The following is a 144,179-nucleotide window of genomic DNA, read 5'->3' as shown; positions in this document are numbered from 1 at the left end:
TCTGTTACTGAGGAAAATTCTTTCCATGATGGCATTCTCATTTCAAATGTACTTGAATATGAGGTCATTTTCTGGTTCTCAAAATTATATATAAATAATGTGTTTGCTTCCTTCTTCCCGAGATGAGAATTTGCAAAGTGCAGAGTCTGGGTGCAATGAATCGTGTGAACTACATGAAGAGTTTTCTGATGATCTAACAATACACACGCAGTGCTGCAATGATGAAGATTTCTGTAATGACATCAATTCACCAATTATGATGACTTAAGGTGAGCTGGTTTCTATTGACCTCATCAGGAAGATTCCTTCCTCTTGGCTTTATTTTTACTCTGGACTAGAGATTTATCTGAGACTCAGAATTGTGCAAGTCACAGAACCTGGGGAAAGACGGAAGTTCCTTGGTCTTCTGAGTGTATATGTGACCATAAAGCCTAATTCTTAACCCTTGGTATCCCCTGCCCTCATCACTCTGAGACTAGCTGACTCTGAGTTTCTATCAATGCATTCATCACCTCAGTGTGGATTGGCAAGTAAGATGAATAGATAAAAGGGTAGTAGAAGGTCAGAAAGACGATGGACAAGCTGATTGTCCTTTGTACAACACATGCTTTGGGAACTTAGTTTCATCAGGAAATAACTTAAAGGAAGAAAGATTATTATGGATCATAGTTTCAGTCCTTCATTGTCTTATTCCATTTCTATGGTCCTGTGTTGAAACTAAACATCATGGTAGAATAAGGCCATGGCATACCAAAACTACTCACCTCATGGTGTCCAGGAAGTAGCAAGATCGAGAGGGGACAGGGACAAGACATGGATGCCAAAGAAATACACTCAGTGGCCCGCTCTCACTATGTGGACCCCACAACTGAAAAGAAAGACATCTGGATGACATTGTTTAAAAGAATGAGAAAATGACAACTGTGAGATTCTAGTGCCAAGGTTTAGCCAGTGATGAACTCTCTGCCTGATTTGTTATATTGCTGCCAGAAAATACACCCACTAAATGTTCCCTGTTCTTTGAAAGATGTTCTTTCTGAACATGTAGATTCATGGGTGAAAATGGTGTTGAATCTTACCTCTTTTAGGAAGGTAGTACTATACCATGTTGCCTTTGTACCATTAAGAGGTGATTTTATTTGTAAGATCTCATTCCCTCCTCCAATCTAAGCCCAGGCTCCGAATGATTACACTTTGCTCACACTGAGTGGAACCAGATTTCTTCTCTATGTGTGTCTGATATACACATAAATCAGTAAGTAGTTAAAAGATTTAGTAAAACCTGTTAGAATTTTTAAACAGTTATTAACTACAGACCATTTTTCCACTTATTAGTTGGACATATTGTAGCATCATGGGTGGGAAGGGGGAAGAGTGCTTAGTCATGCATATAAGTCACATGTCCCTCTTCTAAGGCTCAGTGACCACCACAGAAAGAGGGTGGAAATACTGAAGGAGTCAGAAGTGGTGTAGGCCTGGGGAAGCGCTGTGTCCTGGACATGACGGGGTCATTGTCTCATGGGCTCCCAGCAGCTGTGGTTCCCTACACGAGACCTGCACAAAATCGAGGCAGTCAGCATTCCAGCATGGAGGGAGGAGAGGAGCACCATTTCCTAAACTAGCTGAGGGTCTACCAACAGTTAGTGACTATAAGGAAAAGGAGAATCAGTTTTCTTCAGGGGTTTGGTCCTTGGCAAGTTGGCCATGCTCTGATAGATGTCACCATATCCACATTTGTTTGAACCACACAAATTTGACTCAGTGGGTTTTTTTTTTTTCACGACATGACATAGGAGGCGTGGAGATGGTCTAGAAGGGATTGAAGGGATTGGAGGGAAGAATGAATGATGTGACTATAGTTGAAATAATTTGCATGCATTTATGAAATATTCAAAGAATACATGAATAAATGAAATTTATTTGTCTGTGAGGTTGATGTTGTGGTACTCACCTGGAAACACAGCATTCATTAAATTGAGGCAGGATACTGGAGAGTTAAAGACATTTAACTATGCTACATAATTTTTTGGTATATTTCTGCACATGATGTTCTATAATATAGAGATATATGGGGTGACTCCGTCTCAAAGAGAAAGAGCTTTGAGTTCATGCGCATTTCTTTTTTAGGTGTGAAGATGCATGTCAATTTCTCAAAAATCCTCATATCAAAATATGTACACTGTGAGCTCATTTCTCTAAGATCTCCTTTAATAAATGAACGTTTTTATAAAAATAAAAACTAAGTGAAATATGCAATATATGTTATTAATTATTTAGACAGTCTATGTCAATAAATCTTGCTCCCCATTATTTAATAGAAATGCCTTACATATTCTTTCAATGTGTCTTTAATGTTCTGTTAATGTATTTGTTTCTAATATATGAATAACTCTTTAAAATACCAACCAGACTAGAACAGATCATTGCATTACAAGTACTCAGGTTTATCTTCCTTATAGACTTTTGAAATGTGTTTTATGTAAGATTCGCATCAACCACCACTATATTTACAGCAATTATTTGCAAATTTTCATGTTGAAGAGTCTTTTATATCTCATAATGGCATTTCAAGATAAACTATAAATTCATTTTTTAAAAAAAACTCTATTTCTGAACTATAGGACTCAAAACCAGATGTTTTAAAAAGAAGAATCAAGAAGGAAGTTTAAACTGAAAATTGAGGATTTTTCTTTTTTTTTTATTATTGATTTTTGTTGAGCTCTACATTTTTCTTTGCTCCCCTCCCTGCCTCTTTCCACCCCTTCAACCCTCCCCCAAGGTCCCCATGCTCCCAATTTACTCAAGAGATCTTATCCTTTTCTACTACCTATGTAGATTAGATCTATGTATGTCTCTCTTAGGATGGAGCTAGAAAGCATCATTTTGAATGAGGTAACCCAGACCCAGAAAGACAATTATCACATGTACTTACTCATAAGTGATTTTTAAACATAAAGCAAAGAAAACCAGCCCACAAATCACAATCCCAGAGAAACTAGACAACAATGAGGACCCTAAGAGAGAATTTTTCTTAACACACATGTACAGGATATGTTTCTGTTTATGTAAATAATAGTCTTTTTATTAATATAAAACTCAGATGAGATAGACTCATAAATGTAAGTAGTCCAGTTCATTAACTTGTTCTGTAACTGTAAGCACTATGCATTTGCTGATTATTTTCATTATGTTTCTCAGACCCCATACTTGGTAAGAACTAGTGATTCTTCTCCCCACAATCTGGCACCATGAGTCTCTGTCTCTACAAAGTTGACTCATTCCAACATCCCATAATGAATACCATTATACAGTCTGAGAGAATTACCATGGCTTCCTTTGCTGGTAGAATATTGTCAAGGATCATCCATGAAGCCTATTTTCATTATTTCTTTATTAGGCAGACAACGACTCTATGGGTTTGCCTCTTTCACATTTGTTTAATCCATTAGCAGTTGGCTGGTGTGATCTATGTTTTTGAATGAGTTATCATTGCTTGAAGAGGGACACTAAAAAGAAATCCCACACTAGCTCAGAATTGAGTATAACAAAGGGTTATTTATTTAGGAGTAGACTCATAGATTACAGTCCTCTGCTCAAATGGGAAACAGCAACTGAGTCCAGCAGCTGGAAGAGATACAGAAATTCAAAGTCTCTCAAACAAAGAAACAAACAAAAAAGCCCAGGGCCAGATGGTTTTAGCACAGAATTCTACCAGACTTTGAAAGAAGAATTAATGACAGTGGTCCTCAAATTATTCCACAAAATAGAAACAAAAGTAACATTGCCCAATTCATTTTTGTAAGGCCACAGTTACACTAATCCTCAAACCACATAAAGATCTAATAAAGAAAGAGCAATTTTTCTTGTGAACGTAGATGCAAAAGTACTCAATAAAATACTTGCAAATTTAAACCATGAACATATCAAAAAGATCATTCACCACAATCAAGTAGACTTCATCCTAGAAATTCAAAGATGGTTCAACATCCATAAAAAGAGAAATGTAATCTATCATATAAACAAACTAAAATGAAAAAAAAAACCCCACAGGACCTTCTCAGTAGATACAGAAAAGGCCTTTGACAAAATCCAATGCCCTTTCAGAATAAAAAGTCCTTGAGAGATCAACAATACAAGGGACAAACCTAAATAAAGTTCCTGGAGAGACTAGTGATACAAGGGACAAATCTAAATACAAGGTAATTTGTAGCAGGATTATAGCAAACATCAAATTAAATGGAAAGAAACTCGAAGGAATTCCACTAAAATAAGGAACAAGACAAGGCTGCCTACTCTCTACATACAAACAAAAACATAGACTAAAAAAGAAATCAGGAAACATCTTTCACAATAACTTCAGATAATATAAAATATCTTTGGCAACTCTAACCAAGTAATTGAGATACATATTTGATTTAAAAAAAAACTCTTCAAGTCCTTGAAGAAAGAAATTAAAGAAAATATCAGAAGATTAAAAGACCTTTCATGCTTATGGATCAATAATCAAAATGGCCATCCTACCAAAAGCAATCTACAGATTCAATGCAATCTTTATCTAAATTTCCATACAACAGGGAAATTTATAATTTCATGTGGAAACACAAACACATAAAAAAAACCACTGGGAAAAAATTAAAAAAAAAAACCACTGGATATTTAAAACATTTCTGAAGAATGAAAGAACTATTAGAGGTATCACTATTCCCTATTTCAAGTTAAACTACAGAACTATAGTCATGAAAACAGCATGGTATGGGCACAAAAACAGATACATTGATCAGTGGAATCTAACTGAAAATGCAGATATAAATCCACATATCTATTGGCATTTGACTTTTTTTATAAAGAAGCCAGAAACACACTGAGGAAAAAGCACATCTTCAAAAAATGGTGCTAGTCAAACTGGATAGTTTGATACAAATCAATCCACATTTATCACTGTATACAAAGTTCCACTCCAAATTTATCAAAGAACTCAAAATAAAACCAGATTCAATAAATCTAATAAAAGAAAATGTAGGGGATATCCTTGAACTCACTGGCACAGGAAAAAACACCTGGGAAAAAAACACTGTTAGCACAGGCACTAAGACAAAGAATTAATAAATAGGACTTCATGAAACTGAGAAGCTTCTGCCTAGCAAAGGACACCATCAGTTAGACAAAGCAGCAGCCTACAGAATTGGAAAAGGTTTTTACCCACTACACATGTGATAGAGGGCTAATATCCAAAAGACATAAAAACTCAAAAACCTAGATATTAAAAAAACAAGTGATACAATTTAAAAAAAAAATGTGGTGCAGATCTAAATAAAGATCTCTCAGTAGAGGACTCCCACACAGCTGAGAAACACTTAAGGAAATGTTCTACATCCTTAGCCATCAGGAAAACATAAATTAAAATTACTTTGAGATTCCATCTTACAGCTGTTAGAATGCTAAAGTCAGTAACACAGGTGACAGATCGTGCTGGTGAGGACGTGTAATAAGAAAGGGGAGCACTCATCCATTGGGAGTGGGAGTTCCAAATTTTACAGTCACTATGGAAATCAGTGTGTCAGTTCCTCAGAAAGATGGAGATGGGTCTTCCCACGATCCATCTATACCATTCTTGGGCATATACCAAAATGTTGCTTCATCTTACTGTAGAGACACTTGATCAACTATTGTCATTGCTTCTCTATTCATAATACCAAAAACTGGAAACAACCTGGGTGTCCCTCAACAAAACAATAAAATATGTTATATGTTGACACAATGACGAATTTCTCAGCAGTTATAAATTAAAATTATAAAATTTACAAGTAAATGGGTGGAAATAGAAAAATTCATTCTGGGAAGACATACTAGATCCAAAAAGACTAATATGATGTGTATTCACTTATCTGTGGGTATGAGCCATTAAATCAATGACAACCAATCTATAATCCATACAGTAACAGAGGTTAGGAAGAGAGAGAAGGACTAGATAGATCTCACCAGGAAAGAGAAATATAATAGATAAAGATGGATGTATGGGGGCCTTGAATGGGAGCATCAACTGGGAAGTGGGAGAACAGAGTGACGAGGGGGGAATACAGGAAAGACAGTTCAAATTAAGGACTATGAGGGGTCATATAGAAAATTAACACATTAGAAGCTTTCTAAAATATATATGTATATGAATGTTATATTTAAAAAATCGCCAAATAATGGGGAGACAGAGTCCCAACTGGACATTGCATGTCACCAAATAAAGCTTCAAGAAGCAGGACTAGGTTACATCTAATTGCATTGCTGACCAAATGGGTCCAATTGGAATCCCCAAACAACCCAAGCTGTTGGTCTCCACAAACTGACAGCAAAGCCCCATTGCTGAAGACAACACCTATACAACTCATTGAATATAGAAATCAAGTTGGTGCCAACATAAGACTTTGACCCCTATCTTCTAGGATCTTTGGTATAGGAAGGTACTCTGAACAGTATCAAAACAATGGCAATGGGTTTCTGATCCTACTGCACGCACTGGCTTTGTGGGAGCCTAGGCAGTTTGGATGCTCAACTTACTAGACCTGGATGGAGGCGGGGGTTCCTTGGACTTCCCACAGGACAGGGAACCCTGATTGCTTTTCGGGCTGAGCAGGGGGGGGACTTAATTGGGGGAGGGCGAAGAGACAGAAATCTTTAATAAATAAATAAATTTTAACAAAAAAGTAAACATACACCTCATAAACATCAAGCCATTCACAAAACCTTTGCTATCTTGCCTACAAGATATGCTAAGGCAATGGTGGCATAAAACTGGTACAGTTACCAACCAGTATTTGGTTTGACTTAAACTCTATGAACTGGAGCTCACATCTGACACTGCTTGGATGACCAAGAACCAGAAACTATATAGCCCAAGAACCTACAGAAAAACCAAATACTAATGTTCTAAAAACACAAAGTACCAATAAAATGGCTCCTAGTGACATTCTGATATACTCATAGGTCAGTGCTTTGTTTATCCATCATCAGAGAAACTTCTTCCTTCAACAGATGGAAACAAATACAGAGGTCTACAGCCAGACATTATCCAGAGAGTGAGAGACCTTGGAAGACTCAACAACTCGAGGTGGGATGTCTTCATAAATTCCTTATCCTCAGGGCTCAAAGAACACCACAGAAGAGGAGACAAAAAAAGTGTAAGAGCCAGGGGTGGAGGACAACAAGTAAGGCTCTCTAAATCAATATGAACAAAGCTCATATGAACTCACAGACTGAGTCAGCGTGCACAGTGCATGTACAAGTCTGTGCATGTTACCTGCATATACATTATGGCTTCCAGTTTAGTGGTTTTATGAGATTCTGAACTGTGTAAATGATTGGATCTCTGATTCCTGTGCCTTCTCTTGGGCTCTTTTATTTTTTATTTGTCTTTTCCAACTATTATGTGCTAGATGTTGCTTTATACTATTATTTTTATATTATTTCATATTATTATCCCTTATAACCCATTTATTTTCTAATAAGAGACAGAAAGGAATAGGATCTAGAAGGGAGGTGGGGAAAAACTAGGAGGAGTAGAAGAAGGGGAAACCAAAATCACAGTATATTATGTGAGGAAAAAAATCTATTTTCAATAAAAGAATTTTTTCATGGAGTATGTTCTGATCATGTTTTCTTCTCCCTCATCTCCTCTCAGATCCTCCCCACCTCCTTATCCATCCAACTCCATGCCTTCTTTATCTCTCTCCTTAGAAAAACAAATAAACAAAAAATAAAGAAAACTAGAATAAAACAAAACAGACAGGCAGAAAAATCAGAAGAAACACATGCATATGCAAATGCAAACAAATACTATGCAGATCACACACACACACACACACACACACACACACACACACACAATTGGAATCCATAAAAGACAAGTAAGGTAACTAATGCCCAAACAAAGAATTATGAGGAAAACATCTTATAATTTAATAAATGTAATTAAGTTTATTTTGTGTTTCCCATCAACTGCTGGGCATGGCGCCTCCCTTAAATATGGTTTGCATACACAGTGAGACTTCATTAAAGAAAACTAATTTTTTTTTTCTTTTAGAGAGATTGTCAATTGAAGATAACTTCTGGGTTGTGTTCACTTCCCCACTCAGCGCTGGAACTCCATCTGGCTTGGCCCCATCCAGGCTCTAGGCTTGCTGCCACAGTCTTTGTGTTAATATATACACCACTCCTGCTGTGTCTGTAGACACGGTTTCCTTGATGTCTACCAATCCCACTGGTTCCTATAGCCTTTCCTCCTTTCCTGCAGGGTTTCTTGAACCCTGAGAGGAGGGATTTGTTGGAGACACCCCATTTAGGACTGAGAATTCAAGGTCTCTCACTCTGCACTTTGTCAAGTTGAGGGTCTTTGTATTAGTTCCCATCTCTGCAAGAGGAAGCCTTTCTGCTGTCTGAATGAGACACAGTTTGATGTGTTAATTATAATGCCATTAGGAGTCATTTTATTGCTATGTTCTTTTAGCAGATCAATAGGATTTTGTTTTCCCCTAGGTCCATGGCCTATTTAGTCTCAGGTTCTTGACTACCCGACCAGGATCAGGTATAAGTTTCATGTCGTGGAGTGGACCATAAAGCTGATCAAATAGAGGTTGGTTATTTCTACACCTTTTGTGCCACCGTTGTACCGGTGTGTCACACAGACAGGTCATCGTTGTCGATCAAATGGTTTGTAGCTTGGTTCGCCTTTACCTTTCTTCTCTGGGAGTGTGAAGGGTACCTTCCAGCACCATGAACACTAATCAGTTATGGTGAAGGCTCTAATCAGGCACCAGCTTGACTTCTCCATGTTCAATGACAAACCGTAAAGCTCCTTCACAAATTCACACCAAGGATGAGATAGACAGCTGTACAAGAGACGCTACACTCATTACGACATGGGCAGTGGATGATTTAGAGCCTTTGTGCTCAGATAATTCAGTGACTAAACAAGGAGTCAAATGTCTCTGATGAGAGAGGCAGCAGTTAGCTAGTGGTCATAGCAAAACTACTGCTTCTCACCAGACCCAGAGAAGCTCCTCACAGGACTGCCTTCTGGATCCACAATAATTCAAGTCATTGATAGTATGGTTATCCCAGAGTACTTAGACCACACATATTTGTGAAGCCAATGACACTGAAAACCTTTCACCTAGAAGGGACGATGATCGAGATTGTGGAAACACATTCCTCATCTTTACTTCCTTCATAATTCTACAACTACAAGAAGCGCATGGTGTGGGCAAAAGGGTTCGTCTTCACAGGGAATTTTATCAGGTTCAGCAATGGAACCTTCTGAAGGCATCTCATGAAGGACTATGTTAGACTACCCAGTTCTCACATGGGAGAACAGTACAGATAAGATATCACAGCTTCAAGATGAGATAGGTGCTTCAAGGTTTAAAAGAACCATGATGAATGAGTGAATCAGAACCTGTTGACAATATCACAGGCACAGGGTGGAATAAAGATGTGTAATCTCTTATCTCACTCCTGCCCCCCTTGGAGAGCAACATAGTCCCACATTCTCCTGTCAACATCAGAAAAGGCTGCAATAGAAGCTTTCCTTTGAGGTGTATCCGAGAGCGGCTTTGAGCAGGGATAATTTCTCTTCCCAGATAGCTTTCATCCAGAGTTTAAAAATAGCTACTCTAGTTTCAAGTATGAAGAGCCAACATTAGAAGGCAACAGAACTTGTAAGCTTCAAGGGCCATCATTCTCCCTTTTAGAATGATGACCAACACTGAGTTCATCTTAATGAAACACTGTCTTCCATTCTTTCTACTGTCTTCAAAGCCTAGTTGAGAGTTTCTGTATTAAGCCCCTCATGGCTTTGAATACGGAGACTCTAGTGGGAGCAGCTCACTCTGTGGTGACTCCCACTTTCTCCTTACTGACTGATCACTGTCTTCTGTGATGGGAGAAAGGAATTGTTTACAAATATCTTCAAAGATCCCCATACAGACTGGCTATGTAAACTTCATATTTTGCATACTGTACATAAAAATTCTGGTGGTGAGATTACTTCTTTGGTAGTTTACAGTTTTAGAAACCTAAAGCCAGAGATCTGAAGAGGAACAAGGAAAGAACGAGGTCACGGAAGAAAGATTTGGAAAAACGCCAGGGTCCTATGACTTAAATCAGAATCTACTTTTGCCTTTCTTTTTCATATTGGCCAATGAAGAGGGTTATAAAATAATGGGCTAGTTAGCAGTCCATACTAGGTCATCATCTAGCTCAAGTACTTCTTTTCCACCCTGACTGCAAAAGTTAGTGGATCTTCAATGGGAAACTTACGGGAGCTGGCTTTTGCTCTGCTGCTATGCACACAAACTGGTAAGTAGTGGGGAAGTGGACTCATAACAGTTACAGGATCAACTAAGTTTGGACCCTGACATAGTTTTAGTCAAACCTTTGGTTAACTGGGCTTCTGAGGAATAATGTCCAGTTTCACTCAAAGAGAAGTCCCAGTTTTGGCCACCCAACTTCTATTTGGACTTGAGTGGATCTTTCTTTAACCTCTTCTTCTCTAGACACCTGACACTACCTCTAAGTTTTCTATATTCCCTGAATGATGGTTCAATCTTTGGAGTGAGGAGCCTGCAGGAACCTGAGGACTGCTACCTAATCTGAACCTAGAATTTAGCCCCAACTCTGGCATCTCGAGGGTAACCCTGTGATCTTCCATCTACCTACAGTAACTGTGGAAAGATAGAAGATGAACCAAGAGCAGTGAAGAATCTTCTGTATCCATGCCTGCTTTTTGCTTGGCTTCTATAGGGAGGTGGTTTAAAACATTTCTCGTGGTTTAAAACATGCTGCTGCCTGGAATGTATCTGTAAGGCAAACCCTTCATGAAAGTCAAGGTGTCTGGGAGATTGGATGTTTTGCTCCTTTCAGCACAGTCTTTCTCTTTATTGCTTGCAGTGTTAGCTCTAAGGTGTCGAGTATGCTCGTCTTATTTACACAAGAAATGTAAACACAAAGCGGAAACATGCATTGCAGAAGCTGATGAATCTTGTATAGTTACAAGAATGTGGGCTCCACCTGGCAGTGGTAAGTAGTGAACTCAATTGATATGGAAGACCAGTGGCCTTGCCTCTTTCTCTTCAGGGCTCAAATGCCTTCCTATGATATGGTAGCCCAAAGAATAGAATCATTTGAACTCAAGATCTCCACAGAGCCTGGAACCTAGTAAATGTTTAGCAAATGTTTTTTGCCGGCCGGCCTGCCTGCCTGTCTGCCTGATAGGAGCAGCCCCTGTTTGCTTCAAAATCTACACTGTCAAGCCAGTGCTGGATTAATAGATATTATAAAGAAGTAGTTTGTCATTTAATGTAGTCTTGGTTCACTCTTACTTGAATTTGTGCCTTGCTTCATTCAAAACAATCTATTGACTCTATTTCTATCTCTCACAGTGAACAAACCACTAGATGGATATTCTGGGTGCCAGACAAACTGTACAGAAGATGAGTACTACTACAACGATCAAGCAGTATTGATAAGCTGCTGTACCTCCCATGACTTTTGCAATGATATCAGAGTACCCATTGATGATTGGTACTGAAGAGCCCTCAGATTATCTTACGGCTCCTTCCTGCCTTCCTCATCTTATTTCTCATCCTTCCTTAAGTTTCATTTTTGCTTAAGACTAGAGACATCTCCAGCATCAGAAATTTATGTCACTGAATCTGAGAGCAGAGGCTACCTGGTCTCATGTCAGACTAAGTAATTGTACAAGTCACTTCTTATTCTTACTGTTTCCCTGTAAATCGTTATAAACATAGATGACTGTGGTGATATTTTGCTTGTGATCTAACAAATAAAACTTATCTGAATATCAGAGTGTGGAGCTAAGCCACTAGTTAGCCGCAGAGGCCAGGCAATGGTGGCATACACCTTCAAACCCAGCACTCAGGAGGCAGAGGCAGACAGATCTCTGTGAGTTCAAGGCCACCATGGGCTACGCGAGATTGAGTCAGGCTAAAAAAGAAACAGAACCAGACTGTCATTGCTCACACCTTTAATCCTAGTACTTGAGAGTCACACACCTTTAATCCCAGCACTAGGACAGTAGAGACAGGAAGAGATATGGCTGGGCAGAGAGAGGAATATAAAGTGAGAAGAGAAGAGAAAAGAAGAGAAGAGAAGAGAAGAGAAGAGAAGAGAAGAGAAGAGAAGAGAAGAGAAGAGAAGAGAAGAGGAGGGGAAGGGAGGGGAGGGAAGGGGAGGGGAGGGAAGGGAAGGGGAGGGGAGGGAAAAGGAGAGGAGAGGAGAGGAGAGGAGAGGAGAGGAGAGGAGAGAAGAGAAGAGAAGAGAAGAGAAGAGAAGAGAAGAGAAGAGAAGAGAAGAGAAGAGAAGAGAGCAGGCATTCAATCTGAGGTTCGTAGAGATACCATTCAGTCTGAGGATTCATAGGGACAGGATCGCCCCTTTGGTCTGAGGATTTAAAAGTAAGAACGAGTGGCTGGCTGCTTTGCTTCTCTGGTCTTTTGGCATTTACCCCTATATCTGAGTCTGGATTTTTTTATTATTAAGACCAATTAAAACTCTTGCTACAGATGGCTCTTGCTTTCAGTCAAATCTCTCACTACCCCGAGAAAAGATGGCCCTGTGGATGCTGAGAATAAGGAACCTTCAACTGTGCAGAACATGAGAACAGCTGCTGGGTAGGATAAACAGACCCCATGCATGTGTTCAGAACCCAAGACTCACCATACAATGTGTTCATCAAATGGGAGAAAGTAGGAAGCAAGGGGAAACATGATGCAGATGGCACTGGGTGAGAAAAGTCTGCTGGGTTGGTTATTTGGGGAGAAGGCCTAGAGAATGTGTGCAAGTGTGTGAGCTTTTATTTTCCTTCTCTTTCTAACAATTCCTCCTCTGGTGCATGCACAGCCAAAAAAAAAAAAATTCTTATAGTTAACATGGCAGCCACCAAAATATCTGTTCCGGAAACCTGAAGCATTCATACCAACCGTGATATGTTTGTTACACTGTGATTAAAGCTCCATGTTTAACTAATGGCTATAGTTTTGAGGGGGTATGGTCCAGTGTCCATCCCAGTATAAAAATCAGCAGAGAATGTGGAACTGATTTTCCCCAGTATGAATTTAGCTTGGTCATGTGCTGTTCACCTCTGAAAAAGATGATATGATAATCCTAACGGGGAAATTATGCTGGACATTCACTCATTTCCTACCTAATATTTTGTTACCTTCTCCTTCCTCAATACCTCTGTGTCATGCCAGAGAGATTTCATTCCATCCCAGACACTTGCTGTGGGCTCTGAGCACAACTGAACCAAGTAGCTGGCATAGATTGCCAGTCTTTCGTAGAGATGTTCTGAAGCTGGCCTAAGGAGAATGAACAATTATAATTTGTGAGCATCCTCTTTCATGAATGAAGACATTCTCACCCTTGAAAGTGAAGCTTTTAAATGAAAAGCCTGGAACTCATCATTCATTTTTATTACCACAGATGCAGGAAGGTTTCTTAAGGGCTTCCTTTCCCTGAGTGAAATCAGGGTGGAGAAAACCCCAGGTCCAATGTCAGAGCACCAAATCTGATCTGAATGGAAAATCGTCCACATATTATTTGTTCTTAGGTTGCTATTAGACAATGAATCCACAAAAGGATATGTTGAGCTGTGAAGGATGTTCTTTGCTGAGCAATTGAGATTTCTGCTAGACAGTGATGCTGCCTCTTTTCTCCTGGAATCCTTGTCATTAAAAAAAAAAAACAAAAAACTTTATTGTCCCTGTGAGGACACAGAGGCTGCAGGCAAGCATCAGAATCTTGGCTGAAGACATACTCCATAACCCTGAACTAGCCTTTGAAAGTAGCACTTTAATTCAGAACTACTCAATAAACTCCAGGGTCAACACCCTGCGTACACACAGCTATTTTCACCAAGGCAGAATTACCCTACTTAGATTTTTGTTGACATGACACAGCCTAGAAAGATCCAGAAAAATTAACCTCAGTTGAGAAAAATGCCTTCATCAGAATTTCTGTAGGAAAATCTGTAAGGTCTTTTTTCAGTAATTGATTGGAAGGACTTTTTATTTTTATGGATAAGGGAGGGTTCAGTTCACAGAGAGTGGTGCCAATCCCAGGCAGGTAGTACTGAATTATATTAAAAAAAAAAAAAAAGCAGGCTGAGCAATCAAATGGAGGAAAACAGTAAGCAGCATTCCTCCAGGACTTCCGCTTTAGGTCCAGCCTCCAGATTCCTGCCCTGACATTCCCTCCTGAAAAACTGTAAGCTATAAGGTAAAATAAACCCTTTCTTCCCCCTGTTGCTCTTGGTTATGTGTTTTACCACAACAGAAACCTAGGACAGAAATTGGTACTGGGCTCATCAGATACTGCTGTGACCAAACCAAAGTTCACTGTTTAGGGAAGAGTCTGGAAGGATTTTGGAACTTTAGGCAGGGAAAGACACTGGCTTTGTAATGATAATGGGATGTTGTGGTATGTGGAAAGATAGCAAAGCTAAAAGGGATGCAGATTGTAGAGGTCTGGCTTGGAAAATTTCAACAAGAAGCACAGACTCTACCAGGACAACTTCTACAAGTTTTGAATTAAGAACCCTTGGTTTTGCTCATCTTCAGCTATAGACCTGTGGTGCACAGAGAGCAGTAGCACTGAAGTAAAACCTTTTCTTTAACCAGACAGTTAATACTGGGGAGCTGGGTCTGAGGGATCAGCTAGGATTAAGAAGAGACCAACATCAGCGAGGTGAATCTTTGGGGAAATATTTCCTTAATGGCAGCACAGAATAGCTATGGCCCATGGTGATCAAGGTGCATCTCATGCTGGAAGTCAAATTTGGTCATGTGTAAAAGTCACCCACGTGGTACTGGCTTTAAAGGTTGAAGACATCATGAAGAGCAACTGCAGCTTGCCACTGTGTGGCGGGGCTAAAGTTCCTGAAGAGAGGCTAAGAAAGGCTGTTGGTAAAGGTTCAGCCTCAGTCCCCATGGAGACCCCCACGTATTGAACATATCAATACTACAGGGAGACTTCCAAGGACAACAGCACCTGAGAAGTGCAATGTGTTCTGTGAAGAACAGTTGACGTAGTCGAGTTGCCTAGGCCCAAGTCCTTTGGAGTCCAAAGGATCATGAGTGGGTCCCAGACAGCAAACACAGAACATTTTATACGACTGAGTTTTGGTTTTACTTTGATTTGATTGTGACTCTAATTCTTCTCTCTTTTATTTTTTTTGCATTCTTTTTTTTATTTATTTATTAAAGATTTCTGCCTCCTCCCCGCCACAGCCTCCCATTTCCCTCCCCCTTCCCCGATCAAGTCCCCCTCCCTCGTCAGCCCAAAGAGCAATCAGGGTTCCCTGACCTGTGGGAAGTCCAAGGACCACCCACCTCCATCCAGGTCTAGTATGATGAGCATCCAAACTGACTAGGCTCCCACAAAGTTAGTACGTGCAGTAGGATCAAAAACCCATTGCCATTGTTCTTGAGTTCTCAGTAGTCCTCATTGTCCGCTATGTTCAGCGAGTCCGGTTTTATCCCAGGCTTTTTCAGACCCAGGCCAGCTGGTCTTGGTGAGTTCCCAATAGAACATCCCCATTGTCTCAGTGTGTGGGTGCACCCCTCGCAGTCCTGAGTTCCTTGCTCGTGCTCTCTCTCCATCTGCTCCTGATTTGGACCTTGAGATTTCAGGAAGAAAGTAAGGGAGACAGGGGAAGTATCAGTGTGCTAATGATTATTACTGGTGATAGCATGTTGTTGCTTTTTGTATGGTCTTGGTGAATGTATATTTTGGAGTTGTTATTGCTTGGGAAGGTGGTTAGTGAGGTTGAATAAATTAGCCGTGTGTAAAAGAATAGATTGATTAGGGCTGTTATTGCTATTAATGTGGCTAAAGATAAGTTATTATTTTTTATGAGTTCAGTGATAATAGCTTATTTAGGTAAAAATCCTGTGAGTGGTGGCAGTCCTCCTGTTGATAATAAAATTAATGAGATTATAGGTAGAGCTATTGGTATTTTATTTGATATAAGCGACATGGAAGTGATTGATGTAAATGAGTGGGCGTGGAAGATAAGAAATATGGGGACAGTTATAATGATGTAGATTAGGAGATTTAGGGTTGTTAGTGATGGATTGTACGGTAAAATAGAGACTATTCAGCCTATGTGGGAGATGGATGAGTAAGCTAGGATTTTTCGCGTTTGTGTTTGGTTAAGTCCATTTCATGCTCCAATTAATACTGAAATAATGGCTGATAAGATCAGTAAATTAGGGTTAATTAGTTCATAGAATTGTAACAGGATGGATAGTGGGGCGATTTTTTGTCATGTAAGAAGAATAAGTCCTACGTTAAGTTTAATACCTTGTGTGGCTTCTGGAAGTCATGAGTGAAAGGGGTCTAACCCTAGCTTGATTGCGGTGCTCCAATGTGGGTCTCTGTCTCTGTCTCCTTTCATCGCCTGATGAAGGTTAATATTCAGGAGGATGCCTATATGTTTTTCTTTGGGTTCACCTTCTTATTTAGCTTCTCTAGGATCACGAATTATAAGCTCAATGTCCTTTATTTATGGCTAGAAACCAAATATGAGTGAGTACATCCCATGTTCCTCTTTTTGGGTCTGGCTTACCTCACTCAGGATAGTGTTTTCTATTTCCATCCATTTGTATGCAAAATTCAAGAAGTCATTGTTTTTTTACTGCTGAGTAGTACTCTAATATGTATATATTCCATACCTTCTTCATCCATTCTTCCATTGAAGGGCATCTCGGCTGTTTCCAGGTTCTGGCTATTACAAACAATGCTGCTATGAACATAGTAGAGCATATACTTTTGTTGTATGATAGGGCCTCTCTTGGGTATATTCCCAAGAGTGGTATTGCTGGGTCCAGGGGTAGGTTGATCCCAAATTTCCTGAGAAACCGCCACACTGCTTTCCAGAGAGGTTGCACAAGATTGCATTCCCACCAGAAATGGATGAGTGTACCCCTTTCTCCACAACCTCTCCAGCAAAGGCTATAATTGGTGTTTTTTATTTTAGCCATTCTGACAGGTGTAAGATGTTATCTTAAAGTTGTCTTGATTTGCATTTCCCTGATTGCTAAGGAAGTTGAGCATGATCTTAAGTGTCTTTTGGCCATTTGAACTTCTTCTGTTGAGAATTCTCTGTAGTTGCATACTTAATTTTGATTTTACAGGAGCCCACAGTTGAGAAACTTTGGACTTTGAAAGAGATGTTGGTTATTTTGAAAATATCCTTTTTATAATGTTTGTATTGTTTTTAAAGCCTAGAAGTTTTACTTTATTTGTGTTGAGCTCTTGGAGATAAATAAAGAAATGAAGTGTCACATTGACAAAGGGTTAGTTGTTCTGCTTGCTTTTTGTAAACTTAACACAATCTAGAGTTATCTGGGAAGAGTAATCTCAACTGAGAAGATGCAGATTTTTCATTTGCAGATCTGTAGGGTATTTTATTGACTAATGATTAATATGCGTGGGTTGTACCCACTGGGCATGGTGCCATCCTGGAGCAGATATTCCTGGGTTATACAAGAAAGCAGGCTGAATAAGTCACAAGGAACAAACCAGCAAGCTCTATGATCTATGCTTCAGTTCCAGCCCTAGTCTCCTGCTCTAAGTTCTTGACTCCGTTTCCTTTCAGGAAGGACTGGAAGCTGGAATAAACCCTTCCTTCCCCATGTTGCTTTTGGTCATGGTGATTTATCACGGCAATAGAAATCCAACTCCATGGTGAAATGCTGCCTACTACCTTGCTCCTCATGCCTTGCTTATTTTGTTTTTTTATTCACTCCCAGATCACCCGCCTATGGATGATACTAATCCCAGGGGACTGAGCAAGCATGTATGCGTCAATCAGCAATGAAGAACTACTCCATAGTCTTGCCTATGGGCACATCTGATCAGGACATTTTCGCAAAGGAAATTCCCTCTTTTCAGATTATTCTAGCTTATGTCAAGTTGACAAAAAAAATACCAACATAATTATGCCAACATAATTGTCAACTCGACACACAATCACAGCTCTATTAAACCATAAACTGTCGTTTCTTGAGTGTCTCTAATATGTCATGTTAATATTAATATTAGAATACAACACAAAGCATAACGTTAAAAGTCCCACTATCTTTACAATTTCAACACTTTAAACGTCCAAGCTCTCTTTAAAATGTAATGTCTCTTTAGAATCCCAGTGTCTCTCTAAAATAAACAAGTCCTCATAATTGTAGATTTCTTTGAAAATAAAAAGCAAGATATTCCAAAAGGAAAGAACCAGAGCTCTGTCATAATCAAAGCAAAACCAACATCCAGCAGTATAAATCATATCCTGTAATTCAATATTCCACACCTGGGATGAACTCATGATTTTCTGGGTTCCGCGGGCCTTGGGCAGCTACATTTCTTGGCTACACCATTCACAGCATGGCTGAAACTGAAGAAGTACTTTCCGGGAGATTTACCTCAGTGATGCTGGGCTCTTGCTAAATAAACACAACCATCCTTCAGCCCTAGGTGGCCAGTGTCTATCATCCCAGAGAGGCAAATTTTACTTCCATTGATGCCTAACACAAAATACTACATGAACAACCCTGATAGTCTTTCCTTTCCTCTGAAATTTCATAAGCCAGGCCTCTAGCATCTGCATTGTTCAACATTCTTATCTTCCAAGCTCTCCCAGAACAGCCCAGTAAGCATTCAAAGGTTTTTTTTTTTTTTTTCCAGCCCCAAATCCCAAAGACTTTTGATAATCCTCCAAAAATATGGTCAGGACTGCGACAGCATTATTCTCTAAACCTAATACCAATTTCTTCCTTAGTTAGATTTTTATTGTTGCAATAAACAACTTGGAGAGGGAAGGTTTATTTCCTCTTACATCAGCTAGTCCATCAGAAAGTAAACAAGGATGGGAACTCAAGGCAAGAATCTGAAAGCAGGACTGGAGACTTCTATGAAGGTAGGACTGAAGAATTCTTTTACTAGCTTGTTCCCTCTGCCTTCCTCATTCTGCTTTCTTATGCTCTTAAGGACCACCTGTCTACAGATGTCACCACATGGAGTGAGCAAAGCCTACTCAGATCAAAATTCAATTTTAAAAATGCCCATCACTTGCCTACAGGCCAATATGGTAGAGGCACTTCTCCAATGAGGAAAACATAGCCAACACAAGGTAATTGGTGCTAACCAAATTTGATCGTGATATAACTACAACTCTTGACCTCAAAACCGTGATGATACAACTACCCAGGAGGTGAAAAAGTGAGGGCATTGGATCATTATCTCTCTAAAATGGAGAGCAATTAAGGTTCAGTTGTGAAACTTGTTCTCTGTTCTCCTCAGTTCATGTTCCTGTAATTACAGGGAACACAAAGGGCAAGGAAGGAGGAAATCTTCTATTGTGCTTTATCAGACTTGAAAAATGGAATGTTCTTACATATTGGACTATTTTGTTCTCCTCACATGCATGAGCAGCACAGATATGAAAGTTCAAGCCAAGGTGATTCACAGGGGTATGCACACTGGAAGGTAGGTTTCTAAATATTGATCTTCCCAGTGTGCAAATGGGCTCTGTGTATGTGTATGTGTATGTGTGTGAATTGTGTTTCTGTGTACTCATGTAAATGTGTGTGTACATTGTGTATCTCTATGTATGAGTATGAATAATTGTATTGGTGTGTGTATAAATTCACATATTTGTATGTCTATATGTGTGTGCATATGTGTCTGTTCTTGTGTGCCTATGTTTGTAATAATGTTTATTGAATATAGCTTCAAATTTCAACACAATAATAAAGAAATCAACTTTTATCTTAATACAAAAAAGAAGAAAGTACAGTTCAAAGTTGAGAAGACAGACTTAAGGGTTTGGTAGAATAAAGAAACAGAAGTGAATAAAGAACTCAGAGGTTGTTGACAATTCTAGAGACACTATGCAACACAATGTGGAAAATCTCTTATTTCATTTCCAGTCCATATTGATGGTTAACACAATTCCATATTCCTCAGACAAAGTTGAGAAAAATGGTATAGAGATTTGAGACTTAAAGAGTGTATCTGCCTGGGAGCAAGAACAAGAATGTTTGTTTCCAAATTGTTCTTGTGATGGTTAATCTTCATTGTGGATTTTTTTTTTGGATCTGTACCACTAGGAAACTATGAGACATGTCCCTGGTGTGCCTGGGAGGGTGTTTCCAGTGATGATTTCTTAATGTGGTTGACACTGTCCCACAGTCTGGTATTCAGGTAGAATAGATGGGGAAATGGAGAAAGCTACAGGAGCATTCATCAGGATTCCCATTTTCCTCTGATTTCTAGGCTGTTGTGTCCTTAATTGTGCTTCTCCACCATGCCATCCCTGAAATGATAAATGAAAATCCTGCAACCATGGACCAGAAATACACTGTCTTTCCTTAGATTGGTTCTGTCAGGCATTTGATTAAAGCAAGAAAACAATATAGATAGATGATAGATAGATAGATAGATAGATAGATAATTAGATGATTGATAGATGATAGATTGATTGATTGAGATATTGATGATTAGATGGTGGGTATATAGATACATGATAGATGATTAGATGATGTATATATAGATGTATGATAGAAGATAGATAGATAGATAGATAGATAGATAGATAGATAGATACATGGTAAATAGATGATTAGATGATAGATAGATAAATAGATGATTAAATGATAGATATAGATAGATGATAGATAGATGCATGATAGATAGATTATTAGATATAGATAATAGACAGACAGATAGATATTGGTATATATATATATAGATACATATGATCACATATATACCATATTTATATATCTCTAATCACAAAGCATAAAAGAATCTTACACCAGAGTGCTATGATTTTAAGTACCCAGAGGTATATGGTGGAATTCAACTGATTCTGTGGACTTTGAAGGATTTCACAAACCCAACCGTTGTGTTCTCCATCGCCTTTCCATCTCTAATGGAATGTAATATCTGCAGGAAAGTTTATCCCACGTGGTACACTTGTGCCCCTTCAAGATCCATCAAATCTGTGCTCTATGAAAACCATTCCAAATATTTCTATGAATGTAGATGTCCCAGGTGTGTGCTTTTGACTTTGGGGTAATCTCCCATTGTTTTCATTATGATTGCTCTTTTCATCTTTGATTCAAAAGAAGTTGCTTTACAAATATCTTTTAAAGACTGCATATAGCTTGATACAATGAGGAATATTCACTTACTATGTGAAACCTGAAAAATTATCTGTAGACTATAATTTGTTGGACTCTTAGAATAAGAAAGTCTCAGTGAAGAATAAAGAAATGGGGCATTGAGTGGGGATCTGGAAAAATTGCTGATATTGGAGAGTTCAAATGTCAGGGTGTAGTGATGAGGCGAGCAGGCCTCTTTTTGTCTCGCCCAGCTCCTGCATGGTTAGCTTTACACCCAAAATAACAACACACAAATTGTATTCATTTAAACACTGCCTGGTCCATTAGCTCTATCCTCTTACTGGCTAACTCTCACATCTTGATTAATCCATTTGTAGTACCATGAGGTGGTGGCTTACCGGGAAGATTCTAACCTATGTCCATCTTGGGCCAGAGCTTCATGGCAACTGTCTGACTCTGCTTTCTTTCTCCCAGCATTCTGTTCTGTCTTCCCCGCTTACCTATGTTCTGACCTATCAGGCCAAGCAGTTTTCTTTATTAATTAACCAATGAAATAACAGATAGATAGAAGACCCTCCTACATCATCATGGGTCTTTCACATTTCTGCCTTACTTTTTGAGATTGGGTCTTTAACTATACTTGGAACTTGTTAGTTTTGTTGGTTTGGCTGCCAGTGAGCTTCAGGGATCCACCTGTTTCTGCTCCCCTGTGCTGGAGTTACACATACATGCTACTGTGCTGGCTTTTATATGGGATTTAGGGATCCAAATTCAGATCCTCATGCTCCCATGCCAGTCATTCTTCCAGTTAAATTATCCCCCTACCACCACCACTCATCTTCTGAAACTTGTTTTTAGGAGATGAAACTCCTTTTGATAATTGGTTGCAGTCCTAAGCATGGAGCACTTGTAGAATCCTGGACATTCTTTCCAATGTGTCCTTCTCTTCTCGTCCATCCTCAAATACCCAGATGACTCCATAGTGGTTGCCTCTGGACCAAACATATTTTTAAGCTAGAGATGTACAGAGACCATTAGTGGGTAAATAGAGGACTTGTGCAGAGGTAAGTGACATACGGCTAAACAGAATCATTCGGAATTAGAAGAGCCCTCCTGAACATATATCCTATCTCCTCTTCTATGTAATGGGGGGTATGTTCCTGAAGCCTAGAACTCATATGGATAGCATACTCTACGAACATAAATATACATCTTCTAAAGAGACAACCAGAACTGAGGAATCACAAAGAGTTGGGATAAGAACAGCTAAATTAATATAACTATGAAAGCCTCTGTTCACTAGTTACTAGTGTTGTCAGACAATAAAGTCACTGCATTAATAATGGGAAAGATTTTCTTTGACATGAAACTTTAATCCTGCCTAACACTGTAGTCAATCCAGAAACCACTGAGTAAGACTGATGTTTTCCCACATTACACACTATCCTTTTGTGCTCCCAGTGTAACAGTCCAGCAAATATACCACTGGCTTCGCAAAGTAAGAGCAGTTTTCCCTCTTTCTATCTGTGACTGTAGACAACACTCTTACTAGATTCCTAGGATTTAAAAATTAGAAGAGAAATCTCTGTCTCTGACTCTCTCAGTCTCTGCCTCTCTCTCTCTCTCTCTCTCTCTCTCTCTCTCTCTCTCTCTCTCTCTCTCGTGTGTGTGTAACCCTGAGTGTTCTGAAACTTGCTATGTAGATAAGGTTGGATTTGAATTCACACTGATAACACGTTTTCCATTCCCCAGTGTTAGGGTTAAAGGCATACACCATCATAATTTGCCACTTATCTGTTTATCCTATGGACATGAGTATGCAAGTTTCTTATATAATAAAGAAATAGATGAAGGCAAAGGCTCTTTTTCACCTTTAGTGAAATGAAACACAGTGGGCTGAAGAGATGGTTCAGTGAGCAAAGACACTTCCTGCCAATCCTGATTACCTGAGTTTGGTTCCTGGAACCCACATAGTGGAAAGAGAGAACCAACTCTTGTTAAGTGTTGTAGTTTCGCTCTGAACTCCTCCACTTAGGTACTATTATGCAAGTGGGCACGTAGGCGTGCGCACACGCGCGCACACACACACACAAATGTACTAAAAAAATGTTATGATATTTTAAAAGTAAAATGCTGTGATAAATATTATTTTAATATAAATCTTGACATTTCTTTTTCTCTCAGAAGTCCATATGTTAGTAAGACTGTATGAGTAAGTTTTGGTGCATGGCATAGCAAGACAAGTCTATTTTACAAGAATCCAGTATATGTTTTGTCAACAATCCAAAGGAAAAAGCTTGTGGGTTCCAAGCAAAAAATGGATGCTGAGTTAGTGAAGCACTGAGATCTTGATTTGGTTGTACATGCTGTATGCATATACTGAACTCTCATAGTAAGCATAATTAATACATTAATAAAAGTGAACAACTTTTTAATAAAAACTTTTTAATAAAAGTGAGGCAAAGAGCATAATTTCTACATGTTTCTGTCAAATCAACACATTGATAGTCTGTATTTAATTACTTCTAATTCTCCTAGTTATCAAGGAAAAATAATGTGTTTAAATGACTCCATTTTCAATAAGACTTATTAGGTGCATATCATATTTTAGCTTTACTTTGTCAGTGGGAATATCATATGCCTCTCTGTTATTTCTACATGTTTGGATATGGTTTTAAAGGATTCTATTAAATCAACAGTTAGTTTGACCATGTTGTTTGTGATATTATGATGGAACCTAAAGTTGGTCAATGAGCCAATCTCGGACTCAGGGGTATTGAACTGCATCGTTTATACTCAGTTGGAGGTCTCTGCATCCAGACGCAATAGGCAGAACTACATTTCCTTATGGAGTTGACTGAGTCTGGCCTCCTGCCACTTTCACGTTTCAGTTTGTCACATCCAGCCCTCCTGCTCCCCAAAACTGCTTCCTATGCAGTCACCTACCCTGGATCTATAGCATGTTCTGGCTTTTTGGAACTCTAGTCTATATGGATGCACAGCTTCCTAGGCCTGGATGTAGGGGGAAGGGCCTTGGACTTCCCACAGGGCAGGGTTCCCTGCCCTCTCTTAAGGAGGGAGGGGAAAGGAGAAGGGGGAGTGGGGGAGTGGGAAGGGAATGGGAATGGGAGAAGAAGAGGAAGTGTAAATTTTTGAATAAAAAAAAAATAAATTTAAAAAAAAAGATTTTTTTTTTTAACAGTCAATGCTCTGGGCCCACGCTCTCTGTCATGGTACCCACACTCTGATGCAGCAAGGCAAGAGACTTCTGGATCATAGAGATGCAGGAATGCAGGGACCTCTGATCTGTCAGACAGGAAGGTCAGATGCTAATACCCTTCTTAAGATGATTCCTAGATATGCCACTGTATGCATAAATGCTCAGGTACAGGGAGTCTGCTCTCCCATACCAGTTCCCTATGTGGCTCCCGTATCTCAAGCGTGCTTGGAATGCAAACAAGTGCACACACACAGTGTCAGATTCTGCACCTGCAAGAACACACTCAGTCTATGCTTCTCTTTTCACCTATAGGCCCACTGTAAGCTTCTTTCCGTCTCACTGCCCTACTCCTAAGCAGCACACTGTCTGTTCTTAGTGCTTTGTTTTCTCTTTTAATCTTAAAATGTGGTGTTTCTGGATCTCACCCGGCCACAGCTCTCTACTGCAGCATCTCACTGTCTTCTGTGGACCATTGGTTGATGATGTAGCTGCATGTGTTCTTGGTGTCAATCTAGTAGAGATACAGGAGAGTGCTGGGTATCTCTGCCATCTTTCAGACCACTAATGATCCAGTTTTTAGAAAAATACAAGAAAAAAATGTGTTAAACGGTGGGAAAGAAATCAAAAGAAACATATAGATTTAAAATGATTATTTGTTTTTGAACATGAAAATATACTTAATACAACATACATCAAAATCCTAGTCTCATCAGCCCAGTGCGTGGACCATGTTTGTACATTTATCCAGTACTCAGGAAGTCAAGGCAGAAAGATTTCTGACTTATAAGCTTGGACTACATCATTAAGTATAGATTAATTTGTGCTACAGTGAGACTCTGTTTTTAAAGAGAGAGGGATTGGGAAGTTTGGTGGGGTGGAGACAAAGAGAAAACCTGCTTCTTAGAGTCCTGATCAGAAAACAGAATCTGACTCAACAGTGTCATTTCTTCGTAGCAAGGGGCACATTAGTAAGACAAATAATTCTCTGGCCTCTAATGGTCATTGTATGTACCAGTTACTATGATTTCCACCTCCTACCTAGTCTTTTGTGAAATAGGGAACTTGTGGGAACACTGTCTCCCATTCTTTAATCTTGACAACCTACATAGCTCAATTCATGCTCACTGTACCAAGAAGGAACACAACGGCATGTCTAGTCCATCACCAGAGTTCCCTGGAGTGTATCTGACTCCTTGACCCTCTAAGATTTTTTATTTCCTTGTGGTCAAGGAAATAAAATTTTTTATTTCTATTTTCTGAAAAGAGTTGAAATACATATTTCTTCTAGAAGTTAACACCCAGCCTAAAGCAGCAAGGTATGAATTTTTTGCGATATCCATAAAGATTTTGAAACTGAAATTGCCTTTTTGCTCATCTATATTTAGGTTCAACTAAATAAAGCCAGAAGTCTAAATGTGGGAGAGAAACAGGTCATGGAAGAGTGTTGACAGTATTGAAGGATGTGCTTCTGGCCATTCTTGTAGTTCCTGCCCAATGCCCTTGCCTGAGTATAGTATAAGATAACTAGAGGTTGATCTTGTCAGCCAATGATCTACAGTCATCTAGCTCAAGAGCTTCCCCACCTCTAACACAACTTGCTTCAAGAGTCAGTTGATTCCCAGTGGGGAACCTATTGAACTAGAGTCTCCTTTCTCTGCATAGAAATTGGTAAATGTTTCGACGTTGGTTTGGTGATAGTTAAATTGTCAGTTGAGCATAAACCTTGGTGTATTTTTAAGCAGGATCTTCAATCCCCAATGCTCTTAGGCCTATGACTTCAAAGTTAATTTATGAAGAACATCGTATAAACGGAGGCCTCATCATTGGCCACCTGATTTCTTCTATATTTTTATTTTCCCAGATCCTTCCCAAATTCTGTCAGCCACTGAAAATGTCAGACAATAAACTTTCTCCTCCATAAACTATGGTTTAGCAGAAGAGAGAAGAATAAGAAACTCTTGTTCGACCTGAGTTGACTGTCCCTCTTAACATTCTTGGATATTTAGCTCAGGTTCTAGAAATTTAAGAGATGGTCTGTGCTCTTCATTCTACATGCAGTCACTGTAGTAAATCACAAGATAATCCTGGGGCAGTGTCGTTAGTGCTTCTGCCTGCCAGTTTGGGGTCCCCTTGTCACTTGCAGGTGAGGATTGCACAACCCTCTCCTTGCTTTTCTTAGTCTGCAGCTTGGAATGTGTCTCTTGGGTTAAAAAAAACTTTTTAGTCTCTGCTGTCTTTGGAATGTGACATTAATGTTTCCTTTCTCCTTTAAACACAGTCTCATTTTTCTTACAGCCTTCCCTCTGTGTAGATATTGTAGCATCTATAGAAACAAATCTGTGTGCATGGACTGATATGAATCTTGTATGAAACATAGAGTCTGGCTTGGACCACAAGGCTGTAAGTGTATTCAGTGAGCCAGTGAAAGTTGTTGGAATTTCCCATGTTAGAAGTCAACACCTACCTTCCCTTAAAAAGGTAAATGAAGGCTTTGTTTGAGGCTGTGACCCTCCGTCATAATCTTTGTTAGACAATTCTTTTTTTACTTTTTTTTTATATAAAAGGTATTTGCCTGCATATATGTATCTGTACCACATGTATGCCTGGTGCTAGAGAGGCCAGAAGAAGGCATGAGATCCTATGGAACTGAAGTTATGGATGAATGTGAGCTGACAAGTGGGTTCTGGGAACTGAACCTGGATCTTCTGAAAGAGCAGTGAATGCCCTTAGCCATCCCTCCCTCACAGATCTGATAATTCTAATAAGAAGGAGATCTGTGAGTTGATAGATTTTTCCCACCATTTTATTCGTGATCTCTTTATGAGTCTCCACAACCACAGCTATTTCTTCAGGGTGCAAAGTATCTATCTCAATCACCAAGTCTAAACATTCACTCCTCACACTCTGTCCTCCTCCACTATTCTAATGCTGATCTAACTTCGGTCTCTGCTCAGATTTTGATGTCCTGCAAGCCTACTTCTGGTCTATATGGCTCCTCTCTATGCTTCCCGTGTCTCCCTGCTCTGCCCATCTCTGGACATCTGCACAGAAACTGGAACCCATCAATTGTTCAGCATGTGCTTTGTGCCTGTCTGCCTGAGAGGGATGGGTTACTGAGTGTACCACCATCTAGAGCAGTGGTTCTCAATCTGTGGATCAAGACCTCTTTGGTGTCACATATCAGATACCCGAGGTATCAGATATTTACATTGTGATTTATAACAGTAGCACAATTACAGTTATAAAGTAGAAGTGAAATAATTTTCTGGTTGGTGTCATCACAACATGAGAAACTGTATTACCAGGTCACAGCATCAGGAAGGTGGAGAACCACTGACCTAGAACCTCAAGCTCAGCACCAAGGATATAAAACTTCTGGAGAAGAAGTCTTGCTAAATACAGCTAGAATGCATGGCAGGACTGCCAGTGTGGATCTGGTAATTCTTATAGAAGAAATAGTCTCCACTTACCATGCCCTTGGTTACTCAAGCTTGGATCTAGGATTAACACAATGCCAACTTGTTTCTGCTTTTTTTTTCTAGTGGCTGACTAACCGCAGGTGGAGTGTGAGTGCATGAAGAACTGAGAATACAGTGGGATTATCTGGTGATCGCGTCATGCTCACACCTGATGTAATTTTTAATTTTTGCAAGGATCTCAAGTCTCAGCTTGGGGTGCATTTAGGTTGTCTCCCCCCTTCCCTCAAATCTCGTGTCAGATCCCCTTGCTTGTTTTAGTTTTACTCTCCACTACAGGCTTCTCCAAGCACCAAACATGCAGGGGTCCCAGACCCCAAGGTCTAAAGCTCCTCGGTATTACTATTAAGGATAACACAGTTCATTTCTTATCCTTGCTATTTTGCCTACAATTAGCATAAATAGAGTCGAGTGTTGAATTTAATCAGTGCTTTTATTACCCGAAAAAGAGATGTCATCATGGATTTAAATGCACGAAATACCTTATACTATGGGGAGGAGGGGCAGCTGATGAACAGACAACAAACTATTCACAGGACACTTCTGTTCCCAGGCATATACTCTGTGATGTACTAAGGAGACGAGAAGTGCAGAGAAGATATTGAAGCAACAGTGTTCGTATTTCACTATGTGTACCAGAGAAGACTACACGTTCTGCTGTTGCTGGATGGGGTATCATCTGTTAGGTCTGTTTTCATTATTGTGATCTCTCATTCTCAGTAACGTGGATTGGACCTGGGCCTCGTGAATACTAGGTGACTGCTCCACTGCTGAGCTATGTCTGCTTCCTTCTTTCAACTTGTTATTTTGAGATAGTCTCACTAATGTTCCAGGTAGGCATTGAGCTCTCTCTGTATTCCAGGACGGCTTTGAAATTTCAATTCTCCTGCCTGGTCCTCCCAAGTCATGGCATTACAGGACTATGCCACCAGGTCTGGCTTACAATGCCATGAACCTTTTGTTTACTTGATTGCCTTTTGTGTAACTGCTCTATACACACTAGAGGGTGATGTCCTGTAGGGAATCCTTCAGCCAGTAGCCTTTAAGTTACCCACCCACTTGGGTGTGGTCTCATATACTATAAATGCTAATGTAAGTCACGTGCTCCCTCTCTCTTCCAGCTGCTGGATTTGATTGCTGTTCCCTGTTCGAGCAGAGGACTGTGATCTATGAGTCTACCACTAAACAAATAACCCTCTATTATATTCAATTCTGAGCTAGTGTGGGATTTCTTTTAAGCATCCGTCTTCATCTGGCTTCCCACTTGGATCTGAACTCCACACCTACAAGGTGGACCGGTCTAAAAGGCCCAAATAGTCCATGGCCCTGAAGGTCACCCAACCCCGTCGGCCTGGCTTGCTTTCACCTACTAAGCGTTTTTGTTTTTTTTTTTGTAAAACCCCACCACAGCAGAACTAAGCAAGCAGAGACTTGGAAATTTCCCGACTTCGCGCACATCCCACCCCCTCAACTGCTGCATTCTCTGCCATGTGGCAACTTGCACCACACTGCTGTGTTCCCTGCCACCACGCGGCACCTTGCACAGCTCCTAGTTTGTGCTCCCTGCTCCTAAGTTCTGAGCTTCTTACTCTGTACACGGAATTGACTTAATTGCTTTTAATTTATCAAACAAAGCATATTTGTCAGTATTTAACCAGGCACCAAAGGGGAAAACCAAACCGACACAAGACTCTTCATTCCAACACCAGTTGCGACTCTTTGCCACATACCTGCAACTGAGACACCTGCTAGACAATAAAGATTATTACACCTAAAACAATTTACTGAACCTCCTAACAAAGGTGACTATTTGATTAATAAATAAATAAATAAACTTGAAAGTTATATAATTGCAGAAAATATTACCATGGCATAATTTTAATAACCTTTTCCTGATACTATGGATTGTATTATGCAAGGATTATGTGGTTATAGTGATACATCTATTTATTGGATATTGGGACTCAGTTATTTCTTCATATTAAATCCTTAAGAAAATGGTTTGGTAACAGAGTCAAGAATGAGGCACTTTTAGAACTGATACAGTCCTAATAGACTAATAATGAACACTAGCTGACAGAATTTATACAATCAAAAATCAAAAGTTACCTGAAAAATTAATGCTATTGAAAAGGATAACATTAATTTGACAGACAAACTTCAATCCATGTCAAAGGGTACTGAGAAATTATCTGAAAAAATTTATACTGTTGAATTTGACAATCAAAATCTGTTAAAAATTTATAATAGGTTAGCAAATAGAGTGTCTCTTTAGGAAGGCAATCTGCATGCTATCCAAATACTGTCCAAGGATGAGATGTTATCTTTAAAGAAAAGACTTCAGACCTTGGAATCACATGAGCAGAATGAGACCAGAGGCTAGGTGCCTCAATGAAATCACTAGAAATGTATACAGGCCAGGAGATTCAGGCTTTACAAAAGACAGTAGTAAAAAGATTTGAAATGATTGAGAAAATTATTGAAGCTTATGAAAGAGTAGGGAGAGAATGATTATTGGAGCAGGGAAAGAAGGTACAAGGACAGGATTTAACATCTCCAGTACCTGTCAAAGATGACTTACCCAGGGTTTTGGCTGCCTACCCTGTAATCTACTCTGAAAAAGAATCAAGTTCTAAATACTCAAAAGGATCCAAAGAAGGATCCAAAAGGATCCTATAGACATGGATGGTCTAAAAGAAATTAAGCAAGCAGTAGTATCTTATGGCTTGCATTCAGCATTTGTTAGGATGATGGTAAAGACATGGGCTTCTAGCAATAAGACAACCCCACATGACTGGCTTCAATATTACAGTGGCAACAATTACAGTGGAAATGTTATTTGAGAGAAGAGGAAAAACTTTTAGAAGAACAAAAAAAGCAAAATGACTTAAAACTTCCCAAAATCAAATTCTTGGTGAGGCCACTTATGCTGATCCATAGACTCAAGCTCTTTATGATGAACAAATCTTGTCCCTATGCCACAAAGCAGCCTTAAATACTTGGGTCAGGATTCAAGAACCAGGAAAATAAATTGGATCATATACCAGGGTTAAACAGGGCCAGAGAGAACCCTTTAGTGACCTTTTACAAAGATTAACTAATGCTATACAAATAGGAGTAACAGATCCAGAAGCTGGACAAGCACTTATTGAATCTTTGGCTTTTGAAAATGCCAATTTAGAATTCTAAAAGATGCTTGGTCCTTTAAAGGTTAGATCAGACCATGGATGAATGGATCCTGCATAAAAAGAACATTGTGACCTTTGACTATAATACTGAACCTTGGGTAGAAAAAGAAACTTCCAAAGGTATGAAGAGAAATCAAATTGCCAAATGTTTTAATTGTGGTAGAATAGGCTATCTAAGAAGGGATTGTAGACAAGAAATTCCTAGAAATAATGTCTCCTCGGGGAATGGCAAAAATAAAAGGTATAAATCATCTGAATTATGTAGAAGGGGTGACAAAGGCATGCAGTCATCCCCAGTCACTGTAGAAGACATGTCTCAACAGGAAAATGAAAAAATCCAGAGCCTTCTATAAAAAAAACAAACTGTCCTAGATAATGGAATAAACATGGACAATGAATCAAAAAATCCAATAGGAAATAGGAAACGTATATTCTGGCAGACTTCTATAAGTGATCAAAGACCAAAGCCAAGAGTGGATACAAATGGCATTGTAACTGTGGGTTTGATAGATATGGGTATGGATTTGAGTGTCATTACTCCATAATCTTAGCATCCAAATTGTTCTCTTCAAGAGGCAGATGTTCAGTTCCTAGGAATTGGAACCCAATCTCAAGTGAAACAAAGCATGAGGTAGGTTGAATGCATAGATGGGCCAGATGGGCAGAGAGAAAGGCTGAGGCCATATGTGGCTAATGTTGCAGTGGATTTGTGGAGTTGTAACCTGCTGCAGCAATGGAATACCCAGATTAACATTCCTGCAGTCCCAGAAACTCATATTTCTGGGAAGCATATTATAAGGCACTATATACAAAGGTCACCAGCCATTCAGGCTGTATACAACACAAAGTAACTAGCAAACCTTTAGAGGTACCAGCAGCTCTACCTTTAAAATGGCTGAGAAGCCAATATGGGTTAAACAGTGGCCTTTGACAAAAGACAAATTGTAGGCATTAGAAAAGGTGGTAGAGGAGCAACAAGATGCTCACCATATTGAAGAATCAACCAGCCCTTGGAATTCTCCTGTATTTGTTATTTAAAAAGTAATCTGGTAAATGGAGAATGGTGACAGATCTTAGAGGTATCAGCAAGGTAATTCAACCTATTGGCCCTCTACAATCTGGAATTCTTCTGCCTTCTCTATTACCAAAAGGATGGCCTCTTTTAGCTCTTGATTTAAAAGATTATTTCTTCACTATACCTTTACAAGAAAAGAACAGAAAAAAATTTGCCTTCACAGGGCCTACTTATAATAATTCTCAGTCTGCTAGGAGATACCAGTGAACCATCCTCCCACAGGAAATGCTTAATAGCCCCACCTGTGCCAATACTTTGTAAGTCAGCCATTGGAAATAATACATTAAAAAATTGCCTAAATCTAAATTTCACCATTACGTGGATGACATTTTGCTGTCTGATTTAAACATAGATACTTTAGAAAGAATATTTGAAGTAAAGAAAGTCTTGCCAAAATGGGGATTACAAATTGCTCCTGAAAAAAAAAAAACAGAGAAGAGATTCTCTCAATTACCTAGGCTATAAAATAGGTTCACAGAAAATTAGAACACAAGAGGCACAAATTATGAGGGAGAAATTGGGGACTCTTAATGACTTCCAAAGATTGTTAGGAGACATTTCCAGTCTACAACCAGCTGTTGGGATAACATCTGATCTAATAATTCATTTAAACCATACCTCAGATGGTGACAAAGACCTAAATAGTCCCAGGGGGATTACGTGCTGAAGCTGTACAAGAGGTGATTGTGTTTGAAGAAAAATTATAGGATGCACATATGGATAGGGTGAATCCAAATCTTAATTGCATTCTAGTCACATTGCCTTCCAGAATTTCCCCAACAAGAATTTTAATGCAAAGGAAATATATTATTTTAGAATAGATCTTTTTACCACATAAACCAAGTAAAAAATCAAAAACTTATGTGAAAAGGGTCTCTGAATTAATCATAAAAGTAAAATTGAGACCTTGTCAACTAGCAGGAATAGACCCATCAGAGATTTTAGTGTCTTTTACTACCGATGAAATTAAATATATATATATATATATATATATATATATATATATATATATATATATATGAAAACAATGAACCTTGGCAATGACCTTGAGCTAATTTTTTAGGAGAGATTAATAGCAATTATCCCAAATGTGATAGAATTAACCTTATAAATAGAACTACCTTCCCCACATTGTAGGGGACACACCAATAACTGGAGCTAGTACATTTTATAATTATGCAAATAAATCAGGAAAGGTAGGCTACAAATCAGAAGATTTAAGTAAGGTGGAACAAAGCTCTTATAATTCTGTCCAAAAGACATAATTATGTGTTATTCTCATGGTACTAATAGATTTTAACGAACCTCTCAATACAGTTACTGATCTACAATATGCAGAAAGAGTTGTCTTGCATATTGAAACTGCTGGATTTACACCAGATGATATATATAATTAACTTCATTATTCATACAGGTTCAAGATACAATCAGGAATAGGCTTGGTCCCATATACATAACACACATCTGATCCCATATGGGTCTGCAAGGTTGGAAGTGTGTTGAAGGCCTCAGAATTTCATAAGAAACATCATGTCAATAGCAAAGGTTTAAAGAAAGAGTTTTCTATTACATTGCAATAAGCTAAGGAGATTATAAAGAGATGTCCTACTTGCTCTTTCAATAACCAAACACTATTACCTGCAGGGACTAACCCAAAGGGTACTCAAAGAAATGAAATCTGGCAAATGGATGTGTTTCACTTTGCAGATTTTAGAAAATTTAAATATATGCACCACACCATTGATACTTATTCCAGTTTTCAATGGGCAACTGCTTTGAACTCAAAAAGGCTGATTCAGTAATCACACATTTATTAGAAGTTATGGCCATCATGGGTATACCTACACAAATAAAGACAGATAATTGTTCAGCATATGTCTCTAAGAAAATGAAACAACAGGTTTTTGCTTATTATAATATACAGCATATTACAGGTATACAAAACAATTCTACATGTCAGGCAGTTATATTTCAAAAAGAACTATATGTTAAACAAACAGAAAAAGATAGAAATAATGCTAATGAGAAAGGAACAACAGCAGCAGAGAGATATTGGATAATAGAAAAATCTTCTGAATTAATTCAGTGTATTTCAAGGATGTGTTGACCTCACAATGGAAACCAGGAAATGTGCTATGCTGGTGAAGGGGTTCTGCTCTTGTTTCCACAGGAGAAGAAAAGCTATGGATGCCATCAAAATTATTAAAGATGCAGTTTGAAAAAGAGAAACCTCTTGAAAAAGAGAAATGATGTCGCATCCAAATTGATGACAACCATACAGATGGTAAGGAAACCTCATAAGTGTTGGGGCAGGTTTCTGTTCTTGTCTTTTTAGGAAAATACTCATCTCCAAAGACCCTGGACATCTAGATGCCTAAAGGAGAATTGACTTATGAAGACAGGTCATCTGAGGATAAGAATCACTGAATATATATATGCTGCCCACTATAATAGTCATGACTCACTTAAAAATCAAAGCTGGCTTTAGTTGGACAACTGCTCTGCTCTGTCCTTCTCTAAATCCAAGCATGTTAAAAGAAAAATTCAGAGTTTCTGTCTCATGTCTATGTTTTCTGCTACAAATCTTTTAGTCTCAGCTCCTCACATGTAGATCTAATCCTTTCATTCATTGACAATTTTTATTCATTTACAAGTGAAAATACATGGTTTTTGTTGTGTTTGTGTGTTACTCTTTATTGAAGACACTGTCTTTTCTCTTTTTGCTTTCCTTTCTCTTTGTTTTGTCCTATCTATTTGTACATGTATGTGGTGGTTGTGTGTGCATGCATATATGCATGTGTGTTTACAGGTGGAAGCTTAAGTCTGACTTTCAGAATCTTCCTCAATTACTCTCCACCTTGTTAATTGAGATAAGGTCTCTCAATTGAATCCAAGACAATAACCCCGGAAAGCTTCCTGTCCCACTAAAAAGAAAGCTTGAGCAGTGCTGGGTAGGTAGCTTTGAAGACTTGGGAACTGGTTTAGGAGGTCTGTCTATGTGTTGCTTTCATTAGTTAATAAATAAGTGCTTTGAGCCTATGGCAGGGAAGAACAGAACTAGACAAGGGAAGCTAGGCTGTATGCTGGGAGGAAGAATGGCAGAGTCAGAGAGACACTGTGGAGCCACCGCCAGAGTCAGACATGCCAGAACTTTGCTGGTAGGTCACAACCTCATGGTGAGACACAGATTAATAGAAATATAGAAATAGGTTAAACTAATATAAGAGTTAGCCGGTAAGAAGCTAGAGCTAATGGGCCAAGCAGTGATTTAATTAATACAGTTTCTGTGTGGTGATTTCGGGGCTAAGCTAGTCAGGCAGTCAGGACAAACAAGCGGTCTCTGTGCAACAGGACTCTGTCTCCTTTCTTAATAGGTAAAGCAGACACTGGGAATCAAGGTTGTTCCAGGTGAGACTGGCACAAATAAACCTTCAGGGAGCAAGCAAGATGCACACCTGGGGGCATCATTGCCTTCCGTATTTCTGGCCAGTTTGTTAGGGTATGTCCCAATTTAGACTTATCCAGGATCCTTGCAATTTCAGAGAACTTAAAGAGCCTTTGAGATCATTAACCTGGATGTAAAAACAGCAGAACTAGAGTAAACCTCTAGGCTTTAAAAATGATTCATAGACATGAAGGGTTTCTTTCTAAAAATTCTATATTAGGAATGGTTAGCACTCTGCTCTGAATTTCTTCCTTTGCTGTTTAAAAATGTGGCTTAAGAAGGGACAGAAACCCCAACCTCACATTCTGACACCCCTCAGAAGACAAACAAACATTCTGGGAAAGAGTCAAAGGTTTACGAAAATCAACTGTTCAATGGTTCTCAGATTTTTAATGATCTTGGCCCCAGTCTTTGTTTTGTGTATACGTCCTAATGAATCAGTGTACTTGAAGCAGTGGTGGAAGGTGTTCATACCTATTTCATCCAACTCAGAATTTAAGAAGGAATGCAGTAGGAAGTTTTGACCAAAGCCCCAAGAGCTAAAAGCTTTCTGCAAGAAGCAATTACTCACAGAGACATACAGTATGTTAAGGCGGAGTCGACTGCTTGTAGAATAAACCAAAGTCAATTCTTAGTGAAAGTGGCAAGCAGTCACGGAAACAGGAGAACTTTGAAAGTCATGGGCATTCCCGGAGCAAACTGTACTTGGAAAAGACAGAACCTTAAGTTTTCACTTTCAGCCAATCTCCATCCTGTGCACCAAGACAAGAGCTACTCAGCTGAAGCTCCATCCTGTGCACCAAGACAAAGGCCACTATTACAGCTGCTTTGGTGTTTATGCGACAAGACAGGGATCCTCCTGCAGCTGTTCCTGAGCTCGTGGAAAGAAGAAGAGGACCTGGATCTCTGCATTAAGAATGCATAAACACCTTAGACCCAATAGGAGAGCAGAAAGATCACCAGGAGGGGGCTAGTCAAGCCCAAATTAAAATCTAGGCCCTTTGGAATTGGTAGTATCTAGTGCTGAGGTTCCTCTCTCTGTTCAGATTCTATAATACTTGCCAGTGAACTTTAAGTTGGTTTCACCTTAAACTTTTTTCCTGATTTTAAATTCTTTAATTCTCATAAAAAAAGAACTCCCTAACCCAGCCAGATTCAGATCTAAGAGAATTTACAATCCAAGACACTGGGGGAGCCTTTGACAGATAGCTATCAGCCAAGAACCTTTCCTTTTTCTCTGGTCTATGTGAAAACAGTCCACGCATCCTCTGCATGGGGTCATATTTTTTATTATAACATTTTTGATAACTTATGTTGGGTGTAGCATCCTCACACAGAATGATCCCTTCCCATCCACACTTGAACTGGTGGTTTGTTTCCAACCAAAGTACCAGATCCTGATGCCTGACGAATATCACAGGGCCCGGGCGGCATTTCAAAGTTCAGCCACCTTCTTCTCTGTCCACAGCTCATTTACTTTGTGCCCTTTGGCTCTTGGCGGATTGTATGGGTGTTGGATGGGAGTGAAGAAACTTCCAAACTCTGAAGCTTGTTCAGGAAGAAGTGGGCAGGATACGGCCAGCAGGAAGGTCCCGCAAACCAAGGGAAGCACTTAGATGAAGCGCTTAGGTGGTTTTTTTTCTGGGTGTTGGATATATTTTTCTGGGAAACTGTTACAGTAACTTTCATTGCAGCAGGAGAAGACGTGTTTCTCCAAACCGATGAAGCGGATATACTCCATACATCTTCTTGGACAGCCCAAGGTAGAATATTTGTACAGATATTCTGAAGAAAGTGACATAGATGTACAGGTTAAACCAATGAAAGGAAATGTAGTCGAGTTGTCCCCTTCCCTCTCCACCCCCAGAGCTTGAAGTTAAGGACTCATCCACATCAAGAACGTCTCTTTCCGTGATGACTTAGCCCCACACCCAGTACAAGCAAGCACTTATCACAGAAGATATGTCACAGATCCATCTGTTAGTGGAAGTCACTGAAAATAAGAAATGGTTGGGAATTTGGAGGCCTCTTATTAAACCAAACTGTCTATAATGGGAACCTTGACCTCGGGATGGAAGGAACATGTCCAACACCACCAGCTAAGTCAATGCTAAGGCAAACAGATATGATTCAAGATGTTCTTCTCCTCCCTCAGCCAAGTCATAAAGTCAGACTCCCACCCCTCCCTCCTCTTGCATCCACCTCACCTCCAGTCGTAAGTTGAAAGTACACTTCTTTGGTTTGGCATGCAAAGTCAGGAGATCTGGGTTGACAGACCCCCAAGTTCTTTTTGCATGTCTTGTCATAATATTCATCGCAAGAAGTGCAAAGAATATCTACAAGGCATAGATATTGTATCAGAATGATGGAGAAGGCATTGCTGCTGGGGGAAGGTTGAGAGAGAAGATCAAGAATCTAGTAGGGACAAGGAAAGGGGAGATCTTACTGTAGTTACTTGCCAAGATCTGTACCTCAGTTAAGAGAAATCTTGTGTTCCCCTGACAATTTTTATCACCCTCTCCACCAAACTCCCTCACACCAAACTAGATTCAGGTGGAGTTACTAGACAGCAGAGGCTCAAGGCCCCAGGACAAGCTTCTAAGGTGGAGAATGGGATTGTGCCAGCCAGAGAATTCAGAGACCTGGATCCAAAGCTGTCTTTGCAGTTCCTGCCATTCTCAATCAAGAAGCTCAGGACATCACTCCCAGATTCCAGAACTCCTCTCCCCCTGCATCCCTGCCATGACACTCACCCTTTAAAGGAGACTCACACAAAACCAGGAGGACTCCTGGGAGTAAGAGGAACAGGAGCCAGTCCATGTGTTTGGGAAAAACAATAAAAGAAAAAGCGAGGGGGTGGGTAGTCAGGGTCCCGCAAGTGCTCAGGAGCTGTGTCCTGGGCAGTATGTGAGATGAAGCTGAGGCTAGGCCTTTCCCTTGGCCTCTCACTCTGAGTGATATCCTGGGCTGTGAACAATGTGGCCCATTTATTGGTGCTGGTGGGCTCTGCCTCTGCAGAGTGGGTGTTCTGCTTCCTTTCCCAGCACAGCCAAGCTTGGATGTTAACCAGGAAAATAACATTGGCAAGAGACAACCCCAGTTCCAAAGTGGAGTGGGGTACATGATAGCTTTACCTCACAGGCTTGCCAGTGCATGGCACACACGTAGTGTAGTAGATTCCCCAGCCCATCAATATCAGCTAACATTCAGCTAAAGAAAAGGAAGTACGTGAAGATGAGAGTGAGGACCAAGCCAACTTCAGAGTTTCTTTATGTTGGCAGATTATACATTTAGGTCTAGAAAATCCACTGAAGATGAGCATACCAGATGGAGTCACTACAGTATGGAGAATTTAAAGGTGCAAACTGGGGGCAATTCAGTTTTATCCAGGTAAACAGAAACAACAACACTGTATTAAGGAAATCATATTCAAGACAAGTTTTCCTGTTTTCCTTTCCTAATTTTCCTTCCTCCTCTCTCCCTCTGCCCCCCTCTCTCTTTCTTCCTCTCTCTCACTTCTGACAACTCACTGATTGATTACTGGTGTAGGAGGTCCTTCTGTTTGTGTGTTGCTTTCATTGGTTAATGAATAAAGAAACTGCTTTGGTCTAATTGATAGGGCAGAACTTAGGTAGGCAGAGAAAAACAGAAATGAATGCTGGGAGGAAGAAGGGCAGAGTCAGAGAAGCATGGATCCTCTGCCTTAGATGGACACTGGTTAAAATCTCTGGTAAGCCACTGCCATGTGTCGATACACAGATTAATGGAGATGGGTTAAACTAAAATGTAAGAGTTTGCCAATAAGAAGTAAGAGCTAATGGCCAAGCAGTTTCTGTATGTTTATTTCAGGTCTAAGCTAGCCAGGCGGCTGGGACAAACAAGGGGCCGGCTCCTTGTAACAGATTACACATGTCTTTTGATTAAGTTATTTTGGAATAATTTTATCAGTATAGTTCAAGGTTAAGCCTCAACCTCTTTAGCCTGGATAAAATGAGTTGCTTTTGCTATGGGTCTAATGACTTCCCTTGCCCCATCTCAATACACATTACTCTTTCATACAAGTCTGTGGCTTTTCCTTTCTTGAGTATATTTGAGCCCCTGTAGATGGACAATATTGTAAAACATTCTGAAAGGAGGAATTAGATTCTACAACAGGAAAGCCCAGAATGGGCTTCTTGTCTGAGAGATGAGTTTTAAAGTCACCCACAGAGATGTGGAGATGTGCTAGCTATGATGTCAGGAACTGTAAGGCTTGGCTGAGTGGAATTTCGAATCGCATTCTGTAGTAAGGCAAAGGTTGTACAAAACCCTAGAGATCGGAGGTCAGAGTCTTACTTTATGATGTCTTTCTTATCAAAATGTGGGCCCCATAAAATGAGTTAGGAAGAAATAATTCCTTTTAAACTATGTGTGTTTTGGTTTTTTGGTTTGTGTGTGTGTGTGTGTGTGTATGTATGTGTGCAAGTATTCTGAAAGGCTAGTAGAGAATGCTGCTGGATCCCTTTGAGCTGGAGTTGGAGCATTTATCAACTCCTTAACATGATGCTTGGATATGAACTCTTATCCTCTAAGCAATCTCTCCAGTCCAGAAAAAAAAATTATAAAATTGGTATTTCTACCAGAACATGATTGATAGAGTTCACCAAGGAAGCAATCTGTTCTTTCATTGTAGTAATTATAGTGGCAAAGCCAATATACACAGTAGATACATGGTACTCTTGTTGCTTCTTCATGAACTTTGGTAATTAGAGTCTTTGGGAGGTATCTGTCATCATTTGTAATAAGCGTGGAATGACTGCTATTATAACCTCCTGTTATGTGAACATAAGAAAATGCATTTTGAGGTATTTGTAAAAAAATAGTTTTATTTTACTAAAGTGCAGTCATTATTACCTGTGTATTAAAAAAGAAAGCATGCAGTCTTTAAGATTCTTTTTTAAAAAATCATTATATTAAACTCATTCTAAAAATATACTGTAAAGTGACATAAATTGAAATGACCACATACTGACTATGGTGGTTTGAGCATGAAAGGCCACCATGGACCCAGATACGTGAACACTTGGTTTCCTGCTGCTGGAGCTGTTTGGAAATGATTAAGGAGTCCATCTTAGTAGCTACCCAATTCATAGATGATAAGACTAAGCTAACCCATGAGAAAGTGGGACTTGGGCCATAGCCCATTCAATTATTCTACATATGCACTTTACAGTACAGAGAGCTCCTGTTAGTAAGGGGCAGTGGGAGCTGCCAGTAGACTGACTGTCTTGAGGAAGAGGGGATGAAGGTTCTACAGATAAAGGCTTGTAGACTACAAAGTATTTGGCTGATCTAGGACTTTAAAGAAAATGCCTGCCTTCGGGGCTGTAGAAATAGTTCAGTGGTTAAGAGCACTGCCTATTTTTCCATACGACCTGTGTTTGATTCCCAGCGCCCACATGGCAGGTCATACCTGTCTGTGCCTGCAGTGTTAGAGAATCTGATGCCCTCTCTTAGCTTCTGGTGGCACCATATGCACATGGTGCACAGACAATGTACATACAAGTGAAACACCCACACACATAAAATAAAATTTAAATGAATAAATATTTTTAAAAATCCTGCCTGCCTTCTTAGGCCCTGGTGAAAGAAGGTGGCCAGCAATAAGGGAATCATCTATTTATTTTTAATAATTTACTTTTGAGATTATAACTGCATCACTTTCCTCTTCGCTTTCCTTCCTCCCACAAACCCACCTTGATCTCTTTCAAATTCATGGCCTCTTTTCTTTAGTTGTTGCCACGCCCACACATGCACGCCCACACATGCAAGCCCACACATGCACGCACACACATGCACACACACACACACACACACACACACACACACACACACACAATCCTTCTGTCTCCTGCATCTATTCTTTCTTCTTTGTGTCTTCATGGGCAGTTTCTTTCCTAAGGATTCCTTGCTAGCACCCTCCACTCTAGCTTCCACTCTTCTCCCTCAGAACTAAGGAAATATCATTACCAATACTGCATGGAAACGTGGATCCCCCAGAACTAAGGAAATATCATTACCAATACTGCATGGAAACATGGAAACAGAGAACCGACTCCACAAAGCTGTCACCTATCATCCACAGAGATGCTCTTGTACCAATGCATATATACTCATGCTCATGCACAATAATAAAAATAAAATATGGCTTCAAATAAGGAAAGAAATAAAAAATGCTCGTGGAGATGAAGGGTGAGAGGAACTGTTATACCTAAAAGAGAGAGGTATTAGAGATCTCTGCTTCCCATAAAAGAGCTTTCTAGAAGAAATGCCTTGGAAGAACCAATGATGGAATAAAATTCAGCAGACTAGAACCCCTGAGTTCTAAAAACCAGAACAAGAGTAAGGATGTACAATGCAAGAGCCAGTTGGTAACAAAAGGCCAAGAGGTAGCAGAATATTTAACTCATGTCGGGTGGTGTGTCTCTGGAAGCAGAGGCAAGTAGATCTCGATGAGTTTGAGGCTAGTTTGAACTACATAATGAGTTTCACAACAGCTATGTAGAGAGACTGACTCTGTCACACGCACACAAAAAAAGTGAGGGAGGCAATATGGTGGCCATGTTAGGTCTGAGGAAAGAAAGATACACCTGAGAAGATATAGCTTGAGGATGCTAAGGACGCTCAGAACCTCTGTGCTCTTCTACACAACCTTCTAGATCTTAGTATCATTTTGGGGCTGGCAACTCTTGGAGATGGACTGGCTTTCCAAACAGTGTGTGTTATCTGTTAGATCACAGAAAGCTTAGCTGCCTTTGTTTGTCTCCCAAAGATGGGTCTCAATGCCTGCAGTCTCTCCCACTCCAGACAGAACTGATAAGCAAGTCTGCTCTAACCAGGTACCTCTCAGAGTTCTCTCCCTCCCTACTGTAGCTGCACACTGCCCTCTACTGCCCAGACTCAAGATGATTTTGAATTATAATTATATTTATCATTGCCTTGAGCCAGTAAGTCTTCTTGGCCCTTCCCTCCACACACCCTCTCCAATCACCACATCTAGCCTGGGTCCCATAATCCACTGCCCAGGCCTAGTACAGCCGAATCCTGTCTGCACCATAGTCAATCTCTAGGGTTCTGCCAGGATCTTCCCCACAGGCCCCAACCCACAAGCCTCTCCTATGCCAAATCTAACCTTCTGCACACTGCTAGGTCTACTCCCACACTCCAGGTTTGGACCAGGACACAAATCTTGCCCAGCCCAGTCTCCTCCAACCAGTTGACTTCATTCTACTACGTCATTTCAAACCTCTAAGACCAACTGCCCTGCGCATCCTCCCTTCTTCTCTAGTGTGCTTTGTCCTTAACAGACAAAGAACTCTAACAAAAGAAGTCCCCTTACCCAAATCTCATTCCAAAATAAATGCAAAAGAAATTATGAAGGACCAAGCCATTATCTCTCCTCTGAAACCTAAAGATCCTATGGAAATGTTTGTCAGTGAGAATTACCTAGATAGTACACAGAATGTAAAAGAAAAATCATGGAATTCATCAAAGAATTCAAGTAGTCTAAAAAAAGGACACAAATAAAAAAGCTCAAAGAAATTAAGGAAAGGGACAATAAACGCCTGAGCGGTGCCCAAGAAAATACAAACACAAGGCTGAAGGAAATGACGAAGACATCCAGGATCAGAAAAGTACAGACGATTAAGAAAGAGGAAAGTTGAAGGTTATTCCAGCTGAAACGAAACTGAAGTTTAAAAACCCAACTAGAAAACTCAAAGGAAAGTCTTACAAAGAGAATGACTCCAGAAGAAGATGAAATACCAGGGGGTGGACAGAATCAACCCTGAGCCATCCAGCACCATGAAGCCTGAGAGCAAGGAGGATAGCCACAGCTCAGCCCCAGGACACTCTTCCTGGGCAGTAAGAAATCAACCATGAGCCTGCCCAGTGCTACAGGTACCATTATGGTGAGTGCATATGGTAGAGAGAGACTGATCTGAAGAGTCAGGGGAGCAACTGGGTGACAAGGGTGGTCTGCTTGCCACTCAGGACCACGGTGATATCTGGGCCTGGGCTGATGCCAAGGGCCATGTCTGGGTCCATGGCCCTAACACAGCCGTGGTAGTCTGTGTTGATGTCTATGACTCCTATAACCACTGAAGGTCCTGCGAATGCCCAGAGGCTGGGCTACCATCTGTGACCACGTCAGTGTCCAAAGTATGTGCTCCCATAGAAGTCATGCCAATCCGGGCGGTGGTGGCGCACGCCTTTAATCCCAGCACTCGGGAGGCAGAGGCAGGCGGATCTCTGTGAGTTCGAGACCAGCCTGGTCTACAGAGCTAGTTCCAGGACAAGCTCCAAAGCCACAAAGAAACCCTGTCTCAAAAAAAAACCAAAAAAAAAAAAAAAGAAGTCATGCCAATCTAGGAATCCTGTGCTGCCACCTCGGTCCATGGTGATGTCAGAGCCCCGACTGGTGCCAAGGGCCATGACTGGGTTCATGGTACTGCTGCAGCCAGGCTCTCTGTAGTGATATCTGTGGCTTCCGTTGCCAGGAAGGGTCTACAGAGACCTGTATTCTGGGCTGACACCTGGGGCCATGTTGGTATTTGAAGTTCAAGCTGCTGCCAGGACCATATAGATCTGGGTGACCTATGCTGCCACCCAGGGCTATGGTGACATGTAAGCATGAACTATGGCTGAGGGCCATGACATAGTCCACGGTCCAACCCCAGTCGAGGTCTGTGTTGATATCCATGGCTCAGGTTGCTATCTAGGGCCACGTAGACATCAAGGGTCTAGGCTTTCACCTAGGGTCATGTTAGTGTTCAAGGGTCATGCTGCTGCAGGACCATCCAACTCTGAGCATCCTGCACTGCAACCCAGGGCCATTCTGTCATCTCAGCCTGGGCTGCTGCCAACAGCCTTGTCTGAGTCCATGATCCTGCTATAGTCTCAGTCTGTGTTGATGTCCATGGCTACCTAAGACAGTGAGGCTAGGGCTGCACAGAGTGGGTCCTGCCCCTGACCAACTGCAGCACACAGGAGAGTGGGCCCTATACCTTTTGTGAGCAGCATAGTAGAACTGACCTTGTTTATGGGGATGACGGTGAACCAGCCCTGAATTATGAGAGTATGAGAGCCAGCCCCACTATCTGTTCTATGTCATATATATTATAAATATCTGTTATACTGTGGCATGGGTGAGGAAAAGATGCCCCCTCACCCCTTGTCACCTACTTGTAGGCAGGAAAGCTGGTCTAGGGTCATGACAGTGGAGGAGCTGATCCTGCCGCTCAATAGCTGTAGCACTTAGAAGAATGGACCTTGTACCTTACCTGGGCAGTACAATAGAGCAGACTCTGTTGGCCGGGATGCAGATAAATCAACCCCACAAACATGCATGGGAGATCTGGACCTATCCCTCAACTGTCATACTATGGAGTGGGCAAGGAAGGGGTGCCTTGCCTCATCCTCTGCCCCCCTCCACCTGTGGCAAGTGGGAGAGCTGGCCTTGAGGTCACAAAAGTGGGAGGACGGGTCCTGCCCCCCCATTGACTACAGCACTCAGGATAGCGGGACCTACACCTCACCTAGGTAGCACGGTAGAGCTAACCTGTTGGTGGAGGATACAGGTGAGCTGTCCCTGAGGGTGTGAGAGCTGGAGAGCTAACCCCACACCCCATCTGCCATGTGGTGGTATGGGTGAAGGAAAAATGCCCCCAAAGCCCCTTGCTGCCTGTGACAGGTGGGAGAGCTGGCCTTGGGGGCATAAGAGTGGGAAAATTGGCCCCATCCCTCACCAACTGAAGCACTCAGGAGAGTGGGCCCTACACCTCACCTGTGCAAAACAGTAGAGCTGGTCCTGGTGGTGTGGGTGAGCCAACCTTGGGGGCCTGAGAGTAGGAGAACTGTCTCCACTCCTTGCTGCCTGCTGCATTGAGCGAGCCAGCCAGGGCAGCGCTGGAGAGCTCACCTTGGTGGTGATAATGAGGGAGAGCTGGTGGCTGACTAACCCAGTTTTCTGAGAAACCACCATACTGATTTCCAACATGGTTGTACAAGTTTGCATCCCCAAGTTTGCAGTGGAGGAGTGCTCCCCTTACTTTACATCTTCTCCAGGATAAGCTGTCACCAGTGTTTTTGATCTTAGTCATTCTGATAGGTGTAAGATGGAATCTCAGACTTGTTAGTATTTGCATTTCCCTGAGGGCTAAGGATGTTGAACATTTCCTTAACTGTCTTTTGGCCATTTGAGATTCTTCTGTTGAGAATTCTCATTTTAGATCTGTACCCCGTATATTAATTGGATCGTTTGGTATTTTGATGTCTAGCTTCTTGAGTTCTTTATATATTTTGGAGATCAACCCTCTGTTAGATGTAGGGTTGGTGAAGATTTTTTCCCACTCTGTAGGCTGCCATTTTGTCTTATTGACCATGTCCTTTGCCTTACAGAAGCTTCTCAGTTTCAAGACAACACACATTTATTAATTGTTGCTCTCAGTGCCTGTGCTACTGCTGTTTTATTTAGGAAGTAGTCTCCTGTGCCAATGCATTCAAGGCTGCTTCTCACTTTCTCTTCTATCAGGTTCAGGGTAACTGGATTTACATTGAAGTCTTTGATCCACTTGGACTTGAGTTTTGATAGACATTCTTCAGCATGTTGACATCCAGTGATGCCAGCATCATTTATTGAAGACTTTTTTTCCATTGTACAATGTTTTTCCATATGAAGTTGAGTATTGTTCTTTTTAGGTCTGTGAATAATTGTGTTGGGTTTTCTCTTTCAGTTTGTTTTTATGGTGATTTACATTGTTGGATTTTCATATGTTGAAACACCCTTGTATCCCTGAGATGAAGCCTACTTGATCATGGTGGTTAATCTTTTTTCTGATGTGTTCTTGGATTCAGTTTGCCAATTTTTGTCGAGTATTTTTACATCAATGCTCATGAGTGAGATTGGTCTGTAATTCTCTTTCTTTGTTGCATCTTTGTGTGGTTTGGCTATCAGGGCAACTGTAGCCTCATAAAAAAGAGTTTGATAATGTTCCTGCTGTTTCTCTTGTGTGAAACAATTTGAGGAGTATTGTTATTTGTTGTAGTAGGAGCGGCGGGCTGCGTCCCCGGCACCCGGCCGCCTTCATGGCTAGCTCTAGCTTATGTCCTGAAATAATTACACAGAAACTGTATTCTTTTAAACACTGCTTGGCCCATTATATCTAGCTTTTTCTCAGCTAACTCTCACACCTGGACTAGCCCATTTCTAATAATCTGTGTAGCCCATGAGCTGGCTTACCAGGAATGATCTTAACCTGCAGCTGCCTGGAGTGGGAGAATCAAGGCGACTCACTTACTCAGCTTCTTTCTCCCAGCATTCTGTTCTGTTTACTCCTCCCACCTATGTTTTAACCTATGAGGGCCAAGCAGTTTCTTTATTGCTTAACCAATGAAATCAACAAATTGATATATGACACTCCCACATCAGTTATTAGCTCTTCTTTGAAATTCTGGTAGAATTCTGTGCTGAAACCATGTGGCCTTGGATGACTTTTAATGACTGCTTCTATTTCCTTGTGGGCTACAGGTCTATTTAAGTTGTTTATATGCTCTTGATTTATTTTTGTTATGTGGTACCTTTCCAGAAAATTGTCCATTTCTGTCAGGAGCGTTTATTATGAGCTATTGTGGGCCATGATGTAATTATAGCATATAGCAATTGATAATTCAGATGTCAATCCACCAGAGGAAATATTCTCTGATAAGGGACCCTAACAGCAAGGTTGTGGACCACTGACTCTGAAAACTATTGCTTTCATCTGTAACTTCACTTGTGCGGCAATAGCTATGATAGCTCCCCATTACCATGTATTTTCATGTAATGTGTGCATGTAATCTCATGCTTATATTTCAATCCTATGGGCACATATATCTGTGGCTTGTTGGGAAGATGACTTTTCATTTGTCTGTAAAACTTTGATATATAGAACATATATTAGGACATGCTTCATAACTAGATCCATTTGTCCCATGAGGACTGTAGACACTTAAAAGCCTGCTTTATTCCTTTTGCTAAGACTACTGCACAGAATTAGCTCATTTTTACCTCAGAGCAAGTTCAAACTAGACTAAAGGCTTTTTGTAAATGGATCCTAAGTTTAAAAAATATATAGTTATGCACAACATCAGGGTAACAGATGTCTAACCAGGTTACTACACAAAGCACCCTAAGAAAAGCATGCCAATTTTTCTCTTGCCAGTCTGCTAACAATAGACTTATAGCTCAAAGTTTGTCACTGAGCCCTGTGCTCCTTCTTGCCTGATCATGTTCTTACTCCTGCAACCTTGGAACCTTGTGTTACCATGGAAATGGCTTAGCTCCCTATTGCCTACCCTTAGGAATATGCTTTTGACCAATAAGAGGTAAATCTTGTGATCTCTTTATTGCTTCAAGGCTCCTGGGAGATAGAGAGTTTTTTCAGCCAGAGGAGAAAAGGCTAGAAAAAGAAGCTAGGAGAAATTAGAAAGAGGATAGGAAAATGAGAATAGAGGCAGAAGAACAATAAAGAGACAGATTTAGAAAAGCATGTGTGAGAGAGCTTGTTCGTTCACCCTCAGACAGCCAGAGTAAGAATGTCCTTTTTGATATTATAGTTCCCAATCTGAACACTGAAGAGAGTCTTGGGGCTGGACTCCAAAGGCTCTTTTAATTTCTTTTAGATTTTCTGATTTTGTGAAGTTTAGGTTTTTTAAGTATGATGTAATGACTCTCTGGATTTCCTCAGTGCCTGATGTTATGTCCCCTTTTCCACTTATAATTTTGTTAATTTGGATATTCTCTCTCTGTCTTTTGGTTAGTTTGGGCTAGGGTTTGTCTATCTTGTTGATTTTTCTCAAACAACCAACTCTTTGTATTGTTTTGTTTCTATTTTTTATTTCAGCCTTCAGTTTGATTATTTCCTAGCATTTAGTTCTCCCCGGTAAATTTGCTTCTTTTTTTCTATAGCTTTCAGGTGTGCTGTTAAGTTGCTAGTGGAGATTTCTCCAAATTCTTTATGTGAGTGTTTAGCGCTATGAACTTTTCTCTTAGCACTGCTTTCATAGTATCCTTTAAATTTGGGTGTGCTGTGCATTCATTTTCATTGAATTCTATGAAGTCTTTCATTTCTTTCTTTATTTCTTCCTTGACCAATTGGTGATTTAGTTGAGCATTGTTCAGTTTCTAAGAGTTTGTAGGCTTTCTACAGTTAGTGTTGCTGTTCTATTCTAACTTGAAGCCATGGTGATCCGATAAGATACATGGGGTCACTTCAACTTTTTGTGTCTATTGAGATTTGCCTTGTGACTAAGTACGTGGTCAGTTTTAGAGATGGTTCCATGAGGTGTTGAGAGGAATGAATATTCTTTTGTGTTTGGGTGAAATGTTCTATAGATTTCTGTTAAGTCCATTTGAGTCATACCATCTGTTAGTTCTCTTGTTTCTCTGTTAATTTTCTGTCTGGCAGACCTGTCCATTAGAGAAAGTGGGATGTTGAAGTCTTCTATTAATAGTGTGTGGAGTTTGATGTGTGATTTAAGCTTTAGTAATGTTTCTTTTACAGATGTGGGTGCCCTTGTAATTTGGGACATAGGTATTCAGAATTGAGACTTTATCTCGATGGATTTTTCCATGTTGAATATGAAATGTCCTTCTTTATCTATTTTAACTCATTTTTGTTTGAAGCCTATTTTGTTAGATATTAGGATATCTTGTTTCTTAAGTTCATTTGATTAGAAAATCTTTTCCCAACACTTTACTCTGAGGTAATGTCTGTTTTTGAAACTGAGGTGTGCTTTTGTACACAGCAGAAGGACAGATCCTGTTTCTGTATCCATTTTGTTAACCTCTGTTTTTTATAGGCAAATTAAGTCCATTGATATTAAGAAATATTAAGGACCAGTGGTTGCTAATTTCTCTTATTTTTTGGTTTTGCTGTTGGTGGTGCTACTGTGTGTGTGTGTGTGTGTTCTTTCTTTGGAATTTCCTAGTGTGGGATTATCCATTGCCCGGGTTTTTGTGGGTGCAGCAAACTTTCTTGGGTTGGCGTTTACCTTCTAGTACTTTCTTTAAGGCTGGATTTGTGAATAAGTATCATTTAAATCTGGTTTTGTTATGGAATATCTTGTTTTTTTCTGTCTATGGTGATTGAAAGATTTTGCTGTGTATAGTAGTCTAGGCTGTCATCTATGGTCTCTTAGTGTCTGTGAAACATCTGTCCAAGACCTTCTGGCTTCGTTGTCTCCATTGAGAAGTCGGGTGTTATTCTGCTAGGTCTGCCTTTATATGCTACTTGTCCTTTTTCCTTTGTAGCTCTTAATATTCTTCCTTTAGTCTGCATGTTTAGTGTTTTGTTTACTATGTGGTGAGGGGACTATTTTGTCTATTTGGTATCCTGTAAGCTTCTTTTATCTTCATTGGCATGTCCTTCTTGAGGTTGGGATAGTTTCCTTCTATGATTTTGCTGAATATATTTTCTGTGTCCTTCAACTGGTATTCTTCTCCTTCTTCTTTCCCTATTATTCTCAAGTTTGGTCTTTTCATGGTGTCCAAGATTTCCTACATGTTTTGTGTTTATCCACTATGACCAAGTTGGCATTATCCCTGAAATTTATCCCTGGATAACTGTGGTAGACCAATTAAGTGAACGTAAAGAAAAAAATCACATAACTATCTCAATAAAAGCATAAAAAGCCTTGACAAAATTCAGCACATCTTCATGATAAAAGTTCTAGAGAATGTAAGGCTAGAGGAACATATCTCAATATAATAAAAGCTACACATTATCCTAAATGGGGAAAAGCTTGAAGCAGTCACAATGAAGCTAGAAACAAGACAAAGATGTACACTAGCCCCACTCCTTCTCAATATTTTGCTTAAAACACTAGGTGGAGCAATAAGGCAAGAGAAGAAAACTGAGAGGCTAAAAATAGGGAAAGAAATCAAACTATCCCTATTCCTAAAGTACAAATTATACTATAGAAATTCCAAATATTCTACCAGATAACTTCCAGAAATGATAAACAAATTCAACAATGTGGCAGGACTTTCACTAATCAATAGTGTAATATATATATAAACAATAAACATTCAGAAAAAGAGGTGGTCATGGAAACACTCCCATTCAGAATAGCCTCAAAAAATTAAAATATTTAGGAATAAACCCAACCAAGGAAGTGAAGGATCTCTACAATGAATATTTCAAACCTCTGAAGAAAGAGACAGAAAGACAATGAAAACACACCCCATATTCATAGACTTATGGAAATAATAATGTAAAAATGAACACTTACCAGAAGTTATTTACAGATTCTGTACAATCTCAATCAAAATCCCCATTTTGTTCTTCACAGAAATAGAAAAAAAATATTCTAAACTTCATATGGAACCAAAAAGACCCTGGATGGCCAAAACAATCTTGAACAAAAGAAGAATGGTAGAGCAATTACCATTCCAGATCTCAGGCCCTATGTTACAGAGCCATGGTAATAGAAACAATATGGTACTGGTACAAAAACAGATATGTAGACGAATAGAACAAAATCAAAAATTAAAATATGAGTACATATAAATCCTGCTATTTAATATTTAACAAATAACCCAAAAGCTAGATAAAGAAAACATTTTCAACAAATGGTGCCAGGAAAACTGGAAGTCCACATGCAGAAGAATGGAATTAGACTTGTATCTATCACCTGGAGAAAAATCAAACTACAAATGAATCAAAGACTTACTGTGAAAGCTGAAACCTGAAACACCAAACCTGCTAGAAGAAAAGATAGGCAGCATCCTACATGATACAGGTGTAGGAAAGGGCTTCCTGAACAGAGCACAGTCTGCCCAAGAATTAAGGCCAACAATAAACAAAGGAATTCATGACATTAAAGTTTCCATACAACTAAGGAAAAAAAATCATCTAACAAATATCCAGAATATATGAAGAGCACACACACACATACCACATATATATACACACACAGGAATATACACAAAAAAATGATAAAAGAAACAAATCTATTCCAAAAGTGGGCCAGAAACCTGAACAGAGAGTTCTCAAAAGAAGAAGAAAAAACTAAGGGATAGCTCAGAAAATGTTTATCATTCCTATCTATTAAAATAATTTTGGTATTTCATCTTACCTGTAAGAGTGGCAAAGATCAACAAAAGAACCAACAAGAGCTGGCATAGATTTGGAGAAAGAGCCACCCTTATTCATTGTTGGTGGGGTTTCGTTGAGAGCAGCCACTCTGGAAATCAGTGTGGAGAATCCTCTAAAAGCTGAAAATAAATCATCCTGTGTCCCAGATACTCCACACCTTGGCATATGCCCAAAGCACTCAACATCCTACTCTACAGAGACATGCTCAGCCATTTTCATTGCCCCTCTTTTCACAATAGATAAATGGGAAAAAATAAACCCCTATCAGCTGATGAATAGGTAATGAAAATGTGTTAAATATGCACTTTGGAATACTAGTCAGCTGTAAAGAAAATAATGAAAACATAAAATATGCAGGTAAATAGATGGAACTCCAAAAGAATATACCAAGCTAGACAATCCACACAGAGAAGACAAATGCTGTGTGTGCTTTCTCATCCGAGGCTCCCACCTCCAAATCCTCAGATGTGAGTACAAATCCTGAAGGAATCACAGAAACCAGAAAAATAAAAGAGACTATTGCTGGGAGCAGGGGTGGGGCAGGAAGAGTAATAGAAAGGGAAAACAAGGCACAAGTGATCTGATTGGGGAAATAGAAACAGGGGGGTCGAATTAAAAAGAGAGAGGGAGAAATTGCAAAAAGAAGAAGGGACAGGGGTAAATAACAGTAAGAATGTCTGAAAAATTATAAGGAATCATATTATTATCTACCTAAAAACACCTGTATTACACATAAGTGCATATATAAATATACATACATAGTTTAAAAGAAATGTTCTGATCTGGGCTGACAATGTTTGATGTAGGTGGGCCTTCTGTCTATGTGTTATTTTCATTGGTTAATAAAGAAACTGCCTTTGCCTTTTGATAGGGCAGAAAATTAGGTGGGTGGAGTAGACAGAACAGAATGCTGGGAAGAAGGGAAGTGAGCCAGTCGCCATGAGTCAGACGCCATAGCTCTCCTCTCCGAGATGGACGCAGGTTAGAATCTTCCAAGTAAACCACCATCTTGTGGTGCTACACAAATTACTAAATATGGGTTAAAGCAAGATGTGAGAATTAACCAATAAGAGGCTGAAACCAATGGGCCAGACAGTGTTAAAATAAATACTGTTATTATTTAAATAATTCTGTGTAATTATTTTGGGTAAAGCTAGCCAGGAGCCAGGCAGTGGGAAGCAGGCCTGCTTGCCCCATCACTACAAATGCTTCCTTCAAAAGCCAAAGTCCATGTAACCATACACATCAGAAAGCCTCCTTAGATTTGTTGTTGGTCAAGATTGTCCAAGAAATTTCCCCAAAACTACAAGCTATTGCTATTGTCCTTGTCCCCCGAGGTAGAAGGTGAGTCCCTATTGCTGAAGACCCCATGCACTTCAGACACATGGCTTGAACTGGAACTGACCTACAGCCTCCTCCATGAGGACTAGCTCTCATGGTACCAAACAGCTGCATAGAGGCTTCAAGGGAGGAAATCATGACTGGTCCTGGAAGCCGAGCCAACTTTCCAGAACTACTGAAGTCATGAATCAAAGAAGAGAAACCATACCCACCATTTTACTAAACTAGTATGACCCCTAATCACATTCCTAATATTTGTTCTTATGCCCACAGATAAGTACCATCCTCTCCCCTTATCAAGGAAACTTCCCTTTACAACAGAGACTGTTACAGAAAACCACAGCTAATCAAAGTGAAGAATTGCCAGCTCCAACTGATGCATCTGTCTACAACATAATTCCTGCATGTGAGACTCAGGAAGCATTGTGGAAGAGTTAAGGGGACAACTGTGAAAGCCAGACATTGGAAAGACTTTTGTGACCTTGTGTCTCTTGGGAGTGTCTGAAGCTCCACCCATAAATTTTTTTCCAATGTGACTGCCTCAGTAGGAGCTGAACAAGAACAACAGCAACAGGTAGGCTAATATGGATGGGGAAAGCCCACAAGGCCTCAGACCTACACAAAGAAGTACAGACATCTACAGATGCTGAAAGTAAGTGGAACATACACATGTACTCCTAAATATATAAGTAAAACCTGCTTGCTCTGTGTAATGTTCCTTGTACATATGTTTTCAGAGCTGACCATTGATATTAGGTAATCCATTGATAGGCTTCTTCCCTCAGAAACTATTTCTCCTGCTCACTCTCAGAGATCCAAACCACATCTAAATCAAACCACACATTATAAAGGCAGAGTGGTAGCACTGAGTGACAAGAGGTGGGACAGGAAACAAAACAACAAAGAGATGGAAAATAAGGTAATCAAAACTAAATTCACTGTAGTGGTAGGAGCAGCGGGGCTGCGTCCCCAGCACCTCGGCCTCCTGCTAGCTTATGCCTCAAAATAATTACACAGACACTGTATTCTTTTAAACACTGATTGACCCATTAACTCTAGCCCTTACAGGCTAATTCTCATATCCCGATCAACCCATCTCTAATAATCTGTGTAGCATCAGTCTTACCGGAAAAGATTCTATCCTACGTCCATCCTGGGTCTGAGCTTCATGCGTCTGCCTCAGAGAGCAGAGCTATCGCGTCTGCCCGGGAGAGGGGAGCATGGCGTCTCTGAGCTCACTTCCTCTTCCTCCCAGCATTCTGTTCTGTTTACTCCTCCCACCTATGTTCTAACCTATGAGGGCAAGCAGTTTCATTATTTAATTAACCAATGACCTTCCTCCATCAATTCACAGCAAAACAAATAAAATAGATATTTCTATTAGGCTTACAATATTAATATCTTGACTATGACATTAATTTTATTACTATAGACACCTGAGTATTTGGTGGCAGTCAATCCGAGTGTAACAGATATAATAAGCCAGAAGGGCGACTTTGAGCTGCATTCTAGACACTTCTATGGGAAAGAGAGAGAGAGGTATATTACAAGAAACTCACTGTCTAGGGCTGGAAGCATAGCATGGTGATGGGGAACTCAACCAGCATACACAGACCTTGAGTTTGACCCCAGTATGGAGCCAACAGAGTTTTACTTTTAGGTAGTGCATCTGGACATAATACTTGCTCAGGTATTTTCTCAGCCTAGGAGTAAAGGCTGTAATCTCCCATAGCCTTACGCTTTCATCTCTCGGATGCATGTTTTAGTCTTTGGAGGGCCAGACATGTTTTGCTTCTTTTAGGTTTGACTGTACATCCCGAATGTTCTCACAGCTTCTTTTTCGACCTCCATACATCTTGGAACGCTGCCGAGACTTCCAGTGCTTGCTTGTTTGAGTATATCTGGTCCCTATTCCTGCCTGGTTAAGCATTTTGCCTCTCATCTGCTGCCCATCTGAATCTTATCATCAAAGTGTCCTCAGTTCAAGCCCCCAAGGAGTGGATGTTCTGGTCCTAACAGCGTGTGCTGCATCCCAGGTCGTTCCTGGAACAATGTCCTGAGGATCTATGAAGAAATCTCATGTATGCTGGACAAGCTCTCTGGAGGTAAGTAACAAGAATAATAAGAATCAACAAGATAAATGGAGAAATAGGTCATGATTGTTGGCCAGGAAATCAGTCATATAAATACATCAATTTTTTGAAGTTGGTTTTTAAATTTCTTAAGAATTGCAAAAGTAGGGGGCTGAGGGGATGGCTCAGTGGTTAAGAGCATTGCCTGCTCTTCCAAAGGTCCTGAGTTCAATTCCTGGCAACCACATGGTGGCTCACAACCATCTGGAATGAGGTCTAGTGCCCTCTTCTGGCCTGCAGACATACACACAGACAGAATATTGTATACATAATAAATAAATAAATATTTTAAAAAAAAAGAATTGCAAAAGTAGCCAGGCAGTGTTACACATCCCTTTAATCTCAGCGTTCAGAAGGGAAGGCAGAGGCGGCCCTGTTTAGGTACTGAGGAGTTCTATCTGGACGGGTGAGTGTGTGCTATCCAGGGGCAGACTGTCCTGGAAGAGAGCACAAACCCCCTTCCCCCAGCTCCTTCTGCAGGGCTGTCTTTCTTATGCACAACCCAGACCCCCAGCACCCCCCCCCCCAACCCTGCCCTGCTGTATGCTAGAACCAGTGCTCAAGAATAGTTTTCTGCTCCTACACTAAGATGACCCACCCAGAGCGGTGAGTGCCTTCCTACCGGGCAGGCCTCAAGGACCCCCCCCCCCCCGAAAGGGAGCCCAGGTACCTTCAGCTTGTGCTCCAGGGGTGCCTGTGCTCTCATGGATCTCGCCCCACCTGCCCAGTTTTTCTTTTTGTCCCCGGATCATCGGGCTACCAGGTGGCCCTGTTTAGGTACTGAGGAGTTCCATCTGGACGGGTGAGTGTGCGCTATCCAGGGGCGGATTGTCCCCGGAAGAGAGCACAAACCCCCCTCCCCCAGCTCTTTCTGCAGGGCTGTCTTTCTTACACACGACCACGCCCCCACAAGCCTGCATTTTCTGCTAGGTCCTTTGCTCAGGAACAGTTTTCTGCTCCTACACTAAGGCTACCCACCCAGAGAGGTGAGTGTCTGCCTACCGGGCAGGCCTCAAGGACACCCCCCCCCCCCCGAAAGGGAGCACGCACACCTTAAGCTTTTGCGGCAGGGTGTCCTGTGTTCTACTCGTCCCCACCCTGCCCCCCAAGTTCTCCCTTTTGTCTGCGGGTCATTGGACTACCAGGCGTCTATGTTTCGGTGCTGAGGAGTTCCATCTGGACCGGATGGTTCCTGAAGAGTTACACCCAGAGAGTCAGTCACAGCAAAGACTGGACCAAGACACCAGGCCTCTCCTGGCTCCATTTGAAGGAAGAGATAGGAAGGCGCCAAGGCAAGAATTCCTCCAACAACCTGAAAGGCAACATGACATCACCAGAATCCAGGGATCCCAAAATAAGAACAATTGTAAACCCTACTCTAGAAGAATTAGAAGAAATTGACTCAAAAGTGAATTATATGAAAATAATAGAAGACTTTAAACAGGAGGTGAAAAACTGTCATAAACAATTAGAGATCACAAACAAAAAGGTAGAGGAAATGAATAAATCGCTCAAAGATACCCAAGAAAACCAAGAGAAACAAGAAAAAGCAATCAAACAGGTAAGGGAAGCGGTTGAAGACATGAAGAATGAAATGGAAGTAATGAAGAAAACACAAACCGAGGGAAGGATCAAGATGGAAAACCTGGGTAAATGAACAGGAAATACAGAGACAAGTACTACCAACAGATTACAAGAGATAGAAGAAAGAATTTCAGACACTGAAGATACCGTAGAGAAAATAAACACATTGATCAAAGAAAACAGCAAAGCCAAAAAATTCTCATCACAAAACATTCAGGAAATCTGAGACACAATAAAAAGACCAAACTTAAGAATACTTGGGATAGAAAAAGGAGAAGTACAGCTCAACGGTCCAGAAAATATATTTAATAAAATTATAGAAGAAAACTTTCCCAACCTAAAGAAGGATATTCCTTTAAAGGTTCAAGAAGCATACAGAACACCGAATAGACTGGACCAAAAAAAAATCTCCTCACCATATAATAATCAAAACACAAAACATACAGAATAAAGAAAGAATATTAAGAGCTGCAAAGGAAAAAGGCCAAGTTACTTATAAAGGTAAACCTATCAGACTTACACATGATTTCTCTATGGAAACAATGAAAGCCAGAAGGTCCTGGATAGATGTACTGCAGAAACTAAGAGACCATGGATGCAAGCCCAGACTACCATACCCAGCCAAGCTTTCGTTCACTATAAATGAAGAAAACAAAATTTTCCAGGATAAAAACAAATTTAAACAATACGTAACCACAAATCCAGCCTTACAGAAAGTAATAGAAGGAAAATCACTAACCAAGGAGTCCAACAATAACCACAATAACTCAGACATCTAGAGACCCTTCACCAGCACAACACAAAGAAAGGAAACACACAAACTCTACTACTAAAAAAGTGACCGGAGTTAACAACCACTGGTCATTAAAATCACTTAATGTCAATGGGCTCCACTCACCTATAAAAAGGCACAGGCTAAGAGATTGGATACAAAAACAGGATCCAACATTCTGCTGTTTACAAGAAACACACCTTAACCACAAAGACAGGCACCTACTCAGAGTAAAGGGATGGGAAAAAGTTTATCAAGCAAATGGACCTAAGAAACAAGCAGGTGTGGCCATACTAATTTCTAACAAAGTTAACTTCAAACTTAAATCAATCAGAAGAGATGGAGAGGGACATTTTATACTCATAACAGGAACAATTCATCAGGATGAAGTCTCAATCCTGAATATCTATGCCGCTAATATAAAAGCACCCACGTACATAAAAGAAACATTACTAAAACTCAAGGCTGCCATCAAACCACACACACTAATAATAGGAGACTTCAACACTCCTCTCTCACCAATGGACAGGTCAATCAGACAGAAACCTAACAGAGAAATAAGAGAATTAATGGAGGTAATGAATCAAATGAACTTAACAGACATCTATAGAAAATTCCACCCAAATAGGAAAGAATATACCTTCATCTCTACAGCACATGGAACCTTCTCGAAAAATGACCACATACTTGGTAACAAAGCAAACTTCCACAGTTACAAAAAAAAATATTTGTAACCTCCTGTGTCTTATCAGATCACCATGGATTAAAGTTAGAATTCAACTACAATGCTACCCCCAGGAAGCCTACAAACTCATGGAAACTGAACTGTCAACTACTGAACCACACCCGGATCAAGGAAGAAAGAAAGAAAGAAATTAAAGTCTTCCTCGAATTCAATGAAAATAAAGAAACAACATACTCAAACTTATGGGACACTATGAAAGCAGTCCTGAGAGGAAAGTTCATAGCACTAAGTGCCCTCGTAAAGAAAACAGAAAAAGCACACATTGGAGACTTAACAGCCCACCTGAAAGCTCTAGAAAAAAAAGAAGCAGACTCACCTAGGAGGAGTAGAAGACTGGAAATAATCAAACTGAGGGCTGAAATCAACAAAATATAAACACAGAAAACAATCCAAAGAATCAATGAAACAAAAAGCTAGTTCCTGGAGAAAATCAACAAGATTGATAAACCCCTATCCAAACTAATCAAATGGCAGAGAGAGAATATGCAAATTAATAGGATCAGAAATGAAAAGGGGGACATAACCACAGACACAGAGGAAATTCAGAGAATCGTTAGATCTTACTACAAAAGCCTGTATGCCACAAAACTGGAAAATGTAAAAGAAATGGACACTTTTTTAGATAAATACCATATACCAAAGTTAAACCAGGACCAGGTGAACAATCTAAACAGACCTGTTAGGCGCGAAGAATTAGAAACCATTATCAAAAACCACCCTACCAAAAAAAGCCCAGTACCAGATGGTTTCAATGCGGAATTTTATCAGAACTTCCAAGAAGTCCTAATACCTATACTCCTTAATGTATTTCACAATATATAAACAGAAGGGTCATTGCCAAATTCCTTTTATGAAGCTACAGTCACTCTGATAACAAAACCACACAAAGACTCAACCAAGAAAGAGAATTTCAGGCCAATCTCACTCATGAATATCGACACAAAAATCCTCAACAAAATACTGGCAAACCGTATCCAAAAACACATTAGGAAAATTATCCATTATGATCAAGTAGGCTTCATCCCAGAGATGCAGGGCTGGTTCAACATATGAAAATATATCAATGTAATCCATCATATAAATAAACTGAAAGAAAAAACCATATGATCATTTCATTAGATGCTGAAAAAGCATTTGACAAAATTCAACATCCCTTTATGATAAAAGTATTGGAGAGATTAGGGATACAAGGGTCATACCTACATATAATAAAAGCTATATATAGCAAGCCGACAGCTAACATTAAATTAAATGGAGAGAAACTCAAAGCCATCCCACTAAACTCAGGAACACGACAAGGCTGTCCACTCTCACCATACCTCTTCAATATAGTGCTTGAAGTTCTAGCAATAGCAATAAGACAACATAATGGGATCAAGGGGATTCGAATTGGAAAGGAAGAAGTGAAACTATCGTTATTTGCAGATGATATGATAGTCTACATAAGCGACCCCCAAAACTCCACCAAAGAACTTTTACAGCTGATAAACACCTTTAGTAATGTGGCAGGATACAAGATCAACTCCAAAAAATCAGTCGCCCTCTTATACACAAAGGATAGGGAAGCAGAGAGGGAAATTAGAGAAGCTTCACCTTTCACGATAGCCACGAACAGCACAAAATATCTTGGGGTAACTCTAACCAAGGAAGTGAAAGATCTATTTGACAAGAACTTTAAGGCATTGAAGAAAGAAATTGAAGAGGATACCAGAAAGTGGAAAGATCTCCTTGCTCTTGGATTGGGAGGATCAACATAGTAAAAATGGCAATTCTACCAAAGGCAATTTATAGATTCAATGCAATCCCCATCAAGGTCCCATCAAAATTCTTCACAGATCTTGAGAGGACAATAATCAACTTTATATGGAAAAACAAAAAACCCAGGATAGCCAAAACAATCCTATACAATAAAGGATCTTCTGGAGGCATTACCATCCCTGACTTCAAACTCTATTACAGAGCTACAGTAATGAAAATAGTGTGGTACTGGCATAAAAACAGAGAAGTCGACCAATGGAATCATATAGAAGACCCGGATTTTAACCCACAAACCTATGAACACCTCATTTTCGACAAAGGAGCTAAAAGTATACAATGGAAGAAAGAAAGCATCTTCAACAAATGGTGCTGGCACAACTGGATGTCAACCTGTAGAAGAATGAAAATAGACCCATATCTATCACCATGCACAAAACTCAAGTCCAAATGGATTAAAGACCTCAATATCAGTCAGAACACACTGAACCTGATAGAAGAGAAAGTGGGAAGTACCCTACAACAGATGGGCACAGGAGATCGCTTCCTAGGTATAACCCCAGCAGCACATACATTAAGGGCAACATTGAATAAATGGGACCTACTAAAACTGAGAAGCTTCTGTAAAGCAAAGGACACTGTCACTAAGACAAAAAGGCAACCTACTGACTGGGAGAAGATCTTCACCAACCCTGCAACAAACAAAGGTCTCATCTCCAAAATATATAGAGAACTCAGGAAACTAGACTTTAAAATGCTAACTAACCCAATTAAAAAATGGGGCACTGAACTGAACAGAGAATTCTCAACAGAAGAAGTTCAAATGGCCAAAAGACACTTAAGGTCATGTTCAACCTCCTTAGCAATCAGGGAAATGCAAATCAAAACAACTTTGAGATATCATCTTACACCTGTCAGAATGGCTAAAGTCAAAAACACCAAGGATAGCCTTTGCTGGAGAGGCTGTGGAGGAAGGGGTACCCTCATCCATTGCTGGTGGGAATGCAATCTTGTGCAACCACTTTGGAAAGCAGTGTTTCGGTTTCTCAGGAAATTCGGGATCAACCTACCCCTGGACCCAGCAATACCACTCTTGGGAATATACCCAAGAGATGCCCGATCATATGACAAAAGCATTTGTTCAACTATGTTCATAGCAGTATTATTTGTAATAGCCAGAACCTGGAAACAACCTAGATGCCCTTCAATGGAAGAATGGATGAAGAAAGTGTGGAATATATACACATTAGAGTACTACGCTGCGGTAAAAAAAAATGACTTCTCGAATTTTGAATGCAAATGGATGGAAATAGAAAACACTATCCTGAGTGAGGTAACCCAGACCCAAAAAGATGAACATGGGATGTACTCACTCATAATTGGTTTCTAGCCATAAATAAGGGTCACGGAGTCTACAATTGGTGAACCTAAAGAAGCTAAATAAGAAGGTGAACCCAAGGAAAAACATATAGTTATCCTCTTGCCTATGGGAAGTAGACAAAATTGCCGGGGAGAAAAGTGGGATCTTGGGGTTGGGTTGGGTGGGGGTAAGGGGAGATGGGGAGAGAAAAGTGAGAAGGGGAGGATGGGGGGAACTTGGGGAAACAGGATGATTGGGATAAAGGAAGACTGGATAGGGGAGCATGGAAGCACAATTCTTAGTTAAGGGAGCCACCTTAGGGCTGGCAAGAGACTTGAACCTAGAGTGGCTCCCAGGAGCCCAAGGCAATGTCCCCAGTTAGTTCCTTGGGCAGATGAGGATAGGGAACTTGAACGACCCTATCCTATAGCAATACTGACGAATATCTTGCATATCACCATAGAACCTTCATCTGGTGATGGATGGAGATAGAGACATAGACCCACACTGGAGCACTGGACTGAGCTCCCAAGGTCCCAATGAGGAACAGAAGGAGGGAGAAGATGAGCAAGGAAGTCAGGACCACAAGGGGTGCACCCACCCACTGAGACAGTGGAGCTGATCTATTGGGGAGCTCACCAAGGCCAGCTGGACTATGACTGAAAAAGCATGGAATAAAACCAGACTCTCTGAGCATGGCAAACAATGAGGGCTGATGAGAAGCCAAGGACAATGGCATGGGGTTTTGATCCTACTACATGTTCTGGCTTTGTGGGTGCCTAGCCATTTTGGATGTTCACCTTCCTAGATATGGACGGAGGGGGGAGGACCTTGCACTTTCCACAGGGCAGGGAACCCTGACTGCTCTTTGGACTGGAGAGGGAGGGGGAGAGGAGTGGGGGGAGGGGGAGAAGGGTGGGAGGAGGGGGAGGGAAATGGGAGGCTGGGAGGAGGGGAAAACTTTTTATTTCCTTTTCTCAATAAAAAAAATAAATAAAATAAAATAAAAAGAAGGGAAGGCAGAGGTAGGAGGATCTCTGAGTTCAAGGCCAGCCTGGTCTACAGAGTTAGTTCCAGGACAGCCAAAGCTACACAAAGAAAGCCTGTCTCAGGGAGAGAAAAAAAAGAATTGCAAAACATTGAAAAATAATTTCTGTATTCCTTTCATGTAGCTTTCCCAACAGTGCCATCTTCAAACACTATGATGCAACTTCTAGACCAGGAAATAGAAGTACAATAGTGCTAAATGGAAACTTGTTTGTGTTTTGTCAGTAGGACCTATACTCATTTAGGATGCATCGTTATGGAATTTGTGTAAAATGCCCTAAAATCAAGACACATGCTGTCCATCATTGCCAAGAAACTCTGTGGTGTTAGAGTCAATTTTTCTACCTAGATCCAGTTCTGTGGTCTTTGCCACTCATAATTTTGCTGTTCTGAGACTATTCTACAGGTCGAATCATAAAATGCATAATCACTTTGGAGAAAACTTTTCATTCTGTATGATATTTTTGCTATATTTATTAATCATTCATTTTCTTTTGTTTTGAATAATCTGCCATTATGCCACTGATTCATTTACCCCTTCACCATTTGAGAATGCCAGTGTTTTTCCCAGTTTAGAGCTGATACAAATGAAGTTCCTGCAACCATTCTTTTGTAGAATTTTTTTTATAATAAGTTTATGGTTTTCCTTTTTCCCTTCCTCTAGGATGGAAACATTATATTACATGGAGTTAAGGAAGGCAAACACAAAAAGAAGTTTGATTTTCTTCAAATAAAATAGTATACCTTTCCAGTTAAGCATCAATGGTTGCATGGGACATAGGGATTAATCTGGAGAAAGGTCACAGTGGCTGGCCTGATGCTGAAGGACCACCCTGGTGCTAAGTCAGTCCTGAAGTCCGAGGCCAGCCTTGACCTGGGGTCCATAGCACTGCCCTGATCCCAGTGCTAAGAGTTTTATCCTCGTACTGGAGATGAAATACTTAGACCTAGAATTTGAGTCATAATGGCCGGCTTAATGCAGGATTTTGTTGGGGCACATTCTTAGTCCCCTTCCTGTCCCCAGAAAGAGATTCATACTTATCCTTTCCCAGTCTCCCCCCTACTCTCTCTGCTCTCCTTTCTCCCCTCCCTCCCTCCATCTCTTCTATGTTTCCTCTGTGTGAGGGAGGAGAGGCGAGTTTGGTAATGAGAAGTTAAATTCCGTGCCCTTTATAAAGTACCTGTCCTTATTTATTTCTGTGATACACCCCACTGCTGGAATGCCAGAGCTTAAATCTTTCCCTTCTTGGAAAACACCTTTGTGTGGCCACCCATGGAAGCTTGTGTGAAGGACAAGCACTAGTAAAGTCTGATCTGCCATCTTGGTGATATCCTTGACATTTACACTTTTTCAATTTTTTTTATTTCTTTGAGAATTTCTTACAATATATTTTGATTATATTCTTGCCCCTCTTCAAACTGCTCCTTGATCTTCCATGACCTCCCTACATACCCAACTTCACGTTCTTTCTCTTGTGTAAAGACAAAAGTATGGAGTCCCATTTGTACTGGCTGACTATTCCTAACCATGGGACCTGCCTAAGAGTACAAGTAATATACCCAGTGTGATTTTATTGGAGAAGACAGAGTCTCCTTTCCCCAGCAGCTGCCAATGACAAACAGCTTCTTGGATAGGGGTGGGCCTTCATACCCACTCCCCGTCTTCCATGCTGGCTTGAGCTTGGGCAGGTACTACACATGCCTGTCACCCTTTCTGTGAGTTCATGTGTGCACCAGCTCTGTTGTGTCTTTGGAGCTACCTACCACCTTCTGGCTCCAAATTCCTTCCACCTTCTCTTCTGCATGGGATCAAGGAAGTCCCATAATACTTAACATGGAGGAGTGTGATGTAGACATCCTATATAGGGCAGAACACTTCAAAGGCTCTTTTTCTCTTCATGCTATCCAATTATGGGTTCTTCTTCTTCTTCCTCCTCTTCCTCTTCCTCTTCCTCTTCCTCTTCCTCTTCTTCTTCTTCTTCTTCTTCTTCTCTTCTTCTTCCTCCTCCTCCTCCTCCTCCTCCTCCTCCTCCTCCTCCTCCTTCTCCTCCTTCTCCTCTTCCTCCTCCTCCTCCTTCTTCTTCTTCTTCTTCCAGAATTTGAAACAGTTCATTAAGGAAGAAAAACTCTAAGAATGCTAATGAGTTGCGGAAGAGCTTGTATTCAGGAGTCCTGGGCTACAAATTTCATGACATGTTACAGGACATTCGTCTATTTTTGTTGTTGCTGCTGTGTTTACCCTACTCATGTTTTCTATTTATGTAATTATTCTGTTAATAAGGCAGATTGCATTGATGAATTTTATATCCTGAATTAACCTGATGCTAAAACCCCTTTTTATCAAGATATATAATATTTTTAATAAATTTGACTATCATAAGGTTTGTAGAAAATTTGATGGTATTTACAGCTATATTCACTAATGTTATTAAAATTTAGTTTTCTTTTCCTATAATTTTTTGTAGTTTAAGGATGGGACCACACTATCCCTGTATAATGAATTGGGAAGATTTTACCACTTGTCTGTGCTTTTGAGTTTTTGAAGCGTTGATGCTTATTTTTCATGAAGCATCCGGTGGAATCCACCAATGGAACTGCCTAAGCCTGAACTTTCCTTTGTAGAACACTTTTGATTGCTAATTGGGTATATTTACTTGTTGAATATTTTTCAAATTTATACTTATTCCTGAGTAAATTTGGCTATTTCATCTTTCAAGGAGCATATTTATTTCACCTAGGTGTCTAATTTGATTGTGCATGGCTATCAATCATGTTCCTTTATAGCCCTTTCTGCTTCTGCAGAGTCAGAAATAATTTGCCATTTTTCATTCTCAGTGTCGTACATTTCTCTCCCTCTTTCTTTAGCTTCATGAGCTGTGCTAAAGGTCTTTCAACATTGCTTTATTCAAAGAACCAATGCTTGCTTTCATTGACTTCTCAAGCTTGTTCATTTGTTTTTAATTATGTGCACATATATGGGGGGTGTTTAAAAATGTGCCTTTGGAGACCAGAAGAACACACTGGATCCCCTGAGGCTGTAGTTACAGAACAATGTGAGCCACTCAACCTAGGTTCTGTAAGAACAGTGTGTGCATTTAATCAGTAAGCCATTACTTCCACCCACCATTGCTTTTCTATTTAATGTTTTGTTTATTTCAGTTCAGATCTCTAATCTTATCTTCATTTTTGTTGGCTTGGATTTCAGTTGTTTTTGTTTTTCCCACTTCTTAAGGTAAAACTTAAGGTTATTTATCTGAAATATTTCTTCTTTGATCAAAAACCTTAAGTTAAAAAGGAAAGAATCTAGAACAATTCTAGTAAAGAATGTGAATAAAGACACTGAAATTATGAAAAGGAGGCAAATCGAAATTCACAAGCCTACTGCTGGCAGGCCATGCAGAGCTGTCTGGTGTGGTACCCCCTTTCTATTGAAAGTAAGGAGCACTTCATTTCTCCTTAGCTAGGGCCACCCTTAGAAATTGTTCTCAGGAGACACACAGGTTTATTGTATTGATACAGTCTATTGAAAAGCTCAGATAACTTCATTTAATCCTTATGCTATCACAGGAACAGTAAATAAATCATTGGGCTTTTTCATATTTGGAATCCAGATCTACCTCCTCAGACACCTCGCTGTCATTCATATCCTCGCCAGTCCTCAGCACAAGAGAAGGTATTCTGTGGAAGTGTGAAGATGACAGGCAATTTGGGGGTTCCTGACAGTCTGAGACCTGGCTGATCTCATGACAGAAGAAAGTAAATATGAACACTCTCCAAAGACACATGTGTGTTCTTTCTTGGATTAGTACATATTATCTAGATATTTTCTACTCCCCGTATCATCCATGAAGGTAGAAACTTGGTTTTGTTGGGTTTTGTTGGTTTTGTTCTTTGGTTTTTTTTTTTCTTTTCCCTGTCACACAAAAGTATGTTCTCTGCTTCCCTGAGGCTGTGAAATAGGCTGTTCTGTTTTTTTTTTTTTGAATAGAAATAGTTAATTTTTATTTATTTTTGTTGCTTTTCCCTACTTATTTTTTTAATTTATTTATTTATTAAGGATTTCTGCCTCCTCCCTGCCACCGCCTCCCATTTCCCTCCCCCTCCCCCGATCAAGTCCCTCTCCCTCATCAGCTGGAGGAGCAATCCGGGTTCCCTGACCTGTGGGAAGTCCATGGACCGCCCACCTCCATTCAGGTTTAGTAAGGTGAGCATCCAAACTGCCTAGGCTCCCACAAAGCCAGTACGTGCAGTAGGATCAAAAACCCATTGCCATTGTTCTTGAGTTCTCAGTAGTCCTCAAGGAGACAGAGACAGAGACCCACATTGGAGCACCGGACAGAAATCTCAAGGTCCAAATCAGGAGCAGAAGGAGAGGGAGCACGAGCAAGGAACTCAGGACCGCGAGGGGTACACCCACACAATGAAATAGGCTGTTCTTATCTGACCACTACTTCAAACGCTGATGAAGAAGTTGTTCTTTCCCACACTGGGTCATCAGTAGATATCCCGTGGGCACTGGGCACATTCCAGAAAACTGAGGCATTGCAATGGAACAACAGCTGAGGCTCTTTCTCTTTGTTCCGTGATCACTCAGGCAATCTGTTCACACTGAGATCTCATTCCTCCAAATCAACCGTTCACCGCCAGCCTCACTGACCTATCCAGCAAGGTCACTATGCGAAGACATTTCCACCACCAGTGAAACTACGGATTTTTGTATACCTTATGAAGAATAAAATTATTTTTATTGTACATCTGTGTATATGCGTGATGTGTTTGTGTGCGTATGTGAGCGAGCGTATGTGCGTGCACATGTGTGCATATGCTACAACACATAGAAGTCAGAGGACAACTTTGTGTAATCAATTCTCTCCCCTCCTTCCATTTCCACCTTTATAGGAGTCCCAGAGACTGAACCCATGCCACAAGGCTCATAGGGGAAGTCCCTGTACCCATTGAGCCATCTCACCAACCCTAGATCTATTTAATAACAAACAAACAAGAAAATAAAAACAATCATTCATCAATGGAAGAATTGGTTAATGAAAAATGTGGTAAGAAACCAATAAAATTTTACTCAACTGTAAGGGAAAACAAAATTATGAAATTTGTAGGTAAATAGATGGAACTGGAAATTTTATCCTAAGCAAACAACACAAGCCTGAAAGACAGACCTGCAAGCTTTCTTTCATGTGCAGATCCTAGCTTCTGGTCTTTAGACTTCTGAGTTTAACTCAGAAAACCTGTAGAAGGCAGGAAATGAGCCTGCAGTTGAGAACACATCCTGCTTTGGGAAAGGACCTGAATTTGTCTCCTAGTACCCATGTCAAGCAGCTCATAACCACCTACATAACCTAAGCTCCAGGGAATTCTAAACCCTCTGGTAACGTCCTCAGGCACCTATACTCACATACACACATATGCATAATTGAAAATAAAGTAAATATTTGTTAAAGAGTCCAGGAAACTAGTAAAGGATCATGAGAGTGAAAGATGTTTCAAGGGAGATGGCACAGCAGAGTATAGGTGATGTGAAGACAGGGAGCGGGTAATGCTGGCAAGCGGAGAATGTTAACCAGGTATGAGAGTAGAGAAATGAGAAAGAGAGAAAATCAAAAGGGTGAGTTGATCAAAATGATGTGTGCATTGAAAAGCCATATAGAAGCTTGATGTTAAGAATATGACGATCCAGTTCTCACCCCTAAACACATAGTATAATCAATGGAATCATAAGCTCATGGCAGAAGTAGGTACCTGTGATAAGCCTGCACAAGACTGCCTCTGTCACCAACCAATCACAGATTAGGGAGTGGCCTCTGCAGTCCTGTCCTTCCAAGCTGGGCTGAGGACTTCCTCTAATGGGTTCTGAGGGAAGGACAAGAATTGTCTTCAAGTTCTGAGCCCAGTGGTGACCACCATGTTCCAGTGGATAGTTCCAGACTAGCGAAAACACAAATGGCCCTGGATGAATGAAGAGGGTCACAAACAAAGCCAAAAGACAGGAATGTGGGAAAGGATTTGTAGAAAGGCAGGAGTAATGGGGTCATGGGAGGAAAAGAGGGGTAAGGGTGACAGTAATAAGAATACACTATAAGTAGGTGGTGGTGGTGCTTGCATTTAATACCAGCACTTGGGAGGCAGAGGCAGGCAGATCTCTGTGAGTTCAAAGCTAGACTGATCAACAAAGCAAATTCCAGCACAGCCAGAGCTGTTATACAGAAAATCTCTGTCTCAAGAAAAGAAAGAAAGAAAGAAAGAAAGAAAGAAAGAAAGAAAGAAAGAAAGGCACTTCATATATATGTATGAAAAGGCATACATACATACATATACATGCATATTTGCCAAAGGACAAATTTAATAAAAGATTTCAATTTGGCAATTCTATTATTTTACTTATTTACTTACTTTTTACATTTATTTATTTATTCTGTTGGGAAGAGGGAAGCATTGTGTACTCCTGCACATTTGTGTTGGGGGCAGCTTTCAGGAGCCAGTTCTATATGTCCTTCATGTGGATTCTGAGGCTGGAACTCAGGTCGTCAGGCTTGGTAGCAAGCACCTTACTCACTGAACCCCCTTGGATCCTTCTTTTAAATATGTATGAGCTATGCCAAGAACAGATGGACACATTTGTTTCTTTCCACAGTGTAAGACTTTATTAACTAAACTTATTGTTATAAATTCAGAAACTACATCTGATTTCATGGCTTTAGTTCGCTCAGCTATGGTCAATAACATTTTCTTTTATTCAAATCTTAATCACCAATATTAACTATCAGATCATGAATTATAACTCTCCCTTTTCCTCCCTCTCTTCTTCTCCCCCCCTCTGTGTGTGTGTGTGATATCTCCCTCCCCCCTCATGTGTATGTGTATGTTACCTCCCTCCCTCCCTCCCTCCCTTCCTCTCTCCCTCCCCCTCCCTCTCTCTCTTTTGTGTGTGTGTGTTTACAGAATGGCTGTAAAAGTGTTAGAAGCTCTTAAGGGATCAAATGGGCTGCAATGAAGACAGAAGCAAAGAGCTGAGGCACACCAAAGAAAATGTCTCTGTAGAAGACCAGATAAGGAATTATACTGGCCAGGCATGGTAGTACAAGTATGTGCACAGACGTGTTTAACACATGAACTGTAAATGATGACACTTTAATAGGATAAAGGTGCTCTCAGGAGAGCAGGCACTTGGTGTGTATCAGAAATCCTGAGAGTCGGAATAAATCAAGTCTAGGACTTTCCTAGTCAGTCTCTTTCCCCCAAAGTTACAAAGAAAAGAAATTAAAGTGGTCGATTTTTTTAGGACCAGGGCATACCTTTCAATGACTTCCCGAGTGTCCCACCCCTAACTCCTACTGAAGCAGCCCAACCTCACCAGTGTATAAATAGTGACACTTCCTGCCCTAACTTGAACTTTTCTGCCTCCAAAATGGGCAAGCCTCACTTAACGGGATATCTCATCTTACTCTGCTATTTGAAGGGTGAGTCCTGAGAGTCACCAATTGCTGAGCAAAGTCCAAGATCCAGCAATGGGTGAGAAGTCCCATGATGCAGGTCAGCCGTGGTAAGCCAGCAGAAAGAGCAGCCCCTGTGTTCTGTGCCTTCCACTCACCCTGTATTAGATCACTAGGACCATAACCAAAGCCCTGTTGCCCACAGGAGAAAGTTGATGATTTACTAACAGTTTGAGAGATTCCTGGAAGTTGTGAAATAGGGTTGGAAAAGTATACTCTCTTCAGAGAGTATGATTTTCATCTTTTTGGTTTTTTCCAACAGTTTTCTCTGCGTCATTTCCACATGAGATAGACAAATGTGAGTAAAAAAAAAAAAACGGATGTGAAGATGAGTAAGAAGGAAGAATCCAGTAGGAGTGGAGTGGGGTGGACACTGAGGGCTCAAAGTAAACCACAAATAGACATAATTCCCACACTCAGCAAGCTAGAAGACAGAATGAGCCCTAGGGGGAAAGGGAAAGCCAACGGTGTAAATCTCAGACAGAAGTGCTGACTCACTCTCTTGTCTCACATGAGCAGCAGATAAAGTACTCGTTCATGAAAATAACAACGGTGAGTACAAAGGAACCCTAGCCTGACCGTCTTGGCACTATGCTTCTTTGTCCTTCTGCTTCCCCTCTCTGTCCCTACCATCTTCCACACTGGATCTTCTGAGACTTCACATGAACTCCTGCCACGCTTTTGGTTTCTCCCATTCTAAAAGAGACACATAACCATGCTTGGAGGGGGGTTGGGGCCCATGATGGTGACAAAGTCTTCCAGTGCTAAGTATGCTTCAAACTTGAAATGGAGGGGATCTTTCATGGTAGTGTCATTGCTCGTGTCTCTCTTCAAGTTGTGCAGTGTAGGATGTGCCACCTCCAGTTCCCTGGGGAAAAGTGCTCTAGAGGAAGAGGAATATGTACCGCAACAGCAGAAGAGGCCTGTATGGTGGGAAAGATGTACAAAAGTAAGTGGTGCGGTAATGAGGAAAAGATGGGGAAGAAGAAGCAGGATGTGTGGGCCGCGGGGATGAACACGGGAACTTCCGGTTACTACAGACAGCCTCACTTCTAAGGTAGCTCGTAATATCACTCCTGTGATTCACTATAATGAAGGAGAAGTGGAAATAGCTGCTGAAGCTAACGTAAAATTCAAGGCTACAGGAAGAAGCCTGAAGAGATGGGGGGGGGCAGAATGCTGGAAAGAAAGGATGTAATACTCACCCTCAGGAGAGCAGCCATTTGGTAATGAAAGCAGCCCTCTGTGTACCTACCCAGGCTTTTTCAAGAATGGGATTCCAAGCTATGGAAAGAAGGGGGCCAGTGTCAGCAATATGCCCTGGTTGCATCTCTTTCTGAATAAGGTTATATAAGATTTCTCTAGTTTTGTACCCTCAGTGACACTCAAGCCTTGAGATTCTCTGTAGAAGCCTCTCTCTTAGCTAACCCCTTTTCTCATGACCTTCCTACTGCCAATGAAGTCTTAAAACTGCACGGCTATTTCTTTTCTTCTGGGTAGCCACCAACTTCCAATGCCTTCCAATCCCTCCTGTCTGGATAATGGATCATGACACTGCATGGTGATGCCTAGATGCCAGTGTGGGTTGGAGAGAGGTTGGTTTACAGAAGCATTTGCCGGACTTGCTGATCTGTTCTTCCCTCTTCTGCAGGGGATGGTACCATCTGGTTAAACTTCATGGGCTGCTTAAAGAACTGTGCCAATGTGAAAAACATAAGGTGGGGCCCCTATCTGGTAAACTTCAGGTGCTGCCGGGGCTATGACATGTGCAACGAAACATTTTAGACGTGCTTTAACATCTGGGTGAAGGGATGGCTTCTCCACAAGGACTCCCTGTGGCTAGCACTACATTTAGAAGGACTGCAAGCACGTGACTCTGCCACCTACGTGTAAGAGGAAATGCACCCTTTCTCTGAAGAGCCTTCCCATTCCGAAATCAATAAAAAGTGAATAAATACAACCTTATTATAGAGATCAGCATGTGTTTGAGTTGTTAGTAAACCCATTGGATGGCCAAGTACTCACGACAAAAGAAATAATTAAAATGCAAATGATGCTCCTTCTTTTCCTTTCTTCTATTTTATGGCATAATGTTTTTTAAATTTTGTATTACCATGTAAAATTGTTATGCACAATAATTGGTTTTAATGTGACATTTACATACATGGATAGAATGTATTCCAATCAAACTCACCCTGTTACTCTCCCTTGTCCTCCACTCCACCCATCACCTCCTCAACTACCCTGCCCCTTCGACTTTCACTTCTTGAGTGTGTGCAGTTTGGTAGTTTTAATTACTGTTTACTTAGGGTTTCTATTGCTGTGAAGAGACACCATGACCACCACAATTCTTATAAAGAAAACATTTAATTAAGGGTGGCCACTTACATTTTCAGAGGTTCTATCTATTGTGATCATGAAGGAGGAGAAGCATGGTAGCATGCAGGCAGATGTGATGCTGGAGCTGAGAATGCTACATCTTGACTCAGACACAACAGGAAGTTGATTGACTGTCACACTGAGGGAAGCTTAAGAAAAAGAGTCCTCAAAGCCCACCCCCAGAGTGACACATTTCCTCCCACAAGGCCACACCTACTCCAACAAAGTCACACCTCCTAATAGTGTCTCTTTCTCGAGATTATGGGGGCCAAATACATTCAAACTACCACAAAGAGGATCATCTTTGAAAGGTTCTTTACAGGCATGAAGAAAGCATCTCTCCTTTTCCCAATAGTCACATTCTCTTTGGTCTTTCATCCAGGTGACAGTTCCTTCTTTCTCCACACCTGACTCATGACTCCACTTCATAATGCTGAAACCCCAGCAGAGTACAGCTGTAATAGGGCCCATTCTGCAATCCACAGTGTGACGGAGAAGACTTGGCAAATCCTCTGCTCTAGGCTCCGGTGCCCAGATAGATGGAAGGGAGCACTACAGTAGTAGCCAGAGAAATCCAGTCACATCATCTTGACTTGTTATGTCCTTCACAACATTTCCCTGAAACAGGGAATGGATAGTTGGTCCTATCCAGTGACTGGGCCCATTGAACAGCCAGTGGTGTCCCTGGACTTAGAAGCTGACTAAATCTGGCAGGAGCTGATGCTCCCTCGCTTTAGTTAATATGGAAGGTGGAGGAAGGAGGAAGACTTTCCAGAACGAACTACGAAAACTTTCCCCGCACCACCCATCACCAAATTCTGTCATCCAGGGTGACTGAATATGCACACTTAACACTTCCGTTCTTACTGTTGCGGTAGCATAAGGAGCCCTAGTTCATCAGAGTACACACCTCAAATCCTTGGAAACATTTCATTGCGGACAGGTAAAAATGCTAAGAACACAATCATTTGTTCTGACTTCTAAATCTTGATTCCTGGCCTTGTGCTTCCTGTTCAGTTGTAAAGCAGAGCCATATACTAACCTATCTTAGAGCATATGTTACATCCCATTTGATAGGCAATCACTGTAATGCTTGATTCCAAATCATAGTTTAACTGAGGTTTTATTGACACATGCCCCCATCTCTTAGGTTAACAGCTAATGAGATACATGGGAGATCAGTAGTCTTCACAGCCATGAGCCCACTACTGTATCATCTTTGTAATAAAATGGGTTCTTAGGTGCTATGTGAGCTGTCTTGGCACAGACTGGGGCTTTTCCAAGCCTGCAATAATGGCATTGGAAGCACCGCTGTTACTAGGAGCAGTTGTCTCTAAGATATGTGCTTGTTCCCGTACAAATAACTTCTATCCATGATGCTCAGGCTTTACCTCCAGTCAGAGCAAATGACCCTGAATTATCTTAAAGCTATGAATGAAACAAATAACCAATTGTTAGGTTAGCAATTTTTTTCCTACATTGTTGTCTTTCAGGAACATTTTTGATCAGAGTTTAATTCTTCAGTCATGGTTGACAGAATATTTGTAAATTCTAATTTCCTCCTTATCAAATCAGTGAGCTATGAAATCAGAGTGTGCACATGCACAGTAAGAGAGGAAGTGAAGAGCAGAGCCACCTGGGAGTTCGTGTCACGAACTGTGCATTGGCGACCCTTTGAGTCTCACAACTTACTGGTCATTTTCCTGTAAGAATTATTACTTCACCGGAAAAACCTGCACACCCGTGGTAGCATGCCCACCTAAATGATCCACAGTTAGAGGAAGTGAGTCAGTGAGACATTAAATTTTAGTTGCCAAAGTCATAAATGCAGGAAAACCCAGGTGTTTGATTCACATACAGGCAGCTCTGGAAAATTCTCTAGAAAATGGTCTTGCTACAAAGAGCTAGAATTAAATACACCTGTAAATAGTATAGAAAATATAGGGAATAAAGAAAGGCGGCACAGAGAGGGTCATGGGAAAGCTCGTCATAAAGAAGTTGCATTTGAACTTAGAACTGTAAGCTGGCCTGATTGGTCAGGGTAAGGGGCGGGGGGAGATAGAGTCATGTATAAGGATTGTGCCTCCTCTCCTGATAAGGAGAGTGTGTGGAGCAGCTGAGCAGAGTCCCTGTCAGGACATTCTAGTTTCTGTCATTTGTTTCTGAACTCAGTGATTTATTTTCTCCTAGCACTTAGGAAATTAACCGTGGCCCTCGGGGTTTTAGGCAGTTCTGCCCTTGGTTGAGAATTTGGTTCTCTGTTTAGGGGAGAAGTAAGCTTTCCTTCTTTACAGAGACTCATGATATAGGAGAGGAGGACACTGACAGGTCCCTGTGAGATGGAAATGGAGCATGGTTTCTGTCCCTCCCTCTCCGAGTCAATCCTGGAGAAATTCTGAAGTTGAGTAATTCTGAATCAACTCACCCTCAACTACAGAGATTGCTGCTGTGTCTTTGAAATCACATGTCTGAGCTAGCATTTGTTCTTCTCGTGCAGCACTGAAACCCACGTCATTTCCTGTTGCCAGCCTCTTGGTTAAGGGTTTTCATGGCATGCTATTCTTCTCCCCTGATCATAGTGTCCTGAGTAGATGCTCTTTCTCACTGCACCTAGATAAAGGTATTTGGTTGTTCTCAGTGTTAGCAAGATACCTGTATGCTTTCCTTTCTTTGCTTACCCATTCCCTTTGAGGCAGGGTCTCTCTATGTAGCCTAGCCTGCCTTGGACTTTTGATCATCCTGCCTCAGCCTTCAGAGTGCTGGAATTATGGTGAGTCACCACTCCAGTCTGTATGTTTTATCTTATTAATCTATTATCCAGAAACTTTCTGTTCTAAGGTCATAGCACATATTGCCTGAAGTAGTGAAATCAGGCATGGCCTGTGGCGTTAGAGAAAATTCTGCTCTTGACTGTTTCCCATGCTTCACTGAGACTTAACTACTTTGATAGCTTAAATGAGAAATTTGGCATCATCCATACTAGATTTTTAATGCGAAACTACAGAGAAATATTATGAGACAAGACATCCCTCATCTGCCCATCTCTCACCCCTAGTAGCTATAGATTATATTTTAGGGAGTCTGAGTTACCCCAGTATGACTTTTCTTTAAGGTATCTACCTTATTACTATGATAGAGTCAGGATTCACTAAAGAATCAGAACTGATAGAATGAATATATACATATATTCAAACACGAGTTTATATATATAATATATATACATATATTCACACACGGATGCACAAATCCAGCTTTTTTAAAAATTCATTTATTTATTGTGTACACAATATTCTGCCCATATATATGTTTGTATACAAGAAGAGAACGCTAGCTCTCACTATATTATTGCTGAGAATAAACTCAGGACCTCTGGAAGAGCAGAGCCATCTCTCCAGCCCCAAATCCAGCTTCTTTTTGCTTTTTTATATTAAAATATGACTATAAAGCTTGTTATCTTTGCACTTATTTTTCCTCTCTAATTTTTTCCCGAAATTAAGCTTATGAACGTGATATTCATATATATTGTTATTTTAAATATATTTTCATATTCATACATGTATATGATGTATTTAGCGCAAATCCTCCCCAATCCTTCACCTACTATTATCCCCAAAACTTTTTCTTCTAACTTTATGTGCTCTCTCTTTTTGTCACTACCCTCTGAAGCTATTTAGTGCTGCCTGAATGTTCGTGGGTATGGGATCATCTACTAGGTCATGGGTCACCTTTCAGGACCTGTATGTCTAAAGAAAACTGACAAACACTCCCCAAGAAGCTATCAGTAGACAATAGCCCCTCGGACTCTGGAGGGATATCGTGAGCTTCTGACACACCCATGCTGGGATTTTGTCTGACTTGATCTTGCGTAAGTCTTGTGGACACAGTCTCAGCCTATGCAAGTCTATATGTGCAACTATGTTGTCATGTCCAGTAAATGCTTTTTCCCTACAGACATCTGTGCCTTGTGGTTCTTACAGTCTTTCTGGTTCCTCTTCTGTAATGATCCCTCAGCCTTGGGAGAAGAGGGTATGATAGAGATGTCTCACTTAGAGTCAGGCATTCCAGTCTCTTACTCTGTACACTTTGACAGATCATGGGTCTCAGTATTAGTTGACATCAACAAACAAAAAGAAGTTTCTCTGACAAAGGTTGAGAGTTGCATAACCTATGGATGTAAATATAAGAATTTAGGGGCAGTTTATTACTAGGTCCATTTACAGAGTTAGTTGTAGCATCCCTAGCGCACAAGTCATTTCTTGTTGGTAATGTATTAATCAATGCAAATTTTCTTTATTTGCATATCTGGTATCATAAATGACTGTGGATATTGTGTTATGTGTAGTAACAATTTATATTCCTCCTTTATATTCTTGGTGTACTTTATTTAATTGTTCATTTCTTATTATTTAATTTGTAGTTGACCTTATATTTATTTATATGCAAGAACTTTGGTATATTTAGGAGACAAACCATCAGATAATTTTTTTCTAATTACATTCCTATAATTTTTCCAAGAGGAATAATTTTAATTTATCAAGTATTTACTTTAATGTGTGGTTAAATCTATCAATCTTTTTAACTGATAACTTAGTTAGAAAAGCTTTCCTCAACCATTAGATATGTAGACACTTTAAAAATACTAATAGTGAGGACAGAATGAGAATGAGAATGGATTCTACAGATCTTGAATTAAACTGTAGTTCTACCATTAATGATTTGTAGTAAACTGTATTTTCCAAAGATTGCTGTAACAATATCTCCCATATCACAAGCTTTATAGAACTTTCTGCCCTCTAGTGGAGGCAGGGAATCAGTGTAGTGCAGCAAACATGACCCCCAAGGCTGGGGGGAAAAAAAACAGGATACAATCTCCAGTTTCTGGTTTTTTTTTGTTTGTTTGTTTGTTTGTTTGTTTGTTTGTTTTTTCTGTCTTTCTTCTGAGACCTTGGACATCAAGGAGAAGAGACAAGCCCCAGTGTTTACCTACAAAATTCTGACACACAGTTCCAGTGAACACGATGTGTGCTCAACAATGTGTTACACAGCACTGTACTATGGTTTCAACATGAAAAGTCCCTCACAGGCTCAGATGTTTGAATGTTTGGTTCCAGGCTGGTAGCCATGTTTGGAGAGACTTTGGGAACTGGTGTAGAGAGCCTAGCCTGCCACTCACAGCTTTGCAGGTCAGTAGCTCATTCCTGCTCCTGTGCAGTCTCTGTTCCCTGACCTTCCCATATGTAAACAGTTCAGATTGAAGTCTCCTGTCACATGAGCCCGTACCATTCACTGTGAACCTGAAACTGAGAGCCAAAATAATACGTTACTTCAGTCAAGGACTTGTTTGATCACAGTGATGAGAGTAGTCAGGACTGGAAAATGTAATTTTCTGATACTTATCTACTTATTTCACTAGCCTGCTATCAGATTTCTTATCTACCAATTTGCCTAGATTATAGAAACTGTGAAAAGCATGTGATATTCATATATATAAGGTATTTAGAATTTGTTTAGCATATATTAAATGATAATAGACACAACATGTTTTTAAAGTCAAAGTTTATTTGATTTTTTCACAATGATAGCTTTAATACATGTGAAATTCATTTTGGATTAATTATGGAGTTGTGTGAATTATTTGTTGGTCAATTCCAGATCTACAGGTTACTGGCCCAAGTACAACTCTTAAGAGGATATCTGTAAAATAATCCCTATGTGACTACTCAGCCACATCAGAGTCTCCTCTTTCATGAGTTATGCATTCAGACCCTGCACCCTCTCTCACTCAAGAGAAACAAAACACACCTTCATTTTCCAACCTGACTCATCTTGTTTGGGAGCTCCGTTCTCAATGACTGGGTTGTTTCCTCTTAAAACTTAGAGAATAAGGCTGTGGGTTTGATTCCCAGCATCATACCACACCCTCTAAAACTTAGGGGGAAAAAAATGAAGGAAAGAAGTGAGGAAGGAACATGTTAATGGTCTTAGTTACAGACTGGCTTTAGACTTGTCCCATTATAAAATGTATTGGGCACAAATTATACCACAGACTGATCCCATCTTAATCCAAGAGTCCAGACACGCATCAGCCAAGGACAACACCCAAAGTGAGAGTTTAGCAAGTGGACAAAGCAAATCCTGTTTGGCAGAGAGAAAAATCTATAGATAAGTAAGCAACAGAGTTTTCAAAAGTCAAAGGTCCATGCAACTGAGCACCTACAAGGACAGTCTGTGCAGGCATCAAAAACACCCACGTCTGCATAAAACCCAGTGCTATGCGGCTCCTACTGTCCAATCAGGAAGCACAGAACAAGTTTCTAATTAATGACAACTCTTCATTTTCAATGAATTCAGATTTGGCTTTGTTAAGCATTGGTTCATGATCTTTTTAAAAGTTATTTTGAAACTCAGTGATAAATAATAATTTTTCCTACACTGACCTCTACTATCCTCATGTGTCCAGGTACAACCAAAACCCAGGACACAAACTCAAACACCCATATTCCATTGGCTTTTCCAAACTACTTGTCTATTCTGAAAAATTGTTTCCATGGATTTTGGTTTGGTTTGGTTTGGTTTTGGGTTTTGGTTTGGTTTGGAGGGGGGTTGGTTGGTTGGTTGGTTTGATTTGGTTTGGTTTGGGGTTTTTGTTTTGTGTTTTTGTTGTTGTTGTTGTTGTTGTTGTTTTTTTGTTTTTTTTGTTTTTTTTTAGTTTTTCGAGACAGGGTTTCTCTGTGGTTTTGGAACCTGTCCTGGAACTAGCTCGTGTAGACCAGGCTGGTCTCGAACTCACAAAGATCCCTGTGTTTTTATCTATCCTGGCTATAAAGTCCAAACTGAGGATTCCCTCCCCCCACAAATAAAAGCAACAAACTGCATTCTGAGACACAAGACAAGGACAGAAGTTCATTTAATTCTTCAAGTAGAAGGACAATTTGTTTATTGGGGAGTTTGTTGTGCCATAATACAGTTGAGAAGGCTCATAAGAATCCAGGACCAGCACTTACAGTCAGCTTCCTAACCAGAGAACTGTGGTTGCCCTCTGTTCATCCTGGCCCCATGTGTGACGCTTCAGTGTCTGTGCGGCTCTGCTTTTGTTTATTCCTTGGTACTTGATTCGTGTAGTGCCTGCATATCCCTCCTCTTACTGGTGTTAACTTCTAGTCTTCCATTCTTTCTGCTACTCATAACATTATCTTACAGTGGCACACATTATTACCCAAACACCATGTCCTAGTTAACTTTGTCAACTTAGTACCATCAATTAAGAAATTGCTTTAATCAGATTGCCTTGTGACCATGCCTTTGGGAGACGATCTTGATTATTCTTATGGACATAAGACAGCCCAGACCACTGTGGGTAGTATCATTCCTAAACAAGTGGTCTTGTGTTGTATGAGAAAACTAGCTAAGCAGAGGCCTGCAGATACACTATCAAGCATTGTTCCTCTCTGGTTTCTGCCTCCAGGCTCCTGCCTTGAGTTCCTGTCCTGACTTCCCTCCATGATGGACTAAGATCTAGAAGTATAAGCCAGATAAACCCTTTCCTAGCTTCAGATGGTTTGGGTTAGAATGTTTTATCCCAGCAACAGAAATGAAGCTAGAACGTGGTACCTCATGCTATTTCTACATATTCTGTTACCTTTAACTACAATAGAAACCTATTTTCCCTTTTTACTTCATTCCCATCAGAAGGAGCTGAGTAGCCAATTTTGAACAAGGCCTCAATCCCCAATCCAATCACCTGGTTCAACCAAGAGCCTTGATAATACAAATCAGATCCACACACACTTAACTGTTTCTGCATCAATGACAATTTCCGCAAGTTTCTAAGTATTGTTGTTTAATCTCTCTGTTTGTTTAGCTTTTTCTCACCAGAGATATCCCCCCATGAAATCTAACAGGCAAAGATTTGGATCAGATCATCAGCACATTGAAAAGCAGGAGTCATCTCCTCCCTACCTTCCGAATTCATGAGAGAAAGTATTGTGCCAGGAAGTCTCAGAGCTAGTCAAAAGAGAATCCCAATTCAATTGGTACAGAGGAGGTCAGAGTATACACACAGATTTCTCTTAAAAGTTAGGATAACATTTTGACCCAAGACTTTATGTTTTCATATAGGGACTAACTAATTCTAAGCCTATTTATGATTAGCAGCATTGTCAGCAAACCCAAGTGCTCTGTCAGATATGAGAAAAACAATTTACAAATATTTGCTTGGCAATGAGGTTGAGCTCCCAGCCCAATTTCTCCCATGACCACTCCCCTTTTCACTGCTAAATGACTTTCTCATTTACCATTAGTTAGGAGAGGAGAGCAAATACAGACTTTGGAGTAGAGGGAGTGGGTGGTAAGTTGAAGAATGATGCCAAATCCATAGGAACTCATAACTAGAGTCCCATTGGGAGGTTGCAATAGCTACTATGTTTGCAACAGATGAGTTCTATTCTGTTTTCATAACTCAGGAAGTTGATGTCCTCACAGTTGGTCATACATGACAGTCTTGAATAATGATACATGCTCTGCCCTGAGGAAGTGCAAGAGAGAAAGAATTTTAAAGACCATTCAATCCTTCTATATTCCTGGTAATAGCTCATCTTCAAACCACCATAGCCTTTCTCTACTCACTGCTAACCCAGAGAAGGGATTTATTCCAGAGTTGAGTAAAGTTGATACCCCTCCATCACTCAGTGTTATTCTTAGGGAAAAGTCCATCTTTCCACCCCTGTACAAGACCACTCATCCTCATCGACTCCACCCTCCCACTCATCCAAAGCACAAAGAGCACTATTATTTAGAAGGGAAGGTATGGTTTGCTGCCCATCACTTTATTCCCTACATTACCTTTTCTTGTGAGTATGTAAAAGTTCTCAGCAGCACAGGACTGTCTATGCTTCAGTGTGCAGGACCTCATGACATCATAGCATAGCCCAAGATGATACTTCTTGCATTTATAACACATTGTTCCGAGATCTTTGAGACACACAAAGAAGTACTTGGTGAGTGTAATCTCAAAGAAAATGCTGCAATTGGAGCCTTCTCCGTGGGAAGTTCAATATTAATTCATTGCTTCTAACCTTCCCCAAATAGGACTCCCAGAAGATTTGAGTGAGAGAGAAACATTTTGCTTTGCTTTGCTTTGTTCTGTTCTGTTTGATACAGGGTCTCTCTTTATAGCCCTGGCTGTCCTGAAATTCTTAATGTAGTCCAGACATAGAGATCCACCTGTCTTTGTCTCCAAAGTGCTGGGAATGTGAAAGAGAAGTTTATAGACACGAACCAAAGGTCTACCATTTGAGGAGATCAGGATTCCTGTAAAATTTACCTAGAGGGCTCAAGTAATAAACATCTTGTCTACATGATTCTGAATATTTTGTCAGTAACGGATAAAAGGAAACAAAGGTATTCTCACCTCCTTACTAACAGAAACAGAGTACCTGTACCAGGAGAAGCCTGGATTCTGAGGATGCCATGGAAGGGGGGTTTACTCTTAAACATGTCACAAATGAACTGTTTACCAAATATTTTACAACAGCCATGGGCATACCTTGTCCAACTTCCTGAAGGTCACCTACAAAGAGAAGAAAAATCAGTCTCCCTTGTCACAGTCTCACAGACATCCACAGTCCCAGAGCCAGTTTTAAAAAACTCCTCCTTTCCCAGCATCTAGAAACTTCTTAAGGAACCACCAGTTGCATCCTCATTGCCAGGACTTACCCCAATACGGGTACGACAGAAAAACCATCCCCAGCACAAACAGAGCACACATCCTGCAACCCTCGCCTTCAGCAGCTTCCTGTGGAAGGTACAGGCTATTTTCTCACTTGAGAGGAGAGGCTGGCCTGTCCTTGGGCTGTTCATCTAAATTACATCATTATTAATTTTCCAGGACAGACAGTACTTCTCAGTTCCCAGGATCATCATGCCTGACTCCCTCAGGACACACTCCTGGATCTTAAAAGTAAAGTTGTGACCTCCCTGATTCCCCAAACCTGCTCCTGTTTCTGGGCTGCAGGGCTTGACAAATCTTGGAGTTGGTTGTTAGAACTCCCTTTTGTTCCATCCTTAAAGAAGAGTGAGCAAACCTCATCCATTCTACCTACTGGCTTCTCCACAACTGCATAGATTTTTCCCTATCTCCACTGCCCTTGCCATCATCTGAGCCATCGTTATCTTGACCAGCCAATAGCTTTATTGTTTGGCTTCCTTGCTTCTACTCTTGCCCTAGGAGTGTGTCCTGAGGGAGTCAGGCATGATGATCCTGGGAACTAAGAAGTACTGTTTGTTCTGGAACACTTTTCAAGTGAGAACAAAGGAGGCGAATCACACTGTTGCCCTTCTTGCTTAACCAGTCAAAAGAAAAATAGTTACTATAAATACAGCAAGCGAACTGCTGGACTGATTAATTCAAAGCAAAGTATACTGAATTCTCCAGCTGCACTAAATGGTCATCATTAGTGTGGCACATCTTGATCCACAATGTGACCTAATGTCAAGACAGGTCACTATTTGTTACAGAAAGACAAAGAAACTGTCTTGTTTTTAAGCCAGTATGTCCATAGATGGAAGAGGTCATCATGGACAGAGTATCTGTCCATCTTTTACATCTGTAAGTAGAAGACAATCAAACAGATCTGTAAAACATATTCACACAATGCCACTTCCGTAGTTTTATAGATATTAACAATAAAAGTCATGTACTTGAGTGACTTCTCTTCTTTAGCTTTCTAGACAATACTATAATACATTCTGAAGATAAAGCTTTAAATGCTACAAGAGCAGTCATAGGCTCCAGGGAATTATTACTTCTGTTTGCATGTCACCTATAAACTGATACTTTGCCTCTGTAATTTTCTACCAATTCTGAAGAGTTCCATAAGGTCATAGAATTGGCCATGTCTCCACAGATGGTATAAAGTTAATGAAGTTCCTATATGTTGTTTTGGTTATTTGCTAAATTTTCCTTAATTTTTGTACACAGCATCCACAAACATTAACCCATTGATTCAACTCCTTAGTGAAAGTCTTGTCGCCTGTGGGTGTCCACTCTAATTCCTTAATGACGCCTTCTTCCTTCTCTCACTGCCCCCACCACTGGCTGCTTGGCTCCTGGCCACTGCATGTTCCTGAAAGAATATCAGAAAGACCCACTTCTTCTAACAGGGAACCTGGGGATCAGAAAAGGAAATGGGAAGGTCTGGAGAGGAACTACTGAGCATAGTTCTTGCCTACTGCTGCCACATGCCAGCCTTTCCTGGCTCTTGCTCATTCCCCCAACATTTCTCTCTTAATAAAGTAATTGCATCTCAACAAAACACAGAATGTGCTATCTGAAATGCTGAGAAGTCCCTGTCAATACTCTTCCAAACCTCTCTATTTTCTCATCAACCAACGGCAAAATAAAAACCTATGATTTCGTTCTTCACTCTGTGCCTGACTCCTTTTCTTTGGGTTATCTGCTTGCTTCTGTGTATAAGCGTGTTAAACAGGAAATTAATCGTTGTCTGAGTCGATCAAGTCCAGGAACTGCTGTTGACTCCCTGAATTAGAGCAATCATCCATGAAGTTAAGTTTGCACCATGGAACAAGTGCAAAATCTTTTGAGATCCAGTCCATCCCCTCAAGCAATAGGTTCTTCTCAGATCAACTGAGCAATGATCAAGCCTGCCCAGTTAAACAGCTTAAATTCGTTTCCTATTTAAAAATAAAACACGTTAGGGCCACAAATAAAATGCCAGCACACCGTTCTAGTTGCTTCTACCAACATGGCCACATCATTAAATCTCTTCTCTGTGTTCCTGACCATTACACTAGTGAACTGTGAAATCATTCTTAAAGTGTTTATACCCAACATATATACACACAAGTGCACAGCTCACCTATGTGTGTGCTCATTTAATACCTTGGCATTTTTAAGACTTCTGTTGAAGTTTAACCTATTGGGACTGTCAGAGTCAGGGATTTTGTCCAGAAACTCCAATTGCTAAAAGGAATTTGGACTAATTTAACAATTTCGTTTATGTGACCATTCACTATAAACCAGTGCATTACCATGCAAAAATATAAAAATATAAGTGCATGTAGATAATGCATATATACACATAACCAGGCATAGCGAGACTTTTTTCATTTTTTTATTTTCATTGAAAATAGCTATCTTCTCATACAATATGTCCTGATATATAGTCTTGTAATTTCCCCTCTCTCAACTCATCCCAATTCCTCCCCATCTCTCCTCATCTCTAGATCTACTGACTCTCACTAGAAAATAATAGGATTCTAAGAGATAACAGCCAAACATGACAAAATAAAATATAATAAGACAAAACAAAAACCATCAGATAAATTTGGGCAAGGTAATCCAACAGAAAGAGTCCTAAGAGGAGGCACAAGAATCAGAAACCCACTTGTTTTCACACTCAGGAGTCATCCCATAAAAATACTAAGCTAAAAGCTATAATATGTATACATAGGATCTGGTGCAGACTTTTGCCTGTTGCTTCAGTCTTTGTGAGTTCATATGCACCTTGTTAACTGATTCAGAGGGGCTTGTCTTCCTTTTGTCCTCCATCCACTCTGTCTCTTAAATTCTTCTCCCTCCTCTTCCATGTGATTCCTTGAGCTCTATGGGGAGGGATTGGGAGAGGAAATCTCATTTAACTTTCTCTCCACGTAAAGCCTGGCTGTGGGTCTCTGCATCTGTTCCCATCAGCTGCCAGAAGAGGCCTCTCTGATGATGACTAACTAAGGCATTAATTTGAGATATTTGAAACACAAAGATTTTGCTGTTCTTACTTATCTATCATTTTCCAGTCTTTAACTTGGACTGTTGGTCTGATTTTTTTAAATAATTAATTTTATGCATTTATTTGATTTTACATACCAATCCCAGTTCTCCCTCCTGTCTTCCCACTTCCCCCACCTTTCCCCCACCTCATCCCCCATCTGCTCCTCAGAGAGGGTAAGGCCTCCTTAAGAAGTCAACTAAGTCTGTCCAATCACCTTGTTGAGGTAGGACATGCCTATGAACACACAAGAAGCTTAGAGAACACCAAATAAACTGTACCAAAAAAGTCCCCTTGCCACATAATAATCAAAACACTAAACGTACAGAATAATGAAAGAATATTAAGAGCTGCAAAGGAAAAAGGCCAAGTGACATATAAAGGCAGACCTATCAGAATTACACCTGACTTCTTAATGGAAACAATGAAAGCCAGAAGGTCCTGGACAGGCATTATGCAGACACTAAGAGACCATGAATGCCAGCCCAGATTACTATACCCAGGAAAAATTTCAAACACCATAGACAGAGAAAACAAGATATTCCATGACAAAACCAGATTTAAACAACACCTATGCACACACCCAGCCCTACACAAAGTACTAAAAGAAAAACTTCAACCCAAGGAAGTCAGCAACATTCACAAAAAATCAGGCAAAGGATGATCTCACAGCAGCAAATCCCAAAGAGGGGAAATGCACACACAATGCCACCAACAACAACAAAAACAACAACAAAAAAAAAAACAAGAACTAGCAATCACTGGTCATTAATATCCCGTAATATAAATTGATTCAATTTACCTATAAAAAGAAACAGGCTAACAGATTTTGGATACAAAAACAAAACTCTTGCTTATACTGCATACAAGAAACACACCTCAATCTCAAAGACAGACATTACCTCAGAGTAAAGGGTTGGAAAAAAAATTCTAATCAAATGGATCTAAGAAACAAGCTGGTGTAACTATCCTAATATCTAACAAGAGACTTCAAACTAAAATCAATCAAAAGAGACAAAGAAGGACATTTTATATTTGTCACAGGAAAAACCCATCAAGAGGAAATCTCAGTTCTGAACATCTATGCCCCAAATACAAAGGTACCCACATTTGTAAAAGAAATATTACTAAAACTTAAATCACATATTAAGCACCACATACTAATAGTGGGAGACTTCATCATCCCACTTTCACCACTAAACAGGTATGCCAGACAGAAACTTAACAGAGAAATAAAGGAACTAGCAGATGTTATGACTCAAATGGACTTAACAGACATATATAGAATATTCCACCCAAACACAAAAGAATATACCTTCTTTTTAGCACCCCGTGGATTCTTTTCAAAAATTGACCACATAATTGGTAACAAAGCAAACCTCAACAGATACAAATTGGAATAACCCCATGTATCTTATCAGATCACTATAGCTTAAAGTTAGAATTCACAGCAACACTAACTTCAGAAAGCCCATAAACACATGGAAACTGAACAATACTCAGCTGAATCACCACTGTATCAAGGAATAAAGAAAGAAAGAAATTAAAGTCTTCCTAAAATTCAATGAAAATGACCTCACAACGTACCCAAAACTTAATGGACACAATGAAAACTAATAGGAAAGTTCATAGCACTAAATGCCTACATGTAGAAGCTGGGAAAAATCCCACACTAATGAATTAACAGAACACCTAAAAGATCTAGAACAAATTAAGCAAAATCACCCAGAAGGAGTAGACAGCAAAAAATAATCAAATTGAGGGTTGAAATCAATTAAATAGAAACAAAGAAAACTATATAAAGACTCAATGAGACAAAGAGCTGGTTCTTTGAGAAAATCAACAAGATTGACAAACTTTTATCCAAACTAACCAAAGAGCAGAGAGAGAATATCCAAATTAACAAAATCAGAAATGAAAAAGGGGACATAACAACAGACATGGAGGAAATCCAGAAAATCATCAGGTCATACTTCAAAAACCTGTACTCCACAGATTTGGAAAACTTTTTTTAAAATGGTCAATTTTCTGGATAAGTACCACATACCAAAATTAAATCAAGACCATAAAAACAAATTAAGTAGATTTATAACCCATAAGGAAACAGAGTCATCAAAAGTCCCCCAACCAAAAAAGCCCAAGGCCAGATGATTTCAGTGCAGAATTCTGCCAGAATTTCAAAGAAGAGCTAATACCGATGCTCCATTGTTCCACACAATAGAAGCAGAAGGAACACTGTCAAACTCTTTTTACGAGGTTAAAGTTACCCTGATACCCAAACCACACAAATAGGCAACTGATAAAGAGAATTAAAGACCAATCTCCCTCATCAACACTGATGCAAAAATACTCAATAAAATAATGGCAAAGTGAATCCAAGAACACATCAGAAACATCATCTACCATGAAGTAGGGCTTCACCCCAGAGATGCAGGGATGGTTCAACATATGAAAATCCATTAATGAACAAACAGAATCAGAGACATTTTAGTTTAAAACCCTCAAACGCCCTGGGTCTCCAGCAAGCACAAGGCTCAAAGACATTTCTAGCTTCTAACCAAGAAATTGTTCACATTTCAGGATCCTTTTTCCTTAAAACTACCTGGTCAACCTCCGACTCCAGGACTCAAGACTTGGAGACCACAGCCAATGAACTTGAGCACTCAAAATAAACCTAGTGTGACCGGCTCCCCTTAGGCATGAATAATCACCAACTTCTGCTGGAGCAGAAAGCCTCTCCCTGGAGCCCAGCTGACTTCTGCTTGCAGCCCTTCATAGCTCTGCTCCACTCAAGACAATCTGGGCCCAAATGAACAGGCATGTCTTACTACTCTTCTCCCTCTTCTGCCTCGTTGTGGGTGAGTCCCAGACCTGAGGGATGAGCTCCAGGGGCAGGATCAAGGGAGCTGCGGTGAATCTCCATGTGCGCAGCCATGTCCTTACGGGCAGAGCTTTGACCCTATTTAGGAGGAAAGGAAGGGAGATGGCCTTCGGAATGCTCTCTCTGCTTTTTCTTCCATCTTCTTTGTCTTTTCCAGCACTCTGTCATATCTCTCTGGGTGTGTAGGTCTTTATTTTGTTACCCTTTCTGCCACTGCCAAACCCCATAATCCAGATGCCTAGGAAAATGTCCTTAAAGCATCCACTCTGCTCTTAAATCTACGTTGCCCAGGGAGCTGGCCATTCAAAAATATTGTGAGTGTCTTAGTCCTAGACATTGGTTTCTGATAGCTATTCCAGGGGCCTAGTTACAAGCCATTTTGAGAAGAAATTCTGTACATCCTGGAATTGAACAGATTTTCCCAAACTTGTCCAGTCGCTGTCCTGAATTCTCTAATTTGATACATGGAGACAAAACCTTCTTACAAAGACCCATGAGATCAGAGTACAGTGTGTTAGTTAAATCTGATATAATTTGAAACAACATGGTCCTAATAAGATGGTCAATAAAAATTACATTCTTTCTATTTTTAGCACCATGAGGACATTTTAAAACAGTTTTTAGCATGTGTGCATATGTTCATATGTGCACGCATGCATGCGTGTGTATGTATGTTGCACATGCCATAGTATGCTTGTGATCAGAGGACAGCTTCTGGAAGTAATTTCTCTCCTTCTACAGTGTGGGTCCTAAAGTTCAAACGCAGGTCCTTCAGGTTTGCCAGAAAATTACCAGCTAAACCAGCTGACTAGCCTCTACAAATAATTTTTAATTGAACCCATATTTTAATTATTCACTCTTCCAGAACCTCCCGAAGGTATTCCTCACTGACCATTTTTAAGCTAGAGGAATAAAGGGTGTAGAAGTGGAATCTTTACACAAATTAAGGGCTGGAGAGATAGCTCATGCTGCCCAGGAACGAGGACCTGAGTTCTGTCCCCAGAATTACCCTAAAACAAAGCCAGATCTTGTGTTGTGTCCTTACAACTCCAGTGCTATGGAGGCAGAGACAGGCAGATCCCTGAAGCTCACTGGCCAACCAGTTGAACCAAGTAGATGAGCCCTGAACCAGTGAGAGAAAATTATCCAAAATGTAAAGACTGAGAATCCTTTCCCATGCTCAATGGCCTTTTCTCTCCATCACTAAAGGCAAAAGAGTAGACAAAAGGTTCAACTGTCACTTCCTAAACACTCAACCATCAGTTCTTCACCTGCCCAGTCACCCTTGGAAGGCTGCCCCACCCAACTCTGCCATCTCCCTCCCCACGCCAAGTCCCTGCACTCACGTCAAGCTCTGTGCTCTCACCAGAAGCAGCATCACTGACCTGTGTAACATGCCACCTCCGCACACCGTCAGACCACTGCAGAAGAGGCTTTGGCATCTGCCATGCTCAGAAGTACGAAACATGCATGAGCCTAAGGATCTACTCCAGTAAGTGGCAGGGCGCCTATGAAGGTGCAGGCAGAAGGTGTAGGGCAGGATGAAAACAGCCACACAGATTTTTACTTCGCAGATACCAAAGCCCTGCTTTTCTCGCTTTCTAGCAGGAGAAGGAATGAAATGGGTGCATAGCATTGAGTTATCAGGGACCACAGGGAAACAAGTCAACTTTACGGCTTTCCAGCAGTTTATGCATTGGAGCTCTTGGGAAGGGGACACTGGGAAGCCATCCATAAGCCTGTCTAGTTAAGGCCATGTATGTTCTGCCTTGAATACTGAGGTCACTGCCTAACATCTTTGGTTCCTTCCTATTGCAGATAACACTCTCCAGATATCATACATGGTGTGTCAGAGATTCTGCAAGAACTTGACGTACAACTTCAACAATCGGACTTATGTTCATAAATGTTGTAACTACGATTATTGTAACTTCAAAATCTAAGATATCCCCTCCCCCAGACCTCATTCTAGAAGGTCCAGGAGTCTTTCTTCCTTTACACTCTACCTATCCTGCCTTTTTGCCCCATATGTATGCAAGATTCTCCTGCTCCCTCCTTAACTCCACATCATCCTTCCTGGCTCCTTCAGTTTGGATCTCACTTTGGACAAGGGATGGTGGGGGATGATGGTTTTAAACAATAGATGTTTTCCTACTGCTAGAATTGGCATCTTTATCCACTAAAAGACCTGTCCCAGAAAACTCTGCACAGAAAGATATGAAACGGGACCACCCTATAACTCTTTACTGGCTTAGATAATTGAGGTGGATCAGAAAGCCTTCAATAAAAAACCCACAAATATTTTTTAGTTGAACATCCCGTGAATCGCCATAATGGTTCAGCAGAAATAGAACAAACTAGAGGTGGGCACCGAAGATTTTGCTCTGTGAATGCAAAGTTATTTCCTTTGGCAGATAGTGCCCATTTCAGACTCAGTCATTCTGATGTTCTTGACAAAGTACATTCTCACACAATTTTACAGGGCATAGTAAACATAGGACTTCGGCCTCGGTGGCATTCCCAGATCACATTAGGCCATGAGTACACCTCTAGAGATGAGTGTCAATAGTACATTGCATCGCATTTAGTCTCCTTCTCCATTCTTTTCCCCCTTTGCCAGCCACCTCTCCTCCTTCACTGCAACACGTACTCTCCCAGTAAAAGTGGGCTGTGCTTCGAATCTTTCTCCAGTACGACCCATGGCCCCAGCAGGAAGCCTTTCAAAACTCCTCATCTGTGCTGCAGACTGGTCGCTCAGGGGCATCTTTATCCTCCCACAGCATCTCCCATGAGCCTCAGGTCACCATGTAGAGCCCAATGGACCTAGGACTCCAGTCCTTTACAACCTGTCTACAGATAATAAACCCGCTTCACATAATTGTGTACGAGTGTGTTCTTTCTCAGTGGACCCACACAGGTAACACACTCATGGTGGCTCTGAACAGCGGCCCAGGATGCAATGGGTACAATCACTCAACTGCTGTTTCTTACAGTTGGCATTGTGATGTTCTTTGCTGGTCTTCACAAGTGGGAGTCCTAGTCTGGCATCTTCTGTACGTTGTAAGCCCTCCCTCTGGCATCTAGCATGAGTATGTCCCCAAAGAACGTTACAATTACAGATATTGCTCTAGGCTTCCAGACGAAACGTCGATTGTCACGTATTTAATGACTATTCACCAGAATCCTTTTGAGATTGAGAACGATAACTGAATTTTGAAACCCATGGGTCCCAAACCACTATATCTCCCCAAAAGAGATCTAAAAACTTTGTTTCTTCTAGTTAGACCAACCTTGTCTGTGCATTGCAAGTCCTTTCTTCCCTCCACTTAGAGAGTATTGGGTTTACTTTTAAGTAAAAAGGTTGCTATTTGTCTCATCCTTTCTAAAATAATATTTTTGCTTTGAATTTACACGTGTGCATATCACTTAAGAATATTTGATTTTTCAGTTTGAATTAAAAGTCCTGTGAAGAACCTAATAAAAAAAACTTCCCTAATTTTTAAATGAAAGAGAATAAATTAGTCCATCATTGCATGACCTCCACTGCCTATGAAATTGAGTTCGTCCTGGAGACTGCAGATCGGGATGCCATCTCCTAGCCTTAAGCTGCCAGACCTTAGGAGAAAGCAAATGGGAGAGAAGACGCTGACAAAAAAAAAAAAAAGTTCCCGCATGATGGAGGAAGATCATTGGTTAATTAATAAAGAAAATGCTTGGTCCTGATAGGTTAGAACATAGGTGGGTGGAGTAAACAGAACAGAATGCTGGGAGGAAGAGGAAGTGAGCTCAGACGCCATGCCTCCCCTGTCCAGAGCAGACGCAATGAAGCAAGCCGCCAGGTCAGACATGCTGAATCTTTCCCAGTAAGACTGGTGCTACACAGATTACTAAATATGGGTTAGGCAAGAGTTAGCCAAGAAGAGGTCAGAGCTAATAGGCCAAGCAGTGTTTAAAAGAATACAGTTTGTGTGTTGTTATTTCGGGTAAAGCTAGCCAGTGCCAGGAGCCAGGAGGCAGAACACAGCCCGCAGCTCCCTCAACACCCGCAGAAGGACACAGACAGCATACTGGGTTGCTCACTCCCACAGCTGCCAGGTCACAGCTGTACTTACAGCGTGTCTCAAGTAAGGAACAGACTGTGCAAGCATTCACCCAAAGATGAAGCGGAGTCCCGGCTGCAGGTAGCACTGAAGTGGGGCATGAGAGTGACAGGGATGGGATTATGATAGCTGCTACGGAAGCCAGAATTTTCAAGTGGTAAACTCCGCCCATCAGCTTTTTGTATTTCATTAATTGATTTATAGTGGGAATTTTGTGTTTCTTTGCTTTGAGGCAGGTCTTCACTGTGTAGCTCAAGCTGATCTCAAAACTCGTTTTCCTCTGGTGCCAACCTCCTGTGTGCATGAGCCACCAAAAAAATAAATAAATAAAATTTTAAAAATATATGCATGGATGAAATTCCCACACAATAAAAATTGAAGAAAAATAGAATTTTAAAACATTGAAATTTTCATTTGAGGGCTTCTCCTAGTTGACTTCAGTAGTCAACTTGACACGGCCCATAGTTATGTGAGGTAGTATCAAACAACTGGGAGATTGCATTGATCGTATTGGCCTGTCTGTGAGTCTGTAGGACATTTTCATGATTGCTAGTTGATAAAGGAGATTCAAGCCCGCTGTGGTCACTGCCATCCCTGGGCAGACAGTCCTGTATTGTATTAGAAAGTTGTTTGAGCACAAGTCAGAGAGAGAAAGCCAGGAAGCAGCATTCCTCCATACCTTCTGCTTCGATTCCTGTTTGAGTTCCTTCTTGAATTTCCCTCAGTGACAGATTGTGACTTAGAAGTATAAAATAAAATGAACCCTTCCTCTCCCTGTCAAACTAGAGTATTTGATTTTTATTGGTTTATTCATTTTCCTATTCCTTCTGTGTACAGATCTTTCCCATCAGTGTTCCGTGGCATAACAAACTTCAGAAGCGCACTTTTTCTATATGTGAAAATTTCTGACAGTCTATTTTAACATTCCTCATGAAATTTTTGGGCCATTTCAATTCTAACCTTTTCCATATTGTCTTGTTTCCTTTTCTAAAAATGTATTTAATATGATCAAACTCTGGGTAAATCATATAAACTGATCTTTTTATTGAAGTCTTACATTTTTAATACCACAAAGAATATTTTTGTTGACTATTTGAGGGTTTTTCCTTCTGATTGTCTTGTTTGACTACAATATGACAGATTTTGTTGCCTTATGCTTTACAAACTCTGGGTTCTTCAGCATGTTTCTTATAAACAGGAACATTTCCCCCATATCCACAAGATGCTCATCGCAATCGCAAGTTTATGACTAAACGATGTATCATCATCTACTGGCTAAGTTTCAACAATCTTTCGGTAACATTTTTTGATGAAATAATTCAACCTACAATCACAATATCACACTTAGTTACCACATATAAGTAGTCCTCCCAGTCCGGAATAGTTTCACAATCTTCCTTTTGTTTTCATGCTCTTGATATTTTAACATTTCTACAGTTCCTCACATTGGATCAGTCTACAGTATCTGCATGACTCCATTCAGGTGGTGGACTGCAACTATGAACAACACATGATGGTGAACAAAAAACAAATCACAGACTGGAGAGCCTAAAGATATACAACCATACACCCTGGGTTGGAGCTGGCAACACAAGGTAGTCATGAAAACAGGAGATCTAAATGAAGACATGCAGAGAAACTCAGACAATGAAGAGCTCAATTGTGGGTTGGTGGGTAGCCCTACCCTTTTGGTGAAGAAGAGAGTAACATAAGAAATTGGTGACCCTGAACCAGAAGTCAGGCTTCTTCTTGGCTTTGAAGTTATCCAGTTGGGGAAGTGAGAACACTAAACTCATACTCCCTACAGACTCCTCCTTTGCACTGGGTGTTTAGTGTTGAGCAGGATCAGAAAGCACTGAGATGAGTCCTCTAATAACAGCTCTCAGGACTCTGCGTCCTCTACAACCAACACACTTAGGGCACCCTTGACTTAGACATTTGTGACTCCAGTGTGTACAGTCTGGAACAAGTGAGATCCATACTTGCCCACATGATGCAAAGCTAATACTGGTCAGAATACACACAGAAGGGAGACCTTTAAACCTGTTTCAGCATAGTTGAGCAGCTGACATTTAAGCAAGCTGAAACATAACAGTGTCTAATTTCAACTCACCACACCTACCACCTGCCAGGCTCCAATATTTAGAGAACTCAGAAAGAAGTTGTTCATTTTTCAATGAGACATCCAAAAAGAATCAATTATTTAAAGTATAAAGTATTCCTAAAAATCAGTTAGGAAATAATAACCTTTGAACACATATGCACATTATAGAAGGCATGGTAGGTCCTTTGTGCTCATAGATAAGCACTAAAAATGTTAAACACATGGGACTGTTCTGTCAAAGGAAAGGATACATAAGCTGCCTTCCCACCACCCACTCCAAGACTGGCAGCAGATGCACTTAATAGCCTGGCAACCTTTGAGCCCTATAAGTGGCCAAGATCACACCAGATCCTCCTCCCCCAGACACTTATTGCAAACCTGTTTTTCTCAATCAGTAAACCCATCTTTATGTAAGGTGTTACATGAACTTTACAAAGTATTTTAATTTAGTCACATTTAATCTTTATTTAACTTACTTTATGCTTTATTGTGCACATGGGATTGAGTTAATAACCACCAGGGAAGTTTTCACCAAATTGTGCTGTGTTTAAATATGCCTAAGATAAACTATTTAGGGTCAGAGTCTCAACATTCAAACCAACACAGTCTACTTTGTCCTGTTGAAGCAAACTACCTTCTTACCTCCCATGGATCATTACTCTGTTGGTCTTGGTGATTACAAAAGACCCCACAGCACATGTCGGCAAAGAATGATAAAGCCATTCAAAATAAAGGAAGTGCAAAACCCTGCACACAGAGAGTCAATTCTTATATAAGACAAATGCAAACACTACCAGTAAGAGTTGAATTTTCTTGTCCACACATCAGGTTCATAAACCCTGAAAAGTTTGACAGTATCCCACAGAACATAGGACCACAAAAACTATTAGTGAACATCTAAATTGCTAAGTTCTGTTCAGGAAGCACTTAGGGAACATCTTTTAGCATAAAATTGCAAGCGACTACAAACCCCTCACTTTTTTCTTTAAAAACATACTTTTATTCTTTAGAATTTGTGACATGTATATAATGTATTTTGATCAAATCTGCCTTCATGCTTTCCCTACAACTTCTATATGATCTTTCCCTCCATCTCACATCTCCCTCCTAACTTCATGTAATCATTAAAAAAAAAAAAAAACTACTGGGTCCAGTTAGTGATGCTGGTATGTGTATGGGCATAGGACCACCACTGGAGCATGGGTAACCTACCGAGATCTGCATTCCTACAGAAGACTAATACTCCCTTCCTTGGCAGTCATCAATTACCAATAACTCCTAAGAGCAGGACTTTGTAAGCCTTTCCCATCCAAATTGATAATTTGAATACCTTGATCTTATCCAAGTCTTGTGAATGTACCATAGTCATGGTAAATTTATTCTCAACATCCCTTGGTAGCTCACAACCACCTGTAACTATAGTTCCAGATGATGTGATGCCTCTTCTAGTACATGACATGCGTATACACTCACTCAGGCAAACACACATAGACATGAAACAGATGAATAAGTGAATAAATTTTTCTAAAAGATAATTATTTTGAGAGCAGTTTATTGTTTTGTCACTAACAACAAATAACACTAAAATCAAAACAGATTCTCAGCTAGGGCTTAAGACTTACCCAATCATGGATTCTTGGCCCAGTTAACATTACCAGGTATGTGGTCCATCTTGTGGGATGGGTCTTAAATGCAGTCAGAATGATTGGTCACTCCCATGGCATTCAAAACTGTGTGTATATCTCAAAGCATCACTCATTATTGTAGCTCTTGGAGTTCACAGCTGAGTAAAACTGTTGGTTATTTCTCTCTTCCAATGCCATGTAAAACACTTTACAGCCCTGAGAAAGCTAGCCATATGATGGAAGCTTCCAGGTTTCATCAGTTTGGTTTCTCTATGTTCTGTGACCAAACTGTGTAGTGTTTTTCAGCAATACAGTATACCATCAAGATCTAGTGGTGGATTTAGGACAAAGTTAATAAATACCCTGTGCTGTTTTGGGGTCTGAAATCTAGTTTTAAATTAATCAGTAAATAAACATATTTTATTGGATTTCTATCCTTTTGCATATATTTACCCAAATAAAGCTATACTCTTCCTCATGTTAATAATACTCCAGCATGTGATACAGACTGACATTATTACTGCCATTTTGAGATGTAACTACCATGACTACCACTAAATAATCTTATTTGGTTTCCCATTGATAATTTCCCATTATCTTAAATGTAAATAAAGTCATTGGTGTTCTGTGGAGTTTTATGATCCATACACTCATGTCATCAGTCCTGAGGTTGCTCCCAAAATTTTTGGTAAATCATATATTAGTATATGATTATATATAATTATATATTAATATACTATATATTACCTATATCATATTACATTATAATATACTTATGTTAGTTATAATATATTACAATATATTGTGCATAACAATATTATTAATACTATCATATTGCTATTAATAAAATATGCTACATATCTTAATCATAGTAATACTAATATGTTATATTAATATGTTATTTAATAGTAATGCAATATATTGATGCATTAATATTATTAACATTATATGATATGTTACTATAATTATGCTATGATATTAATATATTAATAATATGTTAATTATCAATAAATATTAACATATTGAATATAATAATTTATGCTAACATTAATATGTATTTGCAATATATATATATATATGGTGTGGGAAGTCTTTCTTATATGAGTTGCTTTTATTGGTAATAAAGAAGCTGCTTTCAGCCCATGGCTTAACAGAATACAGCCAAGCTGGAAGAGATATATATAGAGAGAGTAGGTAGACTCAATGAGAAACCATGAAGCCACCCCAGAGACAGACACGCCATAACTTTGCAGATAAATCATGAGCCTCATAGTAAAATATAAAATAATGGAAATGGGTTAATTTAAGATATAAAAGCTAGATAGTTATATGCTTAAACTGTTGGCCAAACAATATTACAAACAATATAGCTACTGAGTAATTATTTTGTGATCTGGGCATCCAGGAACAAACTAACAACTTCCCCCAACGTGTGTGTGTGTGTGTGTGTGTGTGTGTGTGTGTGTGTGTGTGCTGGAATCCACTGGTCTTGCTAGGAGTTAGTACCATGTTTCTGTCAGTAAATACCCAATAAATTGCTTATTGGCATTTATGGAACTTTCTTCTGTCTAAGGACATTGTGAGGTCTGTTTATGTAAATGGGGATCCAGTGATTCTGAAATAATTTTTAAGATTTTGTCTTCCCTGGATGATCACCAGTTTTGCCACTACAAATCCATCATGCATCAAGATATCTTTGACCAAGAAGGGCATTTGAGACCCTGATTCAAATTTGCCACATTTGCTTAAGGTATGGCCTTCTTGATCATTCTCTTGACTTCTGACTTGCTTGTGGTTGTTTGTAAGACATTTTGAACAAGTTTATTGTAACTAGACCTCAATAGTGGAAGAAAATAATTTTAATGTGGGGCAACATGAGATTCAAAATCTCATGGAAATCCAATACAGGATCAGACTTCAGGAAGACCAGACCACATGGAGGGATATGATTCTGATTCTGCCAAAGGCGGATTATCTCCAGTTCAGGCTTAGCTGTGTTTGGCTGTCCATTCCTGTTGTCCTGGGGTCTCTCTCTTTCGCCCCCACTGTCACTTACCTTCATCACATCTACTTTGTTATTTCTTCTTTAGTTTGAACCTTTCTCTTAGTTTCTGTTTCAACATGATTTTTACTTGCTGGGATCATTCCAGGTACAATGAGTATACACTGTAATTTTCCCAAGGATTTTTTCATCATGAGAACTTCCTGCTGTTATCTCTATTCTGTCCACATGGAGTAATTAGCCAGACCCCAATGGAGGCATCTGCCATATTTTTCACATGATGTAAAGTTAAACTCTAATCTCTATCTTAATGTTGTATGATTTGGACACTTGAGGTGTTTTGAAAGTAATTTTTAGATTGAAATATGTTATTCTATTTACATAAATTTAACATGGTAGAAACTAATAAGCAAACACAATAAGGAACTCAAAGAGGGGCATTACTGCTATATCTGAAATAATATTACATAAAAATAAGTATACTGTATGATTGTATGATTAAAATGTAGTCATATCTGGAAACCCTAAAACATAAGAGAGTTAACCTGTGAACAATGGAAATCTAAAGCAAGTGGTACCTATACACAATGGAATATTATTTAGCTGTAAAAAGTGGAATTTCCAGGTAAATGGATGCAGCTGTGCTTACATTCCTCTAACACATTAAACTCAGATGACCCAGATACTCCATGTCATTTTATTAACTCAATCATAAGACACCAGTTCTTATTGGAACAGAATCTCTTGCTGCTTCATTTTGCTTGCATTGATTTGTTAACTGGGTGAAACACACCTTAGCTTTGCATCTACATGGCATCTTTTCAGATATAATAAACCCAAGGTAACAAAGCGTTTCTGAGTGACTTAATCAGCCCCTTTGAGAGATCGCAGTCTTCCTGACTCACCTGTGCATTCCATCCAGCAGGCCCTCAGTTCCGTGCAGAATATGACAACAGGACCTGATCCTAGCACTTCATCTGTGGTCTGACTGCTCAGCTTCTCTCTGAGGGGGTAGGACAGTCTTGGGGAAAGAGACAAGAGAGGGAAGGAAAGATCATGTCCGCCTTTTATGAGCCTAGTTCATTCATTTTTTTCTGAGGAAGACAAAGCCTCAGATGATGACAGTGGCAGAGACTCACACCTAAAGGGAGGTGTGACTGGATTGGTCTGTGGAAATAAGTTGGTGAGAGCTCCAGAGATATTACAGTTTCCTGACAGCCTCCATTTTAGTACCAGGTCCCACCATCTCAGCGATGTCACAAATATGTAGATGACCACCTTTCTCTCTGCCTTCCCTGCAGAGTGCCTAATTCGTCTTGTGATCCCAGAGCTTTTCTTACTTGTATTCATTTTGTTCTTTGCCCCACAGATGCTGGCTTCATGTGTTGAGTTTTCCACTTTCCCTTCCATGTCTAGAATCATGAACTGAACATATCAGATCCTCGGGACCACGGCAGGAAGACAAATGACATTACTGGATGCCACACCTGGGAGCAGTCAGAGAGTGAAGCAAAGGCGTCCACGCTGACCCACAGTCCCTGATTACAAACTTGCAGAATGAAATTCCTGTTCTTCAGTTTGCAAATTATCACTGCAGAGCTGACAGTGGAAATGACAGGTTGTTCCGTGGTGGGAAGAGAGTGGATAGAGGACCTGCTTATTTGAGAAGGTTCCCAAAGCCTGATTCATGTACCATCCAATGCATTCCCTCCTGTCACGCTGGCTAGGAGGGTACCCCACCACACACACAGTAAGGATGGAAGCCTGAGGGTCCTGCCTGCCTTCTCTGTGTCTCCGTGACTCTAAAGATAAAAAGAAGTATTACAGGTATATGCAGACTCTGAGGCAGTTGTTAGGACTTAGAAACTTGTACATGGGTGAGGAGGAAGAGAAGGAAATACATATTTAATTGTAGGGAACCATGGAGTTGACCTGACCTAGCTGCCTTGAGCAGCAGGCATCAGAAGTTTTTCTGGTTAGCGTCCATGGCTCCTGGGGCACAATGTACCTGCCTGTTCTTAGAGATCAATACACTCCCTCAGGCAATGCCGTATTCCGGCCATTTTTCGTTTCTCTGTTCCCACAGAAGTCATCAGGAAAATAGGCTTCAGACATTAATCTTATAAACCTTGTAAAACTTGCAAATATCACTGTAACCGGGCAACTACAACTATATTGATTCTGGTAATTGCCATTATATTCTGTTTCTGATAAAGGTATGAAAAGCCTGATTGTTCTCAATAAAATTGTCACAGCTTCAGTCTTGCAGTGGCCCCTTCCAACTGGCCAGTTTAATTCCTCGCAGCTGTATCAGGTGACCTTGACCCGGTAAGGAAGCTTGGGTGCTTACATTTAACAATGCCCAATTTAAGAATGAAAATTTAGACTTTCTCCAGAATGTTGCTCATTTACATTTGAATTCTCTGACAGTATCGTGGGTTAGAAATAACTGACTTCATCTTACTGATGAAGACCAAGGGGGTGTTAGAGACGAAATGGTTTTTCACCAAGACAAAGGTGCACAGCTGTCTGAATAACCTAGATGTTATCTTTCCAGTCCAGCTCTGCATCCAGAGTCTAGAATCGAGTTTCCAGTGTTGATCTGGAAGATATCTGCCTAGGCTCCTCACAACAATGGGAAGTGAGACACAACTGAGAGTCTCTTTCCTCAAAACAAAAATGAGTTTCTTTCTGCTTAGCAGAGATGACAGTTACTAGCAGATCCCGTTGAGACTAGAAGGCTCCAAGGACCTCACTGGACTCTAGAATTTACAGGCTATTGCAGGAAAGAATTCCCATGCTGCTTTGCAGACCCCCTTTATAGGACTCTCATTTGGAACATGTGATTCTCAGCACAGTCTTCAGGGGCTGGAGCTAAGAGCATCATCTCATTCCTCCCAGCAAAAGACTCCTTGCCCCATTCAGAAAGATGTCACGGGTGTCCAGTGTTTAAATATGTTGATGGAATGCCCAGCTCCACCCAACCCCAGTCTTCTATAGTTTTCCAGACAACTCTGAACATCTTTCACAGAATAAGAGTAATAGGAAATTTAGAACAATACCAAGATTGGTTTTTTGGTTTTTTTTTTTTTTTGGTTTTTTTTTTTTTTTTGCTTTTTTTTTTTTTTTTGGTTTTTCGAGACAGGGTTTCTCTGTGGCTTTGGAGCCTGCCCTGGAACTAGCTCTTGTAGACCAGGCTGGTCTCGAACTCACAGAAATCCGCCTGCCTCTGCCTCCCGAGTGCTGGGATTAAAGGCGTGTGCCACCACCGCCCGGCCAAGATTGGTTTTTTTTTAAATCTATTTATTTATTAAGGATTTCTGCCTCCTCCCCGCAACCGCTTCCCATTTCCCTCCCCCTCCCCCGATCAAGTCCCCCTCCCTCATCTGCTCGAAGAGCAATCAGGGTTCCCTGACCTGTGGGAAGCCCAAGGACCGCCCACCTCTATCCAGGTCTCCTAAGGTGAGCATCCAAACTGCCTAGGCTCCCCCAAAGCCAGTACGTGCAGTAGGATCAAAAACCAACCGCGATTGTTCTTGAGTTCTCAGTAGTCCTCATTGTCCGCTATGTTCAGCTAGTCCGGATTTATCCCATGCTTTTTCAGACCTAGGCCAGCTGGCCTTGGGGAGTTCCCGATAGAACATCCCCATTGTCTCAGTGTGTGGGTGCACCCCTCGTGGTCCTGAGTTCCTTGCTCGTGCTCCGTCTCCTTCTGCTCCTGATTTGGACCTTGAGATTTCTGTCCGGTGCTCCCATGTGGGTCTCTGTCTCCTTTCATCGCCTGATGAAGGTTAATATTCAGGAGGATGCCTATGTGTTTGTCTTTGGATTCACCTTCTTATTTAGCTTCTCTAGGAACATGAATTATAAAGCTTCTGTAAAGCAAAGGACACTGTCACTAAGACAAAAAGGCAACCCACTTACTGGGAGAAGATTTTCACCAACCCCGCAACTGACAAAGGTCTGATCTCCAAAATATATAAAGAAATCAAGAAACTAGACCGTAAAAGGCTAATCAACCCAATTATAAAATGGGGCATTGAGCTGAACAGAGAATTCTCAACAGAAGAACTTCAAATGGCCAAAAAACACTTAAGGTCATGCTCAACTTCCTTAGCAATCAGGGAAATGCAAATCAAGACAACTTTAAGATACCATGTTACACCTGTCAGAATGGCTAAAATAAACAAACACCAATGATAGCCTTTGCTGGAGAGGTTGTGGAGAAAGGGGTACACTCACCCATTGCTGGTGAGAATGCAAACTTGTGCAACCACTCTGGAAAGCAGTGTTTCGGTTTCTCAGGAAATTCGGGATCAACCTACCCCTGGATCCAGCAATACCACTCTTGGGAATATACCCAAGAGAGGCCCTATCATACAACAAAAGTATATGCTCAACTATGTTCATGGCAGCATTGTTTGTAATAGCCAGAACCTGGAAACAACCTAGATGCCCTTCAACGGAAGAATGGATGAAGAAAGTATGGAATATATACATATTAGAGTATTACTCAGCAGTAAAAAACAAGGACCTCTTGAATACCAAGATTGTTAAAAAGTAAGTGAAAATTACCTTTCTGTCTCTACTGTAGGACCCAGCCATGAGAAGCTTAATAGGAACAGACCACCTAAAGGAAGTTCTTACCTTCGAGCCATTATCACCTGCCAGTGTTGGACCCAGCCAGGATAAGCTTAATGGAGGCCTGAGTCTCAGTAGTTTACCCTAAAGCAATACCTGGTTGCAGGAAGGACCACAAACAGAGAGTACGCAGGCATCACCCAAGAACAGACCATCCAAAGGAAATTCCTAATATTCCAACCATTGTAGGTAGGATCACCTGCCAACACACACTCACCAGGACACCCCTAGACAAATGTCAGCCAATCAGGGGTCCTGAACCTTAGAAATTTCTCACCCTCACTTTTACTGCTATAAAAACCCAACTCTATCTGGGCTCAAGCCTCTCTGATTATTCCAATACTTTGGGCACACGGAGAGACCAAGTTTGCAAACTTGTATAAAATAAAGGCTCTTTGCTTTTACATATGGGACTCGGTCTCCTTGTTGGTTTTGGAGGGACTTCACAGTTCTGGGCATAACATCTACCTCTAAGAAATGGTGGACCATTTTTCCATCCAGTCTTATTTCCCCACATATATCACAAGTCCATGTCTCAATAGTCAGAGGAAACCCATGAAGGGCGGATGCACAGGCCCTTGAAAACATTCACCCTAACGAGGTTTGTGTGGACCATAGACAGTCCTGTGATACCTGAAGACCCCTCTCCCTCCCACAGAGAGGAGACTTGCTATCCAACCTCTCCTCCCCACCCCTTTATCTAGACTTCCAGAGTCTCGCTGGCCTTTCCTTGAGTCTTCTCCTAAGCCTGGAAAATATAACCTTCTCACCCTCAATACTGGCTCTGACCCAAAGCCTTGTCATTCCTCACTGCTCTTTCTTAGTCCAAGGATTGTAGAACAAACTGTTCTGTCCTGCTCTCTTCCTGCCCAGAGCCTCCCCTCACCCATTCCCCCTCTGCTTCCAAGGGAGGGGCAATAGTGGAGAAAGTGCCTGAACTGACCTTCCCCTGTAAGCAGACTGATGACTACCCTATTTTTGTCAGAGAGCTGTCATCCAGTACCTGATGGAGGTAGATGCAGTGATCCACAGCTCAGCACTGGGCTGAGCTCCAAGAGGCCAGTTGAAGAGAGGGTGGAGGGAGCAAGGAGGAGGGGGATCAAGATCATGATGGGAAAACCCACAGAGACAGCTGACCTGAGCTTGTGGGAGCTCATGGACTCTGGATGGGTAGCCGGGGAACCGCCATGGAACTGACTTAGGCCCTCTGCATCTGGGTGACAGTTGTGTAGCGTGGTCCTGTGTGGGGTCCCTAGCAGTGGGACTGGGACCTGTTCCTGATGCATGAGCTGTCTCTTTGGAACCTATACCCTATGGCAGGATGCTTTGTTCAGTCTTGATAGGGGGAAAAGAGAGGGAGGAGCTTGGTCCTGCCTCTACTTGATACACCATGCTATGTTGGTTCCCATGGAAGGTTTTACCCCATATGAACGGAGATGGAGCAGGAGCAGGGTAGGGGCAGGAGGGAGGTCGAGGGAATGAATGGAAGGAATGGTGAATTAAAAAAGAAAAACTGGGGGCTGGAGAGATAGCTCAGAGGTTAAGAGCATTGCCTGCTCTTCCAAAGGTCCTGAGTTCAATTCCCAGCAACCACATGGCGGCTCACAGCCATCTGTAATGAGGTCTGGTGCCCTCTTCTGGCCTTCAGGCGTACACACAGACAGAACATTGTATACATAATAAATAAATAAATATTTTTTAAAAAAGAAGAAAAAAAAAGAAAAACTGGCTATACTTCCTGTCTTCCTGCAGGGGCTATACTCGCCGGATACTGCCTCTCTCTTCCTATCCCACCCAGCTTGCATCCAGAAACCCCTCCCCACTTCTGCCTCCCTCCCCTCTTCGGGCACATAACATCACCCAGCTCAGCCTGTTTGGGTGCTGGGACGGAGTCGTGAGGGCAACCGGGCAGGCGGTAGTTACTTTGTCTCAATAGCCTACCTGCAGCAAGCAAGGTAGGCCCTTTGTTTACGAGTTACCTGACCAGCATGGAGATCTGTTCTCAGCACCAGGAGAGCCATCACTGGGAACCTTCATCTGGCGATGGATGGAGATAGAGACAGAGACCCACATTGGAGCACCAGAATGAGCTCCCAAGGTCCCAATGAGAAGCAGAAGGAGGGAGAACATGAGCAAGGAAGTCAGGAACACGAGGGGTGCACCCACCCACTGAGACGGTTTGGCTAATCTATTGGGAGCTCACCGAGGCCAGCTGGACTGGGACTGAAAAAGCATGGGATAAAACCGGACTCTCTGAACATGGCGGACAATGAGGGCTGGTGAGAAGCCAAGGACAATGGTACTGGGTTTTGATCCTACTTCATGTTCTGGCTTTGTGGGAGCCTAGCCAGTTTGGATGCTCACCTTCCTAGACCTGGATGGAGCGGGGAGGACCTTGGACTTTCCACAGAGCAGGGAACCCCGACTGCTCTTCAGACTGGAGAGATAGGGGGAGAGGAGTGGGGGAAGGGGGAGAGGAGTGGGGGAAGGGGGAGAGGAGTGGGGGAAGGGGAGAGGAGTGGGGGAAGGGGAGAGGAGTGGGGGAAGGGGAGAGGAGTGGAGGGAGGGGGAGAGGAGTGGAGGGAGGGGAAGAGGAGTGGGAGGCTGGGAGGAGGCGAAAATTTTTTTCTATATAAAAAAAATTTAAAAAAAGAGAGAAAAAAAAGAAAATGGCTGACTGACTGAGAAAACAATTAATAAATGGGACCTCCTGAAACTGAAAAGCTTCTGTAAAGTAAAGGACATGGTCAACAAGACAAAATGACAGCCTATAGAATGGGAAAAGATCTTCACCAACCCCACATCAGACAAAGGTCTGATATCCAAAATATACAAAGAACTCAAGAAATTGGTCATCAAAAGAACAAATAATCCAATAAAAAAAAATGGAGTACAGACCTAAAAACAGAAAACTCTCAACAGAGGAATCTAAAATGGCTGAAAGACACTTAAGGAAAAGCTCAACATCCTTAGTCATCAGGGAAATGCAAATCAAAACAACTCTGAGATTCCATCTTATACCTGCAAGAACGGCCAAGATCAAAAACACTGATGACAACTTGTGCTGGAGAGGTTGTAGGGAAAGGGGAACACGTCTGCATTGCTGGTGGGAGTGCAAGCTGATACAACCCTTTGGATATCAGTGTGGAGATTTCTCAGAAAATTACGAAACAATCTTCCTCAAGACTCAGCAATACCACTTTTGGATATATACCCAAAGGATGCTTAACTGTACCACAAAGACATGTGCTCAACTATGTTCATAACAGCATTGTTTGTTACAGCTAGAACCTGAAAACAACCTAAATGACCCTCTATCAAAAAAGGAATAAGCAAAATGTGGTCCATTTACACAATAAAGTACTACACAGCAGAAAAAATAATGACATCTTGAAATTTGCAGGCAAATGGATGGAGCTAGAAAACATCATTTTGAGTGAGGTAACACAGACTCAGAAAGACAATTATCACATGTACTCACTAATAAGTGGTTTTTAAACACAAACAAACAAACAAAAAACAGCTTAGAAATCACAATCCCAGAGAACCTAGACAACAATGAGGACCCTAAGAAAGACATACATGGATTTACATGGGAAGTAGAAAAAGAAAAGATCTCATGAGTAAATTGGGAGCGTGGCTATCATGGGAGAGGGTTGAAGGGAGGGGAGAGGCAGGAAGGGGAACAAGAAAAATGTAGAGCTCAATAAAAAAATCAATTAAAAAAATGGCTTCCCGCTTTGGGACTGAAAAAAGAAAAAGAAAAAGAAAAAGAAAGAAAAACTGACCCTTACAAAGAGACTGAAATTTTTGGCTCGCCATCACTGCCACCACCCCCTTTGCAAAAAGTCCTTTCCTCTGTGTGTCTGCTGCACGCAGGTGTTTCCTCAGCCCTAATAAAAGCCTTTTCCCAACTGCTAATTCTGTCTGCTGCTGTCTAGATTTCAGAGATTTCTCCGCTGCCTCCTGGTGGGTGCCAGGAGATTTTCCTGCCCATTAGTTCTTTAACTGGCAGAGGAATTGAACCTGAGCAAGATCCCAAGACGGAATCACCACCATGTGGGCCTTCCTTCCGTTTGTGCAGATTTCCAAACAGGTTCCCAGGGGACGCACTGCCCAGCAACATCATTGTATAGAATCCATTCAATCAGCAAAAGTGACCCCAGGGCTGTGTCAGCCTTGCTCTCCAATACCAAAGCACAACCCGATAAGAGATGTGAGATCATAGAACTCTTGGCATTTGGGATTCTCGGGAGCCATCTGGAATCTCTAGCAAAATCAGGTCTCAGAGCTAGGGGAGGTCGTGTACCTCTTTAATCTCTGCCCTCCAGGAGCAGGCAGAGGCAAGCAGATCACTGTGGGCCCAGAGCCAGCCTGATCTGTATAGTGAGTTCCAGGATAGTCAGGACCGCAGAGTGAGACCTTGTCTTGAAGAAAAAGAAAAGACTCAAATGCTTCAGTGAGGAGCCACTTTTAGAGATCATGAGGAGGGGGGCAGAGTGGGGAGCCGCTCAAGGCCTATGGGTGACACCTTGGCATGGGAAAGAAAAGAACCTGGCAGTGGGGAGAGCTGTAGGAAACAGTTATCTTAAAAAAAGGCCACATGGCTTCAGTATGGTATGCATGGCAGAGTGAGCAAGAAATCAAGAGCAAGTTCTTCTAAGCAGCCTTTGAAGTCTGGGCTGAGGTTCAGAACAGGCTGAATTCTCTCAGATAGCTGAGCAAACAGATTAGCAAAACAAACAGATTAGCCTGGAAAAGAGAAGCCTGGAGCTGTACCTCCCGCAGGCCAGAGTAAGCAAAGACACACTCGGAGGGCTGTGGCCCAGAGACCTCCACACACGTGACCAGAGCCTTGCTTTCTTCCTTCATCTCAGACTTTCCTTCTCCGGGGGATGTTCTGAGAGTCTCTGAGGGTCATCCCGCTTAGAGGCAAGCTCTGAGAGTCAAGTAAACTTTCTTCTAGAATATCCATAAACTCTGGTCCAGAAAGATTAACAGAGAACCTGATCCCAGACCAAACCCAGAGTTGGGCTCTTCAGCATATTGATTCACTAGTGGACCAAGCCACTGAGCTATGGGAGGTGGCGAGCCTGGGGCAGGGGCACATAGGTTCTTATCTAATCTTCCTAGATGGAAATGCAAATATGCAACCATTTTGGAACATAATTTAGCAATTTCTTACTAAATTAAAAATTCTTTTCACTGTTATCATATGATCCAGCCATCCCGATCTTTGGCAAAGGGACTTATAATTTATGCTGTCCATACATAACTGTTAACAGCAGCCTTATTGATAATTGACTAAACTCAGAAACAGCAACGTCCTTCAGTAGAGGAGTGGGCAGTAAGCATCAGAGAATGGAATATGGTAGCGCCATCCTGTGTACTTGGGTCCTGGACTACATAACAGGGACATGGGGACTCATCTCTCTTGCTTCCTGACCTCAGATGCAATGTGACCAGCTGCCCCTGCTCCTGCTGCCATGACTTCCTGCTGTAATGAACTGAACCTTGGCACTGTGAGGCCAAATAAACTTCTTTAAGTTGCATTTTATCACAGCAACCACAAAAAAAATAATTAATTATATTTAGCCACCAGGAAACTGTAAATGAAAACTATGCTAAGTGTGCATTGGATTTTGTTTCTAATTTTCTGTGCATCATTGTTTTGTCTGAGTAAATGTCTATATACCATTCATGTCTAGTGTCCGTGGAGGCCAGAAGATGGCATTGGATCCTTTGAAACTGGAGTTACAAATAGTTGTGAACTGTAATGTGGGTGCTGGGAATTGAACCCCAGTCCTCTGGAAGAGCAGCCAGTGCTTGTAACCACTGAGTCATCTCTCCGGCTGCCCAGTTGGACTGTTTATTACTAAGAAAACAAAGCCACAAATGCTGACACAGCTGCAGAGAAAAAATAAACCTTTCTATAGAGGTTTTATGTATTCATGTTGTAGTCCGCCACTTTGCTGAAAGTATCTATCAGCTCTCAGAGTCTAAGGTGTAATCTCTAAGGTTGATTAGATATAGAATGATGTCATCAGCAAGCAGGGATACTATGACTTCACTGTTCTGTTTCTATCCCATTTATTTCCTTCTCTCATCTTATTGCTCTTAGCTAAGACTTTAAGCAGTGCATTTGTCCTTATTTATAGTGTTTCAAGAGAATAATCAGAGTTCAGTTGTTAATAGCAGTTGAACTGTTCAAGTCTGAGACCAGTATTTTTTATTCTCCATTTCACTGATGAAGAAAGTTAGTTTTGATATTGCCCAATTTATGGCTCTTTTATAATTCGTGGTTCTCCTGACCTCTCATTTGGCAGTTTGCACAAATATGGAAGCAGTATTATATTCTCAGGTAGATAGAGTTGCTATGAAGGTTATCCAAGGAACACAAGGCAAGAACTCTCGCTTAGCCAGTAAGCCTTACAATGGAGGAGGGATAAATTTGGGGAGAAGTCAACAGGCTGAGAATCAAGTAGGAGAATAGAGAGATGGAGATACTTACAGTGAGGGAGTCAAATACAGCCATCCTCCTAAGTAAACATTCTTCAAAGACTTCACAAGGACACAGACTTAACAAAGCATTGTGCTATTGAAAATTCTTATAATTTCACACTCAACTATCATATTTTTTAGAAACAATATGATATTCTCTCTCTCTCTCTCTCTCTCTCTCTCTCTCTCTCTCTGCCAACTGCCGACTGATAATTTCACACTCAACTACCGTATTTTCTTGTGGCCATTTTTAAAAACAATATGATTCTCTCTCTCTCTCTCTCTCTCTCTCTCTCTCTCTCTCTCTCTCTCTCTCGCCTGCCAATTGCTCTTGCATTTCCAGGAATTATTTGTAAACACAGAGCAGAATGTTTGTTCTCAGTATGGGCAAAGGCAAGGATCAGGTATTCTCTGATGTTCACCATGTCCCTCCCTGGGGGATGAGTTCACTGTCCCCTTGGTGATATGCCCTTAGACTAGTCATGTAATGTCACAGATCATAAGATCACATTACAGAAAGGACATTTCCAAGAACACAGTGCCCCTACCTGATTCACCCCTGCACTCCCAGGAGAGAGTGCACCCTAACTCCACAGTCACTGGGAAGCCGCTGCACAATGTGCCCTATTGTAGCTTTGCACTCTTTATTATAAAATTCTCCCTACAGTTAAACTAAGTCCCTGCCCTTAAAATTTCTCCTCACTGACAAATTTTCCAACTCAGTAAACTCTCAGTGATCATTTCACTAAGTGTGAGGCTTTCTGTTAAACCAAGACACTGGTTGAGGAACCTCTCAGAACATGATACCATCTCAATGAGGTCACAAGTGTGTCCAGCCCAGAAGGGATTTAGATGAAACAAGTTTACCAGGGAAGCCTCTCTTCAGAAAGAAGGACTTTGACTGGCTACTCAGTATTATATAGTCAATTAAAAGACTAATTCTCCTTCTCTCGGCACCTATTAATTATATGTGCTCCTTTGTCTAAGGGTGGGGTCCTATGACAGTTCCCCCTTCCATGCTAGCATGTCTTTGGGGTTTTACTGTTCACATCTTGTCTAGGCAGCAATAGTGTTGAGGTATCATGGCTATCGATTATCAGCCCTGAAATCAAATACACACAAGCAACAATAAAAAAGGACTCATCAGATTACAAATATATATATATATATATATATATATATTATATATATATAGAGAGAGAGAGAGAGAGGTAAAGCCATGAATTTGAGAGAGTGATGGGAAGGACACAGAAGGAGTTGGAAAGGGGAAGGGGTGTTATGCTTAATTTTAATTAAAATAAAATTTAACTAATAGAAAAGAAGACTTTGAAAACTAGTAAGAACATATTTGAGTGGGGAAAGACTGATCATGAAGGCACCAGAGGAACCGCAAATGTCAAAGATTAGAAGTTTTAAATAATTGGACAGACTGTTAAAGAAGCAGGTGTTTGCTGCTGCATAAATGAGGTGAATATAAGGATGTATGTATTGAAACAGAGAGAGACACCTTATTGTAGAGGTAGCGTTGGGCAAACAGAAGGTGTCATGATCATGATACTGAGAGCGTGTGGTGGACAGTGTTTTAGTCTTCTTATTCTGCCATGACAAATCATTCTCACTAAGACCAAGGCAACTTAGGGAAGAAAGAGTTTATTTGGCTTACACTGCCATGATCCACCACTGAAGAAGGTTGGGGCAAGAACTCAAGGCAGGAATCTGGAGACAGGAGCCATGAAGGAACACTGCTTTCTGACTGACTCTCTCTCTCTTATCTCTCTCTCTCTCTCTCTCTCTCTCTCTCTCTCTCTCTCTCTCTCACACACACACACACACACACACACACACACACAGGTTCAAAGTTATTGATCACCTGCATAGGAGTGGCGCTACCCACAGTGGCACCCACAGTGAGCTGGACTTTTCTGAATCAATTAACAACCAAGAAAATCCCCCCACAGACTAACCTGATAAAGATAACTATCAAATTGAGTCTTTTTCAAATGACCCAGGCTGTGTCCAGTTGAGAGTACTAAATAGGGAAATTGGTATAATAATTTCCAAAGATTTTTATACCCCAGTCTCTGTTATCAAGGAATGCTACTATAATGTCCCCAAAGGACTTTTAACATCTGATTACGTTAAGGACTGTTGGGTGAAAGGTTATCATGTTTCATGTGGTTGGGCCCCTAAATATGATCACAAATAATCTTATAAAAGAGAAGTGGAGGATGAGGTCAGAGTTGAAAGGTAGAGAACTTGCCTAGCATTGGCAAAGCCAAGTATTTGATTGCCAGAGTCTGGGAGTAGGGGTCGACTATAGAATGAGGATGGGAGATATAACGACGAAAGCAGGTTTTGAAGTTACATGCTTTGAAGATGGAGAAATGGGTCACGAGATATGGGATACTGAAGGAAATACATTTTTTTCTTTAGTGTCTCCAGAAGGAGCTAACCTGCTACTGACATCTTTATTGTTTAGCTCCATAAGATGTTATCCCTCTTGAACTTGAGTAATTCATAGCATTATAAGCTACTGTTGGAAGTTTCATAGAAAACATATGTTTATAACTCTAAGAATATAGAATTGAATTTCTTGCTCACTCTGGTGAACTTCCAGTAAGTTGACTAAAAAATAATATTTTCTCAAGGATTGATAAATACATAAAAACCCCACTAATAGGAATAAATGCATGATCTGTAAATTTATCTCAAATATAACCTTGTTGCAGATAATCATGGGTTCACTTCATCTGCAACTTGCTAGCTGCTATGTGACCTTGGGTCCATTACTGAATTTTTCTGGACTTATTATTTCATTCAAGGAAACAATAAGTATTACACATACTCCCAGAGTTGTTTTTAGGATCCAGTATATGGAAGGAGCAGAAGAAAAGGAAGAGAACCCATCTGTTATGGTCTTAGAACATGCCACACAGCTAATCCCACAGAGGACAAAGGCAACAAGGAAACAGAAAAGACCTTCATGGATATTGGTTTGAAATGAAGCCCAGACAATGGAGCTACACAAAGTCACGGTCACCTGGAAAAGGAAGGTAATGAGACCTGGAACAACTAGAATGGGGGTGGAGACAGTACACCCCACCAGAGATGGCAGCATTCATGAAGGAAGTAAATCCCCCTGAGAAGTTGGGAGGTCACAAGAACAAGCAAGAAATTTCGATTTACAAGTTTGTTCTAGAATGGAGCTGAATGGCTCAGCGCGAGGTTGGGACCATGACCTTTCATTTCCCTAGAGTACACACAGCAGGAGCATTGAGACAGGGTTGAGTGTGGTGGAGGCATGGTCCTCGTGATGTGGGAGTGTCATATATCAATCTGTTGATTTCATTGGTTAGCAATAAAGAAACTGCTTGGCCCTTATAGGTTAAAACATAGGTGGGAGGAGTAAACAGAACAGAATGCTGGGAGAAAGAAGTTGAGTCAGTGAGTCGCCTTGATTCTCCCACTCCAGGCAGACGCAGGTTAAGATCATTCCTGGTAAGCCAGCTCTTGGGCTATATAGATTATTAGAAATGGGCTAATCCAGGTACGAGAGTTAGCCGAGAAAAGGCTAGATATAATGGGCCAAGCGGTGTTTAAAAGAATACAGTTTCCGTGTAATTATTTCGGGGCATAAGCTAAGCTAGCCATGTAGGCGGCCAGGGTGCTGGGGATGCAGCCCCACCGCTGTTATTACAACAGAGTGGCACCCAGACGTGATGGGCTAAATCCATTTAAAAACCTGAGAGAGCTTAATTTTAAACAGAGAATAGTTGGTGGTGTGTTGTAGAGAGATTTCCTGATTCAGCATCGGCAGCAGAAAAAACGCTGTGTCATTTTAAAGCATGGCTTCTTGGGCCTGTGCTGCCAGTGCAAACTCTGGCTTTAAAGCATTTCAATGGATTTTATGGGACTGGATGTTTGTGTTCCTGCTTGGGATCAGAAGGAGAGTGCTCTGAGACTGTGCTGATGGCTCAGCGCTCCTGCCTGCACCTGGGCAGACTGCAGAATCAGGCTTAGGCAGGCGGAAGAGCATGGCGGAAGAGACGTGTTTTCAGACTGCGCAGTGCTCTGCATGTCAGATTTGGCTGTAACTTGGATGAAAAGAATTTCTGTGCCACACGCTCAGTCTCAGAATTAAAGTGCTGAGTGCCGTTCCTACCTGGCGGCCCCAGAGCAAGCACAAAATGGTACGTCCTCCATTTTGAAATTTTCCTGACTCAGCAGCAGGAAAAAACTGGCTGTTTTAAAATACTGGCTTTCTGGGCTGTGCCGCCGTTGCAATCTCTGTCTGGCTCCTGAGGGAGACAGAGCTTTTGAATGGAGCATTTGGAGTAAAGTGCTACGATTTGTTTGATGGCAACTAGACTGCTGTGTACCTAAAAGGGGGATATTGCGTGCTGCAGCTCAGAGGCACAAGCAGCTCCGCCATGCTAGTGGTGCAATGTGCAAGGATCAGAGGTACAAGCGGCTCCGCCATGTTGGACTGGGCGGGGCCAGCAGGCAGTACCTGTTTTTGACATAGGAATGTCACAGCTTAGATTCTTAAGCACCTAGTGATTTAAAGGCACAAATCAAAAGTGCTCCTGGATAGTAAAAAATTGCAGATTCACAATAGGACAGATTCAGACCACTAAATGAGTCACACTGTTGGATGAATGTACATAGGCTTGGGAGAGAGAAGAAAAAGAATATAGAAAATAAAGTTAATGGTTTAAAAAAAAAGGTAAAGTCTTTAAAGAGAAAGAGTACAGATAGTTAAGAGATTAAAAGAAATAAAGAAAAATAAGCCATGTAAAAATGGAAAATTCACAGAGAGTCTGGATTATGTACAAATTAAAATTTTTGACTGTGAAGGAGCTAAGTACAGAGAGACATTTCATTACATGGGCTGCCAAGCTAAACCAGAATGGATATAAGGGTATTACGATTTCAAAATTTGGGTCTAAGGATATGATGCTTTGGAGAGGGTCTTCTTTTGTTTTCACAGAGGACCAGACCCTGTGGATTGCATCTATCCCAATATGGTATGATAGACCATGACCTCCCGAAAAGTTCCTGTGAACACCCTCAAAAAATTACTTCACTCAACTGCCAACTGAGATAAACCTGGCACACAGGTTACACCCTAAATGATCTGAATAACAGCGCCCCATTCAGCAGGAAGCAGTTTGGAGAGAAAAAACTGTGCCCATGTCCCCAAAATATTGTTTATAAATGTTCTTTTACATTTAAAGGGGGAAATGATATAGGTATGAATAATTTGCATTGGTATGGATTTTAAGGTCAATTTTGTTATATGTATATGTATTTCTGATCTTGATTAAGGTATTGTGATTGTGTAGTTCATTTTTAAAATGTAATGTATAATTAGGAAACATAGGTTGCTAATGGATAATCATCGATAATAGTAAAGCTTATAGTCATGTTAGTTATATTTTATATATATATCGAGATGTATTTCAGTCAGATAGACATTCTTCATATCTTTCAAAGACTGCAGAATATGGCATTTAAAATATTTTAATAACTTAGGGTTTTTCATGACAATGAGACACTTTGCTCCTGGCAGCACCAATCTACTTCAGGAAGAAGATGGGCATTGAAGAGGATCCTTATGGAGTTTGATAGCCATTTGGGCAAGAAACTGCTCTTGCCTGGACTGATGCATAAACTGGACACAAAGAACCCGCAGAGAGAGGACTGCTGAACTTGCCTAAAGGTGAGATGGTCTTTCGGGGTTCCTGATTCATGAAAGAGTCTGCGAGACATTCTGCAGGATACAGCAGAAAGTGACTAAACTGTCTTTGGAATTTCCTGCTTGATGAAAATGTCTGCTGGATACTATGGGCCTGAAGGCTGAAGATGGATGCCCCAACAGTACAGAGGAACTTTGGGTGACTGTCCAGGCAGCGAGATGTCTCTGTCATTTCTAGAGTTTGGATTTCTTGTTTGCTTAGGTAATATTATATCCTTCTGGAGTCTTTGATGGAGTTGAAGAATGGATAGGTAGTTATAGTTTTCCATTGTTATGATAAAAGATAAAATAGACATAAATATTGTGACTGTAATTCTTGCTTGATAACTGTTTTGTTATATGTAATTTTGCTATGTTAAAGTTAAAGCCTTCCTTTTTTTTGTTTAAACAGAAAAAGGGGAAGTGATGTGGGAGTGTCATATATCAATCTGTTGATTTCATTGGTTAAGCAATAAAGAAACTGCTTGGCCCTCATAGGTTAAAACATAGGTGGGAGGAGTAAACAGAACAGAATGCTGGGAGAAAGAAGCTGAGTCAGTGAGTCGCCATGATTCTCCCACTCCAGGCAGATGCAGGTTAAGATCATTCCTGGTAAGCCAGCTCATGGGCTAAACAGATTATTAGAAATGGGCTAATCCAGGTGTGAGAGTTAGCCGAGAAAAGTTTCCGTGTAATTATTTCGGGTAAAGCTAGCCGTGCGGGCGGCCGGGTGCCTGTGACGCAGCCCCGCCGCTCCTATCTCAACAGTCCTAGCTTTAATTCCAGAACGTCCAGGACAGGAAATACACAGAAACTGGGCTCAGACCCCAAGAAGGAGCTCACTGGAAATGCCTCTGAAGAAGCACCCTCATTTCTCCCCTCACCCCTGAACTCCCAACTGTAAGATCTGCTGGGAACCTGAGATCCCAGACTTCCAGAGTGAAGAGCACTAGAACTCTCTAAGGAGGAAAGATGGAGGCCTTAGGAGACAGGAGCTAGGGAGTTGTGTGTAGACTCTCAGGCTCTAAACTCCTCCTGTCTTGTGACTCAAACAGGAGAATGCTCCAACACTGGAATAAGCTGTGCAGGAAATCTTCATGTTCCATGTTCCTTCTCTGGAAGTCCTTGAATTCAAAGTCACCATTTCCCATTTCTGAATCCTAGGATGAGCAAACATTTCCCACTTAGTATATAGAGAGGGGTTTCTGGAGGAGCAGAAAACTGCGTCTCACACACTTGTACACTCAGGAGATGAGATAAGGGAGGAGAAGAGATAAGGGAGGAGAAATGATCTGATTCGGCTGTAGCTACACAGCTAGGCACCCTGTGCTTCCCGTGTTATCGCACATCTGACTTTTTGAAAAAGGAAAGGGCATTTCTTCCTGTGCTGATGTTGGAGATTACTTCCTGGTCTCCAGCTTTATAAAGGGACCAAGTGGCCTTCCTTTACATAGTATCTCAAGCCACCATCTATCACTCAGCATGAGTCCTGCGACCAAAGTCAGCACAGTGCTCATCGTGACCCTGTCTTTTCTCTGTTTGGCAGAGGGTAAGTTTCCACCATGGGGAGTGGAGGGAGGTCTTAGGGGCGATGTTACCTAAACCACTGTTCCCCAGTCACACTTGGGCATTGCAACGCAAATCTAAAGACTGAAGTGCTGAGCATTAGGGAGATCATGTGGTGTACTAATCAAGAAGAAAACAGAAGAATCGCAGACAAACAGGAGAGCAACTTTCAGACCTCCAGTTTTTGTGCGCAGGTTTTCAGCTTATCTTCCTTTCTCCCGCAACACTGCTATGCTGCACCCTGCACGACACCCTTCTTCTTCCCCCTTCTTTGCCTCATTACTTCTTTTCCATGTATTTTGCAGGTGTTAGGTCAGTCGGAATCTTTATTTACCTTCAAAGCTCAGCACTACTCACATACGTCCTCTTTCACCTCCAAGGCTCCACTTATAACTTGTAGCTGAAAATAGTGAGCTCCACTCCTCAGGCAGATCTCTCTGCTGAGACTCCGTCTTACACTAGCGAGTGTACACTCTGCTTGAAAGGCAGCCTTGACACATAGCTGTTGCTCACGACTAAATGAAAATTAATGTCTAATTTGTATTCATCTTACTTATTAAATGTACTCAAAGTACAATGGTGTTTCTATTCTGCCACCCTTTTAATACTAAGAAATGCTAAACCATAAAATATTAGAGAAAATGTAAGATTATTGTTTTACCAGTTTGGGGAAGACCTTTCTAACTATAACTCAAAAAACTAGAGTTCTTAAAAAAAAAGACCATATAAATTTGAAAGAGAGCAAAGAGGGCCATATGGGGGGCTTGTATAGAGGAAAAGAAGAGATAAGTGATGTAAGTGTACTATAATCTCAAAAATAAAAATAATATAAAGAAAGAAATAAAAATCAAAAAATTCCTCATAATAAAAAGAAAAAGTCAATTCATGTTGTGAACAAATGGCTGATGTCCCTAATATATGATGACTTTCAATAAAAACACTTAAAATACACTAATAATCTAACAGAAAAATAAGTTAGAGACATCAAAAGTTCATCATACAGTAAATACCAATAACTATTAAATGTACAAAAATATGCTCAGACTCACTCCTTATATAGTGAAGAAGTACATATTCAAAGAACCTATCAGATTGTCAACATTCAGAAACTGAATAACACTGTATAGTGTCCTTATTGTAGTGAGGTAAGAATTGCCTAAAAATTGATAACAAGAGTATAAATAGTTTCATTGCCTTTAAAGTGAAATCTTGCAAAACTATCAAAACAATAATTTATTATCCAGCAATTCTGCTTATATGAAATTATATTACAGATATAACCACATGCAAATGAATTATATAATAACAACCTCATTATATTATAATGAATAGTGTTCAGGATCATTTACTGTGCCAAGTAATATCAAAACATAGAAATAAATATACATAAGGAATTGATTAATTAAAGCATGCTACAAAGTTATAATGGAATATTTTTCTTATATCATATATTGTTCAAAAGAAATCAAAGTGCATATTATGTATGATGTATAGCCATCTAACTGACTTATAAAAGGGAACTCACTCCAGGTCTGCTCCTGATACCAAAATCCATGAATGTTCAAATTCCTGATATAAAATTTTACACTATGTTTGCCTCTAACCTGTGAACATCTTCCCGTATGCTTTAAATCATCATTACTTAGAAGTGAACAAACCCTTGGTCATGCAAGGACAAGTAGATCTGCCATTGGAGATTACTAGCAACATTTGTAAAGGCAGTTTTAGTGGAGCATGGAGCATGGAATATATAAGACAGATGTGGCACAACTGTCTTCAAAACCAGACGTAAGTCAATGGCACTCAAGTCCTCCTCGGCTCCATAGAGAGTCTGACTCAATAATCTCAAAATGTCTAAGATGAAAGGTTCAAATAATGTACTACCTCTTCTCCATCAATATTGCTTAATCCTAAATGCTAAATCTGTCATCGCTCCTGATGTCATCTCTGTGCCCTACCTCCCTTGCCCTGTTGCTACCTGATCATAGAGATTCCTAGATCATTTTTCTGCTTGGTAAAGAGAGAGAAAGTAGAGCTGAGCTAGGTGGGATCATCAGCAATGAATGTAACCGCAGTCCGCTCTGTATGTTCCATTATTATTCCAATCTTTATTCACGCCCTCATAAGATCCTCAACACACAATTACCCAGATCTAACCTATATCTCCATGTCTCCAATAATCAACTGAAGATCAAGGCCTTCTCAGCTCAGTGGAATCTGTCTGCATCACACAATTTATCCAATTGACTACATATATATATTTGATTCTCAGTGTTTTTATTTCATCTTCGAATGTACGTAGGCACTAACCAGGTAACAGAAATAATGCCACCATTATGTTAATCCACCCCCTAGCTTAACTCACAAAGCTAAACTGAATAGTAGCTGAGGGAATAAATGGACAGTACAGTCCATGTGTAACACTGAAGCTTCTCTTTGATCTCGTAATCACTCATTCCCATAGCCTTATAGTTGATCCTAAATATCCTATTCTCTCCTTACTCAACAAATACAGGTCTGATCTGTAATGTCTGTGACAATGCAAAAGAATCAATATGTAAAAGGGGCCGAGGCAGATGCTTTGCACACCCTGGTCAGTCATGTGCTACCATATCACATTTTTTGGGTAAGTGAGGCTGATGCAGACTACAAAAAAGATGCCGTCAGAAGACTATTACTCCTTCTAGTACCTGGGATAAAGGACTAAACATTGTTGAGCCTTGCTAAGGGGTAAGGCAGTGAGTGAAATGTGGGGAGGAGGGAAAAGAGTACTTTCTAATTTATCATTGAGGGGCTTGGCATCCAGAGTCAGAGTCAGGATGGGAATGTGACCCCAAGGAGCCTAGCAAGGGGATCCAGTGTGAAAGGGTTTTCCTCTTGGCAGTGATTTTAGGAAGTTGTATTAAGATAATCTCCTCCAGCGTGTATAACCGGCTTCTTTATTTTTAGGAACAAAACATGAGTTCTCCAAGCATCTGTGCATGTCTGACTGCTCGGAAAGGGATCTCCGTCAGAATGGGAAACTGACTTACTTGATGTGCTGTGACAAAAACTTGTGTAACAGTTTCTAGGTGGAGAAGAGTCTCTTGAAGAAGATCATCTTCTGTACAAGATCCAAAAATATGAGGAATGTGTTTTCCTACACTGTTTCTATACTGGCCAGAGATCCCTGAGATAGCAACAGGAGCTGTGTCTTCATTTCATTGAAGGGCTCCTTGATTGTACCATTAGACCCTTAAATTCATGACCATTGCAAAATGATCCTGTACCTACCATGTTATTTTACTTATCCAGCTTGCAGTCTCTAGCCCTGCAATAGTCTCCCAAAGGTTTTAATTTTATTATCTGGAATCTGTGAATGCTGCTGTAGATGGCAAAAGAGGCATAGAAAATGTGGGTAAGGATTTTATTAATGGAAGGTTATTTTTTGTCAGGGTGGGTCCTAATTGCAAGTACAAATGTCCTTCTAAGATGAGGGGTGAATTGACTCTAGAAGAGGAAATTATTGTATGGTTGTGGAAGCAGTAACTGGAGTGATGTCCCTTGAAGATGGAACAAAGATTCGGAAGCTGAGAAGGACAATGAAATTAATTTTCCTCAGTGCAATGCTGCTACTTGATTTTATCCCCAGATGATTTATTTGTGACTCCAGAGTTCTACAAATTGAATAAATATGTGTTGTTTTAAGCACTTAAGTTTGTAATCATTTATTATCTCAATAATAAGAAATTAAAACAATCCAATAAGTGTCTAGGAATTAAAAGAATTGGCAATCCTGACCCACCCCCTACTCAGGGAGCAATATAAAATTCTTTGTTCCAGATTTAGGGTAACCTGCCAGAGGAAAGGTATCTTAGTTTGTGGAGTAATAAGGGCAGCGGCGGGGCTGTGTCCCCAACACCCCGGCCGCATGCCCGGCTAGCTTATGCCCCGAAATAATTACACGGACACTGTATTCTTTTAAACACTGCTTGTCCCATTCTCTTCTAGGCTAATTCTCACATATTAATTTAGCCCATTTCTAATCATTTGTGTATGGCACCCCAAGGTGCGCTTACCAGGAAGATTCTAGCCTATGTCCATCCTGGGTCGGAGCTTCATCCCGGGAGCGGGGCATGGTGTCTCTCTCAGGCGTCTGCTCCCGAGAGCAGAGCTGTTGAATCTGACCTCACTTCCTGTTCCTCCCAGCGTTCTGTTCTGTTTACTCCTCCCACCTATCTTCTAACCAATAAAATGGGCCAGGGCAGTTCCTTTATTAGCCAATGACCTTCCTCCATCAAGTTTGGGTTTCTATTGCTGTGAAGAGACACCATGACACTGGCAACTCTTATAAACAAAAAACATTGAATTGGGGTGGCTTGAATTTTCAGAGGTGTTATCCACTATCATAATGGTGCACTATGGTAGCATGGAGGCAGATGAGTGCTGAAACAGAAGCTGAACATCTTGACTCACAGGCAACAGGACATGGCCTAACTCACTGTGTGTAGCTTGAGCATAGGAAACCTCAAAGGCCACCCCCACAGTGATATACTTCCTCCAACATACCTACTCCAAGAAGGCCACACCTCCCATTAGTGCCACTCCCTCTGGGGGTCATTTTCTTTCAAACCGTGATAGGAATGCAGAGAAAGTGCTGGGAACAAATGAAAGTTAGTCCTAAAACTTCAGCCTCACCATATGATGCACATAATCTTTTAGATATGACTTTGAAGCTAACCGTACCCTACCACTGTAGTCAGGAGGCCGCTTGTTTGTCCAGGCCACCCAGAACTGAAATAATCACACAGAAACCATATTAATTAAATCACTGCTTGGCCCATTAGCTCTATGTAGGGAAAGCCCAGCCCACTAGGGGGGCGTGTTCGCCTGGGGCTAATGTTTACATATAAATCTGGCAGGCATGAGCCCTGCTGCTCTCTTTTTTGTATCTCCTGCTCATCGCTGGATCCCTGGTGTTGTAAGCTAACCCTTCATTAAAATTTCCTGTTTCATATTAAGCTAGCCTGGTTATTATGCCGTTTACAGTTTGGCGCTACAATGTCGGGCTTTTTTGCCCCACCCCTGCATGGCTGGGGGTACAAGCTCGATCTTTCCCAGCCTTTGAGAGCAAGTCAACTACCGGAGCTCAGGAAGCACGACTGGGCTCCAGCGAGCATAGCCCACTAGCTTTCACAGCGTGTTCCCGGCTCGTTTTCCCGTCCCCCACTCCCGTCCAGCTGCAGGTTCATCGGCAGCTCAGCCCAGGCCACGTACAGTAGCAGCTCAGCAGATCAGTGACCCTACTCGGCCCCGCCCACCATACTAAACAGAGCAGCTGCCCGCACAAGTCTGTGCGGCCCCGCCCTGCCCACCAGAATTGCTCGGATCTAGCAACTGGTGCAAGCGCCTCTGTATTTAGCAACCCCCCCCCCCCCCCCCCAGCACCTAGCAGTAAACAGCGTGATCAGTACACAATGCCACTCTGCGCATGTGACTGCTCTGCGTCCCCTCCCCGCGGGTGGCTGAGTCCTGCCTTGGCTCTGCCCTGTTTCCTGGCCCTCCCCCCTGCTGTTTACAGTTAACTTTCAGTTTTGGGTTTTGAGTAAACTTTTCAGACCGACTCTGACTTCGGCCACGTGGACTAAGGTGCATTTCGCCACCACTGGCAGGAAACAGTCATTACAGGTAAAAAACTTCTTTTATAAATAAAAATAAACACTGATTTGATTGAAAATGTCTGAAAACGTTACCATTCAAGACTTTAACAGCCTTTTTGATTGTACCATGTGGGAGATTTTACAAGAGGTGTCACCCCACATCTATGGATCTTTCTGGGATTCATAGTTTTCCTAGGTACTATATGATTTGATAATAGAAATATGATAAAGTCTTTACGAGACGAATCCAGGATTCTTAAGGCAGAGGTTGAACGCATAAAAACAATTGAGAATGACAACAATCTTCTCAAGAATCAGTTTGAAGTTCTCCAGGAAGAAAACAGATCTTTGTTTAACATGACTCGATCAACTGAGCAAAATTTAGAAAAGGTACAGGCTGATGTTAAGGAGAAATTCATTACAATGGAAGAGGGAACAGCTGATTTGGATCATAAGCTTCAGTCCCTTTCTGTAGGAACTGAAGCGTTAATGGCTGATATTAAGGAGAAATTCATTACTATGGAAGAGGGAACAGCTGATTTGCATCCCTTTCTGTAGGAAATGAAACATTAACTGAGAGAATCAAAACTGCTGAATGTGACAATTGGATTTTGTCTAAAGCTTGTGACAGATTGACAGAAAGATTGTCAATTCAAGAAGACACGGTTTATGACATAAAAATTATGTCCAAAGATGAGATGTTATCTCTAATGGACAAACATCATACTTTAGAATCCTCAGTGAAGGCTTTGGAACATAATTCTGGACAGGAGATTCAGACATTGCAGAAGGCAATGGTGAATAGAATTGAAAAGATTGAGGAATTTCTAAATTCTGATGAAGAGGAACAAAGGGTAGAAAGGCAAATTTTAACTCCATCTGTGGGTAAATCTCTCTGAGATAATTCCCACAAAGCTCTACCTACAGCTCTACCTACCTTTCCAGTAATAACAACAGAGAAGGTGATTGGTTCCAAAAACCCTAGGGTCATCAAGGAAGATACATGGGAGCCTGTCTGTATGAATGATCTCAAAGAAATTAAACAGGCTGTTATGACTTTTGGGATGCATGCCTCCTTTGTTAAAGAGATGTTAAAATCTTGGGCCACAATAAACAGGGCCACGCCCTTTGACTAGCTTCAGTTAGCTTCTGCGGTACTTGAGAGTGGACCACAATTGAACAGCAGGAAAGAGCAAAGGGAATTGACATTTCCTTAGATAAAATTCTAGGTGAAGGGCTCTTTTCCGACCCTCAGGAACAAGCTAATTTTGATGAAAACACACTCTCCATATGTACTATGGCAGCCTTACGGGCTTGGGACAGGGTGCAAGACCCAGGTCAGAGAATGGAATCATTTGTCAGAGTTAAACAGGGTCAGAGAGAACCCTTTAGTGATTTTTCACAAAGACTAACTAAAGCTGTACAAATAGGGATATCTGACCCAGAAGCAAGACGTACAATGATTGAGTCTTTGGCTTATGAAAATACAAATGTGGGGGGTTGGAGAGATGGCTCAGAGGTTAAGAGCACTGCCTGGTCTTACAAAGGTCCTGAGTTCAATTCCCAGCAACCACATGGTAGCTCACAACCATCTGTAATGGGGTCTGGTGCCCTCTTCTGGCCTGCAGGCATACACACAGACAGAATATTGTATACATAATAAATAAATAAATAAATAAATATTTTTTTAAAAAAAAGAAAATACAAATGTGGAATGCAAAAGGATCTTGGGGCCTTTAAAGCTCAGATCAGCGCCCTTGGAAGAATGGGTCTTGCATACACTGAATGTTGATACATTTGATTATGTCACTGAAGCATGGGTAGAAGAAGCAATTTCCAATGGTAAAAGAAAACACCAGAATACCAAATGTTTTAATTGTGGCAAAATGGGCCATATGAAAAGGAATTGTAGACAACAGATTTTCAGACATAATAATAATGCATCTTCTAGAAATAACAGAAATAGGAGGACTCAGCCTTCAGGTTTATGTAGAAGATGTGGGAAAGGCAGACACTGGACAAATAAATGCAGGTCTATAAGAGATAGACAAGGCAACCTGTAACAGATGGGAAACATGAGAGGGGGGCCTCACAGGCCCCCATGGCAAACATGGTTCAGTCATTTCCAGTTACTGCAGAGAACATGCTTCGTCAGGAAAATTAGGAAGCCCCATGACTACTGTTACAAGCAATAATGATCAGAAGGAGGAGTTCCGTGTGTTTTGGCAAACTTCTATAAGTGATCAAAGACCAAAGCTAAGAGTGTGTGTAAATGGCATTTTTGTTACTGGCCTGCTGGACACAGGTGCTGATGTAAGTATCATTACGCCAGAATCTTGGCATCCGTATTGGCCTCTTCAGGATGTAAATGTTCAGTTCCTGAGAATTGGAACCCCATCTCGAGTAAGGCAGAGCATGAGATGGGTTGAATGTATAGGGCCAGAAGGACAAATAGGAAAATTAAGGCCATATGTAGCCAATATTGTAGTGAATATATGGGGTCATGACCTATTATAACAATGGAATGCCCAAATTAACATTCCTGCTACTTCTAGAGCCTATATTTCTGAGAATAATATTAAAAGATATTACAAACGGAGAAAACCGGCCATTTGGGCTGTACAAGAACACAAAGCAATTGATATCCCTTCAGAGATATCAACAGCCTTGCCTCTAAAATGGTTGACTGAGAAACCAATATGGACAAAGCAATGGCCTTTAGCTGAGGAAAAGTTACAGGCTTTAGAACAGCTGGTACAAGAGCAATTGGATGCTGGACATATAGAAGAATCTACCAGCCCTTGGAATTCTCCTGTATTTGTGGTTAAGAAAAAATCAGGTAAATGGAGAATGGTGACAGATCTCAGGGCTATCAACAAGGTTATTCAACCTATGGGCCCTCTGCAATCTGGAATTCCTTTGCCCTCTTTATTACCAAAAGGATGGCCTCTCATAGTTATTGATTTAAAGGATTGTTTTTTCACTATACCTTTACAAAAAGAAGACAGAGAAAATTTTGCCTTCACAGTGCCTACTTATAACAATTCTCAACCTTCAAGGAGGTACCACTGGGCTGTCCTCCCCCAGGGCATGTTAAATAGCCCCTCCCTGTGCCAATACTTTGTGAATAAACCATTGCAAATAATATGCAAGAAATTTCCCAAATCTATAGTATATCATTACATGGACGACATTTTGTTATCCGATTCAAACATGGATACCTTGGAAATACTGTTTGAAGAAATAAAGATACTTTTACCTAAATGAGGATTGCAGATTGCTCCTGAAAAGATTCAGAGGGGAGATTCTGTTAATTATTTAGGTTATAAAATAGGTTTGCAAAAAATTAAGACACAAAAGGCACAAATTAGGAGAGATCGCCTACAGACTCTTAATGACTTTCAAAGACTGTTAGGAGACATTTCCAGTCTATGACCAGCTATTGGGATAACACCTGATCTAATAATTCATTTGAACAAAACCTTGGATGGTGATAAAGATTTGAACAGTCCCAGAGAATTAACAGCTGAAGCAGAAAAGGAACTGACAATGATTGAGGAAAAATTACAACAGGCACATGTGGGCAGGGTGAATACAGAACTCGATTGTATTCTTGTCATACTACCATCAAAATTTTCTCCTAAAGGAATTTTAATGCAGAGAGATGATATTATCTTGGAATGGATCTTTTTACCACATAAACCAAGTAAGAAACTGAAAGATTATGTGGAAAAAGTCTCTGAGTTAATTATAAAAGGCAAGTTGAGACTTCGTCAACTAGCAGGCATAGACCCAGCAGAAATTATAGTGTCTTTCACTGCTGATGAACTAAATAAATTATGGGAAGATAATGAACCATGGCAAAGAGCTTGTGCTAATTTTTTGGGAGACATTAATAACAATTATCCAAAAAGCAAGAGGCTTAACTTCATAAAGAGAACTTCTTGGATCCTCCCTCAAATCGTCTGTGATGCTCCAATAACTGGAGCCCGTACATTTTATACTGATGCCAATAAATCAGGGAAGGCAGGTTACAAATCAGAAGACTTGGGTAAGGTAGAACAAAGTCCTTATGATTCTGTCCAGAAGGCAGAATTATATGCCATTCTTATGGTGCTAAGGGATTTTAAAGAACCTATTAATATAGTTACTGATTCACAATACGCAGAGTTATTTTACATATTGAAACTGCTGAATTCATACCTGATGATACAGAACTAACCTCATTGTTTATCTAGATATGATCAGGCACAGGCTTTGCCCTATGTATATAACACACATCCGATCCCATACGGGTCTGCCAGGTCCTCTAACACAAGGTAATGCAGAAATTGATCAATTATTGATTGGTAGTGTGCTACAAGCTTCTGAATTTCATAAAAAAACATCATGTTAATAGCAAAGGTTTGAAGAAAGAGTTTTCTATTACATAGCAACAAGCTAAGGAGATTGTAAAGAAATGTCCTACTTGCTCTTTCTAAAACCAAATGCCACTGCCTGCAGGGGATAATCCAAAGGAATGAAATTTGGCAGATGGATGTGTTCCACTTTGCAGAATTTGGCAAATTAAAATATGTTCATCACACCATTGACCCTTATTCAGGCTTTCAATGGGCAACTGCTTTAAGTTCAGAAAAAGCTGATTCAGTAATCACTCATTTATTAGAAGTCATGGCTATCATGGGTATACCTACACAAATAAAGACGGATAATGGTCCTGCTTATGTCTCTAGGAAAATAAAACGGTTTTTTGATTATTACAATATCAAGCATGTTACAGGTATACCATACAATCCTACAGATCAAGCAGTCATAGAAAGATAAAATCGAACTATAAAGGATATGTTGAACAAACAGAAAGGGGTGGGAAACACCCCCAGAAATAGGTTACATAATGCTTTGTTAACCTTGAATTTTCTCAAAGCTAATGAGAAGGGAACAATGGCTGCTGAAAGACATTGGATAATGGAAAAGTCTACTGAACTAAATCAACCAGTTTATTTCAAGGATGTGCTGACCTCACAATGGAAGCGCCAGGAGATGTGCTGCATTGGGGAAGGGGTTTTGCTCTTGTCTCTACAGGTGAGGAAAAATTGTGGATACCGTCAAAATTAATAAAGGTTCAGTTTGAAGAAGAGAAGCCACTTGGAAAAGATAAATAACAATTCATTCACAAGGATGGCGAGCATACTGATGGTAAGAAATACAGATAGGTTGGGGGCAGGGTTCTTTTCTTATCTTCACAGGAAAATATCCATCTTCAAAGAATTTAAGGGACCCTGAATATTTAATTACTGATGGATGGACACATTTCGTAAGTATTAATATATATATTAATATATATATGTCTTATTAAACATTTCTTTATAAATATGTAGAGCTGGTTTTGGAGTTGGACTATGGCTCAGTCCCTCTTCAATTCCAAGCCTGTTGCTAATAGATATCTCAGAGTTTCTGTCTCAGGTCAGGAGCCATGAAATGGGACAGAATAAGAATAATTATGTACTTGATAAACTTTCTTTGCCTTTCCTCATATCTGTGTCTTTTTTTTATATGTCAGTATATGTCCTTGTTGTTAATGTTTAAATTTCCTATAAAAAGCAACAAATTTTCCTACAGTAATCTTTGAAGTTCCCAGGATTAAGATGGGGCCCCATGACATCAACTCAATCTGGTTTTTATGACGTCATGATTTTTTTTAAGCGCTAAAATTAGACCTATTTTTTGGTACCAACTGCACGAGACAATTTCGAAGGGTGCACATTTTTGACAACACTCTGGCCGGACCTTCTCAAAACGCTCAGAGACTAATTACAATTTTCTTAGGTCAAAGGTTAATTTGGGAATTTTACCGTCATTTGCTTTCACAGGACCCCCTAAGAAGAACGTCACCCCCATGTCAGCTAGAAGCAATCTTAGAGGACAACGTCCCCTCTCCCAACAGAGTTTGCCCTCAGGGTTAGGGACATCATTTAGTGGTTGGTTTAGGGTTGAGGGAATAGGGAGATATTTTATGTAATTAGGGGTATTTAAAAAAAACAAAAAGGGGGATTAAGTGGTTTGATGGGATGATTGGTATTTGTGAATTACTGTTTTTAGAAAATTGTATTGGTACTGTTTCTTGTATATTGATATATTGAATATTGAATGTGAGTGTTCCTACCTCTATTTTTGTATAAGAGTATGCTTACAATGTACATTTCTACCTCTGATATTATTTATGTAATAACATTGTTTACATTTGATATGTAATAACATTGTTTACAGTTGAAGATCATTGTCTTCTTATATTGCACAGTTGTTTATTCTCTTAGTCTTCAAGTTAGATAGGTATTGAGAATTAATCAGGTCTTTTAGATACATAGAGATTATATTTAGTATAGATAGTATAATCTTCAGCCTCTTTGAAGAGCTGTAGAAAATGGCCTGTAATCTAACCTAGAATTCTGTGCCAACGAGACACAATCACTCCTAGTGACACCACTCTACTCCTGAGAGAACGTTGAACACCAAAGACATTCCACTGAGAGCTTGTCTTCTTGGCAAAACTGGCCTTTGGGTTAAGAAAAGCACATACCTCAACTACTGACAAAGATACAGAATATCCATAAGTGGATGAAACAGGATTGTCTTATCTTGCCAAGACAGGGTAGGATAGTTCTAAGAAAGTTCCTTGCCTTTAATAATGGTATGTCAGTTATGTTAGGCCTTAGCCAAAGTTGGTTGACTCAACATTGCAAACGAGACTTGGGTGATTGCCCAGGTAGTCAATTGTCTCTGTCATTTGTTGCACATTTTGGATATCTCTCATTTGTTAAGTAATATTAATTCCCTTCTCAGATCTTGACAGAGTGGAAGATTATATAATTGTAGTTACTCTCTACATTATTTAGACTCCTTGAGATAGAATTTTTAGCAAAACTTTTGTTATATGTTTCTTGCTCAATATTGTTTGTTGTATTTATTATTTGTTACTATTGTATATAGTTGTATTTGGTTTAGTTCTGTCTTATTTAGACAAAAGGGGAAGATGTAGGGATAGCCCAGCCCACTAGGGGGGTGTGTTCGCCTCGGACTAATGTTTACACATAAATCTGGCGGGTGTGAGCCCTGCTGCTCTCTTTTTTGTATCTCCTGCTCATCACTGGATCCCTGGTATTGTAAGCTATCCCTTCATTAAAATTTGCTGTTTCATATTAAGCTAGCCTGGTTATTACACCATTTACAGCTCTAGCTTCTTATTGGCTAACTCTTACATATTAATTTAACCCATTTCTATTAATCTGTGTATTGCCATGTGGCTGTGGCTTACTGGCTAAAGTTCCATCTGGCTCCTGTGGGGCTACACGGCTTCTCTCTGACTCCTCCTCCTTTCTCCGAGCATTCTGTTTTGTTTTCCCCGCCTAGCTCTGTTCTGCTATAGGCCCAAAGCAGTTCCTTTATTAACCAAATGATATTCAAAGCATACAGAAGGGAATTCCCCATCATACCACTTTCTAAAGCAATCAAATATATATTCTAACAGATTAACTTATAGCTTCTCATTGGTTCATATACTGACTGCACCTTCTAGCTCTCTTGGCTGTTAGTTTCTCTACACATCATTTTGTTTTGCTTTTATTATGCTGGTGTTTTTATATTCAGGCCCCTAATTTGTTGTGAGAAACGACTCACAATATGATGTTGAGGAAAAAATTCCATTATTAATTTTCTTCATAGAGTAAACTTTCCTAATATGCTTTGCTATAAATAGAAGTTATCCTTTTATTCATGATATTGTTTTATAATATATTGAAAGAAGAAAATTCACTGCTATCTCCCTCACATAAAATTTCTGATATATCAAAGGTATGAGCTTCCTCACACAAAGGAATCCCCTGCATCTTCATGGACAATGGCAGGGTTTTCTACAATTTAACTCAACTCTGCCATGACCTTCAAGATTCTGTTCCTTCACAGTGTGAGAGAAGTCATTTTCCCAGCACACAAGTATGTTATTATTCACCAGCTCAGTATACTCCAAACTACTTTTGTTGGGAATCTTAATGGAAGATTCATAATACAGCAATGATTTTAATTCAGTCATCAGCTGTTGGTGCTTAACTCAACCTCCAGTCTTTCTCCTCTCTTCCCAGAGATTGTGGAGGGACGGAGGGGGCTGAAAGCTCTAACTCTCAATCACATTGGTTGGATCCCTTATGATCAATCCCAGTTCTACAGTAATCTAAGTCATTCGCCCAAACTCATCTCCCCAGGGTGAACCTGGGTCTGTCTGAAGTCTGTTATCGATAGTGAAAGACATAGAAATGTTTCAGGAGCTGAGAACAGAAGGTCAAATACTACAACATAAGGAGTCCCTGTTATTTTTATCACTTAGAAAATCACAAGGATTTCAGTGCCAGAAACCATGTGCAAATACAAAATTAACTACTCTTCAACTTATGGTAGGAAACTCCCCCATTTCACCCACTGCACACTGGAAATATCATGCAGATAAAACTAAATTTAATAGACTTAGCCTGAGAAACATAGCCCAGCAGCATAATGCATTATAGGGCATCCAACATTTACCTTCTGAGTGTGGTGATAACTGGGGGGCCACAATTCCCTGCTGCTGCTCAGCATTGCAAAACAGTATTAAACTTTACACCACTGACCCAGAAAAAAATTTGATGTGTGATGCCTACCAAATGGCATCCTCTGCCATTGTCAAAAAGCCAAAATACTGAGCAATGATGCATGAGAAACTACTTGTGTGGATTTTGTGTTGTATCACTAGACACAGCATTCTACTCGATTGTCTATTTGTTCTACAGTATGTAGGTGTCAAAATTCAGATTTGAAATAAACTTTCTAATATAATAATAGTTGAGGAAGTGGCTATGCCTTAAGGGTAGGGTTCATGAATAAGAATGGTGATCTTATAAGAGAACCCAGAGGCTCTTTCTGCCCTTTCCAAGCTGGCAAAATTCAGCAAGAAGGCACCACCTGCGACAAAAGCAAGCAGGAATGTAGTGGTTTTTTAATTATATTTTAATAAATAAAGAGTACATGAAGATCTGAAAGTAAAACAGTCCCACTGGTCAGTCAGCTTTACAGACCAGGTTATGGTAATACACACTTTTAATCCCAGTAACCACAATGATACACACCTTTAATCCCAGTAGCTACATTAGTTGCCATAAAAATCGAGCAGTACATGCCTTTAATCATGGTGGTGCATGCCTTTAATCCCAGCCCTAAGCCCAAGGCAGAAACATCTATAGGAGCAGGTACAAGGGAGCAACTGCTGAGGGAGCAGGCTTGAGCCAGAGACCTCTGTGGGATGGGCACAAATCAGGAACCTCTGAGAGAGCAAGCCTGAGTAAGCAACCTTTGATGGAGCAGGCCCAAGGCAGCTACCTCAGTGGGAGCAAGCCTAAACAAGCAACATCCAAGGGAGCAGGTTCAAACAACCCCTGGGAAGGCAGAACAACCCCTGGGAGCACTGAGCGACTTCCAGGAACACTGAGTGACCTCCGGGGTGACTGGAACCATGGCTCTGACTGCATCACAAGGAGCAACCATCTGAGCCTCAGATTCACTGGCACCTGGAAGACTGATTACCAGAGACACAGCCCCAACTACACCAATCCGAGTAAAAGATGAGTAGACAAGGTAAGAACACATGCAACACCACAAAGAACAAGACACCAACTAAAACTGGTGGCCCTACAACAGAAAGACTTGAACACCCCAATATAGATGAAGCAGAAGAAAATGAACTAAAAAATAACTTTAGAGGAACGTTTGAGGCCCTTAAAGAGGAAATAAAATTTTTCCTCAAAAAAATGGAAGAAAAGACAAACAAAAATTGGAAGAAATCAACAAGTCCCTAAGAAAACCAAAAAAACGCAATCAGACAGATGAAAGAAATGATTCAAGACTTGAAAACTGAAATAGAGACAATAAAGAAAACACAAGTAGAGGGAATTATAGAAATGGAAATTATGAGAAAATGATCAGGAACCACAAATGTAAGCATAAACAGCAGAATACCAGAGATGGAAGAGAGAATCGCAAGCATTGAAGATATGATAGAGGAAATAGACTCAACGGTCAAAGAAAACACTAACTCTATCAAAAGCTTAACACAAAATATCCAGGAAATATGGGACACCATGAAAAGACCAAACCTAAGAATAATAGGGAAGAAGTCCAACTCAAAAGCACAGAAAATATATTCACCCAGTCATAGAAAACTTTTCCAACCTAAAGAAATATACTCACATGAAGATAAAAGAAGCTTACAGAACACCAAATAGACTAGATCAAGAAAAATGTACTCTCATCACACAATAATCAAAATATTAAACATACAGAATAAAGAAAGAATATTAGAGTTGCAAGGGGAAAAAAAGGCTAAGTAACATATAAAAGCAGACCTATCAGAATTACACCTGACTTCCTTATGGAAACCAAGAAAGCCAGAAGATTCTAGTCAAGCATTATACAGACATCAAGAGACCCTGGATGGATGTCAGCCGAGCAAAACTATACCCAGCAAAACTTTCAATCACCATAGACAAAATATTCCATGACAAAACCAGATTTAACCAATACCTAGCCACAAACCCAGCCCTACACAAAGTACTAGAAAGAAAATTCCAACCCAAGGAAGTTTGCTACATCCACAAAAACACAAACAATAGATGATCTCACAGCAGCAAATCCCAGTGAAGGGAAAAAGACACACAATAACATCACCAACAATGAAACTAAAATCCCAGCCCTAGGGAAGATTATAAAATGAGAGGAAACAGCTCTCAAAACACAGTCTCATTCTAAGATTTCAGAAGGCAGGATTACCATTTCAGACTGAGGTCAAAGTAAGAACCAGTGGCTAGCTGTTTTGCTTTTCAGATCTTCAGATTGAAACCCCCTCACTACTGGCTGAAATGATCCACTCTCACAGAATACTCCAGTAAGGACTTGACCATAATCCTAAATTTTCTTTGGGTCCCCATAAGATTATCAGCACCCCCAATCAGCAGGAAGTAGCCTAGAAAACTATGCCCACATTCCCAAAATATGGATTATGAATATTTGTTTTTGTTTAATGTGTTGGTTACAAGTTGTTACAGATAATGGTCAGGAAAAAAGCTAAACAAAGGAATTTAGATTCAAGGTTTTTTTTTTTTTAAAAAAAAAAAAAAGCCAGGCAGTGCACATATTTTATCCCAGCACTTGGGAAGCAGAAACAGGTGGATCTCTGTGAGTTCGAATTCAGCCTGGTCTACATAGTGAGTTCCAGGATAGGATCTATAGGTATTGAGAAACCCTATCTTGAAAAAAAAAAACAAAGGAAGAAAGAAAGAAAGAAAAAATAAAGGAAAAGAAAAAAGGGAATATAAATATGAGAAGATAGAAAGATAGATTATTGAATCTACTCTGAAAAGGGAAAATAAAGACATGATAAGATTAAAAAGGTAGATTATTGAATCTACTTTTTAAAAGCACCCATTAGTATAAATGTTTTACAATTGCTTTTACTTTTGTATATTGTATACAACTTTTATATATTGATACAAATTGAGATTAATTTTGTTAAAACATATTGTACATACATTTCTAATCTTGTTCAAGGTTTTGTACTTATACATCTCATTTAACAATGTAATACAAATTTCTAGTCCTTGAAAATTATTATTATCAACTGTTTAGGATAATAAAGAAATATAGGTTAGTAGTTAATCACCTACTGTAATCAAACTTGTAGTCACATTAGGTATGTTTTCAAGGTCAAACAAAGATATAATTTAAATAGACAGGTCATCTTCAAACACTTCAGAGATCCACAGAATATGGCATTTAAGATGTTTTAATAACCTAGGCTTTTCTTTTTTAAGACAATGAAACATGTCTGCTCCCCTCAGCACCAATCTACTTCAGAGAAGACAATGAGCATCAAAGAAACTCCACATGGAGTTTGCTTTCTCTGTAGCAAAAGTAAGCCACTAGGCAAGAGAATGCTCCTGCCTTGACTTCTGACATTATGCTGTCATAATTAGACAAGCAGAACACAAAATATCCTGCTCCAGAGAAAAGTCTGTTGAATATGCTAGACCTGTAGGATGAAGATGGATGTCCCAACATTGCAGAGGAACTTTGGGTGACTGTCCAGGCAGCCAGCTGTTTCTGTTATTATTCATATTTTTTGGAAGTTGCTTTTTTATGCTTCTTGCTGACTCAGTTAATATTATTTCCTTCTTGGGTCTCTGAGAGAGTTGAAGATTAGATAGCTATAGTTGTAATTTACCAGACACAGAGCAAGTTATTAGGTATAAGACTTTGGACTCACCAAGATAGAATACAGATGAATTTGTCAAATGCAAATAGACTAGACATTGTTGATGTATTTATTGCCTGTATATATTGTATATAGTCATTGTACATTTTGTGTATAGTTTTCTTATATTAGTTATAGCCTTCTTTTTATTTTAGACAAAAAGAAGAAAGGTAGTGGCTTTTCAGTTGTATTTTAATAAATAAAGACTGCCTGAAGATCTGAGAGTAAAACAGTCCCACTAATCAGCTTTACAGACAAGGTTATGGTAAAACATACCTTTAATCCCAATAGCCACACTAGGTTGCCATAAAAATCAAGTGGTGCATGCCTTTAATCCCAGCCCTAGAGAGGATTATAAAAAGGGAGGAAACAGCTCTCAAAACACAGTCTCATTCTGAGATTACAGGAGGCAAGATCACCATTTCAGACTAAAGTCAAGGAAAGAGCCATTGGCTGGCTGTTTTGCTTTTCAGATCTTTAGGTTGAACCCCAGTTTCTGACCCTGAGTTTTTATTAACTGTGTTTCACAGGGAGAAGCTTTGAAACCTGACTGTGCCTTGATCTTTGGCTTCCCAGCCTCCAGAATCTAGAGCAACAAATCTGTGCTGTTTATATTATTTATGTTCTGATGTTCTTGTGATAGCAACCCAAACTGTTTAAGATAATTTTATTTTTGAATGACTACTATACTATTTCATCACTAGGATTCTGAGGATGTCTTCCATGTCTGATTAGAAATGTCCACTCACTGTGATTCAGTTCCAGTGTTACTGTGACAACATGCATGATAGAAACTTAAGATATATTTCAGCTCACAGTTTCAGAGGTTTTGGTCCACAGTCCCTTGGCTCTACTGATGTGGGAATCTTATAAGGCACAGCATCTTAGCAGCATGAGCAATGTGATAGCAGAGATTCGTTTAATCTCATTACAGACAGGAAGCAAAGCAAGAGACAGAATGAGTCAAGATTCAAGTTATCCCCAAGAACCTGCCCCTGCTAACCTAGTCTCCAGAATCCCCAAAATACCACTCTTTGGTTAAGAGCACTTGTTGCTCTTGCAGAGCACCTATATTTGAGTCCCAGCATCCACATGAAGGCTTACAACCGTCTATACCTCCAGTTCCAGGGGATTCAACACCCTCTTCTGCCCATCGTGGGCACCAGGAACACATCTGGTGCACAGATAGAGACACAGGCAAACCATCTATATACATAAAATGTTTTTAATCAATATTACATATTTTAAAACAACTTGTGATATGAATTAGTGCTTACAGTAGGAAAGAAATGTTGAAAAAGAAATGACTTAAGGATCTTTCTTAACAAGTTGTTATTTAAAGAATCATCAAATTAAATGTAAAGAGTAGCAAAAGGGGAAAAACAAAGACTGTCTGCTTCCCAAGGTTGAGAACCTGAGTTCAGTTCCCCAGAACCCGTGTGAAAGCTGAGAGTCATGACACATGTCTGTATCCCTAGGGTGTGGGTGCAGAATTAAGCAGATCTTGGGAGGTCTCTGGCCTGCTATTCTAGCTGAATGTGGCAACGCTAGATTCAGTGAGAGACCCTGTTTCAAAATCCAAGATGGGAAGCTGGGCAGGTGATGCACACCTTTAATTGCAGCACTTGGGAGGCAGAGGCAGGTGGATCTTTGAGTTCAAGGCCAGCCTAGTTTACAGACCTAGTTCCAGGAAAGAAATCCTGTCTCAGGAGAAAAAACAGTAAGGTGGAGAACCAACATAAACCTCTGGCTCCATATGCGTGTGAACACACCTGCACACATACATGTGCATTCACACACATTTACACACAGAGAGAAAAGTACAAAAATAAAATGACAAATTAAATTAATTTTAAGCTAGGTAGCAAATTCCAATTGAATCAATAAAGTTGGGGTTGGGAAATTTTAAAGACTATTAAATCCAACACACTTCTCATGAGAGTAATCAAGAAGAAAAGAAGGTTTTAAACAACTGCCTGTGGGTGTGTCCTGTTTGGGGGCAAAGTGAGAGTTGACACTGCAAGCAGAATTAAAATTGCTAATCAGCTGAGTTGGAGGGTAGATTAGGTGGGACCACCCAGGTGGCCCCAATACCATCACAAGGAAGGGGGACAGTATGAGAACACTCACTCAGTAAAGTGACCAATCTTTGCTGGCTTTGGAAACAGTAAGAGACCATTAACATAAACTGTCTTGAGCCACCAAGTTTGCAGAACTCTGTCATTGGTTTGTGTTTTTTTTTTTTTTCACCCCTTTACTGAGCAGATGCACAGCGCCATCTCCTGGAAGCTCTGGCCCCTACAATTCTGCCGCACAGAAACTTCAGAAAAGGGGAAAGGAGCCCAAAGGGAGAGTTAGGCCATGCCAGGAATATTCTTCCTTATAGCCACAAGGAGGAGCCTTTTAGAGAAAATGTGAGAAAAGAAAATAATATCGTTTTGAGCTAAGTTTGTGACTTTTCCTCTGTCCTCTCTCCCCTTACACGAATTTATTGTACATATGCCCGGCTCATAACACTGGACAACGTGGTTCTTATGACTTTGTGGTTCTTGTCGAGGTCCATCTCCTATGAGTCTGCTGTGTTTGTCAAGGGCCCTGTATTTCCTAGAAATAATTATAAAACCATTCACACAAATTAAAAACTATTTGTTAAGTTGGGAGCGTAGCCCCAGCTCCTGGCCTGGGAGTTGCTTTGCTCTGGACCCCAAATCCCCCCAGGGAGGGGTCAGGACCACTACCACAGGGTGTGTAAGGGGCCTCCTAGAGGAGAAACACGTGGTTTTCAGGTATGCAGGGGCTCCCTGCTGTCCTGTCTCCCCGCCACGTGCTAGGCCACCCGAGAGAGTCATTCTTAATAAAACGATGGGCATTTTGATTGGACCTAATTAGATTCTTACGCCGGCGGAGCTGCCTTTTTTTCTTATCAGTATTCTCTGTCCCCTACTTTTTTTTTTTTTTTTTTGGTTCCAAAGTACGCTTTTGGAACCAAAGGCTTAAAGAAGGTATCTGCACCTACAGGACCTGAGTAGACAGTACTGAGGCATGTGTAGCATTGTGGCCTTTTTGTGTCTACCATTAGATTGTTTTATTAAGAAGTGTAATTCTTACCCGGTGGTGGTGGCACTTATCTTTAATCCCAGCACTCGGGAGGCAGAGGCAGGCGGATCTCTATGAGTTCGAGACCAGCCTGGTCTACAGAGCTAGTTCCAGGACAGCTGTTGAAGAGTCCAAGAATAAGAAAATAAAAATGTAGATTCCAAAAATAAGAATGTAGAGGAGAATGAGAGCAGACTGTCAGCAGCTTTCTCAGCAGATCAAGGGTCATTCATTCACAGTGAGCTATTTTCTTACATGTTTGGGAACTTTAGGTCATTTGACAACTGGCTGTTTTATTTACAAGATCAGAGCTTCCCCCTGCAAATTGAGAGTGGTGTCCTGGCCATCCCTGATAAACGACAGATGTGAACTGAGTTAACCTTTAGGAGACAGAGATATGTGACCTTTGGGTCAGACACAGTCTCCATTACGGACAACTGGTGCCAGAACACGAAATCTGTGGGTTGCATCTGGTCATGAGAAAACATTCAGCCCCCTTGGATACCTTGTCAAAACTGTCAAAGCAGCCCCCTAGGGTACCTTATCAAAACTGTTGGATTGCTATGCTTCCCCATGCTGTCCCCAGAATGACCCAAGCCCGCCATTTAAAGGACCAATGAAATTGCTGTTGCTATGTTCCCCCATCATGTAACCTGTAAAATCCTATATATGCTGGTTGGATAGCTTGCTCCGGGAACTCAGCTGGCGGGAGCTGCTGTGTCACCCACAAGCGCTTGTGAGCATTAAAGAAGCCTCTTGCTGATTGCATCCGCTGGCCTGGTTTATTGAGTCTGGGGGTATTTCCAAACGCCCTTGAAACCGAGGGTCTTTCACTGTTACACAGAGAAACCCTGTCTTGAAAAAACAAACAAACAAAAAAGTGTAACTCTCTTTGATTTCCTTAAGAAGATACAACCCTGAGGGCTGGAGAGATGACTCAGAGGTTAAGAGCACTGACTGCTTTTCCAGAGGTCCTGAGTTCAATTCCCAGAAATCACATGGTGACTAATAACCATCTGTAATGAGATCTGGCGCCCTCTTTTGGTGTACAGGCGGACATGCAGGCAGAACACTGTGTACATACTAAATACAAAAATCTAAAAAGAAAAGAAGACACAATGCCTTTGTTGTGTGTCATAAGCTCTAACTGTCCTCTCTCCAAAACCAATTCTTCGGGAACAACCCATATCTTTTCCTCTGGAAGGTGCGAGGACAAAGTGGGGCTTGTCATCTGAGTTAGTCACATCCTTCCCAAACAGAAGACAGTTCTGTGAAGCACATTCCAAGAAAGAAACAGTGCCTGCCTGTGCTCTGGCTTATCAATCAGGTTCCCGTGGAGGTAGAAGGCAACATACACAGATTGGCATTTCTAATTTTCTCCAGAATAACCAGGGTAAATTAAATTACGTAAGTGATGAGTTAGAAGGCCCCTTCACTTTGGGCCTGTCATTTTCTTGAGATAGGGAGGTAAACTGGGGTAAACAATGACATAATAATAATTATATGACTGATTAGTACACACATTGTAAGCCAACAGATCTTAGTTACAGTTGGTTGATAAATATAATCAGTCACTTCGAATGCAGTATATCAGGAGATCCAAAGTATCAGTAGGTCCAGTACAAATTTCTGGCACACAGAATGTCAAGTCTGTAAATTTTGTTTTGTGTCTTCAGGAAATGTATGATGATGCTCTCAAACAGGCAACACAAGGCATGGATTTTTGTGAACTATGAATTTTCTAATTAAATCTTAGATGCTTTCTCTAAACATAATTCCAAAAGGAATTCGTGCTATTAATGTCTTTTTTTATTTTATGTATGAAGGGACTCTAATCAGCTCAAGCGTGGCAAACATGGCTCTGGCAGGCCTTGCCCTTCTCCCCCACTTCCTCTGCCTTGCTAAAAACCATTAGATTATGTTCCAACAGCTAGTCACTGATGTCTACTTCCTCATCCTGAGGCTGACTATCACGGTCCAGCAATCAAAAGCCCCCCTTGGCTCACCTGATTAACATGCACAATTAAAATTAAACACCTCATCCTAATATGGGGTTTCCCGCTTTACCTTTATAAACTGTCATTTGCCTATGGACCAGATCTATTTCCTCTCTATCCAGAGGCAGTCCTTTGTCCCCTGGGGCAAATATCCCTTCCCATTCTCTCTTATTTCCTTCCCCCTTTTCCTCTTCCTCTATTTCCTGTATTTGCCTCTCTTATCTCCTGCCTATTGTTCTCCTGGGGCAAATAAATCTCCTTCGTGCTGAGTACTTGCTCTTGGGATGTCCTGAGTCCATACATGTCCCGTGTATGTATGTGCATGTGTCTGTGCCAGTGAGGGAAGGTGCCTGAGGAGTTCAGAAAAGGGTGTTGGAGTCCCTAAAGCTGCCCATTGTGGGTGCTGGGAACCAAATCCAAGTCCTTTCAAGAGCAGCACATGTTTTTTGGGGTTTTTGGGGGGAGGGGAGGAGAGGGGCTGTTTTTGGTTTTGTTCTTTTAGTTTTTCCAGACAAGGTTTCTCTGGCTGTCCTGCATCTCATGGAACTCATTCTCTAGACCAGGCTGGCCTTGAATTTAGAGATCCTCCTCCTGAGTACTGGGATTAAAGGTGTGTGCCACCACTGCCTGGCCTATAGATGCCCTTAACCACTGTCCCATCGATACAGCCCTATAACATGATTCTTAAAGAACAATGCTTGGCTTAAACTATCAAATGTAAATTTCACTCCAAACTATATTATACAATGTACATTATCACTGAATGAACTTCTATTTTAAAAATCATAAGTCTTCGCTTACAGTTTCCAAATAAATGCTTCTGTAAAGAAAAAGATAAATAAAACAGAATACAAACAAAGGAAAAATTATGAATGAAGGAATATTAGTCAACAAAAGGTGAGCATATGACTGCTTTCTTTTTCAAGGAAAACTGTAAGCATTCTTCTTAGTATTTAGAGAATTTGTGCATGCATTTAAAGACTGTCATTTGAAAAGTTGCCATAAGTAATAACATACTGCCAGATTTTGTGGGTATCAAAGACTGTGTCAAAGGACAGACTAACAGAACTGTTGTCTTCTCAACAACAACAATCTTTAAAAATGGAGTTCCAATTCAGAGTCTAATTATATCAAATCTAATTATTCAATTATCAATAAATTATTCAATTTATAAAAGCTAGTTGTAAGTAGCATATTAAATATGGCAAGAAAATCAAGCCATTCTGATGATGAGTGTATTAAGCAATGTATGGGAAGCATAATAGGTATAATTTTATACAAAGAAATGTATATATATATATGGGATATTTGTTTAAAAAATATAGTTAAATCATCACTTGTAGCATAACTGATAGTGGAACAGTACCTGGCAACAGGTGATGATGTAACTGCTTTAGTGGCAGTGGCAGAAATGAATATTCCTCCCATTTGTTTATTATGAGAACCTGGAACAGGTGATGACGTAACTACTTTGACGACAGAGGCCAGCTGCTACTGTGGCAGCAGAAACTGACAGGGACACACCGTGACCCAGACTACTCTTATAAAAGAAAGTATTTCATTGGGGCTTGCTGACAGTTGCAGAGATTAGTCCATTATTGTCATGGTGGCATGAAGGCAGACATGGAGCTGGAGAAGCAGCTAAGGGAGTCATCCTGATCTGGAGGCAAAGAGAGAAATACTGGGCCTGGCATAGGCTTTTGAAACCTCAAAGTCATCCCCCAATGACACACTTCCTTCAGTAAGGTCACAGCTACTTCATCAAGGCCACATCTCCTAATCCTTCCTGAATAGTGCCATTCCCTGGTGGCTAAACATTCAAATGCATGAGCCATCCCTACTCAGACCACCACATTGGTCCAGATCATATAGGGTCCAGGGACAGAATTTACTCTGTAGGTATGTAAGCAGAGTGACTTGATTATCATTTTAGGAAACCACATCTGGTAATGATATTGAGGACAGATTGATCCATAAAAGATATAAGAAAAGGCATGGAGCCATTATCTAATGAGAATAAAGAATAAAAATAGCACACTGTTTAAATACATTATTTCATAGGTACTATACTAATATGCGTCTTCTCATTTACTGACCAAGTTTATCCAAGCTTACAAAAAGAAGATTATCTGCGTAGAGCACAAATGTTTCCTCAGTTCTCACACATCACTTAACACACTTCTTTATTTACTTTATTATTTTACCTACTGAAAGACTTTGAGGCACCTTAGCATTACTGCACCCCCCTTCCTGGGAACCAGGACCCTGGTATCCAACCACATGTACACTGGAGCTTTGAGTACTTTCCATCCCCATTGTAGTCTTCTTCAATAGACCCGGACCCTGGAACTGGGGTGAGACGACCTGCAGGTTTCCTCCTTGTAATCGCCATAACATTGATCAAGTAGAGTTAGCTGACCATTGAATGAACTAGTCAAAATAGTTGACAAATGATTTTTGGACTTTCCCTTTGATTTTGTACTACCCCCTCCCTGATTTTGTGGTTTTTCCTTTAAAAGAGCTTGTAATAGACAAAGCAGGCGTCCTTCTTCTCTCGAGGCTGAGGGACCTCTGCCGTGGCAGAATAAAAATTCCTCTTGCTATTACATCAACCATGCTGAGAGTGTCTCTTGGGGTGACCTCCTCCTTGGTGGGGCTTTAGGGCCCAACAGTATATGAGTGTTTTACCTGTTGTACATATGCATGTTCACCATGTGCACACCTGGTACCTGTGGAGGTCAGAAGGCAATGGGTGCCCTGGGCCTGGAGTTACAGAGAGTTGAAAGCTAACACAGAGACACTAGGAATCGAACCTGGGTCCTCTGCTAGAGCTCTTAACTGCCGACTCAGTTCTCCATCAACACCACAAACTTCTTTAATCTAACTGCTTACACTCATCTCCCCAGGATTTCTCAAGGTATCTTCTGGATGTGTAGCATCTCCTAAGCTCAATGGTTTAAAAGACGGGACCCCAGTGGGTGAATCAACTTATCGGAAGGTGGTTAGATCAGAGGGGTCCAACCTCAGCAGTTTATCAACTCAGTAAAGGTTCATAATTTGGTGGCATTATTAGGAGGTGGGGCCTGGTTAGAGGAAGTAGGTAAAGAAGGTATACCCCAACCGCTTCTCAGCTACCTCTCCGTCTCTCTGCTTCCCAGCGGCCATAAGATAAGCAGCTCTGTTCTGCCTCATGCACCCACCATGATATTCTGCCTCACTAACCCCCAGGAATGGTAGAGCTAAGTGAGCATGAATGCAACTTTTAAGCACAATGAATCTTTCCTCCACTGACATTGCCTTGTTAAGCCACAGCAGCAATATACATCTCTCTGTCCCCTTCTTAACATCCTGGCCGTTACCAGCTTAGCCTAAAGTACCACAACCTACACCTGGAATACGCACTTATCTCCCATTTAGATTTTACATAGAACTGTCCACACATCATGGATCAAAGGATACACAGTATTGTGTCATGAACCTAGAACTAAGAGATAAGTGAAAGGACGCGGAGGGCCGATGCAGTGAGTCGTGTGTTATAGGTAGTGGGAAAGCACAGGCAAAGGTCGCGGCGGATGAGAGACTGAAAGAGAACCAGGAAAAAGGTAGATGGTAGAGATGAAATGAAGAGGTAGGTCACGTAGGCCATTGGGAGGGATTCTGGTTTTATCCAGAGAGCTATGGAGACTGAAGTAGAATTGGGGTGTGCTATGAAATACTCAGGTTTACACTTGAAACTGTGTATCAGAAGTTCTCTCTGAATAATTTGTCACCCGTTGGTGTTGATGGGCCATAATTTAAATTTGTGATTGATCAATGTCAATTACTCCTAAAGGACAAGAAATTTCTTTAGGATTGAGATTGTGTCTGTTGACAGAGGTTTCTGTCCCACCTGGTCCTGCAGCCATTCAGTTCCAAAGAAACACACAGAGGCCTACATTAATTACAAACTGGTTGGCCTATTATCTCAAGCTTATTATTAACTGACTCTTACACCTTAAATTAACCCATAATTCTTGCCTGTGTTAACCACATGGCTTGGTAACTTTCATCAGCGAGGCATTCCCATCTTGTACTCTCTGCGTCTGGGTGATGACTGCAGACTGGGCCTTTCCTCTTCCCAGAATTCTCCTGTTCTGGCCTCCCCCACACCTATACTTCCAACCTGGCTACTGGCCAGTCAGCATTTTATTAAACCAATACAAGTGATGAATCTTTACAGAATACAAGACCATTGTCCCACAGTATGTGTCTTTTGTTTTTGGTACTAAGGATTAAGCCCAGAATCCTGTACATGCTAGGCAAGTGCTCGACCACGAGCTGCATCCCCAGCCTCTTGTGTTTTGAGATAATCTCATTATGTAGTTCAGGTTTGCCTCAAACTGAAGATCCTGCATTCCCAGTCTCTCACTTGCTGAAATTTTTATTCAGTTATCAAATCACCAAAACATAAAGCACAGTAAATTGCATGAGTGCCCAATAAATATTTATTGGATAAATAATCATGGGACTAAGCAAGAGAATTGAAGCCAATGTCTGTTAAGTTCACTTGCGACTGTCAAAAGTAGCCTGAGTTTACAGATGAGGCAAAACTCAGAAGCAACTGAACAAGAAAGTGAAGAAAAGAGAAGAGACAGACAAAGCGAAAGAGCAGCAGCGGTGTCAAGAGAAAGCTGCTTGTTTTCATTCTGATGTTGGCATTACTGTTATTCCTTTATGCTGAGAAGACAAAGAAGAAAAATATTGAAAAGGACAGGGACAGGATATAACCTGATAATTGTAGCTAAGGGAATTTAAAA

The 144,179-nt window shown here is 40.6% G+C and overlaps 5 protein-coding genes across 5 annotated transcripts in view; 4 read left to right on the top strand and 1 right to left on the bottom strand.

Moving 5' to 3' along the window:
* Positions 1 to 268, top strand: part of LOC121451378 (protein PIP-1-like) — a 1,878-nt gene extending 1,610 nt beyond the window's left edge. Inside the window, exon 3 of the mRNA XM_041656835.1 lies at positions 123 to 268. Within this exon, the coding sequence (XP_041512769.1) occupies positions 123 to 268 (146 nt within the window). The remainder of the gene's footprint in view (positions 1 to 122) is intronic.
* Positions 269 to 53,693: 53,425 nt separating this feature from the next.
* Positions 53,694 to 71,956, top strand: Pate1 (prostate and testis expressed 1). Its single transcript, XM_041656834.1, has 6 exons — positions 53,694 to 53,757; positions 55,142 to 55,210; positions 70,268 to 70,303; positions 70,525 to 70,557; positions 70,841 to 70,954; positions 71,657 to 71,956. The coding sequence occupies exons 1-6, from the start codon at positions 53,694 to 53,696 to the stop codon at positions 71,788 to 71,790; spliced, it is 450 nt and encodes a 149-aa protein (XP_041512768.1). The 3' UTR covers positions 71,791 to 71,956.
* Positions 71,957 to 80,771: 8,815 nt separating this feature from the next.
* On the bottom strand, positions 80,772 to 82,150 carry Pate2 (prostate and testis expressed 2). Its single transcript, XM_041656833.1, has 4 exons — positions 82,099 to 82,150; positions 81,929 to 81,952; positions 81,226 to 81,354; positions 80,772 to 80,908 (listed from the first exon to the last, which is right to left on the bottom strand). Exons 1-4 carry the CDS (start codon positions 82,148 to 82,150, stop codon positions 80,772 to 80,774), a joined length of 342 nt encoding a protein of 113 aa, XP_041512767.1.
* Positions 82,151 to 87,975: 5,825 nt separating this feature from the next.
* On the top strand, positions 87,976 to 89,990 carry Pate3 (prostate and testis expressed 3). The gene is made up of 3 exons (XM_041656882.1): positions 87,976 to 88,024; positions 89,417 to 89,539; positions 89,866 to 89,990. Exons 1-3 carry the CDS (start codon positions 87,976 to 87,978, stop codon positions 89,988 to 89,990), a joined length of 297 nt encoding a protein of 98 aa, XP_041512816.1.
* Positions 89,991 to 116,225: 26,235 nt separating this feature from the next.
* Positions 116,226 to 120,013, top strand: Pate4 (prostate and testis expressed 4). Its single transcript, XM_041657789.1, has 3 exons — positions 116,226 to 116,306; positions 118,839 to 118,949; positions 119,273 to 120,013. The coding sequence occupies exons 1-3, from the start codon at positions 116,240 to 116,242 to the stop codon at positions 119,392 to 119,394; spliced, it is 300 nt and encodes a 99-aa protein (XP_041513723.1). The 5' UTR covers positions 116,226 to 116,239; the 3' UTR covers positions 119,395 to 120,013.
* The last annotated feature ends 24,166 nt before the right edge of the window (positions 120,014 to 144,179 follow it).

The sequence above is a fragment of the Microtus oregoni genome, unplaced genomic scaffold, assembly GCF_018167655.1.
Source record: "Microtus oregoni isolate MIOR12 unplaced genomic scaffold, Mior012 000008F_ref0000371, whole genome shotgun sequence".
NCBI classification, from domain to species: Eukaryota; Metazoa; Chordata; class Mammalia; order Rodentia; family Cricetidae; genus Microtus; species Microtus oregoni.
The sequence above is the reverse complement of the archived record's forward strand: the minus strand, read 5'-3'. Positions and strand labels throughout refer to the sequence as shown.

Bases quoted from the DNA above. Each gene is read 5' to 3' on its own strand.
- Pate1 (XM_041656834.1), top strand. From the start codon at position 53,694: ATGGGGAAAGCCCACAAGGCCTCAGACCTACACAAAGAAGTACAGACA. The intron at 53,758-55,141 runs GTAAGTGGAACA...GCTGCATCCCAG, and splicing joins GACATCTACAGATGCTGAAA to GTCGTTCCTGGAACAATGTC. The intron at 55,211-70,267 runs GTAAGTAACAAG...TTTTTCCAACAG, and splicing joins GCTGGACAAGCTCTCTGGAG to TTTTCTCTGCGTCATTTCCA.
- Pate2 (XM_041656833.1), bottom strand. From the start codon at position 82,150: ATGTGTGCTCTGTTTGTGCTGGGGATGGTTTTTCTGTCGTACCCGTAT. The intron at 81,953-82,098 runs GTAAGTCCTGGC...TTCTCTTTGTAG, and splicing joins TCTGTCGTACCCGTATTGGG to GTGACCTTCAGGAAGTTGGA. The intron at 80,909-81,225 runs GTAATGTAGGGA...GCACTTCCTCAG, and splicing joins TTACATACTCACAAGAAAAG to GGCAGAGCATGTATCATTAT.
- Pate3 (XM_041656882.1), top strand. From the start codon at position 87,976: ATGAACAGGCATGTCTTACTACTCTTCTCCCTCTTCTGCCTCGTTGTG. The intron at 88,025-89,416 runs GTGAGTCCCAGA...TGCTCTCACCAG, and splicing joins CCTCTTCTGCCTCGTTGTGG to AAGCAGCATCACTGACCTGT. The intron at 89,540-89,865 runs GTAAGTGGCAGG...TTCCTATTGCAG, and splicing joins GAGCCTAAGGATCTACTCCA to ATAACACTCTCCAGATATCA.
- Pate4 (XM_041657789.1), top strand. From the start codon at position 116,240: ATGAGTCCTGCGACCAAAGTCAGCACAGTGCTCATCGTGACCCTGTCT. The intron at 116,307-118,838 runs GTAAGTTTCCAC...CAACAAATACAG, and splicing joins TTTTCTCTGTTTGGCAGAGG to GTCTGATCTGTAATGTCTGT. The intron at 118,950-119,272 runs GTAAGTGAGGCT...CTTTATTTTTAG, and splicing joins TACCATATCACATTTTTTGG to GAACAAAACATGAGTTCTCC.